At 40.5% G+C, this 127,949-nt stretch overlaps 3 protein-coding genes across 14 annotated transcripts; 2 read left to right on the forward strand and 1 right to left on the reverse strand.

Annotated features, from left to right (window-relative positions):
- Window positions 1–740: 740 nt before the first annotated feature.
- Window positions 741–35,958, reverse strand: SPAST (spastin). Of its 6 annotated transcripts, none has more exons than XM_052805750.1 (17): window positions 35,456–35,956; window positions 31,303–31,386; window positions 29,941–30,024; window positions 24,200–24,295; window positions 16,990–17,177; window positions 15,849–15,982; window positions 15,423–15,516; window positions 13,085–13,159; window positions 11,747–11,818; window positions 11,168–11,243; window positions 10,554–10,645; window positions 8,653–8,732; window positions 7,780–7,822; window positions 6,999–7,078; window positions 5,539–5,609; window positions 3,540–3,580; window positions 741–1,891 (listed from the first exon to the last, which is right to left on the reverse strand). In XM_052805750.1, exons 1-17 carry the CDS (start codon window positions 35,859–35,861, stop codon window positions 1,769–1,771), a joined length of 1,839 nt encoding a protein of 612 aa, XP_052661710.1. In that variant the 5' UTR covers window positions 35,862–35,956; the 3' UTR covers window positions 741–1,768. The 6 variants fall into 6 exon arrangements, with proteins under 6 accessions (XP_052661710.1, XP_052661709.1, XP_052661713.1 ...); XM_052805749.1 differs by having other exon boundaries at window positions 31,303–31,389; XM_052805753.1 differs by lacking the exon at window positions 24,200–24,295 and having other exon boundaries at window positions 35,456–35,958.
- A 3,640-nt stretch (window positions 35,959–39,598) lies between these two features.
- DPY30 (dpy-30 histone methyltransferase complex regulatory subunit) lies at window positions 39,599–45,613 on the forward strand. The gene is made up of 5 exons (XM_052806830.1): window positions 39,599–39,802; window positions 40,338–40,409; window positions 40,494–40,541; window positions 41,897–42,039; window positions 45,319–45,613. Exons 1-5 carry the CDS (start codon window positions 39,620–39,622, stop codon window positions 45,389–45,391), a joined length of 519 nt encoding a protein of 172 aa, XP_052662790.1. The 5' UTR covers window positions 39,599–39,619; the 3' UTR covers window positions 45,392–45,613.
- A 10,655-nt stretch (window positions 45,614–56,268) lies between these two features.
- MEMO1 (mediator of cell motility 1) lies at window positions 56,269–86,110 on the forward strand. Of its 7 annotated transcripts, none has more exons than XM_052806826.1 (9): window positions 56,269–56,467; window positions 68,564–68,645; window positions 70,915–70,983; window positions 72,933–73,045; window positions 74,385–74,496; window positions 75,456–75,598; window positions 76,773–76,849; window positions 82,397–82,501; window positions 83,826–86,110. In XM_052806826.1, the coding sequence occupies exons 1-9, from the start codon at window positions 56,407–56,409 to the stop codon at window positions 83,955–83,957; spliced, it is 894 nt and encodes a 297-aa protein (XP_052662786.1). In that variant the 5' UTR covers window positions 56,269–56,406; the 3' UTR covers window positions 83,958–86,110. The 7 variants fall into 7 exon arrangements, with proteins under 7 accessions (XP_052662786.1, XP_052662782.1, XP_052662787.1 ...); XM_052806822.1 differs by lacking the exon at window positions 56,269–56,467 and adding an exon at window positions 59,667–59,757; XM_052806827.1 differs by lacking the exon at window positions 56,269–56,467 and adding an exon at window positions 68,179–68,383.
- The last annotated feature ends 41,839 nt before the right edge of the window (window positions 86,111–127,949 follow it).

Raw genomic sequence — 127,949 nt, forward strand, 5'->3', positions numbered from 1 at the left:
ATACTAGTGTAACACAGTCTTCTCTGATTTAATTGCTTTTAATCTTAAGATCAGTTAAAAGCATCTCTGGGTCAAAAAAACAGAATCCCAAACATATTGCATCTGTGTGTCTCAAAAGTTTGACACAGTTTCTGCTATTTAGTACCCAATACTACACAGTGAGCACAGAGTCCTCTCTGGGTATTACTATAGTTACACTGCATCTATCAGCTAGGGGTTTTTTTCATATATATTTTTATATATATAAAATATATTATTTATAGTCAACTTTCAGGTGAGTAGTCCCAGAAGTATTTGACTTACTCCTACCAATAAAAAAATAAGTTAAATGAAAAATTAAGAACAGAATTTTCCGTTAAGACCAAAACCAAACAAAGCTTATAACTCAATTTAGTTTAAACAACTGTAAACAATATGCATTTTTGTAACATCACTAAGTTGGGAGAGTTGTCTTTTTTTTTTTTAAGGAAAAAAAAAAACCAACAACAATACCCAAAAAAAACCCCACAAACCTGCTCTAAAAAGGAACTACTGCTCTGCCTTGCAAACATCTGTGTTTAATCCATGTAGAATTTGTAAACAAGATGTCAGGCCTTTAGAAGTAAAGGCAAAGATGTTTTCCTTTATTACAGTATTTAAAGGCTATCACTTAAGTGGTTTTTTTAAATAGCTTGTCATTTATATAATAAAAAACAAGTATTTGTACAAAGATGCAGTTTCTTTTTAAAAAAGCAGATCAGTTGAGTGTTTCATACTTTAATATATAAACCAAAACATATGAAAGCTATAAAAACATTAATGTGTGCCATGTATTAAACATGTAGCCTCATATTTTAATGCTTACATGTGTAGATTTAAAAAATTATCACAATGGAAATTTTACTTTCAATTATCATAAACAGACCAAAATACAGAGTAGAAACACGTCCTTTGTGAAACTTGACAATTAGCATCACTTACTCTCTCAAACAGCAGCTGGGCTTCCAAGTTGTACACCATAAGCATAAGCTAACATTCTACCAATAGAAGCGTTACAAAATGCGTTAAGAGAAAATACTGCCAGTAAATGAATGTCTTAGTCTATTTTTTTTTATTTAGTAATTTTTTTTAAAAGACAGTTTGAATGGGTTTTATAGGGTTGGGTTTTTTTGCTGTTCTGCTATCAAAGGTCTTCTTTAAAACTGTTCTGTGAACAATACAGTCACATTACAACTAAACAAAAAGACAAATAATAACAGACCAGCTGCTTTTTACATTTTAATAACCATAATTCCCCAATGCTGTTCTTCATTTCTGCATAGGGAAATTGTTTTATTTGGCACATTAAGGATAAAAAAGTCAAAAACTGAACCAAAGTTTACAAACCTCCAATTGTAAGTTAGTAGTTATAAGGAAGCAAGCCAGACATCAATGTCAGGGAAAAATTAAAAACAAAAAGCCACACACACAACATAGGGAAAAGGTTTTCCAATGATCAATATCATCAGAGCCTTCTAGCTGAAGCAAAATACATACATTGTTGTTCAAACCATAATCAGATTGCTAGGAATCTTATCTCAAGTCCTATTGTGCTCTTACAGTGTGTAAATCCTCACTAAATGGCAAGGAGGCTTTGATGAACACATTTCACATTGTATAATTTTTTCTTAATCTCAAGTTTTAATGCAGATACCTAAAGATCTGTAAAGTCCTGTAAACTCTGGCTGCTTTCCAGTAGCCTGTACCAATTGCTCCTTAGGCAGCACTTTGTTTCACTTCAAGTAGTGTTTCACACTGTGGTATCTCCAAAGTCCTTGTTCCAGCGAATATATGCTTCCAGGGTCTGAGGGCTCAAACTGCGCTTTATCTTCTTCAAAGACTCAGTGAAATCTGATAGTTTGATATTTCTCATCTAAATAAAAAGTGAAAGACATCGGGATCACAAGTGCTTTACTTACTTCAGTTTATTCAAGTACTTCAGTATTCACTTGTAACAAAGCACATTCTGTGAGGGCTTCATCTTGATATAAGAAAGAAATTTTTTACAGTGGGAACAGTCATTCACTGGAACAACCTCCCCAGGGATGTGGTAGAGTCCCCATCCCTGGAGGTTTTCAAGATGTGATTGGGCAGGGTGGTAAATAATCTCATCTAGCCTCCCTTTCCCATGAAAGGTCCAAGCAGATGATCTTTCAAGGTCCCTTCCAACCTGGGATGTTCTATGATTGTATGACCGGGTGCAAGAGTCTTGTAGTTTAAGACTATCAGTATTTACCATTTTTAATAAACTAACATTTGGTAATCATAATGTCTGCCTTGTTATTTAATAGCCCATGAGATTGTGTTATTACTTCCTATTTCACTAGGTGGCGCAAGCTGGTGCACATGAGGGCACAGAACTGAGTAAATGATAAGGCATGGGATTTTTTAACACATTTATGGCATACCTCTGCATACCAGGAGATTAAGGCACTGAAAGTTCCTGCCCTTACCACAGCTGTATTCAGACCATATTATGCTGTCAGCCAAGTAATCCCGATTATCTAACCTCTCTGATTCAACACATGCCTTTCAGTTGTTTGCTGAGGACATGATTATTAGCAGACATTTCCTGTATAGAGAAATGTCCAGACATGATGGGAGATAACCAAAGTGTGTGGAACAAGTGAGCTCATTATTAAAGGAGTATTAACATTACAATTGGAGAAGACTGCCCATATTTCTTTGGGACTAGTGTTGATAGGCTATTGGAGATACACTTGCATTCACAACAAATTATCACAGATGTTCTCATCTTCCTGCAACAACTCCTTTCAGCTTATCATAGCCTTAGCCATGATCTAAGGCTAAACACAGAAAACAACAGGGGAATTAAGTTTTGCTTCGTTGTCCCCTAAGTAACTGTGACATGCACACACATTTGAACAGAAACTTTTATATGCAGCACCAACCTCTTCCTTTTCTTTTGATGTTTACAGATGCAATTTGTGGTGAGGAACTTGATTTTTTTTTTTTTTTTTTTCTTTATGGTGGTCCACGTGAATGAATCTAAGTATTATACATACACACAAACAAATGTTTTAAAATCCCTCAGAGGTTCTCCCTAAGATGACTTGCTTTACGTAAAGATGGGGGTGGGAGGTAGAAATAAAATAAATCACTTGACATAATACTTCTGGGAGTGTTTTGGGGGAGTAACACTGCGAGAAAATAAAAGCAAGGCCTCTGACATCATCTGATAGGCAACAGATCAAGTTGCAGTTCAGTGTGAAGGAAAAGATAGGACCAGTCAGCTGAAACTAAGAACAGCAGAGAATTCCTATCAGAAGAAGAGGCATTCTTACGCCTGATAACCAACGAACTACACAAAGAACCTCAGACATCTGAGGACAGATTTGGTTCTCAATCTCGAAAGAATTTTCTTCAGTGAAGAAGTAATCAAAAAGGTAATACCCCCCCAAAATTATGCTAGGTATTTTGTATGATACTATGTGTAAATAAAGGGACCCTAAAAGTTTCTGGTGAGCATGCATTCTATTCAAACTGCTAGAACAGCATACCTCACTGGCAGACATGTTCTTCACCTGTTCTGGTTTTAGTTCTGTAAAAATAAAGGAAGATCAGTGAGATTCATAAGAAAACTTTCATCACTTCTGACAACTGAAGCATGTTAAAAGCACTTCTATTCTGAAAAAAACCCACAGCTAAAGATTATACCTCTCTGCCTCAACATAATCTCCTGTACAGAAAGGTACATCATGTTTTTACCTCCTCCTTCCTCATTTATCGGCTCCTCAACCAGGCTGCTCCCACACTCAATCACTGCAGATATAGTACAAAGTGGTAGCAGAACTGCTTCCTTCTTCCCAAAGTACGGGGAACAGCACACAAGCATCACAGAGCTGTCTTCCCCCATATTATTCCTGGTACATGCAACGCCCTTACCCCTCAAACACGCACAATTTTCAGGAAACAGAAAAGGTACCATCAGCTAAGAATACAGAAATAAAAACCAGGCAGGGCACACAGGAATGCTTCTTGCCCATGCAGTACTGGTAGAATCTAATCATTCCTGTATCCTTCACCATTTTATGGTTTTTTACTTGCAGTACTGTTATGGCATCAACATACTACAGCAAACTTTTTGCTCAGAGGGCGCAAGAAAAAGAATCTAGGCAGGATTGGCAAGGCTGACTTTATAAAACAATTTATTTTTAAAAATTTTTTTTTTATGGAAGCCAGGAACAGGGGTAAGAAACAGGTTGCACAACATTTCATGGTCTCTTCTCAAAATGGACTTGCGTGTGAAGTGATTTGTCAGCAAAGTAAAGCCTGCATACCTAAATGCATACATTATTTATTCAACCACTCTAAATAAATATATTCAAAGTCTCAGGAGACATGATGTCTCTTGCAAGAGCTATTTAATGCAATTCTGTTTCCCAGTTATTATGCAGGATTTTGGAAGATGTGCCTTACATTCTCAACAGCTGGAAGTGGGTAAAAAAACCATTACTTTCCAGCAGCTGCTTTCAAAGAGATAGCACACTGGCAAAACTGGATGCTATAGGATTTTTGACTCAATTAAAAAAAAAAAAAAAAGTAGTAAAACAAACACACCCACAAAACATGCACAGACCTCTCCTCCCCATAAATCATTTAAGAGACTTGCAACAACTTTTATTTACACATAATATGCTGATATTACAGAACACTTCTGCTCCGGCTGCCTTTAGTACCTTTCTATCGGGTAGGACAATGTATCGGCAAACAGAAAACTAACATCAAATCTTCACAATCTTTTCTTTACAAATTGCCACTACGGATCTCCACTAAACAAAATCATCCCCTTCAGATGTGGCTACTGGACACATAATAACTAGCTAGTAAAAGAGAACAAAGGGTGGTGGTGGTGGGTGTCATGGTTGGGATTTTGGGGGTTTTTTTTTTTTTGGAAAAGAGGTATTCGCTTTGCATTAAAATCGTATTTTTTCAAAGTTGGAAGTGTCAGAGGAAGAACAATTACAGGTAAAACTCTACTTGAGTCACAATTGTCATCTGGATCACAATTCAACATTAAGAAGATTTAAAAATAAAAAAAGCTATGCCATTCAAACCATATCTAAAAAACCAAAAGGAAACACAAAATTGCTTCTGTTTCAGTATCTCCTTCTTTCAGACTTGAAGGAGATCTGCCCACTTTATAAGACAAGTAATGCAGTCAGAGACTGCTATTCAAGTAATAATTTAGATATAAGAGAACTAATACCAGCCTAGGAAAGATGCACTAGTTAAAAATCCCACAAACCTGTGAAAAACACTTCACCCTGCTTTCCTCTTAAGACACATAAATTGTCTGTTTCACATGGTGAGCTACTGAAGGGTTTTGTGTAAGGTAAATCTTATAAAGATGCTATTATGAGGAAGAGACCAAAATCCAAATCTAAAAAGCTTAATTTCAGAGGTTTAAGAGTTTAAAAGATGTAGGAAAAGAGAGTATCTCTAATATCAAGGGCACTGAGTTTTTTCAAAACATAAATAAAAAGCTATGCAGCTTACCTCGAATAGGGCCCAGCGCTGCATCCTTTGCTAATGCAGTTAAATCACTTCCAGAGTATCCATCTGTCATTCTTTGTCAAAGGAAAAAAGTGGTGGAAAGAAGGAAGAAAAAAAACCAAAACCAAAAAACAAACCTCCTTCAAACCATCTCATTTTAATTGCAGGTTATTAAAGTGTTACTTAATCAGAAGTACTATTTTGATGTTGTTTTGCAAGTTTAATAAATCAGAAGTGCATTTAACGTAAGTGAACTATATTTAAGTCTGTTCCAGGTTAAATTTAAGTACAGATATTCAAGTCCCAAGTAACATGTTAGGAAAAGCAAAAAGATAGCAACCAACTAGGATTTGTAAGTGAAAACTAATCTCAAGCACATTTACTATTTCTCTTACAAGAATGCCCTACCACTAGTTTGTCATCATTTGCCATAGATGAATATAAAACCAAAAACTCAACTGACATTCAAATCCTCAGAACCACAAGGGGGGAGGGGGTGGAATCAAACCAAGGACCCAATCTCTATGGGAGCTTTTCCAGAATTAGACTTAATTTCCAAGCTAACCATTGAAATACTTTGCACGTTAAAAGCCTCCACTGAAGCAGAAAGCCACCAATACATATTGCCAACGTAAATGAAAACAAGTAGTAAGGGTTGCCTAACAAAAAATTTAAAACAAAAAACCCCATCCACCCAGCTTGTAGAGCAGCAGCTGGCTGTAACAAGAGCTTCATAGCTCAATCTTCTGGAGGTAATTCTGTTACAGTTCATAAAAAAAGTTGCAGAAGAGCAAAGGAACACAAAATCACAAAGGGGGTGTACTGCTACAGGGGGTTAAATACCTATCTCTTTCAAAACAAAGATGGCAAATGAAGAAGGCAGGACCCTCAGCTTTTGTATTTTGGCTAAACCGTTTAAAAAAAAAAAAGCATACTCAAGTTGCTGTCCTGGTTTCACCTGGGATAGAGTTGATTTTCTTCCTAGTAGCTAGTACAGTGTGTTTTGGACTTAGTATGAAAATAATGTTGAAAACACACTGAGGTTTCAGTTGTTGCAAAGTAGCACTTACCCTAAATTAAAGATTTTTCAGTTTCCCATGCTCTACCAGCAAGCAGGTGTACAAGAGGCTGGGAGGGAGCACAGCCAGGACAGCTGGCCCGAACTAGCCAAAGGCATATTCCATACCACAGAACGTCATGCTCAGTATATAAAGTGGTGGGGGTCAGCCAGAAGGGGCAGATCACTGCTTGGGCATCAGTCAGCGGGTGGTGAGCAATTGCACTGTGCATCACTTGTCTTTTCTTGGGGATCTCTTTTTGTTATATTCCTTTTAATCACAATTATTGTTATTATATTTGGGGTTTAGTTTGGGTTTGGGGGGATTTTTTTTTTTTTGCATAAGAACAGTTTAATAACTAAAATAGATGAGTATGTTTATTTAGTATTGTTACAAAATACTCACCTAGCTAGTTGTGCCAACTCTTTTTGGGTCAATGGACTTCCTTGCTTGCTTAGAAGATTTTTTAGCAAAATCAATCTTGTCTGAAAAGAAGATACATTTATCAGATGTAAAACTCATTTTCATGGTGCACTTAAAATTTGTTGCAACAACAAAACTATGTGTTTGGCAGGTTAGCTTTTGTGCTTCACTAGTTTAAACTTGCCTATAGTGCTTTTGTGATTAGACAGTACACTATTGTCTCCCCAGGGGAAGAGAGAGGGGTTTGGTAAGGTGCTGGTTTTGGCTGGGATAGAGTTAATTTTCTTCATAGTAGCTGGTACGGGGTTCTGAGATCAAGGGTCAAACTGCTTCAAGAATAATACATTAGAATCCTCATCAAAAGCCCTAATCGGCTGTTGAGCTGAAAAACATTACTTTAAAAAAGCTACTTTCATCTTTTACACTAAACACTCTCGTCCAGCCAACCAAACATTTTCCTGCAAGCCCTACTTCAGACTTGTCCATGCCTGCCAGCTTGTCAGCAACTAGCCAGGAAACACTGAGTAGCTACTACCAGATTTGCTACTAGCACATGTAAAAAAAAAAAAAAAAAAAAAGCAAAAACTTAAGATAGTCACCAGAATTAAAGCACAGTGTCTATGGCCAAGCTGGGTCAGAAGTTAATTCACAGAATTGTAGTAATCCACTAGGGCAAGTTAAGAATAGCCTATGAAATATATTTTATGCTTTTTAAATAAAATTGATCTTAAAATGAAGAAAATGCATGGAAAACAATACTTACTTCCTCATTTGGTAAAGACACGTATACCCGTTTGGTGAATCGTCTAGAAAAAAAACCCCCATACAGACACAGACACTTTTATAACTTTTTAGCGCATACAGCTCTATCATTTGGGTTGGTAAGTGTCAAAATTTCACTTACATCATCAAATTCTTGGGAGTAAAACTACAGATTACCCCCCCCCCCCAAAAAAAAACCCACCCAAACCAACCACCAAACAATATGCATGAGCCACCGGTGTCACCTTACTCTTATTTGAAAATATGAGTCCTCCCAGAGAGGTAACACTCTAAAGGTAGAAATACCACCAACTACCAGCAACAAAATGAAGCATCTCTTCATTGTACACAAAAAGCCTTTGGAATCGTTAAAAACTTGTTTTATTTGTTCAGAGAGTGCTGACATGTCCATTTTCCTCAATCAAGAATGAAAAGAGAAGAAAGTATGAGAACTTGTAGCAAAAAAGTCCTAAGGCAAATCTACAGCAAGACCTGTAATTGCATGGGACATCAGAAGTCCAATATTCACAGAGAAGAAATACTGGATTTCATTGGCCAGGTTTCTTCCTTCATCTTGCCATTAAAATCCAAATAATAAAAAAGCAATATATAAGATGCAAGAGGGTTATAAAATGCTGACTTGGTCTCAACAGGTACTGCTGTTTTAGACAATTCCAAGGCCATCATGCTTATGCAGATGTATGTCAAGAGAGAAGAGACAGGCACCTCTTTGAGAGGTTAAATAAACCTTGCCAAACAGCTTTTGCTACTTATTCCAAAACTTAAAACAACCAAAACACTGAGTAGCAACACCTGCTCTTCATAACAAACATCATATTACTGTATTCAAACAAAGGAAGAGACATTTTGATACCTGAGAACAGCATCATCAAGCTCCTGTGGCCTGTTTGTTGCTCCCATCACAAGTATTCTGTCCTCTCCAGAAGACTGCACCTGTATAACACAGGAAGGCAAGACAGCTTTCAGTTTACATCAGGTAGTAATACAACAAAACCAATTAGAGACTTGCCATGTATTCAGCACACTGATGGGATCTTACTGTATAAGCTTTTTTTTTCCATGCAGTTAGCTTTAAAATATTCTTTAGATAAATGTAAAGGCAAACTAGGAACAAGTAAAAATTAAAAAAAGCAATGTAAACACAGGACACTAAGCCCAAATTATGATGCTTGAGAAGAGTCTTGCAAGAGCACAAATGTTGCTGTGGAATTGCACGTTACATTCCTGGAGAAAACTGAGACTACAAAAAGCACTTAGAAGTTTAGTCATCCAGAGATAAAACCTAATGGGTTTAAAAAGCTAGAGACTTTCTGTTGTAGGTTTTAACACCAAACATTGCTTTGAAGCCTACAGAGAAAGAGCGAATCAAAACTGTAGACTAAGGTACAGCCAGAACCACTAAATCAGATCAGAGATTCATCTAATAGGGGTCTCGCAAGCAGCTAGTAATCAAAATTAGAAGCTATTCAACAGTACACAAACACAGTAATTTTCCCCCCAATTCACTCAATTGCAAGACTTGATTTTATACCCAAGAATATGGAGACTTACAGCTTCCAGACTTCAGAGAAAACATTTGGGTATCAGAGACGTTATTATTCACCTACTGTCCAATCCTTTATAGACTTAAGGTCATTGCTGCCTTATTGAGTCCAAAAAGTTCCACAAAAATACTGTATGATACAGTTACACCTTGATCCAAAGTTTGTTAAACTTACTAATCATGTTTAATTTTCCCCTTTTCATTTTAAGGGAAAACTCTGTGTATGTGTGTATGTAATAATTTCTGCACATCATTGTCACATTGCATTATTTGTCCTGAGTCATCTCACTTTGGAGAATTTTTTCCCAATCTTGTTGTCCTTCCATATAGTTACCTTCTCCTCCTGTACCTCATTACTATTGCTTCACTACTCTAGCAATATTCCACTGTGCTAGTGGAATATAAACTAAGATTGTTCAATACAAAAAACAGTGCTATGTGACAGAAAAATATTCTGATATTAATTTGTTTCTCTGCCCACCCCTGCCCCCAACTATGAAACCCAGTTCCTTTTCCTCGGTATTATATATGTGCTATTAAATATATTCTTACTGTATCCTGTCATCTCTAGGTCATGATGCCAAGAAAAAATTTATAGCTCAATAAAAAGCATACTAACACAGAAATTAATCCTTCTGATGTGTCAGAGCTGTGCATACAAACAATATGAACTAGTTTGTTTGAAATCCTCATCCCTCAAGTCTCACCTTACCCCTTGAGAGCACATGCTTTTGTGACACGTAACCCTTAAAAACCAAAAAGACACTACTTAAAAGCCATTTAATCTTCTTTTACTTTGCCAGAATGAAGAGATATGCTTCACCAAAACATGCAATTGCAAGCAAGGATTCAACTATGCCTAACCCTCAAGCGTCCCTCTTGCCCTGTAAGAGCATTTGCTCTCACAGCTCCTTTATTACTGCCATTTGTTTTTCTTTCTTCTCTGTCCATAATCTTTCAACCCATTATTTCAGCTCATTGCCAGATTACTACCTTTCACCCCAGACTGAGTTTTACAGAATACTACAGTAAGCAGGTGAAAAATTAACAGCAATAGAAAAAAGCTGTTTGCCAATGCAGGTGGTGGGGAGGTGGACAGAGCTAAGCCCCAGTAGCCAAATCCTCTCTGTGCTTCATCTGTAGCTTGTATTGGCACCCACTACATTAGCCAATGCAGCTAAATCAAACAATACCCAAGACTAAATACTTACACCATCAAATTCTATTAAAAATTCTGTTTTTAGACGCCTACTAGCATCATGTTCACCTTCTCGTCTTTCACACAAAAGGCTATCGACTTCATCTAAAAAACAAAGAAATATATCTTAACTAAGCATACAACATCAAAGTCTTCATATTTGTCTAAGTTCTTTTGCTAACATAGGGCTCCCGCAAGAGAGATCAGATCTTTATTCCCTAAGAGACAGACAGTAAAGTTTAAAAGCTTGTATAACGTGTTGTCCTTTGGATATGTAACACCAAGCACAGATGAAAGAAAAAAATTCTGCTGATAATAAACTGCAACTCAGGACAAGCAAAACCCATTTTAATGTTTGAAGTTTAATACATAAATGGACTTACTCTGTAAATGTAGCACAGCATTTGTGTTTTTGAGGGCATTTCTTCCCACTATTAACACCAATTAAATATCACAACAGTAATCTAACATGCTCTATATGGAACTACTGATTAGCCAGCAGGTCATATCCAAGACACCTGCTCTTCACTGCAGAAATTACCCAAAGAAGTTTACCCAATTATTCCAATTTAATAAGTCAAAATATTGAAGAAAATACACAAAAGTCAACAACATTTAAGGTCTTACCAATGAAAATTATAGAAGGCTGAAGTTCTCTGGCTACTGCAAATAGAGCACGTACCAGTTTCTCCCCTTCACCCACCTAAAATAACAATAAACTGTTTTTGGAGGGGGTTTAGAAAGTGTTTATTACGAGAGAGCTAACATAAAGACCTACAGAAAATCTAGCTGATAACCAGCCACACTCAGTCCATTCATACATGCTTAGATTATCACTAGTCCAGTATTATATATGACAGTATTGTTTATGTCTTAAAAGAACCATTACAACTTCACTTATGATCAGAATTGAGATGTCAAGAGATTTTGGTGCCTAAATTATCAGCGTGAAAGGGAGCTGGGAAAGAAGAAAAAGCCCACAACCACTCATCTATATGACAGCCAGGGTCATTCTGAACTGCAAAAGCCTTTGACATTGAGTTATCACAAGCACAAAACAAAATTTACTTCATAAGTCACTTTTTTAAAAACTTTGTTCACTATAGGCTACGAGTTCACCAAGGACTCATCAGAAGTCTCTGGCCTTCTTAAGCCCCAATTACAGCACGTGTTTTCAGATCAATATAATTTACAGCTACTACTTACGTATTTTGAAGTTAGGCTTGCTGCACTTATATTAAAGAAAGTAGCATTTGATTCTGCAGCAACTGCTTTGGCCTAGGAGAGGGAGGAAAAAAAAAAAAATTACTTTTTAAAACATTACACTGAAGATACCTCTCTGCTTCTGTAGTTAGCACTCATGTCCTGACTGACAATTTTGAAAACCCCTATTCCTTCAAAGGGAACACCTTGTAGATGCTACAGAAAACTTCTGTACAGGCCATTTACAAATAAGAACAGATAAGCAGTCAAACCACTAGAGAAATTTCCAGGCTCCCTTAGACTTCTCTGATCACATCATCTCTATAGCCAACTACAACTTGGTTACTGAAGAATGCAAGTCTCCAGCTCCTTTCAATGTATCCTGAGTAGACATCTGAAACAGTTTTAACTAATTTAGGGTGGTAATTTAGGGCAGCAGTTGGATCAAATCACATTAAAAATTATGGAGTTTTTGATCTTTACCATAGGGTAAGGAGAAAACTATTTTCAGAGGAAAGCTAGGAAAAAGAATCAGTTCAGCCAGAATGCTCATACAGAGCACCCTCTTCTTTAACAGTTTCACCACATTCAGGAAATTATGATTCCTTGGTTATACAGTTGTAATTTTAGTGATTAGCATTTATGTTCCAGTATGTGAAACACAACAGATGAGCCCAAGCAAGCTGCTCAACATTCACACTCCTGCGTTTCAGAGCTGATCCAGCTTCAGTATCAGCAAAGGGAGAGTGCAGCTGCAGCCACGCCATGTGATGCAGGATGATGTGCCTGGCTCAGCTGCATCAGGACATGCGACGCTCCCTGGCTGATGCGCAGCCATTTCACTCCAGTTCCCCAAACCCAGCACATCAGGGTGAGAAAACAAGCAGCAGCCAGACAGTTCCACAGCACTTAGGCTCTTTACACAGCAGTGTGGAAGTGAGACAACCCCCTCCTCCCTTGCTACTATGCTCCTTCCCCATTTCCAAAATGCACTTCTAGTATGTTTTAATGGAAAGCAGACCATTTGTGATTAATCATTGCTGTACACAATCAATTAACCATGTTACTTTTACTCTCTCTGAAAATGAAACTTGGACTTGCTGGTGTAAATTTTAAAATATTACTTGTGATATTGAAAAGAGCTAAATAGAGAACAGTTTAGCAATTCCCTCCCCTGCAAAATCCACAGTTAAAAACAATTTTGCATTTTTCTATTAAATTGACACCATAGCACATATCCAGGAGGAATATACAGTTTATTACTACAACACCCAAACTGAAAGCCACCCCTCATGGTTACATTTTAAGCCCACTAACACATGCATGAAGTAATTTTCTCACCAACATTGTCTTCCCATTTCCTGGAGGGCCAAACAGCAGTAAACCACGTGCAGGAGCTCTAAGTCCTGTAAATAACTGAAAAGTACATCATCATAAGTTACCTCCAAAGACTTAAAGATGTTGATTTACCTTTGTAAGAAAATAGTTTAAACGGAGAATGGCTCACTGGCTAGCAGTGGTATCAACAGAGGCAGTGCTACAACAGTACAGATTTTTAAAGAACTACATTCTATCACTAACTTGACCTAATGCACATCACTATTTTTTCCAACACAACAGTTAAATTATGTCATGATGATTCTGTGCATAGAGGCACTATGAAAGGAGTATAAAAGGCAGTAACACGTTCCACAAGACAGACCAGCCTATTAAGTTTAAAGCACCCAACTGCATTTAAAAAGAGGGGAATGCAAGTGTGTAGTAAGAGAATTAAAGCCATGTTCCTACTAACTCCATATGGAAGAACCCCTTCATCTTTCTCTTTTTTTTTTTTTTGTATTAAATGAAACTTGAGAAGACAGGCCTTGACCGAAACTATTTAGAATATTACTTCACCACCACCACCTACCTTCCCTAAATGCTACCGATAGTAATCTCCTCCCTCTCCCTGTGCATGGGATTCATCTTTCCTACACTGTAGAACTGCACCCATCATACGCAGCACCACAGCAAGCAAATCTACAATTTCTCAGAGTACGTATCTTTTAGTTAGCTTAGTTTAGCAGCCTGTTTTCCCCAGTGCTTTGTCTTTACCACTTTCCTCAAGAGTTTTGGAGTTCCCTTTTTGGCCTCCATTCCAGCTTCTGGTAATTCCAACAACCAACCAAAAGGAATAGTAGGGAGTCTCTTATATATACACACCATGTCTAAACACTACTGTTGGCAGGCGCTCCTTTCTACAATATCCATGATAACAAATGGCTCCATTACCGGTGTAGTGTTTCTAAGATGACTGACCAACATGCATGTTCTGTATTATTTCATCATTCACAGCATTTTGTTTGTGCTTGACTTTGATCACTAAAAATAGTAAGGCAGCACGATCCTATTCACTAAGACATACTACTTATCTTACAGATGTATTGCAGCATTTTAACCTGGATAACTACATTCGTCAAGTGTTTCTGCCTTCCACACTGCACACCACCATGTGCATCTCCTGCCGGACTCTTTTTATTTGGAATCATTCTGTGGGAGTTCCGCCATTTTCAGATAGTCCAGACCAAATCTACAACTCTCCCTCACCTTGATCATCACCTACACAGTTCAGCTGCAACCGCCATTTATCACTGAGACACACTAAGCTTTTAAAATTGTTGTTAACAGGCTAATCATACTAAACATGGTCTGAACTAATTGCTAGCATTTTATTAGCATCTTACTGCTGAAATGGTTGCAGCCACTGTTTTCTGTTTATTCACCTCAACTCTAGCGCTCCTACAAAAATGCCATTAATTGGCTTGTTTAAATATGAATTTGAATTCAAGACTCGTTAAAGGTTAAAACTGAAGTAGTATTTAATTTATTAAACATTCCCCTATAGTTGCCACATCCACCATGTACATTTACAAGGAACAAAACCAACATCTTTTCTTCCAAGGAATGTCCTTGTTATATCTCAACCTATGCCAAGGTCAGGCCCATTGCTAACTACAGTAATACGAAGACAACCTTATTGAAAATATCAACTGTTATTGGGAAAGAGTTGTAACTATTCCAAGCCTCATATCTCAAAGTCCTTCCCACCCAGATCATTGTATAGTGTTACTGAACAACAAAGTTGACATACTAAAGCACTGTAATAACAGAGATGGTACAATGACATTTTCCTTCTGCAGAAGAATGTCTAACCAACATCCACACAGAGAACATGACCACAATACCAATTTAATATTTTTCAAATCAGATAGTGTCATGACTTAATTTACCTATACAAATCTCATCTGTTTTACTCTTCCAGTTATGAGCTTTGTCTTTTACATGTCCATATAGGGTTGGACACACAGCTATAGTTATCTGGAACAGTCAGCCTCACAAATCTTCAGGAATTTTTTGGTTTGGTCTTTTAGGGGTTTGTGGTTTGCTGGTTTTTGTTTAGTTTAAGCTAGTGCCTCAGTCACTTTCTCCAACACTGACTAACCAGATGACAAGGAATTTCATGGTACTATTTTAACACGTAAATTCTTCATTCTCGTTTTCCAAGACAGCTATCACCACACAACTACCGATAGGAATCATAACCAGTAGAGACAGGAATCAAGAATCACTACTTAATGTGTGAAGCACAATATATTTCTTTGATTCTGTGACAGAGTGATAACAAAACCCAGTTGCTTACCTCAGGTCTAAGAGAAGGAAGGATAACAATTTCTTGCAAAGCTTGTTTAGCCAGTTCCTGCCCTGCAATATCATCAAATTTGACAGCTGGTCCACTAACAAAGAAATGGAATACTAATTAGTCTAACAATGAGATGCTCTTTTTCAGCTGCAGCTGACTAATTTAATGCATTTGACTATTTATACAGAACCCTTTTGAGGAAATCTACAACTTATATTAAGCATTTAAAATTATAAACATTTCTGATATGAATTTTCATCCTTTTGCCAAAGTAACAACAACAACAAAAAAAACCCCCACCCAAAACAACCCCCCAAAAACCCAAACCAAACAAAAAGTACTAATTTTCATTCCAGGTGGACCAAGACTGTACTGAACAAAAAACTGGTTTTCTGCATTGAAAAGCCTGCTTTTCTTCAGACTTACCTATCAACAATTTCATTCAGGATAAGATTAGCAAGATTACTGTCCACATTTCTAAATATCTTCAAGTCTTTCTTTTTTCGAGGAGCAGTGGTAGGAGTAGAAGGCTTATTTGTTCTGCTATTTTTAGGAGCAGCCTGGAGAACAGGGGAGAGAAAAAAACAAAATACCAACTTGATACTTTAAAGGATACTGTTAACAAAATTACTTTTACATTTCATACGGTCTGGTAAAACCTAATACATTAACACATACCAGATATTCTGATGCTGTATTTTGCTACAAATCATACTATCATATTCAGCCACTAGAAGAACATCTTAGGCTCCAGTGAGGAGGGGCTTTTTGGTTTGATTTTGGTTTGGGGATTTTTTTTTTAAGATAATTCATTATATTTAACTATGGTATTTTCCCGCATCATAGTTTAGTCACAGAGCATCACAAACTGTTTCAGATTCTCAATGCCTATAAGCAAGAATTTCTACTGCTGTCATGCTTGCTAACAGGCCACTTAAAAGCCTTCATATTATAGCAGCAGCAATGCTTAACCACATTTATGTTCTGTCCATACTGCTCTTTATTCTACTTTACTGTGTGAGTATCAGGGGGAGATAAGGATGGGAGGGAAAGAGATGGCTCAAAAGAAATGCAGCATTTTTGTGTCTTATTAGTACAGAACTTTTGTATTTCAGTCACAATCTAACCATAATTTGCTTTCCAATGTGGTTGCCATATAACCTGTGCATACATGCTTTGGAAGAGAAGGAACATGTAGGGGGAAAACTTGTAGTTCTGGATTAGGAGGTTTTTTTTCTTTTACATACTGGGAGTAACATTTATTTTTCTCCTAGATAAGCTTCCCTTAGCTTCCCATAAAATTTTCAAAACAAGTATTATCATTTATTACTGCGATCACAATTAAAATCCGTTTGCCCATGCAGCCACCCAATGCCTTCCGATTTCTAAAATCCACTCTGCAGCCTAGCTCAACAGGCTTGGCCAAAAATTTAGGGGTTTAGGGTTTTTTTTCCAAAAACTTTCTGCTACTACAATACTGCAATAAAGGCAGTAAATCCAAAGTTTGTTCTGGAGTTTACATTGACTTTCAAAGTATATACTGCTATTATATTTATCCTTATCATACCTTATGAGTTGAAGCTGCAGGATTAGGTGCTGGTCTAGACACAGAAGAAGTTGATATCCCACTGTAGCTCGGTGTTCTATGGTGACCTGAAAGGCCTGTGGATCCAGTTTTTGCAACAGTTTTTGAACGAGGAAGGGAATTACTCATGTGTGTTAAGGGATCCTTCTTTTTTGGAACCGCTCCACTTTCTATAAAGAAAACCGATGTTGTGAGAACATTTTCAGCAGTCATACTTCTACCATCAATTCTAACTTGAAGACAGTATTGTTGACACATATAATACAGTATTATAGCACAATAATACAAGTTTTTGAAGAGGTTTAGTATTTTTAAGGGGATATTAACTGTAGCTTTCTCCTAAAGTTAAGTTTTGAATTTTTAGGAGCTCTCAAAACCAACACTAGTTAGCCATCTTAGAAAAGCTGGAGACAGCTAAGTCCTGTAACAAGGGAAAAACACCATCTATTCCTTTAGTGAAGATGATGGAACACCAGCCAGAAGATTTTCCTTCCCAAGAACTCACAAAAATAATCATTATAATAATCCCCAAATTTTAAGCCATTAGATTCAGAGCATTCATTCCTTAAGTGATTTTAGCAGGCTAGCTACTTTGGATGCTAGCTAACACTATCAGCACCTTCCACACAGAAGCTTCTCCAAGGCACTTTAATTTGGGAAAATTAAAATAGTTATACCTGCAAGCAACTACCAGGAGCTTTTTCTTACAACTTGATTGCACTTCAGGAATCTCAAGGTATAAGTAAATTCTGAATGGACAGCTCTGAAACAGCTTACCTTCCTACATTTAAAATTAAGTCTTAAAATATTATATTATACCGCTGAATTCAATTAGGAAGGCCATTTTGGTCCAGAGTAACTGAAATAGCACTTGATTTCAACATTCTCTGTATGGGATACACAATAAAATAAGGTTCCTTGGCACAGAAATGGCAAGTATAAAACATCAAAACAGAGACTAAGAAGTAAGAACGTGCTACAGCAAGCATGCAGGTTGGTCAGGCTCGTTAATGATTAGAACACAGCATCAGACTGGGGTTTTTTTGTGGTGGGAATACAGTACTGGAAACTGTCTAGTACAGTACTGTTGTCTGTGATGGAAACTGTAAATACTGCCTTATTTTATATCCTTTTAAAAGGGTTAAGGAGCCTTTTGATTAGATAAGAGAAATATGGTGTCAGAGGTAAGGAAGCTCAAGACGGATTTCACTTACAAGTTTCTTCACTAAGATTTTAGAAATCTGCAACTCAGTTTGACTTGTTAGTCTTAAGCAACAGGCCAAAGAATTCTGATTTTTAAGGAAGTTAATGACTCTACGAAGAATTTTTAATTCATAATATTGCAGTTCAGTGAAAAATACTTTAAGTGGAAAGCCTCATAATTTTGAATGTTGTGTTTAAAAAACTCAAATAAGAATTCTTCAATGAAACAGTATCATGGAAGGATCAATTAATTACTACCATGTTCTCAGCCTCTTTAAACATAAAAGTCTTGCATACTACCAAGAGCAAACCTTCATGCAGCCTGCAGTTATCCATGCATTGAACTACTTGGCTAACAAGCTTCTAAAGCCTTTCTTCAGTCACAAATCTATGCCTTTTAAGAGTTACAGAAACTCTGCAGGGGTTATCATAAACAATGCAGATGTATCAATATGCAAAAACCAAGAGAACTTGAAGAATATGATTAACTAGATTAACTACATTTATCTGCAAGACATTTCTTGTAAAAACAAAACAAAACACCCCAAAAACCAACACACAAAAAAAGGCCAAAACACAACTCCCCCCCCCAACACAACAAAAAAAGCCCCTACTGACTAAATCACACACAGATCCAGAGCTGATTAAATTTACTTAGTTATTATTGCACAGAAACTTCCAAGTCAAAAACTTTTCAAAATTAGGCATACTTAGTAACTTTCAAGTTCAAAAGGTAGTATATGAATCTATTAACCTAGCTACTCAACACTTTGGTCCAATTTAATCAAAAAGTAGCACTCAGTTTGGTTGGTTTTTGTTGTTTTTTTTCCTTCAGCCTCATTTGCACAGCTAGCTTAAAGTCAACATGGGGAGGCTTCAAAAAGCTGAAGTAGTTTTTCTCCATTTCCTTCACCCTAACATGTTGCTCAACTATGACACTTTCCCAGAACTACCCCCATTTATTGAGAACAATACACACACATTGCAATTTTGAGTATCATAAAATTGCACAGGTAAGGAGTATTTCAGGAAGCTAGAAATACGGGGTGGGGGGGTGAGGGGGTGGGGAAGAAAGGTTTAAATACAAATTATGATTTACTCTAGCTGTAACTCCAGGAATCAAGACCACTAAGTTTACATGTGTTCTGTGGTCAGTCCCAATGGGTAGCACAGGAAGTAGCACTGATGAACTACTCTTGAACACAGTTGTTCAGTGAAGTCCAGAGGGAAACTTCATTTTATACACAAATTTTCATTGAAGAAGCAAATAAAATGTGATCAAACTTTTCAGAATTACAGTTTATCTAAAGTATACCTATTTCTAAAGAGTGAAGTGTTTAAGAACACATGTATCTCTCGTCAGACTGATAGCCCCTATTATTTCATTATGTAAAAATATTTATTTTGCTGTAACAAATGCAACCCCCCCCCCAAACACATTTCTTATCCATTTGTATTTGTCATCTGCTGAAAGATGGAAAATATGCTGCAAGTGGCCTTAAAACCTTTGCAATATCTCCAGCAGCCTTTTGCCAAATGTTTCACCATTCCATACAAAACAGTAGGAAGTGCCTAAAATACATTCTAATCACAAAGACAGACCATGGTATTTTTTCAAGTGTATTTGAAACACTGAAAAATTCAATTTTCTACTTCATATATACTTATAGGATAGTAATAGGGGCTTGATCATTTTGATTTTACCCTCTTAATTGACTGCAGAGAATAATTTACTTCAAAGCTCCAAGCTAACGCCACTAGATCATAGAGAAGTAATAATTATCTGGTCCTGAAAGCATCCCTGCAATTTTACTCTGTCATTCAAATATAAATACAACAAACAAATTACGAACAAGTAAGGAGCAAAATTTTGGCTGAGGTTTTCTGCTGGTTAGATTGTGATAAGCTGCAGACACACATGCCCAATTTCAGACTCCCTTACAGAAAGAAATGTTAAAATGCATTTATTATATTTAACTGTTTTTAAAGGTAAAGTGAAGTAAGTATATGTTTGAACAGCTTTAAGAGGAGCTTGATTGTACTACACACCTGGAAACAGAAACAATCTGGGAAACATGCAGCTCTAGCTTATTTATTTAATAAAGATAACAGCATGCTTTGCATTTCTAAAAAGCAAACCAATTGTATTTTATTTTGTGCATCTGAAACTCAATTAAGGCGCACCTTAATGAACAACTTTATGCTGTTTTATAACTTCTTAAGCATCAAAAAACCAGTTTAAAGTTAGCAGCAGCAGTTACAGTATTGCAGAACAGTTTCCAGCCTTTAGTTGTGAAACCTTAAAAGTCATCAAGGAAATGATGTTGGAAAAAAAAAATTTGCAAGTCTAAAACTGTCTGTAACTTTATGTACATAGTTTCATTAAAAAAAAAATAATCTTTAAACTGCTTAGCTATACAGTTTCTGCAAATACTGCATAGCAAAATACATGAAGCAATTGAAAGACCAATAGTTATTCAGGATTAGCATTCACAATAGCCCCCAAAACAGTAATTCCTTCGAAGATTATATTCAGATTTTTCAAGTAGGTACATTCAAGTAGTAAAAACTACCTAACAGAAAACGTCAGCAACTAACAAGGGCCTGTACATGTTTTGAATGGTAGCACAGCTACACAGATCCAGGATGGTTGTTCTCCTTCTGAACAGACAGAGCAGTGTCAAAGATCTACTGTGGCCAAATTACGGTGTTAAAAATGATCTTATTGCTACTTGTTCTTCTACTTGGGAAATTCCTTAAAAAACTTCAGTATTAAGAGTAGAATTTTTGCAACTTGAAAATCTTTGCCAATATATGCCTACTATTAAAGACAAGCCAGCAAATACTTCCAAGTGAAAACTGAGATAAAATACTAGCTACTTGCACAGTGCTAATGTTGCAGTAAGAAAGAGAAATGTAATGTTTTCTCTGATCATATATCATGATGAGATTTACACATTAAATGTAAAATGGTACACTGGAATTACTGTAATACTACCAGTATTGTATGCCCAGTAAGTTCATAAAACTCATTAACACTGCCTTTGGCAAGACTGGCATCATCTACTTCCCAAGCTAGTTTAGAAACAAAACCCAACAACCTACAATGCAAAGGGAAACATACATGTCTGAGGGAAAAAAGCAAACAGCTAAATTGTTTTACATGTAATTTAAGACTGCTATGAGAATAAGAGTGATGGATATTGAACAATAAATATGTATTTCAAAATAAAGTTTTGAGTCAAGGCTACTTGTTACTACTCTTGAGACAAGTTACTGCGTAGCCTTCTGCAACTGAAGGGTAGGTGATACTGCTGTAATAAGGTCTTATAAAACCTCATTATAAATCTATCAGATAAATTGTCAAGAAAAATCTCTAGCTATTCAGGTAAGTTAAGAAACTATGAATGAAGATGACAGGGATAGGTAGTAATTTGTGCTAGAATCAAGTAAAATAGTGTGAAAGGCTGACACATAGTATCTTGGAAGGAAGAATCTCAAATCAATAACATTTTGGAAGTATAAAAAGTGTGCAGTATAGCTGTGAGAACAGAATATCAGACAGAATTAAGAAGCAAAAACATCTTTAAAGACTTAGGCCTTCAAAGGCAAATGAAATAAAGCAAAGCACTTTTTGACCAAAGAACAGGCAAAAAGGCACTTTCTTGATGTTAAAACGACGAATGACGACGTTTCACACTCATAAAATCCTGGACTTTTAAAAAGCCCAGCCTGATTAGGCAACAGCCCAAGTAATACTTCATGTAGACAGAAAAATGAAACTTATGCCAGAGCCCTGTGGCTCAGTACCTCTGCAGCACCTCTATTTTCTCAGTAACAGCAGCCATCTTATCTCAAGTAGCCTGCAAGCTGATTTTGTACAGTTTTCTAAGAATTTGCCATCTACTTTGTGTTTTTAAATGATTGCTGCTGTCCAGGTGAAAAAACCATCTTTATTACAACACATATAAAGGAAGTACTTTTAAGAAAAAAAGTGTAGCACCAGCATCTTACAAACAGTACTCCCTCCCCCCATCCCCAAAAAAGGAGACAGAGAGAGCATGAGAGAGAGAGTGAGCATGTGAGCATAGGCACCAGCCAATTAAGAAATTCAGATGGCTGTTAATAGGCTGACTTTCCTGGTACTATCAGGTACTACCCCACAGCTGCAGGAGAATTTCAGTACTTTGGGTACTAACTTCCACAAGTTATGAATCTAAAGTTTACCTTTGGCAATATAAATGCAAATGGCAATAGGAACAAGCCTCTTGCAGCCTTGTTCAAAGTAATCACTAGACGCTTGGTACCTAACTTTTTTTTTTATGACCTGCTCTTTAGTTCTTCTGTCTCTTCTCAGATCCCACTGAGCCTGGTAAATTAAAGTTTCTCCATTAGCCTGCATTCCTCTTCAGAAAGTTGGAAGACACGTCCTCAGAAAAAAGCATCCCCAGAAGACCACAGCCCTTTGCAGTTGTTTCAGTACCCTTTCCTCCACAGTTTTGCAGAAGTGGTTCAGTTATCCATCTTCTGTAAGTCACCAGGAATATAACTCCAAATGGGTAAATTGCCTAATACCAATTTCCACAAGCTTACCAACAGTGACCACCTCCTGCTCCAGGAATTTCTGTAAATAAGAACATCTGCCAAAGAACTGGCAAAATGTTTCTTCATTTCCAGTAGATGCCAAAGGATATTCTATGCTTTGTTACTAACAGATTTAAGTAACTAAATTAACAGTTTTAAGAGTGAATGTTCAGTCTAACCTTCTCCTGCAGCATCCAATTCTGAGATACATTGAGGAAAAGGTACAAAAACATATAAAGGAAAGAGTTTAAAGAAAAAGCCGTTCATATCGAATCAGATGGAGCATGTTATCAACTTTTGTGTATGTATGTATTTGTTCATTCAATCACTAGCCAAGCAGGTAAAAAGACAAGAGTTGTACTGGATCATTTAAGGTAAAGAGTTCTCAAGCTCAGTCTACGCAGGAACTTATACTGAAGAGCCATTTTAACTACAGCTTTTTGATAAATGCAGTTAACAAAAATACCACACATACAGCAATCTAAAGGTGCCTAATGTGACACAGTTCCACTACTTTGACTTCTCATACATTAGAAAGAATAAAACCAAACAGTAAGATGACTTCAGAACTAGAAACGGAGCTAAAAAAAGAGAAGCCTGTGGTTTACACTAAGTTTCAAGTTTAGTTACTTTAAAAACCGAATACTGCTCTTGACTCAGTAGACAAGCTTTATGAATTCCATTGCTCGTTAGCTCTCTATTTTATTTAACCTCATTATAGTCTACTGTATGAATTACCAGTTGAGACTGCAGTTGTGAAAATAGCTTACTGCTGGCTTAAAACATTCCCTGAAGACAATTCACAAACCTCACAGTAATTTTACTTGTGTATAGACAAACAAGTTTACTTCTTTACTTCTTAGTATCCCTGGTGCAGTCTTCTGGCAAAGGATAAAAACAACCTTCTTTGACAAAAATCAAGAGCTGCGTTTTTTCCCCCTTGTTTTAATCATGTATCACTTTCTCAGAGTAAAAAACCCTGAAATTTAAAGCAGCTTAATGCAAATGCACATTCACTCTCACATTATCATAAAGAAAGAACTACTTATGTAGGCACAATATATAACCTACATATCCTATATTGACTTTGACACTTTCGAAAACAGGTTTAATTTAATTCCTTTAAGAATAGAACGAGAAGTATTTTCTAAAATATTGTCTTAGTAAATAGTTTTGGATTCTAAGACAGTCATTGTAAGAGAGAACCTAATACTACAAAATAACACAGTGTTGTAAAAGTCATAGAAAGGATGTAATGTATTTTATATAAAGCCTTTAAAAACAGAAATATAAAACAATGTTTTTAAAGTTGGTGGGGCCAGAACATAGTATTGCATATTTTCCCTGTAATACATGAAAAACTGAGAGACATCCCCTCAATAGGCGCTGGTAAAACCAAACCCACCTGACTGGAGATGTCCATTGCGGCATGCCAGGTTAGTACTGTCATTATAGACCTCCATTTGCGGCTTGGGAATTTGCAAAACTGCCTGCAGCTTCTCTACATAGTAGACAGAGGGGAAGGGAGGAAAAAGGACAAAATAAACAAACAAAAAATAAAAATGAACCAAGAAAATTTATGTATGTTGAACACACAAATGTCAAGTTTGGCTTTGTTATACTTGATACAGGGTTAAAGATAAAAGGAATACTTCTATCTATTCTACATGTTTAGCAAGTTTGTAAGAAAATTCTGTCAGTATGAGCATGACTGAAAACAGCTTTAAAACTAGCCATTTACAGCTGAGTTAATTACAACAATCTTTCCAGTCTAGTGATTGTAGTTACTTCTCAAAAGCAATGGTCAGGATTAATTCAACTTCATTTACTAAATATTTGTGTTGATAACCCATTTTGGAATGTCCTCCCCAAGGTGTTACTTTTGACGAACTGCAAAGAGTCATCACTTTCCTGCATATTAAATGTTTCACCTTAGTAACGGCCAGTCAACATTTTACAGAAATCTCAACTGTTCAAGCAAAACACCATATATACATTATGATGATGCCTTTCAAGATCTCTATTTAGAAATATAATTGCCTTGAAATTAAATCAATACGATTGTCATGCAAGCTGTGTTCTTTAAGAGGATTAACTTCAGAAACATCTGAACACAAGATTTATAAGGTTAAAGATTAAGGAGAAAGAAATTAACTCTAAGAAGTCATGATAAACTAGCCAAAGCATAAGTCAAAGAGGCATAAGGCTGCAAACGACACATAACAAGAATTAAGTCTTGGGACTATTTGTTCTCTGCAGCTCACCTACCACTCCTGCTCTTCCCACTGCAGTTAAAAACCTCCAGGCCTTACTTCTGGGGCACTTTACAGCCTCTCCTACCTTTATTCCACACCCCTTTTTTATAAAAACAAAACACAGTTTGTAAGGATGAAAGGCATACATTGTCAGCCCCCCCCCCCCTTTTTTTTTTTCCTCTTCTTCCCCAAGTGATAACAGTACCAAGAAGCTGCAGGAAAAGAGATGGCCAACTAGAGGAGTGATGTCCTCTGGCAACGTGAAAGCATATACTGCAAAAGAAGCTGAATTCTACTGAAAATGTGCACACCCAAGCTCATAAATCCCCTGACTGGAGGAAGAATTGCCATTCAGAGTTTGCAGACTGTACAACCAACAGGTGTAAACACTTCCTTGATTCCGCTTCTTTGACTATTACAGATCTTTTTCCAGTCTTTCTACTTCATTCCTTTCTTCTTCTGCCTGCTCCTCATCACTCACCGCTTAACCTCCCTGAAAAGTATCTTTAGACCCAATTGTTTAAGTGATGGTTTAATAATAATAGCCAGACTGAACAAGATGCAGTTTAGAGTGAAAACTTAGTAGCCACAGGCAAATGTGAAAAGCTAAAGTTCAAGATTAGTACGTGCACCCAGGGTTTACTTTGTTTTAAATCGAAAGCAATGAAGAGTCAAGTACAGTAAAGCAAAAAAAATGTCAATCACACAAGAACAGCCTACAACTAACCACAAGCTTTGTAACTTGCAAGAAGTTACGCTAAGAAACCTCCCTCTAAAGAAGTCTAAGAAAAGTCCTGTTAGTATGACTGACCACAAACAGTGTACTATTTTAGTGGGTGCAGCACTACCGAAGGACACAGCAGAATAGTCTACTCCCTGCCCAGTGCATGCAATCTAAATGGAAAGCACATAGAGAAGCTTCGAAAACAAAATTAGTATTAATAGACTTTGTAAGATATTAGATAATCAGTTAAGTTTTGGAGAACATTTCTGAACTTAAAGAACTTTCTAGTGAGTGACCATAATAAAATCAACTGGCTTGGGCAGGAATTCAGGAAATGCTATTTGCGTCAACGCTACAGTTTGAGGCTGAGGTTTTACCACAATTATCAATGGCTTAGCAAGTTCCACATATACAGGAACTCCAAAACTGCAACAAAAAAATGTAATCCAACTGTTGTCCAGTTTCAGTTCACACACTGTCTTCCCATCACATTATGTATTAACACATAATTTTAATGGTGCTTGTAAAATTACATAAAGCAAATGTATCCCTTTTCTTGAGAGACAGTGTAGCTGTAGAGCCCTCTGGAACAATGAAAATAAATTGAGCTATTAAATATCCTTCCAGGGAACTAACAGGACACCCTATCACCTTCCATCTAAATCCTTTCCCTATGTCTCCAGACATAGAGGGGGAAAAAAAGTTTGCAGAATCCCATTCATTATTTCTCCTTGATGATACACGTTGACATAAACCTACCAAATAAACCACTGCAGCTGCTGTCTTATTTAGGCAACACTAGACTTTGAGTTCAAAGTAACTGATTTCTAACAAAAAAGAACATTGCCCTGTAACACAAGCCTGAAGCAAAACCACCAAGACCTCCAAGAAAGCGGAATAATCCCCAAAGGTGTCCACTGAAGCCCGTGTCTATACACGGGCAGAATTATTACCAAAGAGGACACTGATGAAAGTAATTTTAATTATGTGCCATGTGTATCCTTCAACCAAAATACTGAAGCTACACATAGCACACAGAAAGGCAGTAGTGCTGACAGAAGTCTGTCCCCCTACAGAAAGTCTCTCTGAAAGGGGAGAACACAGATTGCTACAACACACAGATAATATTAGAATTGAATAGTGTTGCACTGGACATTGTGGTTATCTATCTTAGGAACAGCAAACTGCCGAGTTTTATGTATCGATTGTAGGAAACAAATATCCTCCTCTGATTCTAAATACATCAAATACAATCATTCTAACGTGTCATCAGTCATCCAGGAGAGATCAGGTCTATGAAGACCAACCATCAGAGCAAGATTTATCCACTCATCTAAATAACTGCACAGTTAACACACCCTAAACTGTGTCAAAAACAGGGGCTGCCACCAATTCAAATGGTAGAACTTGGAAGTCCCCTAACAGCTAGCACAACTCAATATTGTCACTGGACTGTCAAAGTGATTGAGTCACCTTGAGGTGCTCTGAAACACACCTGGAGTAACTTCAGCTATCTGGCTGTGTCACAGTACAGCTTTAAACAGAATACAATAGAGTAATTTAGACTCAAGATGAAAACAGGGCTCAAAACGATAAAGCCAATATCCAAGGTAAGTAGCTACATCCTCTTGGTCGAACATTAAAAAGCATCAGTGGTGTGATGACACATGGTGATAATACATGCGTGTAATCAGACATCACACTCCCATCAGTGGCGTCATGCAACTTAAACTTACACTGATGATCCAATGCACTTCAAAAAAAATCAAAGCACTGAGCACTTTTAAGGGACAGTTATAAACCATTTGATTTAATTTTCACCTTCTATGTATTACCAATGTAACTTGCTTGACTGGATGGCATTTCAGTTAGGCAGTCTCCAATCACATCTCTGTTTAGCCAGCAGGATTAAATAATTGATATTATTGTCTGCTTTAGGTCTGTTTTATCCTGCCAGTTAATGCAATACAGGACTTGCCTATTCTCCCTTAAGAAATGGAAAAATTCCACAGGACTAGAGGAAAACACTTACTCTTTGATCTTAAGAGCTGGATTCATAGGAAAAATCACTTTATTGAACCTTAACAGCTTCAGGTTTAGTTCAACTACAAAAGCATCTCTACACCACTTAAAAGCTTCCAAATATCTGTCACTATAAGTAACAAGCTAAAAGTTATGTTTAGAATTGCACATGCAATTCAACTCTAGATTACCTTAAATTTCCACAAAATCCATGTAAAATGACATATAAAGTAATAGAAACAGATGTTGTCAATACTTGAAAGTTGTTAGATGGTGTAACAAATATTACTCAAATAGATCCATAATGATGAAGCTTGCAGGGATTTTAATCCATTGGAATATCTCTCCAAACAACATCTTTTTCCTTTCTAAAGGGCAGATGACTTCACTTGCTCCTTTCTATCCAAATTTTGCTCTTAGGTACATTGTTTGAAGCAGATCCTTAGCGCAAACTGAACAAGAACCTAAGTAGAACAAAGTACTAAACTTCTAATAATTTCAAAGTAAAAATAAAATAAAATCATATTTGACATCAACTTATGCAATAAACACTATTCTGTTTACCTTTCAATATGCACTCTGAATGAAGCACATGAATGTTTGTAAAACAGCATGCGATCACACATTCTGGTAGTAGAGATGAATGTACCAGCTTGGCTTCAACTTCAGGTTTTTTGCAGTGTTTACCCTTTCTATCTTCTCAGAGCACCGCAAGCAAGCAATCAACTTATCAACATCGCAAGTGCTACTACAGTAACACAAGCAAGGATGAAGCACTACCCACAAAATACAGACATTGCTACTTCAAGGTTCAAACAGCAGCAAATTTTTAAAGAAATCCTACTTACTTGCAATTAAGGATGTCAACAACAAGCCATACCTTATCAAAGGCTGTTAGCATGTAATCACTTTCACTTTTGTTCACTAGTTTATATTACCTCTAGAAGACAGCCTTTAACCCTAACGAGTAGAAATATCTGCACATACTAAGGTTCTACCAACAAACACCCGTAATAAAGCATAGAAGCTGGAAGCCTCTTTCACCCCATGTTCCCTTCCCTTTTTTTTTTTCCAAAAAGAAGTAAGGACACCAGGAACTCAAGGGAAACAAAAGGGATTCACTTTCTTGTGGTTGCCACAACTTCCCTGTCAATCACCAGTCAGAGCCACAGAATCACAAAGTGTAAGAGGAGAAAAGAACACGAGTTTTCCTGTCTGCTCTATACGCTCCTAGAAGAGGGAGTTAGTAGAACTCAAAACAACACACCGCAAGATTAAAGCTGCAGATACACAAGTTGAACTCAAGTACATTTTTTAGTTCTTCCTTACAGAGCAATTAAAAAAAAAAAAAAAATCTTTCTTTTCATTTTTCTGCCTGAACTGAAAGCATTTCCAAAACTCAATTTAGAGGATGCACTACACAAAACTGTGGGTTTGTTGTTTGATGAGGAGGGGGAATTTTTGTCTGTTTATCATGCACAGGAAGATGCCATTTCCAATCCTGCCTGTTTTACTCTGTCCATTAAGAGCTCATATACAGCACTTAATTTTGATAAAGCTAAAACTGTGCTTCTGAAAAGAAGTGATCTTATCTGCTAGTCTTAAAATAGAACACTACTAGATAAAAATTACAAGAATTAGGATTTCACAACCTTATGGTCTACATAATGCTAAAGAATTATTATTACAGTACATACCAATAATCAGTAGAATTATTACGTAAGTGACAACAGAATTAACAGAAAACGAAGTAGTTACACAGAAGGCACACTTACAATATATTGCTGATCATGAATGCTAAGTTTTACTAAAGCTCTAACACAGCAAACCTAAACTAACTCCAACAAGAGTTAGTCAAGACTTCCTCAGTTTGAGTCAAGCATGCTATGGTATAAAGACTTCTCAGTTACTTTTACACCAATTTCTTAAGGCATAGGCAAGTGGGTCATGAGATTCCAATTTCAAAATCCATCAACAGCATTGAAAAAATACTACTTACTCTCAACTAAAAACCAGACTTAAGAGACCCTACACAGATAATGACACCTTCGCTTTAAAAGTCAAAGCCGTATTTTAGAAGAATGCATTACATGAAGTTGTGCGAATAACAACAAACTTTCCAAAGTCATGAATTGTAACTGGTACCTAAAAGCTGCAAGCGATCCTTGGCCATTGCCAAATTTGTCATCATTTTAGATTGCAGACGTCGAGCCCGTTCACACTGATCACCTTATAAAGAAAAATCAATGTTAAAACACAATCTGGCAAATTAACTTTTTAAAGTGCTAATACTGACACCCAGCCTTCCCTCCTTTTCCTCCCACCCCTTACCTGCCCCCTCCACTAAAGAACATCATTGCAAAACTAATGGAAAAATCCTAGAGCTTTCTATTTAATCAAGAATTTAAAGTTAGTTGACACTATCTGCTTTACATTATTGCTCACAGAGCAGTGGGAACCCGAGCACTGCTTTGCATATTCCCTAACATTTCATGCTGACCTAATATATGTTCTTTGTCACTGCATTTTTCTTAACAGAAGTCAAATAAAAAGATTTTTTAAAAGCTTGAAAAGTGACTGAGAGGCAAGTACAATTTGAAATAATTCACTTTGGCAAAATTAAGAGATTTAAATTCAGTTGACTGTGTCCCTTTACATTTCAAAACACACAGAATTACAGACATTAATATCACCACTTCCTAAAAAATAGTATCTGTTCAAGTCAAGCTTTTTTTTTTTAATTTTTTTTTTTTTAACTGTGCAATTTAGATGGGTTGTATCAAATGCCACTGGTACTGCTGCATAAGTAACATGTCACCACACACTGTTCAAACATTTCTAAACATAGCTGAGGAACAAAATAGCAGTCTGCAAAAGCAGTTACAGGTTTGGGGTTTCAGGAGGGTGGGAAGCTTGGGTTGTTACTATTATATTATTACTTTTGAGTCCTTCACTATACCTATTTCTCTATGGTACATACCTGCTTCTACACTACAGCTTAAAATGTTTCCATATACACAGATGGCTTTCTTCCTTTGTTGGAAATGTTCAGCTATTTTGGCATAAGCTATTCAGAAACACAATGCTAGACCATGCCAAATTGGGGTGTTTCTTTTTCAGTTATACTGAAGGGAATATGAAATTCTGCATAAGTGAGAACATGAACTGTCAACTTTGGCAAATCAAATCAGAACTCAGTATTTTGGCATTCCCATTATATAAGAAATCAAGTGTTTTACTTTAGAATTTTCATGAACTGCTTATGATTTTGGATAGTCTGAAAATACCTGGAGCAAGATTTGCATCTGTTATAGACCAGACCATTAAGGTAGAACACAGAAATGGACCAGTGTCCACCTACAGCTAAAACAGGAATAAGAAACACTCTTACGAATGAATTCATACAGCAGACCATTCCTAGCACCTACCATATTCAGCAATATTGATTCCTCACTTTGAAGAAGCCATAAACCAAAATCTTTTCCACAAAACTCAAAACTGGCTTACCTTGACCAATTACTAAGACAGCTATTCCTTTTTCCAGTTCTTCAATTCCTTTCTTATACCATTCAACAGCTTGTTCCTTTTGTCCTGCTTAAAAAGGAAGTGAACCCATTATTTTCTGTAATGAATTAAAGCTTAGGAATGGTTCCATATAATGCTGCGTAAAACAAGTAAGAGGAGGGAAGAGATACTTGAACAAAATCCTATGATTTAAAGAAAAACTTAAAGGGACACTGTCAACTTTACACCTGCTTAGTTTCAAATAAGCTTTTCTATTAAAAACAGGTACTACACCAGCCTCAAATCACTTTTGCCTGTTTCAGGAATACTTCTCCATCCACCTTAAAGAGATCTGTCCCCTAAAAAAAAAAAACAAACCAACCCACACACCAAAAGGTAAAAAAGCTACCCTACACCTATTCATTTACAACAGAAATGGTGAAATTAACAGTTTTTTCTTTCTGGAACATCAAACTGAGACATGCCTCTCAATCTTCCAGTGTCAGCCAATACCAAAGTAACACTAGAAGCTCAGAAACTCAAGAAGAAAAGCAACGAGTCTAAGATACTACACGAGTGAGACAAGAGACACTTTTCCTCCGGTTGACTTTTGTACAGATCAGCTCATTTGTCATGGGGGTATTTCTTTGTTCATCCTATCATGAAGCTGCTGTATTGCAGGTGTATGTCAACTTTCACATGAAGTACAACACATGTAGAATTAGAGTACAACTCTGTACTAACAATGTCCTACATGGATATTACAGCAAATACAACCATGAACATGCCTAGGACTAACCTATACTATCTGACACCATGACAGCAAATAACCCATTGAAGAGATATGAATATCTACTGCATATGGCTCCCCTTCTATAAATATTCTGCATTAAAAAGATACTTGCCTGCATATGGAAACATACTTTTGGAAGGCAGCTATGTCACACTAAGCATGCCTTTCCACACAGGAATACTGCATGTTAGGTATTAAAATTTAAACATGATTAGCATTAACAAGCTACTAGTGCTAGAAAAAACAAAAATGCCTAGAATGAAACCTTCAGATATCATTACCTTAGTATCAGAAGAGATAACGTTTCACAAAACTATTCCTAAGTGCCAGTTACCAGTGATTGTGTTGCTTCTGCCCTCAAGTCTTTTGATAACTTCAGTCCCAAACCTGTTTTCTAGCAAATTTCAGTGCCAGCAAAAATATTTCAATACATTTCTAGAATCTTCTTAAGGGTTTTCTCCTGCTCCTCTCCAGATGCAAAATCTTTTAATAACATTTGGCAAGTTACCCTGTGCAGGTAATTCCACGCTTTGCTCTTCTTACCAACACAAACCACAGGAGCAGCACCTACCTATAGTCAGGTACCTCACGCACCTTGGGAATCATTTTATTACTGCCCTTTCTCCACCAGCCTCATATATCCTGACTGTTAAGGACAAAGCTAGGTAAATTAAACCATCAAAGCTGAGTCACTTTGATCCTCTCTGTAGCCTTTTTTCCTTTAAGCTTCTCCCCATCACCTATAGAAACAGTTTCGACTGCAGTGTAAATCTAGTGCTGATTATGGCTATTAGAAATCAAATTAGAGATTATTCCAGCCACCTCTGCCATTGCCTGAATTGCTTTGCTATTCCTAAGAGCAGGTGCAAACACGCCAAGGTCATCATTAAAACCTCACTTCCACCTTTTACCGAGCTGTTTGCAAAGGTAGTGCTCTGAATCCACACATAACAGTTCACTAGTTCTCAGTGATTAAGACATTAAAAGCACAACCAAAAAAAAGTTACATTCCTTAGAAGTCATTGATTTTCTGTACTGGGTCTGACTGGGATGGAGTTAATTTTCTTCATAGCAGCCCCTATGGTGCTGTGTTTTGGATCTGTGACTAAAACAGTGTTGATAACATACCAACATTTTGGCTATTGCTGAACAGCCTGCACAGTCCCAAGGTTTTCTTTTTTTCTGACTCCAGATCCCCAGTGAGTAGGCTGGTGGTGCACAGGAAGCTGGGAGGGGACACCGGCAGGCTGACTGACCCAAACTGGCCAAAGGGGTATTCCATATCATGTAATATCATGCTCAGCAGTAACAACTTGGGTAGAGGAAGAACAGGTTGGGGGCTGTCCTCCAAGGCAGCCATTGCTCAGAAACTGGCTGGGCATTGGTAAGCAATTGCCTTTGCATCGCTCATCTCCTCCCCCACCTCTTTCCTTCACTTATTAAGGTGTCTTTATCCTGAACCACAAGTTTTCTCACTTTTGCTCTTCCTATTCTCTCCCCTGTCCCACTGAGGGGAGTAAACAAGTAGCTATGTGGATGCTTAGCTGCTGGCTAGGGTCACCCACCATGTGTGCCTTCTCAGTCCCAGGAAAATATGTTAAGCTTGATTTTGAAAATACCAAAACAAGAACATCAATTTCCCCAATAATTCAGAAGCATAAAAATTACCAGAAGTGCTATCATAATTACTGAAGCATGCATAGCTTCCAGAACAGCAAAAATGCCACATACTTGAAGGTCTTTTCCAACCTAAATGATTCTATGATTAACAGGATATTAGGCAATCTAGAAATCCTAACCATTTCACATACTATGCCTCATAAATTGTCTTCTGTTGGAAGTCATAAAAAACCCAACTTGTTTACATATAAAATAAACTCAAAGGTATGCATGTATTCCAGTAAAAACAGATAAGCAAATAACAAACCTGTGTATTAAAGCAAAGTGAGTTCTCAGTGAAATGAATATTGCATTTGCGGGGTTGTAACAGCTTTGCAACTGCTTGTGTTAGCAGCAAAGATTTTTTTCTTACTAAATGTATGACCTGTGCAGCTATTTCATATATGACAACTGTAAAAATATCTATAAAGCAAGCCCATGATTAAAATCAGTATTTGAAGGCTTACCCTTCAAACCACCAACAGTTATAAGCCACAACAGCGGAACAGGTACCTGATAATTTCAGCCTTGGCTACTCTTCACAGAGCACTCACCAACACCACTGAAGTTTTAAGCTACCTCACCTTCTTTCATGCTTTGCTCCCATGACCCTCAATGCTCTTACGCTGTACAGCTGTTCTGAACTAACCTTGCTGCACACGGTGGGGTTTTTTTCTCCCAGAGCTAGCTTACCACTGCCACTCCCAAACTGTCAATGCAAAGCAAGACACATCCCTTGCTTTTATGGTGCTCTCAGCACGTAGCTTCTATTGAAGGCCTGTTCCTATGTTTTTAACCTCCTTCTCTAGGACAGCAGTTTCACTAAAGCTCAACTGAAAGGGTATAATAAGGTATTCTGATGTTTCCAGAGAATTTTAAAACCCAGCACTGCATGCCCCTAAGGACTACCTTTCGGATGCTGACAGAGTTATGCTGCTGCATTTAGAATAAATGGCTAAGTCAAATGCACTATCGCCTTTTTTTTTTTTTAATCCTCCAGACAAAAAAAAAAAAATTCCTCCTTAAGGTCTTCTAGTCACATAGTGATAGATTTCTTAAGAGCAAGCATGTCAAACAGTTTAAGAAAAATTTTTTTTAAATTGCCAAAATACGCATAAATATTTCTTTCCTTAGAAGTCAGACGACTCCAAACGAGCAGTTTGGGAGCCAAGTTTCCTGAAAACTCCCTTCAACAATTCTTCCATCGTTTTTCAGACAGTACGTTAAAGGATGCACCTTTATTATTGTCCCTGCTGCTTTTGTTGTCCGGCTGGCTTGGTTAAACCGAAAGCTAGTTACAGTCACACCACCAACCACCACCCCCCCCGATTTTTAATCGCCTCACCCAGACCTCCGCATCAAAAACTTTAAAGTTGTTAGAGCGAGATACAAAGACTTGCTTTGCGTGGGAAATTAGCCCGAGCCGCAGCTTTTTGATCCAGCCTGCGCCTGCCGGCTGCGGCGAAGCAGGGGCGGACCCAGCGGGGGCGGCAGGGGGGGCAAAGCCCCTTGACCGCATGCGAGCACCGGCGCGCAGTTCACCCTCCCGCACAGATCCTCCGCAACCCGTATTTCTCACGTAAGCGGGCTTGGTTTGGTCTTCAACTGAAAGCGGCAGCCCCGGCCCCTCCCCGGCGCACGGCCGGGAGGCCCTGCCCGCCCCCCACCCCGCGCAGCCCGGGGCGGCCGCCGGCGCTCCCCTACCTCTCTCGTCCTCGTCGATGCGCAGCGCCATGGAGATGCACTCGAAGGCCCGCTTGTGGCAGGCCCGCACCGTCTCGGGCGCCCCGCCGGGCTCGGGCGCGTCGCCGGCCCCGGCCCTGCTGCCCTTGGCGGCCATGAGAGCGCCGCGGGAGAGGCGCTCGCAGAGCCAGGCGAAGAGCAGCCCGAGCTGGAAGGCGACGAAGCGGAGCAGGGCGAAGGCGGCGAAGAGCGGGTACGAGAAGTAGTACAGGTTCCGCTTGTGGGGGGACGCCGCCGCCGCCGCCCCCGCCGGCGGCACGGGGGGGGCCGGCCCGGGTGGCGAGGAGGGCGAGGCCGCGGTGGCCGGGGGCGCGGAGCTGGAGCCGGCTGAGCCCTTCTTTTTCCCTCTGCCGCCCGGAGAATTCATTCACCGCCGTCGCCATAACCCGCTGCCAGGGAGTGACAACAACCGGCCATGGCGGCGGCGGCGACGCCCCTTTCGCGCGGCTCCGGGGGGGGGGAGTGCGCAGCCGCCCCCGCGCCGCGCCGCCGTCGCGGACGGGCCGTAGCGACAATGGAAGGCGGGGACGGCGCGGCGGGGCGCCTACAGCTCCCGGCGTGCCCCGGGGCGGCGGGAGGGGCGCGCGGTGCCGGGGCGGAGGAGGCGGCCGGGCCTCGGCGGGGAGGGAGCTCCGCGTCCTGTCAGCGCCGCGGCTGGGCGGCGCCAGCCTGCCGCAGCCCTCAGCGAGAGCGGTAGGCTGCAGCGCGCTGGAACACCGCGAGGGGAAAGGCCGTGAACAATTTAATAAAATTAAGTATTCCGGCTGGAGCTGCCGGCCGCCCTGCGGGCAAAACGCGGTGCAGGCACCTGGCATCGCTCCCCGCCCGCAGCCGTTTGCCAGGGGCGGACGAGGAGGGTGCGGGGAGGCTTCCTCCTTTCCGAAGCCCCCGGCCGCCCGCTCGCTGGGAGGGGCGTGACGGCCGGCCGTGCGGGGGGTCCGTCCGCCCGCCCGCCCGCCGCGGGAGAACGTTCTCCCGTGCTTTGCCCGCTCCGCGCCGCTGTAACCGAAAGGACAGACTGTCTCCTCGCATGGAGGAAACTGGTGTAATTGAGTATACATCATGGATACGTCATTTGGGGAAAAAAAAACCAAGTCACCTTCGTTCTTTTTCCACCCTCGTTATTTTATCACTGTATAAAACACAGAATTTTATCAGCACGCAACATACAAATGTACAACATAAAAAATAACTACTCATGACCTAGAACCATTATTAGAGACCGTAAACCTGTCAGCGCTGGAAAAAAACAATGCAGTGAGGTTCATTAAGTATCACTCTTCTGTATTTGGCAAGAAGGATGATGCAATTCTCTTGCAAAAACATCACAAAGTACTTTCAGTCTACTCACAACTGGAAAAAGTTCAGTGTCTAATAGGAAGTTTTTCTGACTGTACCTAACTGTGCTTTAAAAAACCCAAACTCTCTTGTTTGCCAATGTGAAAAATTTAACAAATTTTGGAATACCAAGGAAACTCCAGAAACTTCAAGCAGTGTTAATATCATGTAGTCAAGTGAAATAAGCCATGTGACAGCAGATTACCACCCACCTACAGTCTCCATTATCCATCTACTATCTAAAGTATCATCCCATTCCTGAGCAAAATAGTAGAAAAGCTGGTGAAGGAATAAGTTTTTATGAATAAATAAAAGGACAAATTGAATGGCCATGGCCATAGGAAGACGATGAGTCTCAAACAATCCTGATTACTAAATCTATTCAGTTACTTTTACTTTAAAAAAGTATTTAGAATCCCACCTTTGTAAGCCACCTGACTATGCCATGGCAATAAAATATAGACCAATGCTCTAGTAAACAGTGCACCTGTTAGGGGAATACAGCTTGCTAAGCCAAAACACAGCTGCAGAAGTAGGCATCAGTCAGGAATTGTGAGCAAATGGTAACACTTCTAGTGAGAACCTGCAGAATCAATTCACTATTGCAGCAATTAAATATTGCAGTGATCTGCAAGCTGAATCGCCCTACCCTCCTATACTAAGCGGGCTCTAGCATTCATTGGGACCTGTCTGTGAGCTATTCTAATTAATAATCTGGCATAACATTAGCACAGTTAAAAAAAAAAAAACAAGCCTTAAAAAAAAAACCAAAACAAAAAACAAATCAGAGCAATGGATAGCTTTCTGCTGGCTTAGTGAGATGTCCTGGCTCAGCAAGGGTTCTGATAAATACCAGAAAAGGGTGGGGGAAGAAGTGAACAACACGAGTGAAACTCATGTTTTCTGGAGTGGCCAATTGTTAGATCAGCTCATCCACCTGATTTGAATTCACCCTGAAGACTGAGGACTCATAAAATACAGGAGGTACAATGTGGTATCTCAGTGATATGTTTTGGAATCAGAGCAGACAAGCATCTAATTCCTATGATTGTGGAAGGTGCAACGACCCTGACACCACAATTTACCATTGCACAAAAGGTCCAGTTAGGAAACCTTTTCTCACTCCCAACATGACATCATTGCAAAAACTGAATATAATAGAAAATGTATAAATGGGAAAACAGGGGGCTAGGGGTAAAAGGATTTTTTTTTTTTTTTCCCTTGGTATAGCCATTGCTACAACAAATTCAGGTATTCTAAATGTAATTCTCTAAAATGTCATTGCTAGAACACGAGGAAAAATGAGAAGAGAGCCTCAGAACAGAATGAACAGCTCACACCTCTTCACCCTCACCTGTTTCACATTAAGAATTTATTTGTATTCCTGCTTTAAGTTTTAGGAAAAAAAAAATCTCAGGATTTTGCCTTCTGTGTTTTCACTGAGCCTCCTTGACACCAGCTAAGGTTGCCAGCAGTAGGGACTCAAATTGACACAAAGACAGCATGCGGTTCTGCTGCAATTCCAAGTTCTTCAGTTGAGTATCAAATCTATAACTGACTACACCACCATTTTTAAGCCTGCTTATCACACTGATAACACTGTCAGTTCTGTAAACATTATTTCAAATTCACTGATGTAAACACACTTCATCATTACTATTAATTATTAGATGATTACATCAGAGCATAATCTAATGAGAGCATGGCATTTTCTGTTTTCTCCATGTCACTGATCTTTTAAAAGCATCAGCTAGATCATTCATATGCATTGTCACCACTGCAGCAAGACGACAGAAAAAGGAATAGACATGTTGTTATAAAACAACAACAAAGTTTATTTTCTAAAAAAATTAAAAATAAAAAAATTAGACTACAGGAATGTAACTGCTTTCTCAAGCCAAAAATAAAAAGGTTCTAAAGGCCCATTTAATCTACTAGCACAAATGTTACCAGACACAGAATTTAATTCCTAATAAAAAAAACCCTAAAACCTGAAGAAATTAGGCATAGATGTTCAAACACTGGTGCAATTCGTAACAGTACAACAACCAAAGCAGCAGTAAATTTTCCATTTCTTGATAGTTTCAAGTCAAGACAGGATGATTAAAGCTGATACCTAGAGAAAGCTGAGCAGCTGCATTTTTCATAACACAACTGGGCAAAATTAATGGCCAACAGTCATTGTTTTGCAAACTGTACACAGCTCTGAAGGGTTACTTCACTAACAGAGCCACCTTTTCAGTTCAAAGTTAGCTTCAGCAAAGTTACTTTGCACAAACGTCCCAGTAAACTCCCCAGACGTCAGACTGCATTGATTGTCAGTAGATTTCCATACCACAGAATTTTCAAGGGCCAGTGTTCGTCAAAGGCTTCTTTGGAGAACAGAAACATCCCGCCACTTTTAGTCCTGACAGGACACCTACAAGCGGAAGTACCTGCCCGCTCCACCACGACTGCCCTTAGTCAAGGCTCCTCCGGCTGCACCTCAAAACGGTTAACAGAGGTCAGGCCAGAGCCTCCGCTTCAGTAAGGAAAATTACTTTAAAAAAATAAAAAGCCTCAGTCAGCGCCGCTTAGTGTAATGCCGGCCACCTTACCGAGCGGCAGCGCCACAGCCGCTCTCTGGCGCTTGAAGAACCGCCGCGCGACCCGCACCGCCCAGCGAACCGCGCCCACCGGCCAATGGGGAGGGCGCTGAGGAGGGAGAAGGCCCCGCTCAGGGATGACATCATTCACCGGCCGCTCGAACTCGCTGTTTTCCCCCTCCCCGCAGGCCGGCTCTCAGGGATGGGCGGGGCCTCACCCTGCGCAGGCGCAGTTCGCTGGGGTTCGGCGGCGGCAGCACGACCGTTTCACTTACGTCAAAACAATTTACGACAGCGGCAGCGGCTCCGGTTGCTGTGGAGAGGCTTTCGGTGTCCCGCCACAGTGCCGGTCTCCCGCCCCGCCGAGCCCCGGACCCACTGGCGGGTGAGAGCGGCGGCGGGGGGGGGGGGGGGGGGTGTCGCCTTTTCCCCGCGGGTTGGTTGGGGCATGGCCCGGGCCGCCCCCCGGTGGCGCCCGCACGTGGCCCGCGGTGCGGCGGGGCCCCGGCCAGGCCCGGCCGGCGGGGGGTCCCGGGGCACTGGCGCTGTAGCGTAGCCTGGCGCGGCGGGCAGGGAAGGCAGGCAGGCAGCCAGCTAGGGAGGGGGTGTCTCCGCCTTCCCGCGGGTGCTCCCGGCCGGGCAGGGGAGCGGGCCGCCGCTGGGGACTCTTGTTTTAAATGACGAATGCCGTATTTTCTAACCCCGGTGCCGTTTTCTTCCGCGGACGTCACGCGAACCTTAAGGCGCTTCTCGATGCTGCGTGCGGGAAAAACGGGTACAAGTTTGGCGGGGGGGGAGCACAGATCCACTCCGTTTGCTCTCTAGTAATTGTGCCTTAGTGACCGAGTGATGCAACATCAAGTCAGCTAACACTGGTCTTCATCTCAGCCTGCTGACCAATTTTTTTATTGCTTTCCAAGATTACTGTACGTCCAGCAAATTCCACTTTTCACATCATGGAGGCAGAACAGATTATGGAGGGACAGCCGCAGGTATTGCAAGAAATGTTTTATGTGCATAACACTACATGCATGAAAGGAGCATTTTCACTTTGCTGACTGTGTGTTATTTTACAGGTTCCAGAAAATCCCCATTCTGAATACGGTCTCACTGAAAATGTAGAGGTAACAAAGATTTTTTTGCTGTAAAGTACAGTGGAAGTCACATTCCTGATCAAGGGGAAAAATGTTCAGTCTTGAGTCTAACTTCAGCAAATGTAATGTTCCCAAGAAAGTTAGATGGAAACTGAACCAATAGATACTAGCCCCTTGCATAACTGGCTGTTAATACATTTTCTGTTGTGTTGCTTCCGTTATACTAAATGGTACTGAAGTATGAACCTTTTAATGAGGTGGAGTTTTTTGGAAGAATCCTATGATTGTTATCTATTCCATCACTATCTATTTTTTTTATATATATATATATGTATATATCTGTATATAATATATTATGCCACAAAAAGCCAGCCAGAATTTTATTACAGGGAGGGGAACAGGAGTAGTTGATGGCATTTCTATAGAAGTATCAAAGGGAGGGATTCTTAGAAATACGGGATCAGAATAATCCAAGCTATCTTTAATTACTTACGCTGAGAAAGAGTAGCCACAATCCATTCTCTCTGCTCTTGCTAACAGTGTGGGTTAGAATAATAACTCTATGACATGTATTTACTATTCCTTATTAAAGAAATGCCTTCAATCTCTCTCTAAGTTCCTACTCTATGCTAAGCTTTTGCAGAAACTTTTCTTAAACGTCCTTTGTGACTCATCTCCCTGATAGCTGCTTGTCTGTATGCCTCAGCTTCCACTACAGAACCCTAATGCATAGTATATGTTGGTTCTGTATCGGTAGACTCATGTATGTTGCACTGAATACGTTTGGTTTACTAGCAGTGGTAGGGTATCCTTTTTTAACTACAGTTAATGGTGTAAGGTGATTCAGCACTTTTTGACCAAAAGGCACCTGGAAGCATTTTGCATATGTTTTCTTTAAAGCGTCCATCTATACTTTAGTAGAGCACAGTCTCAAAGTGCTTGACTTTAATAGTACCCTTTGTCAGACTTCACCTGAATTTCTTGTGCTTTTAGCATTTTGTGTTAGAAGTGCGTGCATACAGGAACCATTTAATTGAGACCACTGTTGTTAGTAGTCGTTCCTGTTGCAGTGGTGTAGAATTTAAATCTGTGAATGCAAAAGCAGAAATAAAAATGATAGAGATTGGGTCTCTTCTGTTTTAGAAAACTCACGACTTCCTGACATTGTTTCCCCAAAATAATTTAACAGAAGGCTCCTCTGGCTTGGGTTTTTGTGCAAGGAAAAATATGGACTTAAATTTTCTTAAAAGGTGTAATAAAGTTATTGCCAGTGAATTGCAGAGAGATGGGTACTTTGTTTGCACTCACACTTCAAAGTGACTCACGCTTCAAGGTGGCTGCTATTACCAATGTTCGTTCTCTTTTTTTTTTTTTTCCTACTTCAGAGGATAGTAGAAAATGAGAAAATAAATGCAGAGAAAACATCAAAGCAGAAGGTGGATCTTCAGTCGTTACCCACACGTGCCTACTTGGATCAGACAGTTGTACCTATCTTGCTACAGGGACTGGCTGTTCTGGCAAAAGAGAGGTAAGATGCCTCAATGTTCCTTTTGTTCTTAGGAAGAAAGTAGGTCTCAAACTCGGGTGGTATGTCACCTTTTCAGACCTCGCACACCAGGCGTGGTTTTGCTAGTTTGTTAGTTGTAAGAAAGTCATTAGAGCAGGTTTATGAACCTATGAATTACTATGACCATGCAGGACGTGTTCCTCACTTAAGTGCATATGCTGTGGTAAGAGTTATTTATTGAATACCCAATGAGGTATGCTATTGCGAAGGTTTTGGAGGGAAAAATGTTTGTGGTTTTTTTTACTAATTTTATCACATAATTCACCTTATAGAAGCAAAGCAAGAAGTTGTTCTAGTTTTGAACAAGATTTTTGTAGTGTGGAATTGTAAAGAGTTCTGTTTGCCATTTAAAAGAAAGACCAGACAGACACATCAGGTCTGACATGCATCTTTGTTGGAGATTAAAACACTTTCTAAAGGATGAGGCAGACCCTGCACTGTCAACCCAGTAAGAAGCAAACTGATAGTTTATCCTTTGAGTAAAGATGATGCTGTCAAGGTGCCCCAAATCTCTTATTAGTCAATGTAGAAGGGTATTCTTCAATAATAGCAAACAGTTGTTCATCTTATCCAAATTAATTTCTAGCCTTTTGGTGTATCCGAACTATTGGTGAGTTATACTGCATGTAAGCATTTCTCAATTTTGCCGAAATAACATTATCAAAAGCTGGTATCGATGACCATAATCGCATCACAGTACCTACAGCCAGAACAACCATCAGCAGTGTCTTAACCTCAGAAGGAGTTGTGAATTTGAACTGCGTTGTACAGACAGCTAATTAGGCAAAAGTGCATCGAGGAAGGTACACCCTGTGTGTACACCTGAGCAGTGTGCAGATCTTCAGTTGACACCTGTGGGAGTTCTACTGCAGACTGAATGTAAAACACAGCCTGAGGTGGATACCCCACACTTACAGTCCGGATACTTGTGTTACAGACAAACTATTTTTTTTTTTTTTTTTAAAAACCTTTGTTCACTATGGAAGGAGCTGTTCTTTGTGGGGACTCATCACAGGAGTGAAACTGGAACATCAATAGAAGAGGTTGGGGAATATATAGGAAAAAAACTAACAGTATCAAACTTCCAAGGTCAAATTGGCTATTCAGTTGAGCATATTAAAACCTCAGAGGTGAAAAAGCTGAACTACCAGCTCTGCTGTATAATCTTCGGCTTAAAATTGAACTGGAAAGTAACTAATGGATGCTGATTTCTTTCTCTAAGAAATATAGAGATGTTCAGGGAACAGTCCAGCACATCTGATGACTGTGCCTGGAATTCAGTAGAAATTACCATCCAGGATAGTGAGCATATGGATAAATGACATATTTAGGAGGAGTTAACACAACTTTTGTCAGGTCTTGCAAGTCTCTTGGAGCTCACTGAAGGAGTCAGTGAGCACATGTAAACAGGAATCCAAATGATACAGTCTTTAAATTTCCAAAAGGTTTCTGGCACTGTCATTCACTAAAAGCTTTTAGAGAGAGTTAGCTGCTGTGGGATTAAAGGAAAAGCCTTTATATGGCCAAGGAACTGACTGGAAGATATGAGAGAGAGTAGAAGCAAATGGTGAATTTTCATGGTGAAATGAGCTCAACACTAGAATCCTGGAAAGGATTATTTATAACAATTTGAAGAAGTGCCTGACAAAATTTATTAATGATACTGAGTTTTACAGAACAGATTGGGGTTTTTTTGTGTTTTGTTTTCTGTTCGGGGTTTTTTTTAAGTTGATCAGTTATAAGTAATTGTACAGGAACTTCATAAACTTGATGTGAAACTATGGAAGACTGCTATGAAAAATTGAAACTCACAAAAAGTGAAAGATTGAATACCAATAAACAGAAAATGATGCACCTAGGAGGGTAATAAATACCCTAATGCAAGTGACAAAATGATAGATTCTGAATTGACAATTACCCCTGTGAAAAAAAAATCTTTAAACTGTTAAATGTATATGTCAGTGCATTGCTCAATCAAAAATAAACTCTGAATGGTAGGACTTAGAAATTGAAGGGGTAAAAACAAGCATAATGTCACTATTTAAATTTATAATGTTCTTGTATTTTTAATATTCTGTGTAATTCCAATTCCCGTTTTCTGGTAGAATATGAAAAATTAAGAGGAGTGACAAGGTGGTCAGAAGAATGTACTGCTATCTGTATATGAAGTGACTGAATAGATGATACCTAGAAAAGAGACCTCTGTGAGAGAATATATTAGGAATCTGTTAAATCATCATCAGATGATGAATTGGGATGCATTGTTTATTATCTCTTGTGATACAGTAATCTAATTAAGCGACGCAGGTAGTAAATTCATAATGAACAAAAGGAAGCGATCCTTCACAGGTCACATAATTAAGCTATATAATTTTTTGCCTCAGGTTGAAGACATTAACATTTTATTTGGGCTCAGGGGGCAACTGGTCAAAGTTGTAGAGGAATCCACCCACGACTATTAAAGCTGCTAGCTCAGAAAACTTGTACATGCTTGGAAGCCAACAGGAGGATGGTCCAGAGAAGTATCTCTGCGCACTTCTTCCATTTTTTTTTATGCTCTTTATAGGCATATTTGCTCAATGCCAGACCTTTGGTCTGACTCAGTGTGGAATAAGTAAGTTTGTTATGTATTCTGTGGACAGAATCCAGATTAGCAGGATTCATGTACTGTAGCTGGAGGAGCTTTTTAAAAAAAACTTACAGACTAAGGCCAGTGATCAAAAGTGTTTATTATTGACTACTTGCAAGTTACAGCACTTCTCAAACTTGAAGTTTTTGTTGACATTTTGTTGTGTTCATTTCAGTTGCCAGAAACCATGAAAACGGCTCTAAGCACAAAGCTACTAAATAACCATTTGATGAAAATGAAGCAAGAAAGCACTGACAGATTTTTACTTTATAGAGCATGAGTTAAAGAGATAGGCAAATGCATGTAACTTCCAATGATGTACATACAGTACTTACGTTTACAGATTATAGCCTAGTTCTAGGTATGTAACTGTTCTAGCAATTTAGTAACATTGAACCAAGGGTGACTAAGACTCCTTATTAAAAACTTTCTTATCAGACATAAACTGGAAACTTACAGAGTAACTCTAGGTAGTTGGTCATCCCTAAATCAATGCTTAGAAGTGTTTCGGAGGAGTTATGTTGCTTTTAAGGGAAGGTGATTAGTTCTTCAGCTACCTAATTTAATATTAAAAAAAATAATTGCTTTTGATTTACTTTTTTTCTTTACAGACCGCCAAATCCCATTGAATTTCTAGCAGCATATCTTTTAAAAAACAAGTCACAATTTGAGGACCGAAATTAACTCCATAAAAATGATGACAATTTGGCTGCTAGACTGAAATGCTCATTTGCCGCAATTTGTTTTCTGCTGTAAAAATCCTTTGGAACCATGATGTTGTCTTTCTTAATCGCACAGTTTGCTTTACTGTTTGAGTTATTTAATAAAGAACACTTTACATTTAATTTGTTCACTTGTTTTAAACTAGCTATTAAGAGACTTTCAAAATAAAGTACTGAAACTGCACTGCTGGATGAAAGTCTGAGTAATTCCATGTGGCTACATCACCTGAAAGCATGAAACAAAGGGGAACAATTTATTATGGGAAGCACATGGGTGATAATGTATATAACTTAATTTGATTTCATATAGCACCCTCCACATGCAACATGCCTAGACAGAAAGCAAACAAATTAAGAGCCGTTAGAATTTATTGTGAGGAAGTAATAAGTACGAGTGATAAGTGGCATTCCTCAGGGGTGGTGGGTATTGGGACTGGTGCTGTTTAACATCTTTGTTGGCAGCATGGACAGTGGGATTGAGTGCACCCTCAGCAAGTTGCTGACAACACCGAGCTGTGTGGTGCGGTCAGTGCGCTGGAGGGAAGGAATGCCATCCAGAGGGACCTTGACAGGCTTGAGAGGTGGGCCCACGCGAACCTCATGGAAGTTCAAGAAGGCCAAGTGCAAGGTCCTGCACGTGGGTTGGGGCAATCCCAAGCACAAATACAGGCTGGGCGAGGAGTGGATTGAGAGCAGCCCTGAGGAGAAGGACTCGGGTGTCTTAGTGGATGGAAAACTGAATATGAGCCAGCAATGTGCGCTTGCAGCCCAGAAAGCCAGTCGCATCCTGGGCTGCATCGAAAGCGTGGCCAGCAGGTCGAGGGAGATAATTCTCCCCCTGTACTCCACTCTCCTTAGATCCCATGTGGAGTACTGTGTTCATCTGTGGGGCCCCCAACATAAGACATGGACTTGTTGGAGCAAGTCCAGAGGAGGGCCACAGATGATCGAGGGGCTGGAGCACCTCCCCTATGAGGACAGGCTGAGAGAGTTGGGGTTGTTCAGCCTGGAGAAGAAAAGGCTCTGGGGAGATCTTACAGTGGCCTTCCAGTACTTAAAGGGGGCCTACAGGAAAGATGGGAAGGGAGTCTTTAACAGGGATTCTAGTGATAGGACAAGGGTAACGGTTTTAAACTGAAAGAGGGTAGATTTAGATTAGATATTAGGAAGAGATTCTTCACTGTGAGGGTGGTGAGGCACTGCAACAGGTTGCCCAGAGAGGTTGTGGATGCCCCATCCCTGGAAGTGTTCAAGGCCAGGTTGGATGGGGCTTTGAGCAACCTGGTCTAGTGGAAGGTGTCCCTGCTCATGGCAGGGGGCTTGGAACTAGATGATCTTTAAGGTCCCTTCCAACCCAAACCATTCTGTGATTCTATTCTGTGAAGTAGAGAGCAGAAAAGTTGCTTCAGAACATCAGGAAATGGGTTTAGTTAAACAATTAGATTCAGCAGCTGAAAAGATCACCTGCAGACAGTGTCCAACATTTCAGATATTTACATTAATGAGGTGTGCTCTTCAGCATTTGTCATTGATCTCCTGTGACTGGTGTGCTGGATTTAACTGAAACACACAATAAAGTTTGAAGGGACTTGTAAAGGTTCTGTAATTCAATTCTCTGTACTGCTACCCGTAGTTGGAGCATTCTTTCAGTATCAAAGATAGAATCATAGAGTATCTTGAGTTGGAAGGGACCCATAAGGATCATCAAGTCCAACTCCCTGCTGCTCACAGGACTACATAAAACTGAACCATATGACTAAGAGCATCATCCAGATGCTCCTTGAACTCTTGACAGGCTTGGTGCCATGACCACTTCCCTGCGGAGCCTGTTCCAGTGACTGACCACCCTCTCACTGAAGAACCTTTTCCTAATGTCCAAGACAGTCCTAATCTACCCAGTAAAATAGCAGGTATTCTGATTTTTTTTCCTTTGGGTTTACTAACACCTCTTCCCCGCACCCACCCCGCCATTCTTAACATCTTTTTCTGACCCCTTGTTTATTTTTCCTGTAATCTCAGTAGGGGTAAAGTCCACAGACCTCAGGGGTACAATATAAGAAGCCGCAACAGAAGACTGGGGATTGGAAGAAAAAGCTAGAATTAAGACAGTAAACAATATGTTGTGAAAAAATACTAGCAAAGCTCTGAAAATAGGAATACGGTAGCTGGAGAACTGGATTGCTAGGTAATTGGCAATGGGTACAGGGACTAGACACACCCCTCAATTCCTGTTTTTGTTTTCTGAAACTTGTAACAAGGAGCATTATCAATGTTGTTCACTAGCATTGGATACTGGAATCTAGATTAAGCACAGCCCAGTTTTTAATAGACCAGGAGAATGACCATAATTTGTTTGACAGTCACAGAAATGGTAAACTTGGCTTCCAACAGTTGCTCAATTAATCAAAATCCTAAATTTTTATTCAAATAAACTTCAATATTGCCATTGTACCATTCCCATCTCCATTCTGTATTTCTTAGCTAATTGCTTTAACATAGCAAGCAGTTAAAACCTTGTAAATTAAATTCTTTGCTGCAAGGGTTGGGGTTTTTCCTGTGTGACATTAAAGGCTGCCTAACTTTTTGGTAATTATGCATAAATTCACAAAAAAAAGAGACTTAGGACTCTCATTTGACTTGCTCCTGCAATGACTTAAAGGCATCCACTGTATTTGCAGTATATTAGGTGGCCCACTGCACAAATGATATTTTCCTGTAGTTCTCTGACATCTAGATGACTTTCCTATGGTAATCTTAAGATTTTGTTTGTTTAACTTGTTTTAACAGCTTTTCTTCTTTAATAGCTTAGATACATGGGTGTAAGAGTGGCCAGAAGATAGATCCTTCAGAGGAGAAAACTTCCATTTTCAATTCTCTGCTAAATTGCAGGGGCTGGAATGAGATCTGGCTGTTACTCGTAGTAGGAAGGCTCTCAGTATTTTACATTATTTCTCAATATGCTAAGAGGGAAACATTGAATTAGTGTAGTCCAAGAGCAGCAAGATTGGGGAACAAAAAAAATGGAAAGAAACCTGCAAACCCCAAACCAAGCCTAAAAAGCTCCATTTTAGAAAATGCAAAGAAATTGTGGAATGAGGTTACTAATTCTATTGCATTGTGGTGAACACAGTCTCCATCAAACACTGACACTTAAAAAAGACACTGAAAGGATTTTAACAACAGTGTTTTGACTTTCTGGAACGAATAATAACATTTAAGTGAAGACAAGGAGACACCATAAAGACTTGGTATTGCTATTTTTATTGCTAAAGCGGCTTTCCAAGGTTTCATCCATAGGTGACAACATCACAAGATTGTAAGAATTGTTACACTTGGGGGGTGGGGAGAACAAAAAAATCTATGCTGATCCCCAATTTCTATGTCAAGAATTTGTGTGAGACCATACAAAAAGCAGCAGCTCAACTCTTTATCTTCCTCAGACAGAGCAATTGTCCTATAATATATCACCATGCCTGAATTCAGAATACCATCAGATTTCTCAGCTTACAGTAACACCCTCCAAGCAGCTACACAAAAGCTTGTAAACATGCTGGGTTTCTGACAGCTCTTGCATCAACCTACAACCTTAAAGTATGAGTACCAGTCCTAAGGCGAGCTGTCCCTGCCAGCAGCATGCCACCGACTCAGCTGTAGGTGCCACCCTTTGGTATACAGTGTCACTTGCTGTTGTCTTCCCATCTAAGCTAGTTCAAGAGAATGAAAGTGTCATGTTCACAAGGTGATGATGTTAGAAGATTTACTACAGCTGTTTTTCTGGGCAGCTCCCTCCAAGAAAATAAGCTGAAATGTTACTAGCAGCAGTGAACTCACCAGCTCTAAGAAATAAATTTTAGTGATTCTTGCAAAGGCATGACAAGTCAATAAGTGCAACCATATTCCTTTACTTGTTAAATTGGCTTCACCAGTTGGGATCTGCTGCATCAAGAATACTCTGTAATGGGAAGAAGATAGCAAGTTACTATCACCTGAATAATCAGATCATATCTGAATAATCCAGTTCTCAAAGTTGGGGAAGTAATGATAAAGTCCAAATTTTCAAAGCATTTACTTGTTTTAAACTCTCCCCACTACAAAACAATGAAAATTCTGTGAAGAGACTTTGACAGACACTTGCTATCCCCGTTTAATCCAGAAAGAAAGAAGTACTATTTTTCCACAGGAAACACCAGTTCTGAGGGCTTCAAGGTAAATGTATTTAATTTTGAAGTACAAATTAAAACCCAAGTGATTTTACATTTATAAAAATGAGGAACTTATCAATAAAATGGAGAACAGATGTAAGGGGCTACAAGTTATTAATAGATGTAGAATAAAAGCTTGAAGAAATAACTGAAAATGGCAGCCTTAGACAGGCCCCTGCTAAGTAGCTGAAAGCCATTGTCTCTTGATTCTTGAACAACTATTTTTCAGTTTTCTCCACACTACCCTAGCTGAGTCAGTATATGCTCTGAAGGGCAGTAAAATTCAGCAGAAAATAAAACGGAATGCCTGGTTAATACCACAGCACACCTTCCAAGATGACTATTTTAGATCCAATATCCAGAAGTTACTCTTCAGTAACTGTGAAAGAATTATATGTGACTCATGCAGTATTTTGAAGTCTGCCTTTTTAAATGCTTCTACCGAGAATATTATCTTTTTACCTTGAAGGGGACAGTGACAGAAGAAAGGATTTCCCACTAAAAGCAATTCTGATCAAAGGGTTCTAAATCTTCAAGCCTTTACCACCTAAAAATAAAGTTTGACTTGCCAAATCTTTTTTTTGCACCTCCGATTTATCAAGGACTTTCTCCAAAATCAGTACAGGTCTTTGAGCTATCCATTTTATTTTCTGACGTGCTGTCACTGTAAATGCAGTCTGATCAAAAGAACTTCTCTCTCCCCATCAGACTTTCTAGAAATAAAAGAGCTGCTTTCAAACAAATGAAAAATCTGAAAAACTCTGAAAGATACAAGCAGTTGAAACCAGTAGGTTAGAAAGGAAATACATGAGAAGAATCCCTATGCCTACCGTGCTTGATAGAATACAGGTTTTGATTTATTCTTATAATTGTACTAATTACGTAACAAATTATTCTTAGCCAAGCCTTAGCTTGTGTTCCCTATTCTATTTCATAGCCAGAATTCATTTTAAGAGTGACTACATAGCCTAGATCACAGAAGTACAGAATGCCAGCTGCTACAGAAAGAGGCATGATGAAAACAGTATCAGCACCGCTTCTGCTAATGTTCCCTATCCAAATACAGTTTTAAGCGAGGACTCAAAATGTAAATGCTGTGTGAATAATTATGGGGTAGTTTACAGCAGTACTAGTGCAACACTAACTAGGAATGTGTCATGTTCTTCTTCCCAACGTGCTTTTATCTCTCTTCTCAAGTTTGCTTTGCAATTGTGCATAATAAACCAGTTTTCTGAGAGGAGCCTAAACTGATAAAAGGCTGCTGGGTGGTTGAGAAGTATCTCCTGGAGAGCACATGGCCTTCTTTTCTCTCTGGTGTACACTGACGTATTTACAAGATGGATAATTACCCACTGATATTATCTTAGATGCTATTACGTTGTATAGGAACTGGAGATATTTCCCTTGAAAGGACTATGCAGTTTGGGGGGACATGCTTTTAACAGTAGAAGGAAAGACGGCTAGGAACAGCAGGTTCCTCAGATGCAGAATGACAGTTCATAAACAGAAAAAGCTAGAGTAACAGTGAACATCTTCCTGAGAAGGGAGGAGACAGGAAGTGGACAATGTGAAAAGCATGATAGGAAAGAAAGCAAAATAAACCACATGCAGGAGGACAACCAGAGCAAAAACCAAGGAAGCAACAGACCATGAACTCGGCACTGGTGAGGCCGCACCTCGAGTCCTGTGTTCAGTTTTGGGCCCCTCACTACAGGAAAGACATTGAGCTGCTTGAGCGTGTCCAGAGAAGGGCAACCAAGTTGGTGAGGGGCCTTGAGCACAAGTCTTATGAGGAGCAGCTGAGGGATCTGGGGTTGTTCAGTCTAGAAAAGAGGAGGCTGAGGGGAGACCTTATCGCTCTCTACAACTACCTGAAAGGGGGTTGTAGTGAGGTGGGTGTTGGTCTCTTCTGTCAGGTGGCTGGAGATAGGACAAGAGGAAATGGCCTCAAGTTGAGGCAAGGGAGATTTAGGTTAGATATTAGGAAAAATTTTTTTACTGAGAGGGTTGTCAAACATTGGAATGGGCTGCCCAGGGAAGTGGTTGAGTCACCATCCCTGGAGGTATTCAGAAAGCGAGTGGACAGGGTACTCCAGGGCATGGTTTAGGGGGCATGGTTAATGGTTGGACTTGATGATCTTGAAGGTCTTTTCCAACCGAAATGATTCTATGATTCTATGAAAGCTGGGCCAGCTGAAGACATGTGCCACCCATGCTGGGCAGAGGATGTTACTCCAGGAAAACACTGCACGCTAAGGGCACACTAACTGGCAAGTCACTCTTGCCACAATCTGCCTTCATGCTTTTCTTCCAGGTAAGGAACAAACTGCCAACAGACATACATGTGTAGCAGTGGTCTGTGCTTCAAGGGTATGCTGACTGGGGGGATTGTCCATGCGTTGTGTCAACTCTCCCCTGCACATCAGAGAAAAATGACTGAAATAATAGCTCTGAACAGTTAAGTGCTCCTGTTACTTCTCCCTGCACAAACAGTGCTTGGAAGAATTACACACAAAGCAGGAGGATCTCCCAACCTAACCCATGCTTCACAGCCTTCAGCTGAAAGCTCAGCCGAGTTTCTCAGCCTGTGGCTAGAACCTTTCCGTACCTCTATGCCCTGAGCACCAGGAAGCCCAGCACCGCCATCTTCTATTTAACTGAAGAGCTGCCTGCTTTTCTGTTTCTGCCTACGTTATGTGGTACTGAGGGAGCGCACCAGCCCTTAAACAAAGAAACAATCCATGATCAGTGTGACAGAAAAAGACTTAACTGCAAGGTTCAAGCAAATGACTTGAACTTCACTCACAGACTTAACTGCAAGGTTCAAGCAAATTATTTATTTGAACTTCACTTACAGATTTAACATGCCACTATTGCAGGTTTTACAGATACAAAGGGGGAATGCACTATTGCAATTTTTAAGGCAAGAGTAGTACACTATTACAACCACAAGCGATTTACAGACAACCACAAGCACACATGTGTTTACAAACTTAAAGCATAAACAATATTCACTTACCCCTCCAGGTAAGGGCTCTCAATCCCAGGGAAGCTACCTTGACCAGCGTCCCGATCAAGGAGGGGAAGGGTTTCCTTCACAAGCCAACTGTATAGTTGGAGAAGTGACTCCCTCAGTTCCAACCTGAATCTTAAGAGTTTTTATCCCCTGACTTGTGGAATGGTGCGTATGACTATGTCTGAGTGGATTATGATATATGCCTAAATGGATTATGTATATCTGAGTGGAGTTGCCCCTTATCTTTCCTTTGTTGGTCTGTGATTGTTTGAATACACAAGGTTGTCATTTGAAACTGAAGCTGAAACCCTCCAGTTTTTGGGGTTTTTTTTACTTTACTTCCTCAGGAAACTGAATAGTGGTTGGATTGAGACTCAGGGCATACTATTTGTTAAGGGATTTCAAGGCTCAGTTCAGGTTTTGGTTCTTTGAATGGCACAGCCACCGCCCTGTTTAGTTTAGGGTTTATCAGACGGCCCAGGGCTAAGCTGTCTACACAGTTACCCGTGAGTCGTCTCTGCAGAGAGACGGGGCCTCACAGCAATCCACGGCTGGGTCGCTTTTGTAACCCCAAGTCACCTGTGTGCACTAGACATGGTGAAACTCATTTGTGAACTACGAGCTGGACAATCCACACAATCAGGAGGTGACAGAAGTTTAAAAAGAGGAACCATAAATCCCTAAACACTGCTCAGTGGTATTATGTCCACCTGTGATGTGGAACAAAGAAAAAATCCTAGTCACCCTTGCCAGTGGAAACAGCAGAAATTCCTCCTGTAGTACTATGGATGACAAGCTTTGGCAGGAACAGGCAGAAACCGAGGAGGATGTCCTCCAGTTTCACTGCGCTCTGGATTGAGAGTGCTAGTTGATAACAGAGAATGACAGAGATTCACCGGAAAACAGGCCGCCACGGTGTTTGTGGTGTGTGTCACAATCTAAGGATTAGCAAAAAAGCCTGTGCTTTCTACGACTGCTAACACTGAGCTCCAGTTGTTCCTCTGCATCTATATGGATACTATGTTCACATTACATAAAGTAAAAACTTAATCCAAATCTACGCCTAATCCAGGTGAGAAAAAACTACCACGAGGAAAGAAAGGTTAATAAGGAAAGCAAGGGAGAAAGAAACTTAAAAATGAAGCATAAGGAGAAAAGGGATCCAGCCCAAGAGGTATGCAGCAACAATAATAAAATAAATATATTTAAGAAATTTTAAAAGGCAAGCTGAAGAAGAAAAAAACACTACATAAAGAAAGGTGGTAAACCCAGAAGAAAATACTTATAAAATGTTTCTACTCATTAAGCCATCTAGATTACCACTTGGAAGTTCTTATATTTTCATTGGAGGGGAAGCACTTAGAGGAGATGAAAGCTCTTCCTCTAAATGGTAGAAAGGAATACCAGATAATTAAAAATTATTTTAACCTCCAGTTCACCTAAGATGTTCCTCCTAGCAGCCTCCTCTAACTGCTCTTGGTGGATTCTGGGACAACGGTGCATCAGAAACTTGAACTATATGCTGGCATGACCTTTTTTGTAAGTATATAATCACAACATTTATTTTTCCCCATGGAGTAAAATTTATCCTCTGCTGCATTTAGTTAACTTTATTGAGTGATTAGTAGTCAGTTCAGGAACTATTCCCAGTAGTGAAGTTTATGTAAAAGATTTGAGAATTATAAATGGGTATCACAACTACCAATACAGTTTTATGTTAAAGCAGTCAGGCAGGATAGTTCTTCCAGTCTAGGCAGCAGTTATAATCCACATCAACCTTTTTCAACACACTACTTGTAAAATAACAATGGAATACTATAAGGATAGATAGAGCAGTGAAGGCTACATAAAACATTAGACATTTGCTGGGATAGCTGGGCCCCATTTTCTCATGACAACCTATTACAAATATTATTAATTGGAGACTCCAGTCCTTATTGCCCCTCAGCTGTATTGGGAGGCCAGTGTCATGGGTGCAGAGGATCCTCACTGATAAAAATGACATTAGCCGTATATCTGCAGCACGAGCCTTTTTGATCTTCAAGACGTACTGCAAACAATACCTTTGTCCCCCCCGTTTCCTTTGTTTTACTGTTAAAAAAACCAACAAAAGCTCTGTATTTTGCATGCATTTATAAATGGTTGGAGGACTTTTCAAAGAATAAAATGACATAAGGGGGAGGAGAGCGTTTCCTGACCTGGCCCCTATGTTCTCCACCTCACAACAGCATCAGTCAGCCTTAATGGCTGCAGCCCCTCATCTCTCCTGTTGTGGCTTCCCTCTCTCCTGGTTGCATGTCATACGTCAGTGGCTAAAATTGCTTTTTCCCCTCCCCCCTTTTGTACTGGCCACACTCCCCTTTCCAGTTCTGCCTTTTTAGCTATTTTGAGCTATGGTTGATGTCTCCAAGGCGGCAGTCCATTAAATTAAAGGGGTGGGGAAGGATTAAGGTGAGGAGAATTGGAGACTTCTACACAGATGTACTCCCGCCGCGTGCCACGGTACCGAAGACCTAAGGGTACGGGCAGGGAGCCGTAGGAAAGGAACTGTGCTAGCTCAGAAAGGAGCAGCTCCAGCCCAGCAAACTCCCTGTTCTCTCAGCCCGAAACCGCTGCCTTCGGGAAACGATGCTCTGCCCCTCGAGCCCTCACAAGCCGAACTGCTCCCACAGCCCGTGCCGGGCACCGGGGGAGCGGAGGCGGCACCATGTTCTCCTCACAGCAAGGGGGCAACCCCAGGCACCAGAAAGCGCCGCTTCGTCCCCGAGAAGGCCGCCCACCCTCACCTCCTCCCCTGGCCCCTGAGGCAGGGGCCCGCCACGCCACGCCGCGCCAGAGCGGGGGGGCTCCGGCAGCCGGCCGCGCTTCCGCGCCCCTTACCCGCGGGCGGCGGGGCCGGGGGCGCGGAGGGTGCCCGGCGGCTGCGCACCCCCCAACGGCGGCGGCGCCACGGGAGCGCAACCGCCACCGCCCTCCGCGACCCGGGGCGGGGGGGGGGGGTGGGGGGGGCTGCGGGGCGGGGCGGAGCTCCCCCTCGGCTCCGCTCGCCCCCTCCCCCCACCCCGCACCGGCCTCCCCTCATCTGACCTGCGCTCGTAATCTTCCCTGCCACCACGGAGACACAGCCCGGCCAATCAGCGGGGCCAGAAGCGATCGCCACGGCAACGCGGCCGACGAATCCGAGGGGAACTCTCCCTCCCAACCCCGCCTTCCTGCCCCCTCCCCCACGAGGCGGCGCCGCTCCATTTCGGGATTGTCAAAGCGGTGGGCGGGAACGGCGAGGGAGGGCGGCCAATGGCGGCGAGGCTTTTGCTTTCGTGCCCAATGGGGGAGCGGCGCCTGTGCGGCCCCTAGTCCACGGGAGCCGCACCGGGCCAAACCCAGTCGCTGCCGCGGCCTCCTTCTCTTCGCGCCCCCCCCCCCCCCCACCTGCCAGCGCGGAGTTGGCGGCGGCGGCGGCGGTGGCCTCGGCCTCTGTCCCCGCGTCCCCCCTCCGCGCCCCCCCCCCGCGGGGCGACCGCCTGCGCCCGAGCCCGGCACCGCGCCCCCGGTCCGCGCCGCCCCGCCCGCCGCCTCCGCGCGCCCCCCTCCCGCTCGCCGCCCGCCCGCCCGCCCGGAGGCGCCGCCGGCAGCGCCGCCTCCGCCCGCGGGGCCCGGGCCGTGCCGGGGGAGGAGGGGGAGCAGCGCCGCCGCCGCCGCCGCGGCCGGGCCCGTCCCCCACCGCCTCCCCCGAACACCATAGGCGGCTCCGGCACCAAGATGTCCAACCGGGTGCTCTGCCGGGAGGCCAGCCACGCCGGCAGCTGGTACACAGCCTCAGGTACCGGCGCCGCGGCCCGCAGCGCCGCGGGGGGCGGGGGCTGAATCAGCACTTTCCGGCGCCGCGGCCGGGGCCGTGGCCGGTACCGGCCGCGGGGAGGGGCCGCCGGTCACGCCCCCGCCGGCGCGGCCGTGCACATGGCGGGCGAGGGGGGACCGGGGGCCGCGGCTCTCCCGGGCCCGGTGAGCGGGGGGGGGTGTCTGCTGGGCCCGGCTTGCCGGCGGAGAGCGGCCCGGGGGGGCGGGCGGAACCGGGGAGGGGGTGCCGCCGTGCATCCGGTGGCCGTCGCGTGCGTCTCGGTCAGCTGAGCAGACCGGCCTGCCGCCTCCGGCCCGGCCCGGCCCGGCCCGGGAGCCTGCACCGGGGCAGCGGCACCCGTCACCGGGAAAACCGGTGCTTGATCGTGGCCAGGGCTCGGTCGGCCCCCCCGGGCGTTCGGTGCGTGCCCGCCCCTGGTTTAGAGCCGCGCATCGCTGCCACTCCGTGCCTCAAGGCAGGGGTGGTAGAGCCAGCCCGCGCGTCGTGCCTCATACCGAATATTGCACTTAGTCGGTGTGAGGGCCCACGAACGGATTTCGGTATTTTGGAGTGCTCTTGTGGTTTTTTGGGTTTGGGGTTTTTGTTTTGTTTTCTTTTGTTTTTCCTGAGAGAACACGGGATGTCTGGGGGGGTTCTGCAGGGTTAAGAAGACAGGTGATGGGGTGGGGGGGAAATAAGGAGGTTTATTTCACTTCTTGTAGTCCAAGATGAGCTTCTGTCTTTTCTTCCAGAGCGCTTTCTCTAGTAGTAGTGAAAAGTTATAAAGCAGTGGTACAGAATGGGCTCCATCCATTTAAAAATGTAGCGTTTGCAGAAAAAGAATAGAAGAAAGACATGGCGGAGTGGAGGGAGGACTACTGCTCCCCTCGCCCTCCCAGAAAAAGACAGAAGCCTGTCATAATGGCTTGGTAGCACGTATGTTTGGAAATAAGTTTTGTTGGGTTTTGGGGCAGAACTGTGCTGTTGTGGATAGGATGCATATTTGTATTTTCAGAGCTGTTAATAAGGAGATTTGTAAGGGGTGGTCTTTTACTGGCCTCAGGAGTAAAGATCATTACAAAACTGCAGGTGAACAAGCTTAGACGAACAAGAGGCTGTGGTAGAGAATAGTTCAGAGGGAGGGAGGGATACAATTTAAAAACAAAAATAAAGAGATGCACTCAGGTTCCTAAACTGACATTTAAGAAGAACTAGATGTGAAAAGTCATACAATTCTCTTGGCCATAATATGTGCAGTTTCCCCTCTCCTCCACAGATTAATGAACAAGGTATGAGGCAAAAATTGAAAGGGAAGGAAAGAAATGCAGGGAGGAGGGTAACACAGGAAGAGGCAGATTGTGAGATAAGTAGCTGGGTTTCAAATGGTGGGTAGGCAGTTTTGAGACAACAATAGAGAATAATTGTTTTCCTTCCGAGTGTAATATTCCAAACATAACTGTTGTGTCCATTACAAAACTGGTCTCAAATCTTCATCCATTGTCAATAGCTTGCAATTACATTTTTTTCCAGTGGTCTAGAAAGGTAGGTGGTACTCTGTTTACAGAAAGCAAACAAAATCATGTAAAAGGTATAGATTTAAACACACGCAAAGACATCAAACACTGAAGCTTTGTGGTAACGCTTCCCAGCTTGCTTGTGCTATTTATATTTTCATTTATGAATAAGGTAGAAAAATGATTTGCAAAGTGGAATGGCTAGATGACCTTACACATAAATTTTGTAGTTTGCTTGACATTGGACTTCATACCAAGTTACTGCTGGATACTTGCAAATAAGATTTTTTTTGTTTTTTTTTTCCCCATAATCAATTTAAGAGGCATAGATGCTGTGTTTGGCTGTTTTCTTTTTTATAAAAATTCAGTGCCTAATTTTGTTAGACTACACCCTGGTAATTCTGTGTGACTAGTTCGGCCAGTACTACTTGCCTGACATCCAAAAGCATGTTGCTCCTGTTGCTTTTGGGCAGCCCCCTGGGTATTGCTTGTTGAGGAGGTGTGGGATGGTTGCCCAGACACTTACACTGTGCGAGAAAACCCCAACTGAATCATGTTGTAGCGAGTTATGGAGACTGTACTTCTGACAAGTTAAATTGTAACTGTCACAGTGTGTGTGGTGGGGGTAAGTGGTTGTTAATGTTGTATAGGCTGGAGTTTTGGGAAGTGTGTTTTGTTTTCTTTTGTAGGTTTTCCTTAAACAAGAAAAGAGCATTATTTATGTCTCTTCCTATAGAACTATCTTGTGCTGTTTACGTAGGCTATGTGAAAGCAGGAATTCTCCCTGTTCAGCAAGACAGGGACTACCTGTTATTCGTCGCTTGGAAGCTAATATTTGTGTGCCATTTAGAAGGGTCCATCAAAACTCAAGAGGAGACAAATGGGGGCCAAGAGGATATGTGTTCACCATGGAAACTTAACTTAAAATCTTCCTGTATTTTAGTCCAAACTCACGTCAGCAGCTATTTCAAACTTGTAACATAGGCTTGTTTCCTCAATTGTACCACTTGAAAATCTGGATTTTACCACGTGGTTTCAACCTGTATAGCTTCAAGGATGGAGCTGAGGCAGGGATTAGAGTTTGAATTGTGGTAGTTCTTCAGTGCGTTCCCACGATTCTCCAGGGACTGCATTGTCAAGTCCTCCTACCTACTCTCTTCGTGCTTACCGTCTCGGCCCAGAAGCGATTTGCTGGGTTATATATAAACTGGTTAGCATTTAAGCTTCCAGTTTCCTGAAAACTGCTCTCTTTCTCCAGAGCTGAGTTTGATTACACAGGGCAAGCGGATGCCCTTGAAACCCTCATCCTGCTCCATAGTCAAGATGATCCTGTCTGAAAGGGTAATGAGAAAGGTGATTTTTGAAGGATGTGTTCAAAATCATTATGTCTGAAAGCATTTTAAAGAGGCTGTGTGGGGATGAGGTTTTTAAGTGGCAGTTTATCCTGAGGTGCCTGGTACCTGAGGGTAAAACATCAACAAAACATCCAGGATGATGCATGGCGTCCTGGATCCGGGTGGGGTTGACTGCAGAAGTAGAGCACCCATTGCTATGCTTAAAAAAATTTTATCTGTGAGATCTGGCTATAGAAGTCAGCCCTGGGAAATAAGGGCCAAAGCCAACTGAGGGAGAAGAGGACAAAGGATGGATCCAGAATGCAAACCAGCTTTCGTGGCTAGAGGATGTCCTTGAACTGGATTAGCTGGCTCCTCTGCGCTCCAGGAGTGGAAGCAATATCAGAGGTGAAGCCACAACCAAGTAAGAGGGAATTACTGCTCTTCGTGGAGGGTCAATGTAAGAGGGTTTAGAAGAAATACCACTTCTTGTCTTTAGAGACTGCTGATTTCTGTGGGCCAGCAATTGCTTCAGCTCAAAGTAGACCCTCACTCCCCTATTTTCTCCAGCTATGGGATATGCACTGCTTAGGTTCAGCCTTGGAAAATACAAACAAGCACTACATTCTAGTGCAAATACATCATCTAATTGTATGATGCTAATTAACATTTTAGAGCAGATGAGACTGGCTGTGCAATTATGCACATCCAGGCATGTTCACATGTTAGAATGTCACATCTAACTGTAAGTAAACAACTTTGTTACTGGAGGGAAAGTGAGGTCCCAGGCAGAAAGCTCACTGTTTCCTACTCATTTGATGAAGCTGAGAAGGGCAGCAGGGAGGGGAAGATGGGCTTCGCGGTCGTGTTAGCATTTGACTTCCCCTGTGTTCTTCATCCATAATCTGCTGTTGTAAAGAAAAATTTTAAAAGCAAGTTCCGTAAGAAGTTTCTGCAGTTGAGTTCAGTGTGAAAAATTTGACCAAAATTATCATCGTATCTTCTCCTTTAGAATTCTTGGTGTGTGGAAGTTCATGTTCATTCCATGTCAGTTTGTGTAGCATCTTAATGGACTTTAGATGTGGAGCTGTGGACCGTTTGTCTGGCAGCAAACTAACAATGAAGTCTGTTTGGTCAGTTGTTCCTCCTCCTACTTAGCAGCAGCACTGAATATGGGAAGCTTTACAGCTGAGCTTCCAAACTGACATAGTTCTATGACCATTGCTGATAGTAGGCCACTGGTCTAAATAACCTATTTTTTCACTGGCAGACCTTGATCTATATGTCTGCTTGTAAAAAAGTTAAAAATGGTATGTGGCATGCCATTGCTTCTGTGGACTGGCAGCCTGGTGCATGGTGGCCACTAAAAACACTTGCAAAAATGAGATAAAGGCATACCATGTAAACAGAAGTATCACCCTGTTGCACTGCTGTCATATATATTGTTTAAAAAAAAAGTATCACTGTTGTGTGGTGAAAAATATTACACTCTGATTTATTTTTGGAAGAAAGTCCCACTCCTGCTGGGTTAATTCAACCACCTAGTGTCCAGACCTCTTGAGAAATTGATTTTGACCAGCAGGGGGAAGAGGAAGATTAAGGACAATTTAAAAATGGCATAATTTTCCATGATTTTGAATGCTGGACAGATGCATTCCTAGATACCAAAGGAGCAGCTGAAATATAACGGGAATAACATGCTGTCCCGAGCATGGACTATTTGCAGGACAGCATGTGGATGCTCTCTCCTGATTTACTCCTCCATGTGAGTTGATTCTGTAAGTGGTAAGCAGTTCTGTGGGGAATCAATCCATACATTTCTGAAATGAAAATAAACATTAGCTTATGTGCATCTTTTTTCTTGTATAGCATGCCATTACAAGTGAGATGTCACACATTAGGGTGCTTAACATGGCTTATCCACTGGCAGCTGGGCTGCCTTGCGTGGCTCCTGGAAGTGCTAATTGAATACTGTACCACTCTTCATTAAAGTGTTTGATAAGACTTCTTGTCTCAACTTTTCCTCAGTCAGGGGCATGCTGATACAGACAAAACACAAAGGTTTTTAGTAGGCTATTCCAAATCACAGGAGTAAAATCGAATTGAGAGAGTGTGTGTGAATAACAATATTACATGATCTGAAACTTGCCCTGCAAAACGAGTTTGTCATTGTATTAAGTATGGCTTATTTCTCTGTTCCCCTTAACCAAGCCATAGTGGTCAGAGGTGTGCTTTCTGGTAGCCTATGCCAAATTGTTTGAACTAGGAGAACCTTAATTTCCATACGCTTATTGATGCAAATGTGAGTTGGCAGAGTAATTGCTGTGTCAACTTGAAAGGCCATTGTGCTTATTGTCTTCAAAGCTATTTTTTATGATGAGCCAAGTAAATGGTCTGTCTCCACATAAATGTTTGAAGAGAGTTTAAATTTCATGGTACTCTTGTGTTCAGAGTTGGTTTTCTGCTGACTGGCTAACATGCGGCCAGGGATGTTCAGACCTTGTCTTTCGGGCTGAGGTGTGCATGATGGTGTCTAGGTTAGCTGGAAAGGATAATACTTCGAAGAACTTCTGCAGATCAGAAAATAAATGAAAAAGGCAGTTGTGTGCCATGAATGATCTGTTTAGAAATGATGTTTCTCTCAAAGTTGGCCAGTATTTTAGCACGTTTGCAGTCTCTTCTACTCCTTTGTATCCCCAATAAGACCTGCATTAATGCTTTTTTCCTGCCTTTGTACCAAATACTGATTTTTCTGATTCCAAAACCCACTAACTCTCTGTTAATAGCTCTTTGAGGTAGCCAGTTTCAGCACGCAATGGCAATGTGATTCTGAGATAGTACAGTTTTTCTCACTTGCACCTTCCAGGGCTTGGGGGCCCTGGAGAGTGACATGAAAGTGTCCGTTTTAACAAATAGTGATGTAATCCCAGAATTTGTGTGCTTGTTGGCGCGAACTGGAACTTCTCATCAGCATCAGAGAAAGTGTGTACATTGGTTACAGCTGTTTCTGCTCTGCTGTGATGTTGCTGAATATGTGTAAGCTGTTCAGCAGGCCTGCTGCCCATGGTTTCTGAGGGCAAACACTGCTGCTGGGATGTCTTTCACTGACCCTCTGAGGGGCTGCGTCCTACCTTAACTTAGAGCAGAAACCCTTCTCTGTAGTGTGTTGGATCTGAAGTGGCAGCTGAAGTGGCTAGAAGGAAATAATGTGTGCAGTCTTGTGTGGTGTTAGACTATAAATGCAGATGAGGGGTTGAGGAAGATGGTCACTATATCATAAACCAGTCTTTTTATGAAAGTGCTTAACTCTGGTGTGCCAAGACGCCTGGCATGTTCCCCAAAATTGGAACAACTCATCACAGCTCTTTCATAAATGTAATGTACAAGTAATGAATCACTGTGTTGTTTGTAGATGGTCACAGACAAATGGATCCAGGAAAAAATATAAAAAAGCATGTGAGGGTTACTGAAATGAGAGAAAGTTTTGACCTGTTCTCTGTTGCAGTGAAAGGAGCTTTCTGCAGTAGCAAGATAATTAATGTACTGATCATGAAATCTTGAATGTTGTGACATTAGCTGAACCATTGCAAATACAGCTATTAACTTAAGTTCTTACCTTGCAATCTGTGAACAACAACAATCATAGTGTCTTGCAAATTTGTAAGGTATTTGCTTTGCAATGTTAAATACTAAATGTAATGTTTCTCTCCCTTTGGTCTTCTATCTTTTTTTATGGGGAAAGTGGATGTGTCATCACTGGCTTTTTTATGGATTAATCACGGAACACAGTATTAATACGCAAACTGTATTATTTAACATTGTATATCGCAAAAGTATACCAGAATAATTTAAAATATAATTTCCAGGCTATTCTTTCTAGCCAAATCACTTCAATACAGTCAGAATCAAGATATTCCAAGAGTGTAGGTTCAACTTTTACTGTACAATTGGAGTTGAAAAAGAGCTTTACATTTGGTGCACTCCTGGTATTATTAAAATGGGCCTGCAAGTACTTCAGAATACTTTCACAAATTCAGGTTACATTTAGCATGTATTAGAGCCAAAATCACTTTCTCTCAGAGCTATAAAACAGAAGGACATTTGTTTGGATCTCTGAATGATGTAACTGCTGAGGTATTTTATAAAGCTAGGTATGTGTATGTTGGTTGATAATTCTTAACGAGTGGCATTATAGTTTGATTATTTATTTCCCAATAACTTCCAGTAAAGGAAATTAAAATGCTAGTGGAATACTGGAAAACTGGGACATAAAAGTGAGAACTGCCACCGAAGTGGATTTCAATGTTTCTGTTGTGGCTTCAGTTTTATCTTCCCCCATTCAAGCATTACCTGCTGTTTTATGTTCATCTTACAACGTGTAGAATAGGAGCTTGTGTAGCATCAGTGTAATCTTTATTTGTATCTTAATTTTTTTTTTCCCCAGTCCTATAGTTTGCATAAGTAAATTTCTGCCTTGCTTATAGGCTGATTTTACCGTTTCATCAGTATTCAGTATTGGAAGAGAGTATAAACTAGCAGCAGAGAATGTGCCCATCAACATGAGTTGTTGGAAATCACCTTCTATTTCTGACAGATCCTAGTCTTTGCATAGATAAAACTTGTTCTTTATTCAAGGATTTGGCTTTTGTTGCAGTGAGAAAGAGATATTTTTTTTTTAAGTGGGGCCTGTGTTCTTTAAAACAATCCTTATACTTTCTGCAATTTTAACTAAGAAGAGAAACTAGTTAGTCCTCTGTCATGTTTCAGATTGGAGTTTGCCTGACAATTGAATTAAATGTTTTGGATTTACCTTCAAAGTTGTGGAGAGAGGAGTTCCCTTAGTTCCAGTTATTAAACTAAATGTGTGCTAGCCCCCAAGGTTTCACTGTTACTTACCTTGATTTTTCTAACACCCTACAAGAATAAAGACTTATTTACTTCTTAGTCCATATGCTGTAATATTTATTAGAAGTATTTTTAAGGTGTAGACTTTGTCATCAATGGGTAAAGGTAGTTAAAAGATAAAAGGAGTAAGGCTCAGAAAAAAATGTTGGCTCCTATAAGGTAGGAGATGTGCTTAGACAAGTAAAAGCTGTCAAGTAGAAATGTGGAAGCTGGGGACTGCGGCGTTACTGTCCTTGTGCTCCAGCATAACTTGCATTACTGCAAATGCTATACACGTGCAACCAAGGGAGACCTGAGCAGTTTTCCCTGGTGCTGCTCTGAATTTTGGTTGAGGCTTATGCTTTTCCAGTAAAAAAAGCATTCACTGAGACTGACGATTTGGAGCAAGCACTGCATCTTCCCTGCCAATCTGAAAAGGTATGTTTTGCCTAGTAATGGGGGCTGCTGGGACAGGAACAAGTTCCCATTATATTTGTGTTGACACTTGGCATATAAGCATTTCAGCCTCATGTGACGAGGTGAGCTTGGCTGTGGAAAGAATGTGCTGGTTTGGCTTAACCCACAAAGCCTGGACCATGACAGCTGTAAATTGAGGTGATGAACCTAAGTGTGTGTGACTACCAGATGTCTTTTGAGTCATTATTCATTGGGTAACACTGGCATGCATTTAACGTGGAAGGAAGGATTCCTTACTTACTCTAGTGCTTTGTGAGGGGATAACGTTGATTGTAAAAATAATTTATCCTTTTAGGCAAGATATTCGAATAAATGCTGCCTGTAGCTGTATCCATAAATTTGTCTGGTGGAGGCTTGGTCTGTGCTTGAAATTATTTTTAATTTGGCATAACTTCTGCCGGTTTCCAGAACAAAACAGGATGTGAAATATCCACAGATAATAATGTCAGCATTCTTTAGTTACATACCTACATTTATACTTTACTTCATAGGATTGAAATGCAGATCTGAATGTTATGTGCTTCAGTGAAGCTCATATTTTGCCACCTAATCTTCCTTTAATCAATACAAGGTCTGATCTTACAGTATTAATGCTAAAGTGTATCGATTGTTGCATCCAGAAGTTGCATCCATAAGGCTTTCTGTCCTTCTGTCTGGGTTAGCCTTAAAAATTCTGTTGCACTCATCCTGCCAGCTTTCTCAAGCTGAGCTTTCCACCTGCGGCTCAAGGAGCAGGGACCTCTCCTACTTCCCACCACTGCAGCTGGAGGATACATAGGCGGCAGCGCTATTCCTCATCCGTGCTTGTCAGCTTAGGAGATGGATATTTACCACAGTTATCTCAGTAACTATTTGCAAAGACATTTTTCCAGTGTAACTTAATTTACATATGAACAAAACTTACTTACAGAGCTTTTCATGAGGAAACTACTCATCTCCTATAATACAAATCCATATGGCAGAGCATATATACTGTGATAATGTGGGTTTATTTGTATTTTTATTTAATTCAAATATTTTGACTTTAGCCTTAAGCATTGCCATGTTTGAGAAATTGGAAGAAAAACTCTGAACATTTCAACAAAAAGCTGATGCTAAGTTGGTAACAAGAAAACTACAGTTTTAGAATATCCCCCCTAAAGTATTTGTGAGCATAGGAAGCTGCAGGTAGGCTACATTCCTGTAAGTTCATGTGGGTGCTGTTTGATTTTTTTTTTTTTTTTCTCTTTAGCTAAAAGGTCAGGTGGATATGTTGTACTCTCCATTCTCTCTTTCTGTTAGTCCTTTGGAGAGAGAGATTTGATTACATGTTTTATTAAAATAGTCCAAATAAGTATCAGTTGAAATGGAAACGTACATTAGGTCAGAGTTAATGATTTACAAAGGCACCTTGTAGTTGCATTAAAGGGAAGAAAATCTGAAAGCAGATGTGTTGCCTGGTCCTTAAGTAAACACTGACAGAAGTTTCATCCCTTGGGTCATACAGATCTGTTATTTTACTGCCTCTAGGACAAAAATGTTTGTTACTTTGTCAGAGTGTATGTAATAGCAGACTAAGCAAATCTGGGCATCTTTGCTACTGCACTGTCAGATCAGAAGTTTTGGCCAGATTTGAACAATCATATGGAATTTTAGGAAATTACCAGAGATTCTGAACTTCGTCTTTAAACTGTTCAGCAAGTTACCTGATTTGTCTTAAGCAAAGGCAAATCGCCTTAACCACCTTCTTAATCAAAAATCCTTGCTAAAGAAGGGATGGAGGAGGGCCAAGCACTGTGCCTTGCTGGGGAAGAGAGTCCCAAGGGTGTCTCGCTTTGCTTGAGAGGTTCTGGCTCTTCTGCTGTTGTGCTGCCTGTGGATCATCATCTTTGAGGAGAAGAGGTCAGGTGGGGCAGAGCCATGTTCCATTTAAGTCTCTGGGGAGTAGGTGTTTGAAAAGGAAATAACTGTGTCCTCCTAAAGAGCTTCATTCAGAAAGTACTTTATCCTTCTACATCCTTTGGGAGAATTAGGGAGTCAAATTTTTTTAAGTGATTTGTGTCTTCACTCTCAAGTATATAAAAAATAAGAGTGGTAAGACTGTAAGAGAGTACTGTTTTTTTTGTCTCCTAGTAGCTTAGAAAGAGGATGGAAATAGAGATCTATTTATTTTTACTTAGCCTCCGCAACAGCATCCATTTTCTAAGACGTCATTATCCTTACCTCTATTGCATGTCTCTGCTGCTTGTAATTTCACCAAGCAACAGAAGCAGCAGAGCAAAATTGGTGTCTGGGGTTTTTTTGACAATTTCATAATTTCACAAAGTCACTATTACAGGAGTGACAGTGGCTAATCAACGTCACTCTTTTGCCTTGTTAGATCTGTAGACAGCAACTAAGACATTCAAGGTGATTGTAGGCTTAGGGAAACAGCATTGCATGAGTTCACTTTGTTCATGTAAGAAGGTAGGGTTCTTTACAACGACAGAAGTTGTCCTTTTTCTTAATGAAACACATGAATTTAAGTTTTGTATAAAAAATGGTGGCTTTGATACCCCACCCCCCCAGGTTTTCTAGAGAAAGCTTTTTGGCTATCACTGGTGAGTGACTGACTGGATTCTGCAAAAGTTGACATCTTTGCTCTGGTTCTCTGTAGTTCTTGTTAGCTTCGTGGAGAGCTGTCAGCTTGAGATTTGGGCTGTTTGAAACATAGCTGTGAAACAGTTTCAGGCATTTAATTTGGTTTTGACGACTTCTGGCAGTTGGTGGGTTTACACCTGCACGGGGAAGATACAAAAATCTACAACATGCATGGTAGAAGAATAGCGGCTTACTGCACCATACTTTACAGATAAACTCTGCTGACATACAGTTCTGTCAAAAGCATAGTGTCAACTGAAAAAAGTGCATCTATTTTTCTCTTTGTTAATGATATGTTACTTGTAAAAATAGCAGCTGAATGAGTTTTACTTGAAACTTTGTGTTCTTTAATATAAAGAATGTTGCACTGTATTTGCCAGACTTGCTTCTTCAGGAATAGCTTTACATCAAAAAGTTTTCTTTGTGATGGTAGATAACCAAAATGTGTTTTGTTTTTAATGTTGTATTTCTAGAAGGCATTTTTACCATGTCAGCTAATTGAATTGAGAATGTTTGCCACTTGTTGAGGTACAGAATTTAGTTTTTTAAAAAAAAAGTTAAATATTGGATGACCAATTATCAAAGTTAATGTTGCCAAGAAGTTTATGTACTTGTAAATATTGATTGATTGAAGTTGTTAAGGCATTAGTATAAGCATGGTGTCTTCTCACTTTTAGCTTTTTCCTGTGTATTTACAGTTTTTCCAGGTTACAGTGTCCTTTGTGTTCTGCTGTTATGCTTGCTTGATAATAATAAAGGACTAAATACCATAGCCATTGGCTATCATGTCAGTCTGTAAGGTCTTTGTATTATATCATCTTCCCATATTGGGCTGTCTTGGTATAGGTCATCTTAATTTTTATTTTTGAATTCTGCAAATATGGTTACCAGAAGAATCAATCATCTGTTAGCGTCTCTTTTGAGACCAGCAGCCATCCTTTCTAATGATGAAATAGTATGTGCATCAGTCCACAGAGCAAGGAACAATAAGTGCATGTTTGGATGTGCAATAAATGAACTTCCTGGACTAGGAGGTTGCAACTTTCCTACTGTAACCTCCAACATTACAGGCATGTTTGGTTTGGTTTTGGTTGGGTTTTGGTTTTGTTTTGGGGTTTTTTTTGAGATTTAAACATAGGCTTTAATGTTTAAGATTATTTTAAATCTGTTGGATTTTTGGACTTTATTTATTAATTCTTTAGGTATTTTAGATTCTTTTATGGCTTCAGTACTTCCTTGTCTCTTCATAGGACCCCAGCTGAATGCACAACTAGAAGGTTGGCTTTCTCAAGTACAGTCCACAAAAAGACCTGCTAGAGCCATTATTGCACCGTAAGTTTGAAATCTGTTTTTAGTACATATAATACTTGATTGGTTAAATGCTTCTTTATTTTGAGTGATTTTGAAAACTGGTGAAAGCTAGTATTTAGCTGAAAGGAATGTTGTGTGGTTTCTAAATAAGTATTTTGGATATGGCATAGAATGGAAGAAATGTGCACATTTTGGTATATGATTAGTTTCCTTTTGCTGATGGACAGCAGACATAATATTCACTTGTGATTCAGTAAGACAGGTAAGAGGTGTATTAGTGGAGTGGTAGTCTAAGGTGACAGCTCTTTCAGTGCACTTCTACTATAGAACAGCTACACCTATTTAAAAAAACCAACAAACACCCCAAAACAACAAAACACACAAACCAAACAAAACTCCAGCATCCCCGCCCCCCCCAATCAAAACTTAGCAAAGCTTAAAACAAAAAGTAATGAAACACTATTCAGCTATCCAAAATGGTTTACTTTTGTTATTTTAGTTTGGTTTTGTTTGGGGCTTTTTGTCCACAGCAGAAATAGGGATCATCTAAACTATTTAGGTAGAATGGAATTTCCTGAAAATAGTTGAGACATATAATAAGAAAAGTATGTTGGTCATTCCAATTTATTATGAGTTGGAAGGAAACACTAGAAAAAGCACCTTAAATACGATGTTTTTCCTGTGCTAACATAGCATTGACATAATGTTTGAAGTATTCCATAATAGTATTATATGTGCAGAAGAAATTGTCTCACATCTGCCTTAGTCTTTCTCGCAGGAATGTCAGGAAAGAGGCCTTTCAGCTGCAGAATAGGTAACCTGGGTTCTTTTTCCAGAATTGCTGGAGGTCTTCCTGTGGTCTCACCAAATTGTTTCATTAGCCGTGCCTTTGTTTTCCCACCTGTAAAGTGGCATATGGCTAATAATATTTTTGTGAAAGACTGAAGAAGGCTGTAGCAGAGGGAACATTTCAGAAGGCTTTTTTGACATTTTTTTGGCTTTTTTTGTCAAATGACATACCTTGCTGGTTCACTAGGTCCCAGTCTCCTGTTTATCCCCTTAGTGTGTATGTTAGTACCTTTATGAGCTCTTTAGAATGAGTGAGGCAAGTGACACAGAAGTAAAACCCCAGGGTAATTTTGAGGATAACTTGCTCCAGGTATCACTCTGTGGGTGAATATACATGCATGCGAGCATACATATGTATAAATAAATATAAAATCCTCCAGTCCTGTCAATGGGGAACTTGTATCTTCAAACATCCTGTATGTCCGAGGACTTGCAGCACGTATCATTCTCAGTATCATTGTATAAAAAGACCATCTGGAAAGCTCTAGTTGTGTTGTTGCACATACTTACTCAAAATAAATGATAACTATTGAGCTAGGGTCACAGGCGCTCCAGCCGAGCTCCAGAGGTGATACGGCCCAAGCGCTGTGCAATGTGGGCATGGCCTTCTGCTGTGGCCATGCTGGTGAGTGACTGTGAGCTGTTCTTTGCCGCTTGGCCTGGGACCCTGGGGAATGAACGTTCTCTGGAATTAATGCTTTTAGCAGCGTAAACTGAGTCTTCTGTTTTTAACAGTCTGGAGGGGAATAGGTCTTACGATTTGGATGTGATACTTGAAACAAGTAGTCAGAAAAATTACTAATGTTCTTGGAGCACACACAGGAACACAGGTGGAGAAAGGCTCTAGGCCAGAGTGATAGGAAACAATAAAGCATGTATTGCATTCTCTGCAGTAAAAGCTACCATGCTGCGTTCTGCTCCTTTCCTTGTGCCCGTTCATTCTAATGCTGAGGTATTCTTCTTCAATGGCAGAGCATTTTTATTCTCTGTTTATCTGCTGTAATGTGTAGTCTCTCTTTGCCAGACCCCTCTACTGTCATTGTATTCAGTTACTGAGTGCGGTTAGCAGAGCTTTCTCCAGCAGCTTGCTGTTCCCTTGTCCCCTGTCTGTGCTCTCAGCATTTTCATGAGCTTCTGATAATATGCAGTTATGTAGTGTGCCTACTGGTATCTTTTACAAGTAACGAAAGGTGCTTTGACCTGGAGGCTTACTAACTTTCAAGTAAATGGTCGCAGATAGTTCTTTGTCTCGTACAGTCTCGTACAGTCAGTACTGCAACAGTGCTCTCCAGCTCTCTCAGGAGTTGATTTTTGGATCACTGTTTCTAGCTCATTGGGGACAAATAATATTTAAGATGTTACCATCTAATAGCAATATCAACATATTTAAGGTGTTAAACAATATTTAACATGTTAACATTTTGTACACCTTGATTTGCAGCCATGCAGGATATACCTATTGTGGATCTTGTGCAGCCCATGCTTACAAACAAGTGGATCCTAATATTACGTAAGTATTAAAGTTTTACTTTACAAAGTGTAAGACAATGCCATTGCAGTTCTCTGAGAAGTTGAATGTTCTCTGTACTTTCTTATACCTTGAAGTACTCAAATTTTAATTCTATACTCTTTTTAGTCTTTTATGTATCCTTTCTGTTTTAACATCACAAATGTTCAAATTGTTTGGATGTTACAAAAGAAAAAAATAATATTGTTGAAATTGAAAATGTAAAGCAGTATTTTCAAAAATTATTGAGGAATTATTGGTTACTAACTTTTTAGAAGGGAGGGGTTAAAAGTGTTCTTTTTGCAGGTAATAATATTTAATTTACTTTATTGCTTGATGTTCCACTGCTTTTACAAAAGCCCAAGCTGTTTATTTTTTACTGGTCGCAGGGTGTTTTTGTTTCTTTTTTTGTTTTGTTTTTGTTGGGAGGTTTTGTTTGGTTAAGTGTATTAAAATATTTGATCATGATTCTGCATTGGTTTTTCAGTGCAGGATTATGAGCTGAATGCTACCAGGATTCTCTTCTGCTGTGGAGAAAGTGACCAGTGTGTGTATATAACATTTGAAGTCAGTGAAAGTTACTTGTTGTAATAATTTTAAATGGACTTGTTTCTAACAGCACAACAGTTTAAAAAAAGAAAAACTAAAAAACCCAGCACGCTATTGTAGTCTGTGCCTGCCTCTGAAAATATAAATCCAGTTATTCTAGGTTAAAGGAATATAATTCTTTTGTGTTGTGCTGACTGCAACGTTTTTTTAAATGACAAAAATGTAAAACATCTCCAGTATTTACTCAAAGTATGTATTTTGCAATGTTAATATAAAAACTGGCTATGTCTATCAGTTGCTTATGAGATAACACGTTGGAATGCTCTCCAAAGACAATAGGTTCCAAACTATTGTGAACAAAGTAAAGATAACTTACGGTGTGACAGATAACTAGTTTCTCTAAAATTTCTAGAACAAGTTGCATTCCCCAGGTTCAGTGGCGTGGAGTTGATTGAACTTTTTGGATCATTTGCTATTTTACCGCATGGGATGTTTAGAGTTCATCTTTCAGCCGAAGTATTGCACATTTGGATATTTTGTTTTTATGAGCTTTGTAAAATGTTTTAGTATTTTAGTATAGCTTGCTATAGCACTCGTGTAAGGGGGAAAAAAAAAAAATCTTTACGTGTCTCCCACCCCTTTAGTTCAGTGCCAGAAACAAGATGATATGATCCTGAATTTGAAAAGCTGAATTTCCTATAGGTTGTTTTTTTTTTTTCTTTTCTTTAAGTCCTGTGGCAGGAGATCCTTAACATCTAATCAACAGCCAGGAACTGAGGACTTGATGAAATAACATCATGATGACATGTGAAAGCTTGCAGTATCAGCTAAAGCTACAAATGTGCAGGTCCAAGTCTCTGTTGTTGATGCAACAGCTGGATAAAAACAGCATTCGAGAATGACTTTAATTTGAATTTGGTGAAATCTGAAGTAAGGGTAATCAAGTAAATAAGTGAAAAGCTCTGAATAGATGTTAAATCCATAATCCTCATTTGAGGGTGCATATGTGTAGTTGTTGAAGGTGGTATGTAACTGAAGGTTGTGTTGATCCAAAGAGAGAATCCAAAGATCTGTTCTAAGGGGCTATAGCACATCATTCAGCCTCCAAATGAGTCCAGTCAGACAGGTTTCTAGCTGATGACTGCCCTCTGATGTATAACTTGCTTAAGAGATTTAAGGCTACGGGAAGCATTATTGAACTGATCTCATGATCATTTCTGAGTTACCGAGCAAGGCTAGGCTATGGATTGATCTGTGGTCTTACACACAGCAGAGTAAAACTATTGGTAACCACCAGAAAGTATCACTTTGTACATTTTTATTAAACTTGTTACTCTAAACCAAGTCTCTGTACTACAAATTGCAGTTGTCTAAATTGTGGGCTTTTGTGTTAATTGTTGTAGCCGAAAAATTTTCATTCTTGGGCCTTCCCATCACGTGCCCCTTTCCCGATGTGCACTTTCCAGTGTGGACATTTATAGAACACCTCTGTATGATCTCCGAATTGACCAAAAGAGTAAGTGCATGATAAAGCTTACGTCTTGAAGATTGCTGAGGCTTGAGTATTAACTGTGGTACTGCAGTGCCAAGGACTCTCTTGTTGTTGGGCACTTCATTGCTTTTAAGTGGCATACAAGTATAAATCTGTTTTTACTGCAATGAAAGCTAACTTCTGAAAGAAGGGTGGTTGCAGGCATTGCTACATTATAACCTTAACATTTCTCTTGCTCTTGCAAGTAAAGAATTCTCAATCTTTGCTCATCTTTTCCATTATGAGTGTGTGGCTCTCGACAAGTGATCTTTAAAAGGGATCTCAAAATTAAAGTGTTACATTTGAATAATAGCCCACTACACACATGCTCCATTATTCTGTGAAGTACTCTGTCTGCAAAAAAAGATAGTGCTTTAGTTGGTTTATTTCTGATAGAGGAACAAAAAGCTGCTTTTATTTGGGTACATTATTGCATGTGACTTTTTTTTCAACTGGCAGAGTGCCTACAGAACTTAAAAACTGTTAATCCATGAAATACCAGTCTTTCAGACTAAGCTTAAAGGTGCGATGAAGATAAATTTGATATTTTGACTTTCATGTGTTTTGAGTTAAATAATACAATACCTTTTTCAGTTAGTGCAGATGTATTGCTATTTCATCATAACTGTGATTAAGCAAGCTAGTTCAGGCTTTCTACATAGTGCCTGCAGAAGTTTCCTTAGGTAACAAATGTTTCAGTTTCTGTAGAACTCCTTTATGGAGTAGAGAAGGAGGCACAGCCCTACATCAAATTTTTCGAGTGGAGAGTTTTCATAATGAGTCTGCATACCACCAAGCGCATTTGAGAGCAGAAAAGATAACTTACAAATGTGGATTACTTAATCAGTTTTCACTGTCTCTAGATTTCATGATTCAGTTAATAATAAATTGTATTGAATAGTAACACATCCAGCAATGGCTCAGATGATCAGCAGGTTCTTTTGTTTGTTTTTTTTAAACATATGATGGTATAGTTTGTGAAAATAAGAATTCAGTGACTGGGCAAATGCATGCATATTTTCAAATGTGTTTTATTTGTGTTACTTATATTTTGTATCATAACTGATATTCTTTCTTAATATACTAACAAGGTGTCACTGATTTAACACACTTACTTTGTAAACTGAATCAATTAATGTTTGTATCTTAATGACTTGAACATAATCTTAATCCTGAATTTATTTAAAAACAAGTGGTTTATGATGACAGCCCTTGGAGGCAAGTAATTTGGCATGGTGGGCTTGTTCTGCTAAAGATGCACTGTTGCTTGCTTTACAGTGTTTTAAAAAAAAAGTGGTAAAAATTAATCTTTAATTCATTTCAGTTTATGGAGAATTGTGGAAGACTGGAATGTTTGAGCGTATGTCCCTACAGACAGATGAAGATGAACACAGTATTGAAATGCATTTGCCTTACACTGCTAAAGCCATGGAAAGGTAATAAGGCTAATTACTTCTTCTACAAGAATTATGAGTATTATGTGCATTAAATGTTTGAACTACATGTGAAGTGCAGTAGGAAGTAATAATACCCTTTATGGTATATAATACTCTATATGGTGTCTAATACTCACACTTCCCCACCCCCCAATAAAAATTTGAGGGAGGAGACGGTCAGAGACTAGGATTAGTTGCTGGAATAAAACTGTGAACGGAGCAAACACCTGAATGTTGAAATTGGAACACCCCTTATAAACAAGTTTGTATGTTTATATTGGCTTAATAGAGTTAATATTAGACATGCTTTCATGAATCTTTCTCAATAGCTCTTTGCAAGGCATCTCTGAAAGAAGTGCAAATACTAATAGGTATTTTCTGTGGGATTTAAAGTTTGTTTGGAGCCTTAATACTAATTTTGAAATAGAGGTTCTGTTTACACCTGTTCTTTCAGATGAGTACTTTGAGTACTTTTTCTTTAAAGGTGATAATTTTTGTCAATTTGTGGTGGGGTTTGTTTTTATTTTTTTTTCCCCCTGTCTTTTTTTTTTTAACTTGTCTTTCATAGTATTTTTAATTTTCCCTGGAATATCAGTGTACATCTGGGTGCTATCTTCAGCATTTTCATGTACGTTGGAAAATTACCCAACATTTGCACAGCATCTCTACAAGGAGAATTTCATTCTTACTTTGGTGCTGGTTTCATTATGTCTTGTCTTTTTGTTCACCTGGTGTTTTCACTTTGCAGCAAAGATAAATGCTGTTTGGTGGGGGGGATTTGTTTCCTGAAATTGAAGTAGTTTTAGGTTCTAAACCAACTTCCTAGTATGAGCTTACCAAATTAACTGTATCTTCAACTCAGTAGTGCCCTTTTAAAACATACTGCAATTTCAGTTAACAAGCCCTGAAAAAACTTCAGCTGTTACTTGAATTACAACCTCTTTTCTTTTGCTTATAAGCCATAAGGATGAGTTTACTATTATTCCTGTGTTGGTCGGAGCACTGAGTGAGTCAAAAGAGCAGGAATTTGGAAAACTCTTCAGTAAATACCTAGCTGATCCTAGTAACCTCTTTGTGGTTTCTTCTGACTTTTGCCATTGGGGTAAGTTGCACATCTCTTCATTATAACAGTATGATGAATATTTTGTAGTGATTTTCAAATAAAGTATTTTATTAAACATTGAACATGTTAACTTCTGGCAAATGTATCTTTCAAACTTAAATGCCTCTGTAAAGCTAAAAAAGGATTTTTCTTTTTTTAATCTGAAACAATAGATGAAAAATATCGATGTGGTAATGTGTTTTCAGTGTAGTGGAGGAAATAAATGGTGAAGGTGTATGGGTTCATATGCATCTCTTTACCGTTGCAATGAAATAAGTGTCTGAAGTTTCTTGCTCTTTTTACTCTTCTTTTAAGCATCTCAAAGCAACTTGCAAAACTAATTAGCTAAAAATTCACTGGACATGGCAACATCCCTCTGACGGAATTAAGTTTTGTACATTTTACTGCTGGGTAAGATAGCAGATGGAGTATTTATGCCAATTCACCAGAGCTATCCCAGTTCATCTTGGTGGCAGAGCTATAAAGACTCCAGAAGCCTTGACTGCTGTCCTGCTTTAACACTTTATTTTTCTTTTAAGTGTGATAATAGCTGGAAAAGGGACTGCTTCAGAAAGATATGTTTTATGTTGCACAACAGACCTTCTTCCCTTTTTTTTTATTGTCATCTTTGGTCAACTTACGTAATTAAGTGCATATTTTACTCGTCTTTGAATTGTGGAATAGGTGGAGGTATATAAGAATTACCTGAGTTCTGTTGTGGCTAATGAATCATCTAGAACTGTTCATTGAATTATCATGAACTTTTTCTTTTAACCTTCATTTACTGTGGGTATTGTTGTGAAAGCAGAAGTAGCTGACTCCAGGGTTGACTTTGTCAAGAGGGATAGCAAAATGAAATGTTGCTTTACTTTTTAAATTTATAGAATTGGATTCCAAGGCAATAACAGGCAATTAATAAGTGATACTGCAGTGTCAGTTCTACATAGTAGGTTTTTCTTTAGGAATATAGCTGCCCGTCATGTATTTTTTACTTTGCTTCTGGGCTGCTACTTTCATGATTGCCCTAGAATTTTCTCAGTGGAGCTAAAAAGTATAAAATAACTGAAGATTACTACTTTACAAATACTATAATTTCAATTATTTAGTAAGTATTAGGGAGTGTTTTAGCTACGATTTTTCCCTTTTTTATTTTATACATGATTTTTGTTTCAAGGTCAGAGGTTCCGTTACAGTTACTATGATGAATCCCAAGGAGAAATTTATAGATCCATTGAGCACCTAGATAAAATGGTAAGTTTTCAGATTTGGTGGAAATAACTAACAAATTTCTCCTGTACATTACATTTCTTTGAACACTTTAGAAATTTCTCTAACAAAATATTATAGATTAGCTATTTTATTGAATGTATACTTTTCCTTTGTTTACCACAATAAGAAGTTAGCTGTTGTTTTTAGCTAGTATCCTCCATTTTACTGACTGCGCACAATATATTGCGGGTATAATCTAGTAAGCATAATTTATGAGAATAAATGCATGTTCACCTACCTAAAATGCCCTAGTGTAATATAATTCCTGTCCACATACCCTCTCATGTTTTAGAGAAACAGTAAGAGTTATGAATCGAGTATTGTGGTAGTTAGTTCAGGCTCGATAGCTATGATACCTGCATATTGAAACAGCATTGTGATTATGCTAATGGTTTCAGCAACATCCATTTTGAGGAGGAGAGACTGTAGGGCCATTTCCTTGGGAGCAGTCTTCCCCTTGCCCCTTATTCTGTAGTAGGTGGTGGGGAAAAGCAGTAGACCATACTTCATTCTGGGTTTGGCAAATGGCTGAAAGGAATGCTAAATACATAAACATCACGATGCCAATTCTGTTGCATTTTCTTTGCAGTCACAGGAGCCAAGGATTTCTTTTTAAATGAAAAAAATTGTGTTAGCATTCAAGACTATACTTAAGGCATGGAATAGAAGTAATTCTTCTGGAAATACGTAACCTTAAAATCTGTTTTAAAACTAGTTGGATCATTTATGTAACTTCTGTAAAATATGTTAGAAGAGAAAACTGTCATTATTTGGAGCATGTTAATTTTTTTCCTTGTCTTAAAGGAATAAATCCTATTTGCTGGAGAGATCTCTGGAGTTTTTTGCTTTGCGTATCCATATTAATCTCTCTGTTTTTCCACTATTCATCACTGGAATAGAAACAGTAAATAATTTGCCTTCATTCTGTTTATCCCATTTTTAATAATTCTTGTTGTCAGTTGAGAAGTTTCTCTATAAAGACAAGTGTTTTTCTACAGAGTCCCAGAATTTGCAGCTCTGAGTGTTTTTTGCAGGAGAACAGATTAAGGTGCATTAGCAAACGTTAGTTTCCCCTTGTTAACTTCTGTGGTGAAAGCTTGTAGAAAGACTGGACTTTGGCATTTAATTACTTTTAGTGAATATGTTGCTGCACCGACTCTTTCTTTTGGTAGTTATTCAGCCAAAAGGAGATGACATTTTTTGTAACATTGAAAATGATATCTACTGTTTAATAACTATGAAAATACTTTTTCAGTCTGAAGTTTAACTGGAAAACTAAACATGCTGTGTAGCAGTATACTGTGGTTATTTTTTGCCTGTTTATATAATGCCATGTCTGAACACATGACTCCGTATTCAAGCTTTGTACAGAGTAGGTTTTACTTTCGGTGAATTTCAGAAATTTCTTTTTAGCAGTATTGTGGGTACACTTGGGACGCTATCCACAATGCCACAAAGATCTCCCTGTCACGTTTCTCCAGCTTTTGGAAGGAGTTTATTCAATTTTGTATGCCCCACTCAGCTACTTCTTGTTTCCTTAGATAAGTATTGAATTTTTTAATGTCATTTGGCATGCTAAAGAAACTCATATTGCTGTAACCACTAGGCCTCTCCACAGAGAAAATAATACTAAGATAGAGACAAAACTGTACTGAAACCATCAGAGGTTTTAACCTCTGCTATTACTGGCCCAATAATTTTATTGGACCTAACTAGGAAAGCAGTTGGGTGAGCGCTTTGTAAGCAGGAAGGTATTCTGGGTTAAGATGAAATTTCTTTTCCTTAGAAATGCCTTTGTGGGAGGACAATGGTCTCTTTTTTTTTTTATTTAGACTGGACCTTAAGTACAGATGCACGATGATTTTCCTGGCTAGTGCATAAACAACGCTAAACGCTTTGGGCATTGAAGATTTACTAACCCGGTAACCGCTGTGAGAAATCTTATTTGCTGTGATTTTAAGTTAGAGCCCTTAGACTCCAGCATAAAAAAAAATACAGAGTAGTAAATATTGCTGGGCAGACATCGGTTTCTCCATGGTAACTCTTAATGTGACCGCTGTTACCCTGGAGGTACCACAGTGTACCTTGTGAATTGACGGTGAAAGGAGTAAACAGCCCCATGGTTAATAGGGGTACCTGAAGGAAGAATCCTCAAATGAAGAGTTATAATTGAGCAGCTGATGTGCAATAATTTGTTTGTATATCATAACCTGATACCTACCATCTTTTTAAATAAAAGCAGGGAGTATTCTGTAAGATGTTGAAGAGTAATTATTTTTTGATTACGGCTAGCCAGAAAATGCAGACTGCTCGCTTCAGTCTTCATTGCCAGGTTGCTCATTTTATATCTATTTGTGAAACCTTATGCCTCACTTGAGTCAATAGGGGGATTCTGTTACCCTAAATGCTGAAGGGAGAAGATAATGCGGGTGAGGAGAGCCGTGCAGGAACAACCAGCAGTTGTTGTGCAGGAGCTGTGCACAGCACGAGTGGCTTCTCAGGTGACTCTGATGAATTGCTGAATTCTGGTGGCTTCTGCAAGTGCCACTATGGTGTGTCAGCACCTTCCACAGTGCTCCAGCCTGGGAAGGCTTCTTAGCTTGGGCATAATGCAAGACCACGACTCTCTGCCTGGATGGCCAGCACCCTGCTCTCTCTGCTGTGCCCAGCCAGTAATTTTCCTGTTGGTTGTTTATCTTCTAGTCTGAGTGACTCACACATGCAAAGAGAGTTGGAATGGCTAGTGCTAAGACCAAGTTTGTTTCTACTTCCATAAGTGTGCTACTGGTTTCTATTTTTTTAAGTATGAAGAAGCAGCTGAAGTAACTGATTGCAAACTTAAACTTAACTAGCCAAAGCATTATTGGAGTATAGTATAAAATAAGCCTCTGGGTTGGGGTTTTTTTTGTTTGTTTTGGTTTTTTTGGTGGGTGTTTTGTTTTGTTTTTGTAAGCTTGTAGATACTTGATCCTATAGGGGATAGTATTTAAGAATGTAACTGCTTTTAATCATATTAAGTGCACTGTGCTAGGATATTGTAGATGCCATTTACAGTGTCTGGTTAACTGAGATATGCAATTTCTATGTGGTGCCATAATAACCATGTGATAAACTGCAGAACTGTGTGATGGTTTGCATTTTTATCATGTGGGTTTTGTCATGTATTTTAACTCTGTTTTAAACAATGCTCAGCTGAGTTATTCTGAATACTGAAAATGATTAGCTTCATACTTCTGCTTTTTAGAAAAATAAAATACAACCTGACAAAAATGTTTCCTTTGTTCCTCAACACCATTTTAGACCGAGGAACAAGCTTGGTCATCTTTGCTCCTCTGCCACAGTGAATTTTAAATCCAAAAGAATGAAAAGTTCAGTACAGCTGAGTGCTTATAGGATATGTGTTAATAGCCATTTCCTATGGATTTTCTCCAATCTGTGATGTATGGAGCTCTGTTAGCATTTTCTGGGATGAACTGCATAGCTCTAAATGTTTTGCAGTGCTGAACTGTGCATTGAAATAAGCTTACTAGGCATTCTGATAAATCCATGTCCATTCGAGACAAATGCTCAAATGCCTTTGCCCAGTATGTTCCAGTGACTTACAGCTATAAAATGAGTCTCTCAATGGAGCAGCCATTTTCATTTTTTAAAAAGTCATGAATGGATTTACAAATGGATAAAATATATTCTCTTGAGCTGTTCAGGATCTGAATAATGTGTGTTTAGTTTCACTTGAGTATATAGTTAAGTTTGGTTCTCCTTTCTTTAGCTGTGTATTGACATGTACAATTTACAAGTAAATGAATGGTTCAAAGACATGCTGTTTAAACTTCAGAAATGCAATGGTATCTGTGTAATGACTGCTAGTTAGAGAATAGCTACCTTTATTTTTTTGGCACTCATTTAGGTTCTGTAGATCTGGAATGAGTAACAGCTGTAATTACCAGCCAGGGGTCCAAACACCCTCTCCATGACCCTGGAAGAACTGAGCTCTTGCCAGCAATTGGTCAGCATAGTTTGGTTTTATTTTTCCATAAAATTTATCTCTCTATGAATTCATCTTATGTCTGTTTTTAATTAAAAGTACATAAAGGTGGTGGTTATGGTTGCTGTTTCCTAATCCTCCCTGACTCTCCTGGGAATCTCAGGCTCCTCCATTGTAAGCTGTGATCCAGTCTGAATAATTAAGTGTATCTGCCAGATCAGCCAACGCCCTTGCAGAGTATTCAAGAGGTTTCACTCTTGAGGTGGAGTCTTTAGACAGACTGACTGCTTCCTGCACCATGGTTTCTCCTTTTATCACCCATACTTTTCCAAAAGCAGGGGAAGGGGCTGGGACAACTGCAGAAACCTTAGGAGAAATTCTCTCCCTTTCTAATATCAGTCTCCTGTTGTTCCCATGCAAAGTGTATGGATTTTTTCAGTCTCTAAGGAAAACTTTCCAGTTTCATCAGCTACATGTGAGAAGCACAGCTATGTCTCTTACTGAATTAGGGAGTGTCTGGAGCTCATTTACCTGGTGAAGGGAATTAATCATTTTCAGAAGAGGGAAAAACACAAGAGAATGGAGTCTAATACAGGCAAAATTGCAAAGCCATGAGAAAACCTGGACAATAATTGATTTAGACTTGCTTTAAACTACTTTCACTGTATTTGATCTACTCTGTGGAATGGGGTAAGAGTAGGCTGTATCTGGAGTTGTAGGATTCTTTTTGCTTTTAAGAATGCAAATGTTTATGTGGAAGGTTTTGTTTTCCATACATGTGCTGGTTTTCATAGTATGACTCCATGGGATCATGGGTCTTACTGTGGATGGAGAAAAGGATGTATATATGTGACTGCCTCTTGTAAAGTGGAAGCGTCATCTCCTGGCTTTTATATTTCTGCCGTGCACCAACTTTCTAGTGCTTTAGAGATGTTCTGGATCTGTTTTTTATGCTCTGAGCAGATGGCCAGCCTGTGCCCAGAACAACTGCCTTGCAAGCTTGATGTGTCTAGGATATATTACACTTGCTACGTGCTTGAATTGCATGTGTGTATATTGATGATTTGTCTAGGGTTTTTGGACATCCAGAAGTCCCAGGCAAGTGCTCAGCCCTGAGCCCTGTTATCAGGTAGAGGAGATGGAGGCAAAACTTCTTCCTGCTTTGCCCTTTTAGTAAATTTGTCTGGTTATTGCTGTACAAAATCCTATGGAAGTAGGGCATCCTTGGAGGTGGGGATCAGCTAGTCTGCGGGAGGAGCTTTTTTAACATGAGCTTCACTGGTATCTGCAAAGATAGCTTCATAGATTCAAAGATCTGTGGATCATTGACAGCTTTGGAAGAGCTCCTGCACTTTTAGTTTGGCAAGGGATGGCAACAAGATGACTACAAGCTAGAGCTCAAATGCTGAGATTCCCTTGATACCCTTGATATAAAGTGGAGGTTTTTTCCTCCTGAAGTATTCTGTGTTGTCATAAATAGGTGGTGTATAAACACCTGCTTATGAATGTGTGAAGTAATCATTGCTATCAATTTTTTTTTTCAGGGTATGAGCATTATAGAGCAGCTAGATCCTGTATCTTTTAGCAATTACTTGAAGAAATACCATAATACAATATGTGGAAGACATCCTATTGGCGTATTATTAAACGTAAGTAACTTTTGATTTGTTGAAAAATGTAACTTTGGGCAAAATGCTTACATTTGTTTTAAACACAATATTGCTGGAGTATTCCTTAGTTGTAAAATGACAAGTCTTAATTTATTTTTCCAAGTGTTCTCAATTTGGTCTCCAATTTCCATGTCTTGCATATAGACAAATGTAAGCTCTTACAAGGGCTGAGGGTCTTCAGTTCCCTAAGGGAGATGAGGTACCACGTTCCTTTTGAATTTCAATGAAATACAATAATTCACTTTCTCTTGGCCCTAAATAAACAAACATATAAATCTATCTCCCTGAAGAAGTACATATTTACTCTCTTGAATCAGTACTTACAAACATATATATTTTTTCTGTATTGCTATTAGCTAGCTATTGTGAGTGCCTTGTGATGTCTGGCAGCGTTTTTGAGTTTTGCAAATATGATGAGAGATTGCATCTGTAAGTATTAGTGCAGTGCACCATTAACTCATAAATTAATGGCAAGTAGAATTCAGATTAACTGGTACTTTCTAGTTACTGTATTCTGCTTTGGTGATGCAGTGCAGACATAAACCTGGTTTAACTTAGTTGTCTAAATTGGGTCACAGCTGCTTTACAGCACTGCTGGAGTGCTGCAGATTTGTCATATTGCTTGAGTGAATCTTACTGTATTTTTACTGTAATTCAAATCTGAAACAGGAAGCATGTTAACCTTTTTAAAAGGGAAAACCTAATTCCCTGGAAATGTAGTCTATATGGATAACATATAGAGGCACCTTTTAAAGTGGAGTATATAAAAGTTTGTATGAGCAATATCAATATTGGGGATGCATATATCAAAACTCAGTACTATGACAACTCTGCAAAAATATCCAAGTCTTAACCTCAGATAATGATTAGTTTTGCAGTGAATCTGAGCTAAATTCTGTTCATTCACTTTTGCCAATTGTCACACTTTAATAAATCATCTTCATACATTCTTTTTCCTTAATGGCAGAAATGCGATCTAAAAAGTTGGGTTCTGTTCTGTTACATCTGTGTTTCTGTATAAACTCCCTATGGAACTGAAAGCATTGTTTCTAAAGGATCTATTTTGAAAGGTTGTTTAGTATTGCTTTATAGAACTGCATGGATGTAGGTAGTGCAGCAGGGGGAGTGTCAGTAAATGAAATGGCACAGAAATGGGTTAGGTCCACAAATTACTCGGAGGTGCTTATATTATTATGAGAGATGTGCAAGGACCCCTGGAGGGAGGAGAGAGGACTGAGATCTAGAAAATGTCATAATTTCACAGATACCTTTTTTTTTAAACACCTGTTTTTTCTCTCTTCAGGCTATCAACGAGCTCCAGAAGAATGGAATGAATATGAGCTTTTCATTTTTGAATTATGCTCAGTCAAGCCAGTGTCGAAACTGGCAAGACAGCTCAGTGAGTTATGCAGCTGGAGCACTTATGGTCCACTGAACCGCTGAATGCTCAGGGATGGCACCTGCACACGCTCTGTATACGGGGTCCTGGCCTAGCCCTTACAAAGATACAGTCCCTGGTCTTTGGGTATACTGAAACCTCAAACTAATAGAACTCTCTTCTTTTGTAGTAGGTGTAGTCCTTCCTTAGTTTCAACTCATTTAAAAATGCTTTCTTGTTTAGGACAATGGAAGGAAGGCTGGTATCAAAACATTTTGTGATTTTTTTTTTTTTTTTTTTTTTAAATGATGATGGCTATGAAGGCATGGTGGTAGACAGTCCCTACAAATACAACATGTAAAGCATTTACCACATCCTAAATTTGCACTCTTTGCAGACCTGTGCACATGTACTCAGCTTTCAGAATAGTTTTGCAAGTTGTAAACGGAAAAAGGGGTGGAAGCTTTTTAATAAAAGAAAAAAAAAGGAAAACAACGCATTTATAAATGGTCCTGTATTAGAATATAATAAAACTCCAGTATAGTCAGTTACTACCCGTGATGTACAACAGATATCTTCTATTTTAGTTGCTAATAAAGGGCTACACAAACCAAAATAGTCTGATTTAAACTTATTGCTTTGTGTTCTGTATGTGGCTGCTTGTCATTAACATCCTTTATCCTCAGTTCTTATGCTTGGTAATTCAGCCATTCTGTAAAATATTTTAGAATGTATTTTATATTCAGCATTTGTTATGACTACTTCTTTTACAGATTTTTTAAATCTTAAACCTGCACTATGAGTTCAGCTGTGCAAAAGAATTTTTTAAAAACTTTTATAAATTCTAATTCTTTTTGTTTTACAATTAGCTATAAAATAGTATTTTAGTGTGTGATACAAATTTGTATCAGAAATACACTTTTAATGGTTTTTATGCTCAGTTTGATTATTAAAGTGGAATAGATGCAGTATTTTTATTTGAAATGACTTAAAACTGAAAACAAACAGTAGCTTGAAAATGATAATTCTTAGAGTATCTGTCAAGCATTCAGAGGCAACAGAAGCCATACAGTGCTAAGCTCAAGCAATTATTCCTCAAAGATTTAATGGGGAGGGGAAAGCAAGGCTTCTCTTATTTTTTATTCTTTGTTCTTTGACTGTGGGTAGAATTGTTTCATGTTCTTTAAACATCATCACATCTTAAGAGTTCTTGAACTTTCTTCCAGCCAAAATAATGGTGTAATTATTTGAGTTACCATTCCTGAAGGCTTCCTTTCATTCTAATAAGAAATGCAAAGTAGGATGGCAGTACTGGCTCATTATCTAAATGGAGATTTCATTCCCTGGTATTTCACCTGCTGTCAAGCAACCTCCTGGTACATTCAGCTTTTCTGAGTGGCAGAGGGGAATTTCAGAATTCAATTTAGGTTATCTTTGAAAGTTATGGGAATTGCTACATGCAAAGTCTTCACCTGAAAGCATACCAGACATCTTGTTTATTCCTATTAAAATACCCTTTTGCAAACAGGCACTGCTTGCACCACTTCTGTTTTCCTTATCACAGTTGGCCACCATTTTAATAATAACAGGTGAATGCTCCATTTACAAAATGAACTACTTTGCAGATGTTCAGAATCCATCCCAAATGCCAAAGTCCTTTGCATGTTTGTTCTTTTAGTTGCCTTACTGCTCTGCCTTGTTCTTGAAAAGTCTCAGCAGCAGACAGGGAAAACAACTTTCAGATTACTTTTGATGGACCAGCAGGAAGGCTGTGCAGGTAAAACTGAATTGGTAGCCAGTCTTTATAAATACTTGTCTGACTGTGCCTTATTAAAAAAGTAGTTTGATCATGAAGATTTTTTTTTTTTTTTAATCTTTGGTGAATACAGGTTTAATTACGACTTGGGTTTCTTTCAGTCTTATGCTGAATGCTTAACATCATTATTGAAACACATAGTTAATTGGAATGGTTAAGTAGATATCTTTTCCTTAAGGTAAACATAGTAATTAGCTTATGAATACAAATGCCTAAGTTGCATCTTAGTTCTGTAAGATAGTTTTAATAAAAACAAAACATAACTGGAAGAGCTTCAAGGAAATTGGTCAGCCATTTTGCTCAGCACAATGTTATGAAATATCTTACAGTGAAAGCACTTCACATGTAAACTGTGTAATGTATTTCAAAATAAAGTTTCTAATTAAAATGGGAATTTCTGTGCCTACTAATAATAACCAGCAATGACAGTTCAGAAGCCCACTCAGAGAAATTTAAAGCTTTGTGAAAGCTGTTCTAACTTAGAAGGATTTGTTGTAAAAACCCTGTTTGTTTGAAAGCAGAAAATAATCTGACTTCAGAGAACTATTTTTTTTTTTTTTTTTCTCTTTTGGTGGGGTTGGAGGGAGCTTACTTCAGTGCTCAGTTTCCTGGTGTGTCAGTTTAAAATGTGTCAGAAGGAAAAGCAAATAATCTCCTGAAAAGATCTTCACTCAAGACTATAGTTTCATTATTTTAGCTTTACCACACATTTTATTCTCACTTAAATATACATTTGAATATAGCATTTTGGGACAAGGAGTGTCTGGTTTAGACAATATTGAATATTGACAGTCTTGCTCACTTTTGTGGAGGTTTCTCCTACACGTAGGATGACTGAGCTTTGACCACTCTTCTGGTGCGGTTACTCCAGCCAGGGATGTGATTCTCATTGTAAAATTTTAGCATTTTAGAGAAATGTTCAGTGTGTGGAGATGTTGATTAAAATACTCCTTTGTTCTTCTGTTCTCGCGTTGTTCACAAAAGAACTTTATGGATTTTATTTTTTTTAAATACTGTCTTTAAAAAGTGCTTTTGAAGTACCATCTACTGAATTCTTAATTTTTCAGCTTGATGTTTTTGACACTGAAATGGAGCAGTAGGTCTTCTATTGCTCCGAGTTTAGATCGGCCTAAGCAGGAGAAAGTGCAGGCGTGAGCAGCTCCTGGGCGGCGAATGCCTCTGTGGGCATCAGGAGCCACCTCTCGCCTTTCACCAAGCCTGAGAACGCGTGTGTGGTGCTGGTTAGAGATCGCTACCAGTTCATAACGGCTGTTTGGCTTCATTTATTTATTCTAAAAATCATGACTCGAGTGGGTTTGGTCCAATGTTGTTATTTGAGCCTTTGGAAATGCCGAGCTCGCCCCGTTTCTAGGCCTAGCTCTTGCTCTCGCCATTTCCCGCTCAGGGGCTCATTGCTGTGTCTCGGGGGTTCTGGGTATTTCTGTAGGCTTTACTTGGGAATTTTGAATTGGCATTTCAAGTGCTGAAATGGGGGCTTTCCGCCTGCCGCCTGCACCCGGGGTTTCCCGGTACTCTGGCATGTCGTTTTGGTGGTTGGTGTAGGGTTTTTCCACTTTGTGTTTGTCCTTTTCCCCTTATTCCCTCAGGAAGAATGCTTTCCTCTGCATCAAAGGAAGCTTTGCTGTCAAATTACATCAGTCACCATGATTTGCAGTTGTTATTTCCTTGGGCTGAGTTCAGTTGTGCTAACTAGCGTCTGATCCACTCTCAAAAATTGCCCAAACTATTACGTTCATGGAGAAATGTTAAAAGTCCCTTGTATAGGTGACCGCTTGCCTTCCTACTTGAAGAAACTTTCTGAAATTAACCCTTGAAGCTAGCCTATGAAAAGATCTTCAGTGTGAAGAAAAACAAATTTCAGGATCCAGTTTAGTGCACCCCAAAGATGTGAGATGGTTTGGGGCCCACAGTGCAGCCAGATGGCCTTTTCAAATAGATGGTTGCAAAACATGATTTGGAATTGGTCTGTAGGGATGAACTGACTTTATTCTTTCAGTAATGCAAAATCCATTGCTTCTATTCTAATTGTCTCTAGAGCTTTTATTTCAATTTTTTTTTTTTCTTATTTGATTGTTGTCTAATTCTGAAAACAATTTGTCGATGCATACTGCAGACAACTTCCAGATGCCTGGTGTCATTTGGGGGTTATCTTATTCCAGCATTAGCTGAAAACTCAGCATTGGCTTCTTCCTGTTTTGTCTGGTACCTCTTTAGTGTGTGAATTCCCTAACGTCAGGGTCAGAGGCGCCTCTCCCACTGCTTATACCCCAGGAATGAAAATGCCGTGGTAGTGATACCTCTAAATTAAGAAAGAGATTATATCAGTTTGTTTGCTTCTGGTTTTTGGTTTTGGTTGGTTGGGGGGGTGGGTTTGGTAGAGGCTTGGATCTTTTTGGAGAGGGCAGAGAAATGAGGAGAATGGGCATAGATGGGGAATAAAATGGTTGCTTTTCCAATTTAATGTCAGCAACTGTTCTGCTATCCTGTTTGGGAGCTGACATGCTGCAAAATATTGCCCAGTGCAGCTGTGGGCTGGATGCAATGGTGGACAGCCTGTTACTGCTACTTCAAAGAGAAGAAACGTTGGAGGTATTTTGTCAAGTGTAGCTCGATTTGTTGAAACTCAAGGGTGAGAATCCTATGCTGATATCTTTAAGTTACAGGTAAATAAAGGTGTCTTGGCCTTTACTCGAAGGTGACAGATGGACCCCCACGCCCCCAGGTTTCTAAGGCAATGTGCTTTGTTCTTGGTGGATTTAAGAGAAATAATTATCTCAGCCCTCTGATCCCCATTGACATTAATGTAAATATGTACTCACTACAAACAGTTCTGTATACCTTTTTCAAAGCTTGTGAAACCAAAGTTAGTTAATCACTGTTTTCAAACAAAAATATATCCTAATTCTAGTAATTTAATTTAAATCCCATTAAAGAATTATCCAGGGCCTCAAATCTGCTGTGAGTGAAGCCATTAATGAAACTTTAGACTTCAGTGATACAGTATCTGCTCTGTGTATGACAAAGACCTAAATGACAAGAGGAATAAAACATTGTGTTAAGCATTAAACTAGGAACTCTCTGAACCTAAACTTCTCAGATTTTTTTTCTCCAGTGAATTTTAAAACAGTGAGAAATTACTTTCCTGAGCCTGTGACTACAGCTTCACAAGACTGAAAACAGCAGTGCTCTTGGGTGAAGTCCCTTCTTTGGTAAAAGGTGTTTATTATGCTTTTCTGCTGAACTCTTGGAGCATGAAGTGGACTATTAGCATCTTAGTGCCTGGACCGCAGAGGCAGAGGCTTGACTGAGCTGCCGGGCTGCACGGCCAGGTAGGGGAAGGCGTCCCCTGGGATGTGTCCGCTGATACTTAAATGACTTTCCGTTTGTCTCCAGGAATTGTTATAAAGGTCTGAAGAGTGAGCCTTTAAGCTCAGGTGTGATGAATTGGTGTTGAGCTCATGCATATTTTTTATGATAAAAATCTCTATTTTCCTTTATGATCACAGTCCAAAGAGCCAGTGTTACAAATAACCTGTCAGTAGGATGTCTGCTATAAATGGCTGGTCTGGAAATGCTGACTGGTGTCACAACTACTTTCAGGGAGAAATCACACTTTCTGCATTGTAAGAAATGGTTTTCTGTTTGCAGGGCTGAGATGTAACCAAATGCTGCTTTCAAGCTGTTCTGAAATAAACTGGCTTGGTTATTGTATGTAAGTGCTTAGCTCTGGTATGCGCTTGGTGTTTCATCCATCAAAGAAGTTACCTGGGTGGCAGGTCAACGGGATGCATTACTGATGTGTGCCCTGTGTATTTCCAAGCCAAGTCCAAAGCACTGGAGTTGTGTGGGAAAATAATTCCAGTAAAGTGGATAACAGATGCATTGCGGCAGGTGTAAACCTGTACTTTATGGAAACTGCAAGAGTATTCTCATGTTCATTTAAAAAAACCAAACCCCAGGAAAACAAGGCCCTAAAACTCAAAAAATGTGTAAGTATATTTCTACGAAGAGTAGGGAAAACTAACCAGAAGGTTAACCCCCTCACAAAGGCTGGGACAAACCTGGGTTGGAAGGCTTCCTATTCTGCAACTGCAGCAGGAGCCCTCAGAGCGGTGGGTGCCCTCGGTGGGGCTCACTGGAGCAGACGATCCTCAGGGCAGACTTGGGACTCCTGGTCCAGAGGGAAAGGCTTTTTCCACTAAATGCAGGTGAAGTCTCTTCTGATCAGTAAGTCTTGCAAAAACCTGCCTTTGCTCGTACTAGAGAAAGGACTTTTTAGTAAGAGTCTTGTGCAAGCGGAGTCTTGTACAAGATTGAAAGTGCTGGGGGTCTGGGATGTGTTCCCATCGGAGTCTTGTACAAGACTGAAAGTGCTGGGGGTCTGGGATGTGTTCCCATCATTGCACAGTCGTTGACTGGAAAATGGGAGTTTCCTGCTGCCATTACCTCCTCTCCCTCTCCTGACTACGTGCTTCCCAGCTGTCAAAGCCCCTCTCAAATGTGGGCCAGGTCCCCCCGCAACTGCTGCTGCCCTCAGCAGCAACCGGCTTTGTGCGAGCGAGCGGGGGGCAGCCCTGCCCTCAGCCAGCGGCACTGGGCTGCCCCTGGCCGCCCCTCTTCAGCAAGGCTCACGGCAAAGTATTGCGGAAAGAAGGGGGTTTTCCCCTCAGTGATTTTTGTTTCTGAAACGAGTTATTTTGGGGCGGGAGAGGGCTGGCCGACACTAGGTGTCAGTGTCGTGCTTCCCGCCGCTCCCGCCCGGGCCGCGGGGCGGGGCGGAGCGGAGCTGCCGGGCAGGAGAAATCCCTGGGCCCCGGCGGGAGGGGGCAACGTTTCTAGCCCTAAAGAGGCAGTAGCAGTTGGTGTTATTTTTAAAATATCGCAGCCTTTCGTTTTCCAGTTTGTCCTGAACTTTGTGGCCATATCCAAGAGCCCCTTTTTTCAACAGTCGCTTTGCAATGCCGTGGTTTAAAAAAAAAAAAAAAAATCCTTAAAAAAAAAAATTTACGTTGGAGATCATCACCTAATGAGTTATCTCTGTCAGCAACTACAGTAAAAAATGGCAATGACATCTGTTACATACAAATTTTTTTGTTGACAAAGCTCATGAGCAAACATTCAAAGTAAAGCGGTGGTGGACCTCCAGCTGTGTCTCTGGACACAGACCCTCTTGCTCTCTCGTAATCTCTCAGTGTTTTGCAAGTTATGCAAAAATTACTTCACTGGGTTTGTCTGGTATTTCAAAGCTTCTTCCGTTAGGGGTGAGGTGGGAGCTTGGGCTACGGGCTGCGTGAGGAAAGGGAAAGGTTTCCCCCAAGCTCCGCTGCACGTGGCATTTCAGGTAGGTTGTTAAGGATGTGCTCCCATTTGAGTAAAAGTTGGTGGCAAAGGTCTCACAGGTTTCAGCAGGGTGGGCCCCAGACAGCAGCTGGAGCTGTCGCCCACCCGAGCTGAGGGAGGCAGGATGGATGTGAGCATCCTCTGTGGCATCTCCCGCCCTTGCACTCAGGGGCAGGACGGTCCCTGGACTTTGGTCTGTGTGCTTTGGTTTGGCCTGGCAAGTGGAGGGCGGCCACCCTGGGGGGCACCCACTTGTCCACATATGTTAGAGCATCCTACCTCTGCACAGATACTTATTTTTTCAAAGCTTGAAAAAAATACCTCTGCATCTGACCAAGCTCTTACTGAAGGCAGTAGGAGATGGATCAAACTTCGCATTCTTAAGGAGATATGGAGCTGATATGAAGGTGGTGAGGGAGCCGGATCTCAGCCGTTGTAACCTGGGGAGACACTGTGGAAGGATGCTGCTGGCAGCTCGTGCAGTGGAACAAAACCAGAGATGAAGATGCATGCAAATTGTATCTGGACACAAATGTCCATGCTTTCTAACCCTAAGCAGAAGTTTCATTTATCTGATCTGCTAGTTGATTTTACGAGATTATTTTGTTCATTAAAAAAGGAATAGGAGACAAGCTGCTGCTTTTTTTTTTTCCCTTTCCCCCTCTCTTTTTCTTTTAAATACTGCTAGATTCCATTTTCTTGACATATGAGCTTTTCCATTACTAGAGTTTCTTTTAGCTGAACTGATCTTATCTGAGAGAGAAATCTCAGGCTGGATCCAGCTTATTTTATAACTAAGCAGTGTTCCAAAATAAAGTCAGAAGGTGAGGGACTAAAAAGTTGGGCTGAAAAAGAAAAAAAGAAAAAAAAAAAAAGAGACAGTGTCCACTTTTTTCCAACTGCCTCCAGCTGGAACAGAGTTGGGCCAATGATGACATTTTGAAATTCATATTCTTCACTTTCTATTGCTGAGTTGCTTTTGCCACTGGTGAGCATCCAGCATCCAGGCCCTGGCACCTCATATGGCTGGAGCGTGCCATCACTAGTCCGTTCTGGGGACATGCCACTGCAGACCTATCACTGGTGTAGCTCTACCTTCAGTAGCAGGGAGATGTATGTTAAAACGGGTGGTGTAGCTGCTGTGTCTGTGTTGTATACAGCTGCTTTGCATGGGTGTAGCTCACAGGATGCTAAAGATGCCCTTTTGCTGCCGGCTGTTGCTACTGCAGAGCTGTATCTCCATAGGAGGAAAGGTAAAGCAGAGGTAAGAAACAATCCTGTGAAGACGCTGCCTCTTTAACTCTCCAGCAACTTGCTGTACTGAGAGAAACAAAAACTGGGGGAAAGCCCAGCCTGGCCGGGGCCAGAAAGAGCAGCTGGGCCAAGGCATGTTGAAAGCAGGGCCTTAGGTTAGGTGATGTAGGGCATTGCCAAGCCAAGTCCTGCATGTTTCCAGCACTGAAAGACTGGGATGAAATCCTGCTGAGCCCTTGCTTTTCTAAGCTAAATGAACCCAATCCTTTCAGCCTTTCCTCATGTGCCAAGATCTCCCACCCCATAACCACCTCGGTGCACTTACCCCTCCACCCCTGCTGGGGTCTGCCCAGTTTTTCAGTGTCCCTTTTGACCCTGGGGTACCAAACCAGACACAGTGCCCAGGTGTGATGTGGGATAGTTGCATCCCTCAATCGCTGGCTGCAATCTTGCTGATACAGCACAGTTAGGTACTGACACGGTCACTGCCGTGGGGTATTTGTCATCAAGGGATTTCAAAATGCTTTGTAAGGATGTTTTTAGGAATAGCTCTCAGTTTCTGCCCTCCTGAGATTTTTCAAAGGAGGTCAAAGCTTCTTCAGCCTTTCCGTCTACAGATCAGAAGAATTAAGTCTATTATTTTAACTGCCCTCTTCCTTTTGGCATAACAGACAAATACCTCACCTTTTGCAATGTGTAACTCTAGAAAGAAATTTACAGGGTAGAAAAGACCCCCTTGGAGAGAAAGAAAGATGCATCAATTTTACAGGCAAATGAAATGCAATGAAATCTTCAGGTTTCTCTTATGCATACACCTCACGAAAGGGATTAAACTTTTTCTAAACTGTTCTATAAATCAAAACACAAGGTTTTTCTTAACTATTTCCCTGAGCAACGTAACATAGGCACAAAAATGAGCCCTGGCTCTAATCTTGATAATTTTATCAAAAAGCATGTTCCAGCTGGGCAACTGCTCCACCAGATCCCTGGTGACAGGGTTGTACATCCTGGAGCAGAGAGCGCTGGCCTTCTTGCCCAGCTCTGTGCTCAACCAAATGCCAAACTTCCAGCCAAGCAGGGATATGTGCCTCAGTTTCCTCATCTTTAAAACAGAAACCATGGTACTTGACTTCCTTTCGGTAGCAGCAAGAGAGGAATGTTAGTGACCTCCACCACAGCTACCAGAGTCTTTTTCTTGCTCGCAGGCATGTGGAGAGATGGCAGTGTTATATCGTGTGACACTTGGGAGGTCCGCCACGCCATCTCTCATTCAGAGTCCACACACTTAAATAGCCCTTGGCAGATGTTTCTCCAATGTGTCCATGAAAAGCCTCTGGTGCAGTGACCCACAGTCCCCCAGCATGGTCATGCCAGGGCTTTGCTGCCCTTCCTGGGGGGCACTTGTGTTGGGATCTCCTCTGCAATTTAATCCCATTTGTCTTGCTATCCCAGCAGACTTGTTAAAGTCTCCCATCTCCTTTGCAGCTACTGTTTTTGATTGTGAAAGCCTTATTGCATCTCCTCTCAGTTTTTTCTTCCCTGGCAGGAACAGCCGTAGTTCTCTCCATCCTTTCCTACACCATGACTAGTTGCTCTTGCTGCTTTCCTCCAGGCCGCTGGTCAATGCTTCCTCAAACTGTAGCATCCCAAATGACTCATTTCTGCTGAGGCCAGACCAGTGCCAAATGGGAGGAGTACCACTTTGTGTTTTCACACATCTCACTACTGCATGGTGTGACCTAGTATGATGTTCACCCTTCCCTGCAGCAGCAAGGCGCCGTGACACACACTTAACACCTAAATTCAGCAGAATGGCTGTGTAGCCAGGTGTTGCCTTGTCAAATGTCTGCTCATCCAGAAACACATGCCAGGTTTGCACTTTCCCTTGTCCTTATCAAACTGCCTTCTGTTTTTTAGATAGTTTCTCCAGTTTGGCTAGATCATTTTGAACTCTTAGGCTGGCTCCTGTGTACTGGAAGTCCTTCCACCCTAGCTGTCATCTGCAAATTTAATAATCGTGCTCCAGGCTCTCAGTATCCAAAGCATTAATGAAGATACAGTATAGTACCATAGACTGGCTTCAGTGAATCCATGCTTGGTGCACCCTTCCAGTTTGACCAGGGATTTACTGACAATGACTCTTTGAAACAAGTTTTCTAACCGATTCTGAACTTTCCTTACATTAGTGTCACATTGACTCAAGTCACCTCCCCTTATAAGCACACCATGTGAGAAAATGCCAAAGCTTTATTGTAGTCAAAGCACATCTGTTGCTTACGTACAATGATGGTTTCCACTTTTATCCTCTCACAGGAGGAACCTGAAATGGGTTTTATATTAGTTCCTCATTAATCTGTGTCTGCCATCACTCATCTGCTTGGCATCTTTCATGTATTTGCAAGTAGCCTGGTTCGTTCTTGCAGTGTTTTTCTGGGTGCTGAAGTTAAGCCAACTGGTCTCCTGTTGCCTTGCTCATCTGTCCCATCTTTATAAAGCTAGGCACTCCGTTTGCCCTTGGTCAGGCTTGCATGACCTTGGTCACCCTCCCCAAATTCTCAGGTAACCTCAGCCAGCTCTGAGATAGATAGCTTCTGCCAGTGGTGGAAATACCTATGGGGAATTTCATTAGGCACAGCCAGTTTGGAAACATATAATTTATCTAAATGGTCTTTTTAGATAAATTTAGCTAGCTTTCTCTTTTTTTAGTACCCTGAAATCTCAGTCTTTTGATGGCAGTTCTGTCAGCTGTCCGATCACAGTTCACCCTTTCAGTGGAAACAGAAAAAAAATATATTAAACACTGTCATTATTGGCATTGATAGATTTAAGTGATAAAAATGTGGGAAGGTAAAGGACTACCTGGTTCAGTAAGTCCCACCTCCAGTGGCCATAAAGTATAACATAATGCAGAGACTACACAAATCGCTGCACCTAACAAGACAGACCCCCTTTAACAAACAAGTTCCTGCCAGGAAGTTATTACCCTGCACTGCTAACACTGAAAAGGCAGGCTGAGCTTTTGGAGACCTGGGGGTTTACCTTTTGCCTTTCCTAATTGCTGAGGATTACACTCCTACTCATTGCTGCAGCACCAGCGTGCTCTCGGCTGCTGCCCTGCCGGGTGGACAGCCTCTGCGAGCATCCAGGCACCAGTGTTTGGGTGCCAAAAAGGGCTGTGGCTGGAAAGGGAGGCCAGGGGGAAGGGTCCCCAAGGCAGGAGGTGGCTGTGGTGGCCTGAGGAGTGCAGCCCCAGCATGGGCTGTCATGGCCAAAGGGCCTCTCCCTCAGCCCTTGGTGCAAAGTGAGAGAGATGCAAGGCTTGAGCTTGGGCTCCCTTGGTGCGAGGCTTGGGCTGGTAGTGGGACAGTGAGGAGGGAAAATACAAATGAGATCTCCAGGAGGGAGACTGCAGGACAACAGAAATGCTCATCAGCTAAACAACGTTATTGCTAACTTTCATACAGGTTTTTATTCTCAATTCAAAGGGAAAGACACTTTATTCAGGGCTTCCCTTTCCTGCAACAATGCCCCATTTGCTTGTGACTCGCCCACAGCTGTATGATGGCCATGCCGTCTCTCACTTTCCAATTTTTTTTGCAGCATCATCCCAGATCAGAGACCCTCAGAAATGTCCCCAAGCTGTAAAAATGGGGTAATCATCCAATGATCTCTTGTTTCCAATTCAGTAAAGTATTATACAAGCAGTCATAAATGCTGATCTTTGAAAACAAGAGCAGCTTCACATGCAACTGTTTAGTTCAACCAATGTACAAAGCAAAAATTTTCTTGGAATGCTACATTATTGTTATTTTTTTTTAATACTAAGTGGTCCTTTAATGAGTGTTAATCTCTGACAGATGGCTCTGTCCATCTGGCACTACTGAAGAGTGTAAAAGTCTAATTTATGTGGAAAACTTATTTAAAATTGTATATTCATTAGAAACAACTAAAACAAATGATCTTTTCATCCTGGCAGTGCATGATGGTGCCAAAGCACCACTAATAAATTCTACTGCCAAGAAGTGAGAGAGAGTTTGCAGACAGAACTGATGGCATGAGCAATTTTTCTCCTTTCATAGTTGTGAAATACTTCTAAGGAAAAAAAATCCTGTGAACAAAGCACAATATCCCTCACAGAGAGATTTGCACAAGCTCTGGCTAGTGCTGAAGGAAGGTACCATATCAGCGTCTGCCTTGGTCTCTGGTATGAGGGAGGGCATCCGTGGGGGAAAGGCAAAGTTGGAGATTCTGGCTCCAAGCATGCCCAGCTCAGTGCAACACCTGAAGGGATGATGATGGACCACTGTCGCTGCTTCCCCCACGAGACTAGCAACTTTATACTCATCCCACCTGCTGCAAAGGGGTAAAGCTCTTGCCAACTGCCCCAGCAGCTTGGGATGCCGAGGGCATTGCCTGGAGCAGGCAGTGGGGGGAAGCCAAGCACAGCCCCAGCCGAGGAGCACAGGGCTGCATGCCTGCACTATGGGAGAAGGAGGAGGAGGAGATGGGGACCCTCCAGAAAGTCTGCAGAATGGGTCAGACAGAGAGGTGAATACACATGAAACCGGGCTTTATCAGTCCTGCTGCTTACAGAGCAATGCTACTCGTGCAGGCATCAGCTTCAGAAAAGTTTAAAAGGCAGGAGACACCCTGCAACAAACAGTTGCACAGGATTTTTTAATAAAACACAGAATTTGCCATCTTCAAAGCATGATCCCACTCTCATGGTGGCCTGAGTGGTGAATCCCCTTGGATTTTTGGGGAACTTGACTGGATTGTTACGTTGCTCTGGGAATCTGAAATGTTATTTGGATGTGATGTCATGCTCAGAGAATAAAGCAACATTTTGTCTATGACAAAATAAACATTTATCTGTTATTTTTTCTTATTTTAGCATCATCAAATACTCAACCTGAGAAGGAATACCATTTTAAAATTTGTCCCAGAATAAGAAAACTTTATTCTATGTCAGTTCAACAGAAGTTCTTTCTGTCTGCAACAGGCAAGATGATTGTCTTATCTTGAACCATGAAGGGGTTGAAGTTTGAGTATCGTTTCATGCTGAAGTAAAAATATTATTTTGCCCTGAAGATAGGAACAGAGTATTCAGCATTCCTCCAGCAAGCAGATCTATGTTTAGAGTGACAATACACAAGGTGTTCTTAGCAATGGTAATTTTTTTTCTACAAAAAGAGTGTCCTAAAATTAAATCCTTAGATAAGACTGCTTTGCATTAAGAAAGTGCTTTCTTTTTTGAGACTTCCAAGTCAGGTTAGCCTCTTAAATCTGTATGGAAAAGTCTTAGGTGATTTAGTAAAAAGGAAACTAATCAGGCTCTTGCTATGCGATAGCAATCTATTAAAATGTATAATTTCACTAAACATGTATTTTCTGGTGGTATTTTAATCATAGAGTACCTGCCAGCAGAAGCATCATTTCTATTAAAGTTCAATGGGATGACCTGAAATGCTCTAGAACACACTTTATTTCCTTTTAAATGCTCTATGGTTATTCTCTGGCAGTGAGAAGTAATAGCTCCAGGCTGCCCTGTTCAAAGCCAAGCCTCACTGTGCAATGGATGTCGAGGGAAAGCCATCAGGGTGCTGGCCTGTGGATCGGAGGAGCTGAAAGTGGATCCGTGGTCCATCATACTCTGCCTGCACGATTGTCTCTAAACTCCTAAGTGTGTTACAAGGCTGCGAGGCTACAGCAGTCAATCAGGGCTACTAACATGAAAGCCAGAACCTGGAGCTCATCCTTTTTGATACAGGAGACATGGAAAGTTTGGCACCCTTTAAAGAGGATTGGAAACCAGGCATATTACGGGTCAGGGAGCCTCTAGAGTTTGCCACCAGATGTACTGGGAAAAGTCTGGAGTTAGTGCCCTTCTCCAGACATTGGGCACCCAGACCTGGGTCCTATTCTCAGGGCTGGTGGTGACATCTTGCATTTTCAGAACCAAACAATGCTCACTGCATCCTTTAAAAGCAAAAAAAAAAAAAAAAAAAGCATTGGTGTTAATGCCTAAATTTTAAATTAGTGGTTTGAACACATGCTCAGGAAATGAGACACATAAGTTTTAAGCCTTTCTCAGCTGGAGAATATTCAAACCCACGTTCAAGAGAACCAGCAAGAAAGTCTGTAGCTGAGGATGAGCGAGTACACTTGGGCACAGAGGGCAGGTCTTCTTACACATGGCACCCTAGACTCTGGATGAAAGGCAAAAATAATTTTGGGAACACAGATTGGAGCCTCACTGGCCTTCTGAGTTATACTTCCTCCTGCCTGGTCTCTTCTGTGCTTTGGAGAGCTGCGTCTGTACTGCCTCTGCCCAAGGGAGGTGGCTCCTGACCCTGTGACAGTTACTTAAAATTGTTGCCTTGGAATAAAACTGCCCTGACAGAAACCTCATGGAGAAAAGGAACAAGTGCTTTGTAACTGAGTATGAGTTATTGGGGTTCGCCACATGCTCACAGCCTTCATTTTACTGCCATCTATTACCTTTATGGTAAAAACTACCGGCACTTCACCTTCACTGAAACAGATGTCCTAAGCTCCATGTCTCTATGTAAAAACACAAGTGGTGGTCATAACATCAGCAGGCTTTCGTTCACCACATATTGATTTAAAAGCTGACTTGCAGTTCATTTCTCTGGAAATACCAGCTCAAAAGGGTTGCAAAGCACTCAGATACTTTAAAAGAGACTGGCCCCATTGGAAAAGGTCCTGTGTGAAAGCCGCACTGTCAGCTGTTTGTGCCTTCCCAAGCGCAAAGACAGCAGAAATCCTGCCCTGTAGTGGGGACAAACGCCAGTAATGGTTTTTCATGACCCTCACTGGTCAGACTGAAAGCTCGACTGTCTTTGCTGGTGTGAGAGGCCTGAGCCCATCCCTGGAGATGCACACAGTTTCCTAAACTTAGATAACTGAAGGATAAGAGAATTTAATCCAACAGCTATTTAGAATGAAATTCATAAGCAGATCTGCCCTTCTGCTGTCAAGAGTGTGTTCTGTGGAACTGAGGCATTTTATTGCAATTATCATGCTACTGGAGGGTCTCTTAGAGCCCTGACTCCCACAGTCCAGGGAACACAGGACAAGCCCAGAATTGATTAGAAGTAGTATTTCAGTTTCTAGCTGTCATGAGCTGGAGAGAAGCTGGAAATTGTTACTTGGTTTTGATTAAAGGGTTCAAACAAGCAAAAGGTCATGAGTATTTTCATTTTTAATCTCATTATTTTAAAACTAGCCCCTTTATGTAAAGGAAAAGCCTGATTTGTGATTTTTGGACATGTGTAGTTGGCAATTCTGTAAATAGGATTACCCTGCATATGCTAGCTCAGTTAGTGTGTGCTTCACCATATGCACATTTTGGAAATTAGGACCCTGATGTCCATTTGTCAGTTAAACCTCCCTAGATCTGGCTGCACTGAATCTGTTCTGGAGACGCTGCTGGGCATTAGTCAGTATTTGCACTGTAGCACCAGATGCTACCTGTGGTGTCTCTAGCTATAGAAAGAAGCACTTTTCCAGGGGTAGCATTCACAGTCAGGCTTGGCAATATAGGGGCTTGACATTCATAGCACCACAGGGTATTTTTAAGCCCAGTTCATTCCTGTAGTTGAAGCCTTTTGAAATCTTTGGAACCACTTTGGAAGCCCAGAACAAAGTACAGCTAAAGGAGACACTGCCCAAGTAACAGCTGACCTTCTGTCTTAAGTGTTCCCTTATGACAGGAACTATTTCAGATAGACTCTAAGTAGCACTTCATAGAAATAATGGTTTTCCCATGACAGCAGGATTTTTGTGCTATCATTAAGCTTTGCAAGACTTGACATACAGACATGGGAAAGTAACAGAGCAACCAGAGCCCTCCACACATAATCCACTCGTTCCTCTTACTCCTAATCGTAAAAGGAGTAGGCAAGACTTGTTTTCTCTTCTCTCCCCATTTCTTCTTTTGTGTAGAGTAAGTGAGTTGACTGAGCCAGTGTGATAATCGAGCAGTTGGGGAAAAAAAGGGAAAGTTCATAAAAACTGAATGCATGCTTCTTTCCCTTACAGAAAAGAAATGGATTTTGGAGAGTTACGCATTCATGATTATAAATTAGAGAAAATAACTGATTCTCTGACATGGGAAGCTCATTCCCCCACTACCAATACTTAAGCTAGGAAGGCAGGTCTCGCACCTTGCTGTTTGCTGTTATGTTTGTGTGTTACTTAGCTGGAAGGCTTGTGTCTTATGCTGCAACTATGAGAGAGTGCAAGCTTTCAGCCACAGAAACAAATTCTGAGGCTTGAACACAAGCTCAGCTGTTGTCAGTACAAAAGTAACATTTAATTAACCTAGAAACTGTTACTGAGGAGTTTGTCTGTGCAACAAATGATCAAAGAAGATGTGTCTCCCCAATTTCATTGGTCTGGTTTAACTCCCTGCAAAGGGATGTTTTGCACTCTGAGCATGGACGGGGGCTGTCCTTCTTTGAAGTTGTTTTCAAGTGCTTTTGGCAAAGCTGGTAAGAAGTGTGATGTTTTCTATCTATCTCCTTCTCTTTGTAATAAAATTACCAGCTGCAGAGGCCAAAGCCTTTCCCCGCCAACTGCAGAAGAGTGCAAAAGGCTGCTCTTCCAAGAGGAGCTGAACCTCTTCCTGATAAACCTTCTCTACTTTTAGACTGGCTTTTTTAGAAGCCAGTTATAGGCACTCTCGCTCAAGCATGGCAAGTGACAGACCAAAAGACATGTTGCCCAAGGAGTCTGAAGTAAGCTAGGACCAGGAACCTGAACCAGAGCTGAGCCTAAGCCATGTTTTTAAAGTTTTGCTGTTGGCAACACTTTCAGCCCCAGCCAAACCTGAAAGGGATCTGAGCTGGAGCTTTTGATGGCTCAACCCCCAGCTTAACACGCTGTTCCCAAAGCGAAAGGCAGCAGATTTTAAATGGCACTGTTAAGTGTCACATAGTTTTACTGAGTTAGTTCTCTGTTTCCTGATCCAGAGGGAAGGAGCAGCAGCAGGGAGGAAAGGCAAGACCACCCTCTTCAGTGGCAGTGCAAACTAATTAAAGTTATTGAAGTCACACTGTAGCCACGACCTTAGAGGACCTGCAGCAAAGACACAGCTCTTGATTCAGTCCTGAGCAGTGCACGTGGTTCAAGAGGTAACTGTTTAAGTAGTACCCCATACAAGGGATCATAATGTATTAAATCTAGCCTTCTGGCAGGAACAAAAAAGACAAACACACGCACAAACACACAAATCCCACAATAATGACTTAAAACTTTTTAAAAAAGAGATTCATGTAAAAGTGAAGAAGCTGTTTGATAAATTAAAAGGAAACTGAGGATAATATGCTTATAGGCATCACAGAGGTTGCTTAAGAACACTATTTTAGAAGCTGAGTATAAATGTGCTTCTCTAATGAATAAAAACTCTGAAAGACCCCTGATAAGCCAAAGAAGTCAGTGTGGTTAAACAGCAGAAGCTAACAAAGGTTAAAAAAAAAAAAAAAAAAAGAGGTTATTTCAAGCAAGGAATAAAGCATGATATCGGTCAAGTTAAATATGAAAACAAAAAAAAGTTGGGCCAGAAAAAAGATTTTAAAGAGCAAGTCACTAAAGGCAAAAGCTAATACTAAATGTTGCTAAACACATGAGAAGGAGGAAATTGTTAGGTTATGTAATAAAAGCTTGTCTGCATACCCACAAAGGAGCACAGAGAGACGGGGCAGAGGGGCATATAACACCCTGCCCGGCTCCTCCCAGGCCCATCACAGAAGCTGTCAGCCCACCAAAGGTCCATTTCCACATGCCAGAGGAGCAGAGAGGCACAAGGGCAGGTGGAGAACCCAAATTAAGGATCCCCAAGGAATGAGGGAGCAACTTCTCCAGGCCCCTCCCAGGGCTGTCCCAGGAAAGCCTCAGCCCCAGTGTCCAGGCTTGAAACCCATCACAAGGTGTCATGGGAACAGCTGTCTGGATCTCCTTTCGGACTGTGGAGGTCACTGCCTGGGGCTGTAGGACACATTATGGGATGCTGGGGAAGAGCAGTTTGGAATTGCACGTGACTTCTTACCAGATGTTTAGGGGAGAAACCAAAGGTGGGGAAAAGGCAGGGATTTAGGTGACCTGGGGTGCTTTGTGTGCATGTACCTACTGGGAATACATTTTCAGCCTCGCTAGTGGTTTGGCCTGGGACATGGAGCTGTGGCAGCCTCGCCTGTGTCGAGCTGTCAGATCCAGCATGATATATTTTCCTCTAACAGAAACCAGCCAAAAGTCTATGGGACTGATATGATATCAAGGAGTAAAAGCAGCAAGCAAGACAGGTAACAGGCCATGGCAGTAAGGCTAGCAGAAAAAGCTTTGCTGTCTGCTACGTTGGACTTTAGCCTTTCCTTATGGCAAATAAACTTCCTAAAACTAAAGAATGAATAAATGAGACTTCAGAGCTGATAATATGAATAATGGCTGGTCGGCCCGGCCAGAAGGTATTCACACTGGAGTTCTGAATATAGCTAGAACTCAGATACAAAGTCACGAAACTACTACTTAGATATATAATCCATCCGGGTGTAATACCCCAGCTGTGATGCCACAGGAATGGAAGATGACAGATGTGACACTAATTTTTAATCCAGGAAACAGATCAGTGATCCTGACTTCCACTTGAGGACATGGCACAAGATAAGACTAGAAGTAGTCACATAGATAAATGTGGTATGTTAGGAAAGGTCCCATACTGTGCAGAGAAAAGTCAGGATGTGTGTTAGATTCCTTTGAAGCTTTTAAAAAAGAGTTAAATTGCTAGGAGGTTAGAAGGAAGATAATTTATGTATTAGTAACTGGTTGAATAATAGAAAACAAAATTTTCTTGATGGAGAAAGGACATCAGTAGAATCTCTCAGGAATCAGTGGTAGGGCCTGTGCTCTTCAGCATACACATAAACAACCATGCGTGTGTGAACAGTGAGGCAACAAAGTTTGTTGATTATAAAAGCTATTCAGATGGACTATGCCCATCTGAGTTCAGTCAAGGTTTTCGAGGCACATAATGGTTTACAAGCAGATCCTTAACAGTGAAAATGCACAAAGTAATAAAAAGTTCAAGACATAACTGAAATATAACCCAGGTGCAAAACAAATAGCAGCTACAATCTGGAGTTATAAATAGTGTCATCTACATAATTTTCAAGTAAAACCATCTACAAACCTGACTGTAGTACTATAAATCTGTATTATAAAGAACTGCTTATTGTAAATTATCCTGTCTCTTTAAACTGGAGACAGGTGGCCACGTGGGCTGGCTGAAATCCACTATCAAATATTATCTTAGCTTAAATTGGACAGCTTCACAGGCTTCTAGAAACTAGGGCTGTAAAGGGACTTTTGAGACCAGTCAGTCCATTGCCCTAAGGCTGCATCAAGTGTACTTGCACCTTTCCTGACAAACTTGTGTTTCAAAGACCTGCAGCACTGGGGAACCCACAGGCTCCACTTTGTAACCCTTAGTATTGTAATGTTTTTCTTAATATTTATCTTGAATATCCTTTGCAGAACTTAAGCCTATTATTTTTCATTGTGACTATGGGAAACATTATTCCTTTTCTTTGTACAGCAACCCTATATTTATTTAAGGACATAAAAGATCTTCATGACTTCTTCAGTCTTCTTTTCCTTTGGCCTGAGAACCCAGTTCATTCAATCTTTCTTATTAAGTCATATTTTCTAGATCAGTAGTTATTTGTGCTGTTCTCTTAACTTTCTCCATCTGCAGGGATGTAAGCCAGACCAGCACAGGCTAAGTTGTTACCAAGCACTGAGTAGAGCAGAATGGTCATTTCTTATGTCTTGCGGTCTATAGCCTTGCTTTTACAAGAATAGCATTTGCTTTATTGCCTCCAGAACAACACTGTTGATACGAGTTAAGCTTCTTCAACTAGTTTATTAATCTCAGATCGTTTTCTGGAGAACGCTTCATAGCATTCCCAGCTATGATTTGTGACTCTAGAGACCTATGTACTTTTGGTTCACTACCTAGTGACAGAGCAAACCTAGAAGAGATTCCAAAGAAACCACCTCCATATGTTTTACATTTTAATAGTGGGCTGTCAGTGGCTACTCTGTAGTCACACGTGCAACCAGCTTTGTACTGGCCCTATGGTAGTTCTGTGTAAACCAGTGATTTTGAAATGACTGTCCTTAGGCTTTGATATGGGCTACCTTTAAGGGATTTCTGAAATGTAGCAAAGAGAAGTAGGCATATTTTCAGTAGTTAAAATTTACTATGGAGGATTGTGAGCTTCCTCACGGATCTGCATTAGAAAAGACTGAAAACCACTCATCTAAACCATGCTTCCCTAAATAATGAGAATATCAAATGAAACAGTGCTAAGGAAGGCCTGGCTAGAATCATGGAATGTGGGAACTCTTGCTTTTGCCCTTTCCACAAGACCTGTTATCCTTATTGCAGAAGGAAAGCAAACTGGTTTAATGTTATTTATACTTGACAAACCTATATTAACCAATACTCGTCGTCTTTGTCTTCCAGATACAGTTTGTTCAATGTTTTCCATCAAGACTTTTTCAGAGAAAATTTCCTTTGGTCAGTGGATGATTTCCCATCTCCATTCTACACTTTTTAAAGTTATCTGCTACAATCTCCATTTTCCCCATCTTCAGTCCACCTTGTTTGCCCTCAGTGGGTTTGCAGAGGTTGCATCACTCTGACATTACTTCCACAAGGTCTTCAGGATAACTCAGGTTGAGATTTATAAGTCCTAGTCCATTTGAAAACTTCTAGATTATCTGAATAATTTCTAACTCATTCTTTGCCTATTTTAGAGTGAAAACTTTCTCCTTTGCAGCTCATAGTGATTTATTCAGGTACCTGCTTCAGATACTTTTGCTCACTCAGATGCAACCTAAACCGAGCAATAAGAAAAGGCCAGAAAGGCAATTTCACAATATTCCTAACCAAGACTCAGTTAAAAAGAGACTGTAATAACTCCGTGAGGGCCAAGGCCTGTCTCATTTCCTAGGCATTATACAATAACTGAACACAGGAGGCAAATGCAGCCTTTACTCCAAAAGCACCTGGAATACAGACCAAGAACACTCAATCCCCATAATCAAAACACAGCCCCCATCAACAGAAATCAACCCAGTGGAAGAACCACATGTGTTTCAGGCAGAAGTTGCATGCTCCAGAGAGAAAACCCAACTGAGAACAAAGGAGGAATGATGAGGGTTCATAGCCAAACCACACACAGTTTGCAGTCTATTTGCCAAATTCTTTGCCTAAAGATGACAACCAGAGAAGGGACAAAACCCCTTACTGCTTCATCCCCCAGAGGTTCCTCTATCTCTCCTTAAGCCTCAGGATGAAGGCCTGGTGATAACTAAGTGGCAAAACTTTTTCCCAATTTTCTTTCATATGGCCTGAAAAAAGAGACTAACAGATCTTGTGAAACTCAAGTGGGAAACCACTAGCACTGGGTGCCATCCCAGGAATGCAGCTGCTTGAGTCAAGGGTCAATATGGAGAGAATCAACTCCCGTCCAATCCTTACAGGTCCAAAGCTGAGATACTGTGAGGACCTTGACGAGATCTGGTGAGTCACCAGTGGACACACATTCTGCAAAATGTAGGTCCAAGAAAAGCTGATCTCCCAGGACCCTTGACAGCCATTTGCCTTCTGTGTCCCACACTTTAGCCCTGAGAAGGCAGAAGGGAGCTGGTGCAGAAATTTTGGGTGCTCAGGAGCCAAGCCCAGGCCACTTACCTCAAACGTTGTCATACCACACCTCCTATAAGATTGTTTTTTGCTGTTGTGTATTCTTGGTAGTGCCTAAGGTTACATCAAATGGTTTTTTTGTTAGCTCTATGGATCCCAGAACTTCTCCACATGGTGGCAAAGAACCAGGGCTGTCTAATCCATGTGTTGCTTACAGAAAATTAATATTTGCTTTCCTACTTCCCAGCACTGCTAAAATGGAGGAAAAGCAATCCCTCAAAGCAAATCCATCTCTTTAGGATAAATCCCAACAGTACCACAATTACATGTTTTATATAAGGTGAGTCTTAGAAGGTCATGGGAGGAAAAGGTTTGAAAGAAAACACGAGCTGTAAAGTACCAGTTCAAACTCTTATCTACAGGTCTGTTAGAGACAATAAAGATAGGAAATAAATTATCTACCATTGCATTAAAATCTGTCCAATGGTCCACAAAGAGAGTGGCACTAAAACTCCGAGTTATATTGTCTTTCCTTGGGGTGGAAATGTCACCAAACATCAGCCAAGACTAAATCACTGAGCAGAGAGGATACCAGTTCCAAATGTTTCCTGTGTAACATCTAGTTAAGAGTGTTTCAAATCATTCCTCCAGAATAAAAGGTCAGTCATTAAACAATTTGCCAAAAGAACAAATTATCCCTATGGAAGAAACATAAACATTAATTAAAGAAAATATTATGTTGATCAAAAGAGGAACTCAAACCACCAATAAACAACCTGGAATATCTTCCTGAACAGAAACTAAATCAAGCCAGAGCTGCAATCTCTGCACCACAAGTAAGAAAATCTTCCCTTCCCTACTCAGTAAACCAGTCAGTGTAATTGTCTTTACCCAAGTGCACCTCTGGCACAAAACATAAATCTATCATCTCTTGGAACATGTGTTATGAAAAGAAGAGTTTCTCTGAAAAGACATATGTGTAGAGACCTATACTTTGAGTTGTTCACAAGAGACTTTTTACAGAGACTAAAAAGGAGCCAACTGCCAAGTGTCAGACAAACTACTGAAACTAAAACAGTTGATTGATAGTCACTAATCCCCAGCATCATCACTGGCCCAACAGGCACAACAGCTATCATTCTCTTTAGCCTGTATCATTTCTAGTTGCCAGGCTTTAGGTATAGAGACATGTCCCACAATACATTGATTGGACAAATAAAACAAGGTAAAATCCAGAAACAAATATCATGCCTATTCCACCCACAGATCCACCCAAAAAACCAACTGAGCATATCCTCCTCAGGGCATGGTGAGACCAAAAGCATCCCTGATTCCCTGCTCCCAAGCTCAGAGTTCTAACCCTCTGCCAAGACAGTTGTCATCCAAACCAGCAACTCACAACTCATGCAGAAATTAGACACTGAGTGGACACATGTGGAGAATACTTTCATTAACATTAATCACAAGAGAAGTTTCTAAAGCAGCATCCTTGGGCCTTGCCATTAAAATCAGACCTCTCGTACCTCGTGTCAAGAGAAGCCCTGGGTGGGTGTGAGGAGTGCCAGTTGCAGGGTTCCTCAGAGGCACCCAGCACCACCTGCTGTCGGAGGCCAATGGACTCTGGACCTTCTTCCATGCGGCAATTCCTTCACTCCTAAATAACATGCTGGAAATTTGCTTTGGAGATCTAGGTAAGACATGGCACCAGTTGTTGGCTGAAACATGATGCTGACATGTTGGTACAAGGATTTGCTTGAGCAAGTTAATTTTAAACCTTATCATTGCAGCACAAGTAAATTAATAGCTCTTAAATCCATGCTTAGTGGAACTGTTCTTCTGAAATAGGTTTGAGAATAATCCATGCATCAAGGTAGGCACTCAGAAACATGGAGGTGGGTTGGAAAGAGAGAAATGCAAGTGGCGTCACCAAATACCATTCCTTGTGCCAGCCACAACCTCTGTTCATTGTTTGGATGATGATCCTTGGCAGATAAGCCATGATTTGGAAAGGTTTGATCCCATACAGGCAGGGAGAGTTGATGAGCACCTGATCTGGCACCAGGAAGCCATTGTCACTGGTGGAGGACTCATGCTGTGAAAGCACGAGGGGTGGCATGTTGCTAGAGTTTGGTGCAGGTGGATTAAAGCCAAGTGGGACTGACAGGTGCGCTAGAGAGGGAGACAGACATATAAAACCCTATGTCTATTTGTCATACAGAAGCCCACGTAGGTCCTATGTGTAAAATGGCAGAAGACACCTATGTTTAGGGACCTGCATCCCAACCTTCCTGTACTTCCTGGTTTCCTCTAACCTCAAAAGATATCCTGACTTGAAGAGGGCAAAGAGCTAAGAAATGCCGATGCTCATGTTACTCCACCTCTGTGCACAGGTGGCCCTCCCAGCAACCCTGTCTCACTCTGGCTGCACACTGTGGCAGCCCCTGTTCTGTTTACATTAGTATTTATGGTGCTGGATCAAGTCTTTTCCTAAGGCTACAGCTGTCAGGACAGCTAATGAGGTGCACCTGACAGTATTGCTGTCACAAGACTTTACAAGGTGTTGTTAGGAGTTGTTTCCTGTCACAAAGCACAGCATTTGAGCAAAATGTGAACTCCTCTCTGGAAACCCAGGACAAACCATCGAGACACTGAGATACCAATAAAAAAGAGATGCAGGACACAGTCAAACCCTGAGGGTCTGAACAGTCATTGCAGAACTGTGTTTACTTTTCAGTGAGTTTGTGCATATGCGCAGGGCATGTAAATGGGGCTTTACAGTACAGTGAGGTCTCCATCACAGCTCTTGCTATGTCTGCTGTCTCAGACTTACAGACAGGGATGAGAACTGCTGTCGGGACATCACAGCTCAGGATACTTTTGTGTGTAATTTCCTAGGATATTAAAGTGGCTAAGGCATCCTTTGTTGCACCTGCCTTGCATCCTTTTTTACTCTGTTATCCTGGAGGAAATAAGTGATGAGATGTGAATTCCCATGCATAGGCAGATCTCCAAGAAATGAGATGAGGCAAGAAGGGCACTAAGTGACCTGTGCCACTAGTTTCAGTACATGGGAGAGTTTGAATATGGCATTTCACATCCTAAGGAAAGGTTGGCAGAAGGCACCTGAGAGCTGAAATTTGTGATGAGCTATAACTGCACTCCATCTGCCTCAAGGCATGTGGGCCCTCACTAAAAGTTCCTCAGTATGGCAGATGGGTACTAACCCAGGTTCAGACAGCCTAAGATGAAGATAGTGCATTTATCTGGAGATGGAGATGAACTGCAGGCAGTTCTTTGGAATCTGATGTGTGATACAGGACCTGTTACTGAGATGATTCAGCTGTGATCAAATTCTGAGCTGGTGAAAGGAAGTAATTTAATCCCAAGACAAATTCCTGCATTTTGAATTTTGTTTTCATTCTAATTTAGGATGAAAAGTCAAAATTTAAATGAATAAACAAAATCTGGAATAAAAATTTGGAGAGAACGAGAAAAATGTATCCAAAGACATAGAAACCACCTTAAAACAGCATTTCTGACATAAAAAACCCTGCAATATAACAGTGAAAGGGAAATGAGAAGACTGAAAATAAATTGAGAGGGTTGGGCTGCAATCTTTCATTTTCGTTTTAAGTCATTCCAATATTATCCTTTTGAAAGTCTGCATTGGAATTGATACATTCCCATTAAAAAAATGAAATTTCAGGGAAATTAATTTTCCATCTGTTTTGAAAATAGTGGAGGATATCACAGTCTTTAGTTGGTAATAAGTGATAAAAAAGAGTTCTTACCAATCTGGTCTTCAAACTTGCATTTTAAAATGTTGCATGGATGAAACAAAGTCTTTGGAAGCAATTGATTTGCATTCAGCAAATTCCTGTTCTTGCCAGCTGAAGCCATAATTTGGGTCAGATGTCTGGGCAATTCACAGCTAGGAATAGATGAAGAATTGTTGAGATTTGCTTTGAAACACATGATGGGGTGAATTTCAATTGTCCAAATTCTTGTAAAGTTGAAGAAGGGTAGGTTCCTGCTGACTAGATATTCATGAAAAATAGCTAGCAGCAGAAGAATGGAAAAAATGATTGGCAAAATGCAAACCAGGGAATATAGCAGAAACTTGAACAGGAAGCCCAGTCCTTGAGAAACATTTTGACACCCAAAGTATGAACCTAACTTTAGTGGGATCTGTTGTCCCCACATTGCAGGCCACAGGCTCTTTCAGAGCAGCAAGGGTTTTTTACTTTGTAATGCACCAGGAACGTGTCGTTGTTCCTTGAAGCAGCACTGTTCCCATGCTAAAAAGAGAGACACAGATTGTTAGAGACAGTCTGGAGCCTGCAAATGAGAGGTGTACAGCCTTTGTTGGAATGTGTGATGACAGCTGAGTGTTGCTTGATTTCGTAATTGTCTGGGATTTTCCCAGGCACCTCGAGTGGTTAGATACCCACTTCCCACTGGCATCCAGTGGGACTATGGCACGTTGCTTTCCTACAATCCTTTCAACATCTTTGATATTGATGACCGGAAAGAGGCAATACATTTTTTTTTGGGGGGGGGACGACCTGTTTCCTTCTGGTGTGGGAAGGAATATCAACTTAATATTCTTATCAAAGGGGGGTAAAGCCACATGGGTCTAGGACAGCTCAGCTGCCAGGGTGCCCCAGATCCAGCAGTCCCCTGTGTCCACTAGTCAGCATGGAGGGCTATGGTCACTGCATCATCCCACGTCTGTCCCGGCACCTCAGGCCTGCACAGCCCTGGGACCTCAGTGGAAAGGCCACCCACTGGGACACTCACAGGGAGGGAGTCAACAGGGTTTCCACAGGAGCTAGCGTGGTGTAGGTACACGTATTTCATGAGTCACTACTCCAGGAAACAGGAATACAAAGCTGAAGTCCAGCGTCACCTTCTCCCACACAGGTATCCCTGTTGGACTCAGGTCAGACTCTCAGAGTTTTCTAAGAATCCAAAAGAAAATATTTTTAAAAGCACTGTAAATTCAGAAACAAACCAAAGATGTAAAGTCATCCTATGTTTAACATCTACTAGAGCTAGGAAGTCTTCACAAACCTTACTTCAGCATCCTGCCATACACATGACAGAAATTACTGTAATTAGAAAAATTAAAATTCTGTGTGGAGGAGGAGTTTGTTTAACATTTGACTTGTAACAGTGACCTTTAAATGCCAGTCTCTCAAAAAATGACAATTTCTTTGATGCTTTTCAAATGAGCAAAAAGCATGGAAAAATACAAAAGGAAACCCTATTCAGTCCATACTGACAGTGTTATGGTAAGGAAAAAAGTCTTCACAAACCCAAAGTAAAACCAAGTTTATTTTTCCAAAGTAAAACTCAGTATTACTAGTCACTGTTACATAAAGCAAAGAAATTCTGCCCTGAGCTTGCAATTAAATTTAAACCACATTTGAAATAAAAACAATTTAGATTACTTTTTCGGCACAATGACAGCCCTGGTTTTCATCCAGCTCTTGTTATCTTGTGAACCTTTCTGCTGCAACATTCCTTTACTGCCAAATCTGCTTTTCTTTCTACGACAAAGAAAAATGCAAGAATCTGGTAATGTTTCAATCGATTGTACTACTGACAGAAATGGAAATCCAGTGACACCATGGCTGAATGTATGTATAACTTGGCCTTTAGGAAATGAAGACAAAGCTTTGAATGTAATTGTGCTAACAAACAAAACACAGCAGGTGCTTAGATCTGCTACAATTTGTTCTTATTATGTTTTGCACCAAGAAAGAGAAAATGATCTTTTTCCAACTGATCCGCATTTTAAAATTAATAAATCAATGGTAATATGTTTATCTCTAATATAGTTAGTATACTTTTGTCACCTCTCAAAAGCTTATAACATAAAATCAACAGCCCACACTGGCTGAAGTTATTCAATACAATAACATATTATACAATAGGCTGCTGTATTTTTAAAACTTGTTTTTGGTAATGTAGAATTAATTTTCAATGCCAACTTTTATGTTGATTTTTTACACAGAATTCTGGGTCAGGAACTGTTTTTAAAGAACATAGCTGAGAATGTTATCTCTGTTGTCCAAGCAAACACACACATCCATACAAAATAGCTGCTTCTTATCATCTTTCACTGCTAGATTCAAAGTAAGTAAAAAAATTTGATTTTTTAATCTAAAAGGAAAGTTGCAGAATGAGATGGAGATAACAGGATGGAATCTATGAAAGTACAAAAAAGGTGTTAAAACTGAAACAGGAACAGGAAATGTCATACAGCAGCCAGCCTCAGATAGATCTATACAAATAATTGATTAGTGGCTTTTCTTTTTCAACAAAACAAAAATTAGGCAAAATAGGATTTTTTAAAAATTTGAACGATATATTAACTTATGCTTTGTAGATTTAAGCAACTTTAGTATTAACACTATTTTTTCAGATTTTAAATGAAAACATTCTTTTGAAATGTATAATTGACTTACGTTGACTAATTTTTTCTCTTCATTTGCTTCTCTTTTGTTGAAATGTTGAACTGAACCTGGAAACATGTTTTCATATTTCTCTCCCTGAATTGCTTTAAGCTACATGGTCTACAACGTACTGGAATAGTCTCTGATGCCAAGATGTTTCAAAACTCATTTGGCTGCATAAATATTGCATCCCCCCCAGTTTCCACAGCCCCATACTGTAGACATTAAATGGTATATTAATAGTACTGCTATTCTGAGAACACTGATTTTATCTGCTCGCAGGGTGATAGGCTTTTCAGTAAGTGGAAATCTGAGAAAAATATCTTCTGAGCTACAGTACCAATGTTTGAAGAATGACCATGAATTCTGGAAGAGGGAAAGAAAAATGGAATCATGTCAGGGCATGGCTTGAAGCATTTGAGAAATTTCTGTCTTGTGTTACCAATGCATATTGTGTTTCAGAAGTTTCTAAAGGCAAATGCCTACTCAGTGGGTGGCAGAATAGCAGAAAGCTCTTCCTAGCAGAGTACAGAAGGAGAGAAGGAGAGGTGACTGCTCAGTGCCTCTGTCAGTTGGGCAAGTGTGGAGACACTTTTATCTTCAAAAGCAGGGTGTAGGGGTATTAAATATGACCCAGTACTTCTTCATGCATGGATTCACAAAAAGCCTCCAACCTTTTTAATGAACTTTAATAGATTGTTATGGCACATTATCAATTCTGAAGCTGCTATACATGTGTTGTTAATATGCCATGGTATTTGTAATTGAATATGACCTCCTGTGACATTAAAAATTTGACTGTCCGTCCCAAAAGACATCCACATGTTTTATGAAGGACGAGTGTGCTTCAATAAACCTTTTAACCAAGAACATATGCTCAATAAACAAAAAGCTTTTATTGATTTCATAAATAGCAAGACAATGTCAACCCTGAGCCAAGCAAACTATTGCAGAGCTTGCTAAAGTGCTATGGTACGTGTATAATGGAGAATGGTAGTTATATGCCAGGGGGACCATTGCTGGTCTCCTTGTCTTGCGGCTGGGACCAGTGAGACAACTGTCTCTCCCCTCAGTTCTACATGGGATTGCAAAGGATCCCCTGCACAGGAACAGCAGCTATAGAGGAATGGGAGCAAAAGGGTGCTGTGATCATGTTCTGCATCTTTCCTTCATGTCCTTTTCCTTGCATAGTCACTGCATAGATATTCTCTTGACAGCTTTTCAATCATCCTCCAGTTCTTTTGGTTCTCATTCTGTAGCGTGTGTCTTGTCTTCCAGTCTTTTAGTCATGTTTGCCATCTCTTGGGAATGACTCATGAGATCAACAAGCATTTCTGTATAGGCCATGCCCAGCCAGAGGTTACCAGAACAGAGAAACCACATAGTTACATGGCATAACAATGTTAGCCAATTGCCAGCATAGATAAAATGTTATTTTCCGTTAATTTTTTTCAGTTTTGGAATTTAATTTCTTTTTGCTCTTGCCATTGTGGGGAGTGCCTGAAAATGGAAAGGCATTTTTCCAGTTAAATCTCCTGGCAAACTTCTTCTACCATTGTTATGTGCCCTAATTTAACACTCCTTTGTCAGATGAGTTCTACTGGAGATGTTCTGATGATGATGATTAGATGACATTATCCTTATTCTTTTGTACAGACTTAATGCAGTTCACTGGTTTCATCACAACACCTGGTGCAATTCAGGAGTGGTTTTTTTCTCACATATGGTTTACTGCTCTTGATATATTTTAGCATTCTGTGATTGCTGGGAAGAAGCCAATGGGGAGGCATATCTCCATGGAAAGACCCTTCAACAAGTTGTTATGATAGAGTCTGATCCTCCATAAGTTCCTCCATGAGCTCTTTGGCATATGCCAATAATGTTCAGAAAAAAGTTGGACATTCAGCCCAGGCTGTGCCAGAACAATGTGATTAGGCAGGCCAAGCCTAGTACAAGCTAAGGCCTTGTGGGATGGAAGAAGGAGGAATAATTGCAGCAGCAGTTGCTCAAGCTTGGATATACATCAGCATGACATTTTTATATATTTTGCTTTCAACTCCTAACAAAGCAGCAGAGTTCTTTCCAATGATTTTGAGAAGAAAATATGGGTTAATTTGGAAAAAAAGGGACAATATCAGTAAAAGTCCTTTTTTTCCTACAGGAAAAAACAATCCAGTTACTACTGTGTTCCTTTTTAGTTGCCTATAACGTTTCAGCAGTATCTCTTCTCTGTTCAAATGTTCATTTTATAACATAGATGAAGAAAACTAATTTACCTAAGTAAAATAAAATAAGCGTAGTGGAAAAGGGAATACATAGACCCAGCTTGTTTCCATTATTCCAGAAGCTGTTATAAGCAGTGCCAATAATAATGCCTCTGCTTAATGTTGCTGATACTTCTCTATTTTCTTTCTTCCTATATTTTCCCTGCTTGGTATCTGCCAAAACTGATTAAAAGAATAGGTGAAATTTTCATCACTTTTGGGGACATCATTCATATGGGAAAACCAATAGACTTCCCTCCAGTTTTAGGAAAACCAAAATATTTTAGTTAAAATACGGTAATTTAAAGTAAAATCATTCAAAAATCAATTCTGAGAAAGATACCAGAGTTTCTGAGGATGAGGTGAAGTGGAAATGAATGTCTTTTCCCTCATAGAAAATTCTTAAAACTAGTTTGTTAAATAGAGAAAAAACCTCCATATTTTAGGGCTGGCAGTTTTCGCTTGGCAGTGATTTATCCTGGTGCCAATCCCCACTGAAATATAGTGAAATGTGTCCCAATTTCACGCTTTCAATGACTTGTAAGCTCTTTAGAAACTTTTTAAAGTTTGCTAGCTAATTCTTCAAACACCTGTCTGTAATGACTATGGCCTAGTCCCTCCCAGCAGGCTGAATATACTTGATCTCCACCAAATGGCTCAACAGCCTTCGTCCCATGCCTGAAAATTACGTAGGAGCTTTCTCATCCTTCTCACAGAGTTTGCCAAACACCTATGGTGTGTGACAGCAGTGTGGGTGCCTCCATTCCTCCTCAACAGGCAGTAGGTCAACACCGAAAGCTACCTGCTACTTACAACACTGGTTCCATCAACTCAAGCAACAAAGGCACGTTCAGTTACTGTGGCTCTGTAGATCCCAATTGTGCTGATTGCCTTTGTGGCAGTTCAGTTAGTTCCACGTGAAAACATTTGTCTTTTTCAGTGTTCAGGTTAGAATGGGATTTTTAAATCAGATTTTTTTCCCAAAGGCTTCCAATCATAGTCTTTTAATTCCAGAGTAATGAACTGGTTCCAGTTCATACTCTATCCTGTGTGCAGATCAGTTTTCATTCAGTTCTTAATGCAGCCAGAAGCTATCTATTAGCTATGTGCATTAGTTAAACTACAGCTGACATATGTAGACAGACAGCTGGCTGGTGACTGAACAGCCCGTCTGTGCCTGTCCAAGAGAAGTAGATGTTTCTGTATCCAGTTCTGTCTTATAGCAAGGAAAAGGCATGGTTTCATACTGAGTCAATACAGCAAGTCCACAGGTCAGTCAGCCACTCACTTGGTAACAGTAAACAATTAGATAAATTCAATGGGACTGATGGGATTTATATTAAAGTATCATGTAGAAACACATATTTACAATTTCATATATGTTGAATTGCCTGCATATTTGCAAAAATACATGCTACTTTGTACGTATAATACAGGAATTCAGAATGTTTTCCTAAGAGAAACTAAAATTTGTCCTGAACTGTTCCTGGGTATGCACGAGTTTAAGTGCTTGTTCTAGTTTTAGAACTTTAATTTTAGTCCATTGGAATTCATATTCCACTTGTTATTACAATTAGACATTTTTAGAGTTTCTATAAAGCTGTAAGCAGTCATTTGTTAAGTTTTAAAAGTGTATGAGTTCTGTATGCTTGCCAATACGTAGAATTTCTAAGTTACGGGACTTGGCATATGGCTTAACCCAGGCAAGGTTGCTTCTCTCCTGTCAATGACACCAAGTAAAAATGTTCTCAGTTTGTTCTTTTTCTTTATTTAGGTCAGTACTTCAGCTATAGTTGTCGTCTAATTCTACCAGAATCTTGTTGATCTTATTCTAATTCTCTTAATAAAAGCCATAAATTTTGATTTTAGCTCTAGTTAATGATAACAACACTTCTAACTTGAACAAATGTTTGTGGATCTTCAAGAGAATGGCAAATGCCACATTTCTGAAACAGAGCCTAGATTCAAGTACTCCCAAATAGCAAGTCCCTATGCTCCAACCATGGAGGAGATACAACTTAAAGAGTATGTTGCCAGAATAACCCCAAGAAGAGGTCATGTGCCCTTCTCTTCTCCCAGGCCATGCCAAGTCTCAGTGTGCTGTTGAGCTGTGTTGGTTTTGGACCAGGCTTGTAAGCTCACTGTGAGGGAGAGCGCAGCTGATAGGGAGATGGTAGAGGAAAGCCACAGATCCTGCCACTCTGACCCAAGAAGAGGCTTGGCAGGAAGGGCCTTCCTGCTCTGCTCAGGCATTCAAGCTAAGCCAAGCCTCTGGGGATGGCTGTTTGCAAGCCCATTTTACATGGCAGGAAATCTGCTTACAGGGAACAACGTGACTTTAAAGCTACTACTCCAGACATGCAAATTTTGGTTCACATGCTTCCTCCCTCTTGTTGCTTTCCACTCACCCCACCTTTAACTACAAGTCCTTGGGGGTTAGTGAAAGTGATCAGGCAGTGAACCTTCCCCAGGGCTCTGCAGCATGTTTGCAGGGAGTATAGGATATCAGTGTCGGGTAGAAGGGCCTCTGCAAGAGTTGGGGCAGTTTGTAATTCCCAAATGGACAGAAGGATGGATGGTGTCACTGGACACCCTCATGAGACACATCAGGAGCACATCAAACAAAATAGCAATCTGAACAGTCAGTGTAAGCTTGACACATCCCTTAGCTACAGCCAATCCTTTAGGTAGGCATGCTCAGCAGCTCCAGAAAGGAAGCAACCAGAAAGCAATCAAACCGAACATACAGATTTCTACTTCCTATATGATAGTCAGAGCAGCCTGGCAAAACAAGTAAACAGTATTATGGCCCTTCCATTACCAGTACTTGTGTACCCAGCTTGCAAGCACACAAAAGGGAAATGCTGAAATAGAAGAACAACCAAAGCTGCTCATAATATAAGTAAGAAAAATTACAAACTATTCCTAAAAGAATACTGCTGGGGGTAAAATAAAAGAATTACGTTTCAATAGTAGAGTCGTAAAATCAGTGTGGCCTGTGTTGTTTAAGGTCGTGCCAGGAATATGTCAGCCTCACAGACTGTGAAGTCAGAAATGCTTCATCACCGGTACAGCTTGCTTTGTGCACCAGGATACGTGTATGGGCTGTGACATGAAGCACTGCTGCTAACGACAAGGTCTTGCAAGGTTGGTGATCCATACTTCCTTCATTTTAGTTCCTTGTGGTCTGTCTTAAACAAGAAGCTCATAGTATTGAAACTCATAGTCCTGAACACACTAGCCTTCCTATAAACCAGGGAATCATGACTTAATAGAGTGCTATAATTGCCATTTCACAAAACAGGGACTGAGGGAAAAAGTGACTGAATAACTTGCTCAAAACTACCTGGGGAGTTTCTGGTAGATCTGAGAAGTAAACGTAGATCTCCCAAGTGCTGAGTAAAATACTGAACCATTCTTTCTCTTGCTAAACTTCTATTGTCTGCTCAAGCATTTACTTAGGACAACAGCAAAGTCTGAAGAAACAATATGAGAAAATACATGTCCCCAGGGTCTCCTCTTGAATGGTACTGATTAAATCTAACACAAAATGGTAGCCAGTGACTACTATAATATTCCCTTGACATTTAAGAAAAGGCCATATCCAACCTTTCTGAAGTCAAGAGGAGTCTTTCCAAGTAATCTCAATGAATTTACGGGGGCAAGAAGGAGGCATGTAGCAGAGATTAAGCGCATGTTAAACAGATGCCATGCTGATTAAATTATGAAAACCACAGACATGTACATAAAAAAAAGCCTAGCGTTTGGTGTTAGCTTACAGTTCAGGAAACAGTCCTTTTGGCTAAATCATGTCACCTGGTAACCCTGTACTGAGCACTTCATACCAGGTACTTCAAACGTTCTGCTTGAATCCACAAACATATTTAATCATATGTTCAGTACACAGATGCTCTGCCCCCATGCCACATACCTTTCCTTCCTCACATCTACCCCTTGCAGACCTAGCAGCCACTGCTCTCTGCTCAGTCCATGACCAACACTCCTTGTGTCTCCCCTCCAGTTCCTGCTGGCACTTCAGATGCTGGCCTGTAGGTCTTTAGCTGTAATGACAGAAATCTAATTACTTTTTCCAGATTTTTGTATAAAGGTAACACAAGGGTCTGGGTGCCTTTTATTATCCAGATGGCATGTTACCCAGATTCTTACTGTAACTGCCAGACACAACTGATTCTCATTCTGCATGATACTTTCATAAGGGTCTATCCACTGCTTATAATATTGACAGAAGTGAAAGTTAGTAGAAATTGGCAAATAGTGATTCTCCAGCCAGGCTTTTAGAAGTCACAACACAGCAACATGTGGTGTCCTGTTACCAGATCAGTGCCAAAGAGTAAATGAGCCAAAATTAAAACAAACTGTGAGGATAAAAAAACACATGAAGAAACAATTAGAGGTATAATCAAGGATATCAGACTCTAGGAGACCAAGTCAAATGAGACTGTTTTTCCATCTTCTACATCACACAATCTTTACTGTCACCACTGCCTTATTTAAATTAAATACATTCAATTATTTACAAGTAGGTATACAACCGTAAGCATGCAACAATCCACCTGATTACTTCATCACATAAACTTTCTTACATAATCTCATATCATATTATCTTTACTGTTGCTGCAAATCTAATTGAACCATTCAATGCAGTATGTGATAAGCTGAACTCTAGAGGCTGGGCTGGTAAGCATATGTGTTGGTAGTTGCATTGGTGGCTTTCTGCCTCTATTTACTTTCTCTGGCTTCTGCTGGAGAAACTCATCCATGCTCCATGTAACAGGTGGAGGTGGCTGGGTATTGTTAGCATGTCACACTGTTCTGGACAACACTTTATTTCTAGGCTGTATCCTGACTTCTTGAATGGCCAAAGAACAATGTTTCTGGTATGAGCAGTACAGCTTCATAAGCTCATGCTTACAACCAGAACAGAAGTGGATTTACTAGATCCAGCAATGGCTTCTTCTTGCTTCTCATAGACTCACTCATTTCAAGGCCAGAAAGAACGTAATTCACCTTATTTGAGTACCTAACAGAGGCCACTTTATTCTATCCAACTACTCACGTATTGAACTCAGTAATTATATTCACCTGAAGCATACCTTGTGGAAATGCAGACAGTCTTACTTGGAAAACTTTAAACAATGGAGAATCAACTGCTTCTCTTTGGAAGTTTATTCTATGAGAGCCACCTCCAGCTTTAAAGTTATATGACTTTTTTATTGAAGTTGGCTGGTTTTTAATTCCAGATAATGGTTTTTGTTACACATTTTTCTAATAAGCTAAAGAGCCATTTAGCACCAAGTATTTTACCTCTATGAAGGTACTTTCACATGTATAAAGTCACCTCTCAATCTTAAAAACCAAGTAATCTTAAAATATTGCTGTATGATTTTTTCAGTCCTAAAGTCATTTTATAGCTTATTTCAGCACTTTTGGAAACATTCTTTATAATAAAGTTAATGACAGATTTGGAAACAGAATTCCCCTTGTAACTGGCACAATCACTTGTAAGTACCATATGGATTTAAAAGTACCCGAAGTAACTCAGAGGAAGGTGGAAAGAGTTGAGAAGGTGAAAACAGAATTTTGCTCTGTTTCCTGCGAGGTCGGGAAACAAAGGTCCTCACCTTACAAGGCATCCCATTAGGTCTAACCAAGAGAAAGAAAATTTATTTGAAACAGTTATTTATATTTTCTTTAGAGAAACAAGTGAGGTGCTGATCTTACGTAGCTTGTGAAGACCAAACTTGCAAAAGATGATAAGAAGCCAAAAATCAGCAAGGAGCTATGCTGCCAGGTAGGAGGGAAGATATCCAGGCCCAGCTTAACACATGGGGTCTCGGTGGCTCTGCAGAAGTTGAGGCTGGAATGAGAGACACCTGTAATTACTCTTCTTGCTCAGATATATGGTTCAAGGAGAAATTTCTCTTTTACTATTTGCACTCTGCTGATTTGACTTACTAAATTGCCAATTGTCCCACCTCTTTAAAAACATAACAAACAATAACATGTTGATTTAGTGACTATCAAATTTGTTTTAGAAACTGTTAATGGCTTCAGACTGATGTAGAGGAATTTAGTCTTTCATTAAAAATAAACACATTCTGGCAATCTTTGGCTGCATCTACTCTGCTGAATGCCATGAATGGCACTAGAGGGCAACTGTTAAATTGCTAGAATGATCCTTGGCACAGTTTTGGCCTAAACCAAATAACTCTCAGCTGGGATTATAATGCATGCTTTGCCAGTTAGTGTTGGCAAGGGTCTGTTCCCTATAGACAGCCTGCATGCAAAATAGGTCCAGGAGTCTGCAGACTGCCTGGAGTATCATCACTGAAAGATACAACCTGTGCCATTCCTCTCAATGGGACAGGTCATACTCCAAGCTATACTTTGAGATTGCAAGTCACTTGCCAGTATTCTCAGCTGCTTCACTAATAGTTGTTTCAGTCCTGATTTAGATGAGGCTTATGCACTTGCCCAAACTAAACAACTTATATCAGTGATACAGGATTATCATCTTAATTTTATTGCAACTTTTACTTTAATCGAGGTTTGTCATAATGCCCTAAATATTAGGATCAAGAGATTACATGAAGACATTAGCTTCATTCAAGTCTTGTAATTCTGGCAGAGTAAACAATTGGAAATGGAAAACAAAATACGGTGAAAGACTAGCAGTCTTTATGTATAAATGTATTATATATACTGTGATTATAATCACAAAATCTGTGGTAAAATGAAAATACACTGAAAGCACAAACAAATCCATCCAGTTACTAAAATAAATGTGTTAACAACATTCAAATAGTAAATGGTTCACTTGGTAACTTCCCTACCTCTGTGCAAAAGAAATTGCCACAGAATTTAACAGAATCATAGAATAGTTGAGGTTGGAAGGGACCTCTGGAGGTCATATGGTTCAACCCCTCCTGCTCAGGAAGGGTCACCTAGAGCAGGCTGCCCAGGACCATGTCCAGATGGCTTTTGAATATCTATCTCCAAGGATAGATATCTCCACAACCTTTCTGGGCAACCTCTCTGGTGCTCAGTCACCCTCACAGTGAAAATGTGTTTCTTGATGTTCAGACAGAGCCTCCCGTGTTTCAGTTTGTGCCCATTGCCTCTGGTCCTGGCACTGGGCACCACTGGAAAGTACCTGGCTTCGTCTTCTTTATATCCTCCCTCCAGGTATTATATGCATTGATGAGATCCCCCTGTGCCTTCTCTTCTCCAGGCTGAACAGTCCCAGCTCTCTTGGGCTGTCCTCACACGACAGGTGTGCCAGTCCCTTCATCATCTTACTGGCCCTTTGCTGGACTCTGTCCAGTAACTCCATCTCTATGACACTGGAGAGCCCAGACCTGGACACAGCACTCCAGATGTGGCCTCACCGGTGCTGAACAGAGGGGAAGGACCACCTCCCTCCCCCTGCTAGCAACACACCTCCTAATGCAGCCCAGGATACATACCATCAGCCTTCTTGGCCACAAGGGCCCGATTTAGACCTGACTTGCCATACAGTACTGACAGGCAGAACTCTAATACTGCTGTGCTTTCACAGTTCTGAGAGTTCAAGATACTATATATATAATACAAACAGACAATCATATGGAGATATGACATTGGTCTTGTGCATCACACTGAATTACCCCAAGCAGCCCATTCTGTCTTTCTCTGGGTAAGGGCTTGGTCTACCCTGGTTTGTCACAGGCTACCTACAGTTTTCTAGCATCTGAGGATTGCTGCAGTTCAGACTCCACCTGTGGAGTGTCCTTAGATATGGAGAGCCTTCAGGAGGTAATTTGGATACTGGAGTGGCTGAGAGAAGCCAAAGTGGGACTGCTGCCTCAGTGCAGAGCAAACAGGCAGAATGAAACAGCACAGCCAGCTACAAAGGCGGGTGCTTGCTGGTGAGAAAAGAAAACTTTGCATGCCTCCCAGTCACACAAAACAATTGCTAGATGTTAAGCAAGGCACAGACCTAAACTATTCATCAAATTTCCTGTTTCTGAACTTGCTAACCATCGTAAGAGCTCAGAACCCCAAACCTCTCTAATTTACTTGGTTGGAAACAGACCCTACACAGGCAACTGAGGTACAAATATGTATCTGCAGGACCTGGGTACTCAGAATTTACTACCCAACCAACTCTATGTAAAGATGCCAGCCCTATTCTGCGCAGGTCCTATCCGCTTCCTGGATTCTCCAGTTCCACGCAGGAGAAACCCAGTTGCATCAGCAGGAAGCTGTGGCAAACTCCAGGCAGGTCCCTGATTTTAAGAGGAAAGGGCCCAGGACCTCCAGGGAAGGCATCTGCCCTGCCATCCAGCATAGCCGGAGTTTCCAGAGGGTGCGTGTGCTGCTGGCTCAGACCTCCCATGCCACTGAGTCATAGGCTGGGCAGGCAACAAGAGTGGTACAGGGGCAACCCCTGCTGCTGGGATTCAGGCAGGGAAATGCAGCAGCACAGGGGCTGCTCTACCTCATTTGTTACCTCCATACCTGGCAGGAAGGGGGAAAAAATAACAAAAATCATTAACGATGCCTGGCATTTCCCATTGTTAGGCCCCATCTTATGTTGTTTATAACTTTGCCAGCTCTAACCATACAGTCTGCAGTTTTCCAAGTTTGGTGCCAGCTCAAAGTTTTTGGAAAAGGTCAGCCAACAATTCAACTGTTTCTGAAAAGAAAGTAACTAACCACATTAAAAAAAATAGTGACATTTTCTTTGAGCTGCACTAGCACCCCCAAGCTCTGCAGCGTTCACATGGAATTTGTCAGGAGGTGGCCTTCCCATCTGGGACATGCCGAGCAAGAAATCTTTGAAAATACGTGGTTTACAATGATCAGGAGAAACATGCTAGAGTTTATAGCTAATTTCCCGGGAGAAGCTGCCTGCAATGGCAACATCTCAGTTTCCGGTGAGCACAGAAACTGCAGTTCTGTGGTGTGTGGACTCAATGCTTTACATCAGACACCAGATGAGGAAGATTCTCTTGTGCTCCTCAAGCTCCCCCTGCTTTTCATTCTGTGATTCTCTGGCTCAGCTTCAATGAGCCAGACAGTTAACTTGAGTGTATGTCCACATCTTCTTGTAACATTCAGTGGCTAGGATGTTTTAGTGCTAACAAACTGGAATAGGTGGGGCAGTGTGCGTATAAAGATATCTTCCTTCTCTGCTGAAAGAACTGTGTTCTCAGGGATCAGAATATAAAAACCAGACAACACAGCATGAATGTCATTAGATAAGAGAAGATAAATTAAAGGAGAGAACTGGGGGTCAGATTCTGAACTAGTGGCTGATTTATATAGATGCTGTTCAAGAAAATCTGAAGTAAAAGGAAAGCCAGCCTTAAAATATTAACTCTCTCCCTATTTGTGGGTTTTTGTTTGTCGTAGTTTTTATATTCATCCCAGTAATGATGCGAACACACTATTAAAAATAACTTGCTGCAAAACTCTGTGTGCGCTAGCTTAAAGCTAATCCTGCAAGAGATTTATTCCTCCTTCTTCACGCATGCTGGAGTAATCTGCCCTGTCTTCCTCAAAATCTATTCTCACACTTCCATCAGTGTTAGGAGTACAAGCAACAGCAGCAGCTTATTTATTAAATTTCTCAAGCCAAATTAATGCATACTTCTGCAGTTCTAATTGCTTTTCTATAGTTGCTTGCACAAGTCACAGAACAGGCCTTTAGAAATGTAATTTTACTAACCACATGTTGTTTGGTTCCTACTCTTTCTATGCATCAACATCTTTGACTGAAGGAAAATGAAAAGAATTTTGTCTTTTTTAAAATGTTTTAAATTTCACCTGCTGGATCTAACATGTGATGCAAAGTGATAGTCACGCAGCTTCTTATGTCAGGAGATGACAATTCCTGCTAAGTAGTAAAAGACTGCTTGTGACTGAGAGGGAAATGTCTACATCAAATTATTAACTCTGTGCTCTTGCAGCATTAAAAGTTATATGAGGATAGCACAATAGGAAATAAACCATGAGGAGATGAACAGCTTCTTATTCAGCACAGGATACATATGATGTAAAACGAAGTGTCAACAGCAGCTGATGGCTTCCAATGTTTCTTAACTTCAGTCTAGCTACATTCATGTCAGCACTGGAAGGAGATTTGTTCAAAATTGCACCAGTGCACATATAATGTCTGGGAGATCTAAGGAACAACCTTACGCAACTGTTCATCTTATTGAGTGTTCTCATTCAGAACTTAATCCTGCAGCCCTTCCTAAAGATTATATATATGCAACTGCAAGGACTACACACCTAATGGTACTCTCTACACCCAAGCTCCAGGTCCTTTTGGTAAAAGTGACAGACCACTTCTTAATTCCACTGTGCTCTGATTCTGGTTTACAGGAGCTCTCTCAGATAAGAAGTTTCCCTGGACCGCAGAAAGGCAATCAGAGCCATGCTGTTCTCACCCAGAGCTACCAGAGCAGGGACATACAGCATGGGATCAGACGAGCCACAGGCGTGTCAGAAGAAGGCAGGCTGTGCTTTGGGAATGCTACACTCCAGCCATTCTCTGATTCTGCAGTGGGCCATACCGATTCTTGGCTACTTCCTGAACTCAGGGAAGAGACCTGCAGTAGTACAAAACCGTCTTGATTTTCATCTATAAATTTCTTCTGAAAAGCCTCTTAAATCCACAGACCTCTAGACTTATGAATGACCCATGGTTTTTCTCCAGATGACTCCTATTTATAAATTTATACCTATGACATACCTCATTTTGTACGTCCTGTATATTTTGTACAATTCAATTCTTCAGAAGAGTTAGATTTTTCTCTTCAAAGATAAAATAAGCCAAGAGTTCTGAAGTTTTATCAGATATGCAAACAGGGCTTAGACTGTATGTTTTTCCCCTCTCCCTTCAAATTCAGCAGGCCTGCAAACACTTTACTGTTGAAGCATTTTTTTCCAACAAATACTCCCACTGAATTATTTACTGTTGAGACATAAAAAAGCATTCAGAATATCTGTAATTTACTGGAGGAGAAAAAGTCTGAATTAAATTGTCTGTGTTTTATAGCTTGATCGTGCTGGCTCAAGACGATTTCAGGGCAAGATTCATTACTGCCTGGTGCTCCTTTGGGCTGGTGAAATGAACATCCACATATGCACGCATGGGAGAAATAAAGTTTGGTTTAAAATAAAGTTTTGGTGATCCTATACAGACCACACTCTTTCAGCACTGCACCTTGCCACCTTCTCAAAACCCACTGATGTATACAAAGAATGCTTCTACAGCACCGCTTCCACCTTTCTCATCGCAATCCCTGATGTGACATTATGCAAGAAGAAGGAATTCTCAGGGGAAGATTTGTTCAGTGGCTGAATGTGATGAATAATCATGCAGTGTTTGTTTCCAACAATGAACATAAACACCGTGATACTTAACTTGGAGAAGTGTCTGTCGACAGAAATTACTTCAGAGCTCTAACTTATAGAGCAAGAGTGGGATTTGGTTCTCCTGACACATTTGCCTAGACATCTTTTAGAGCCAATGGAGAGAAACAGGCTTTTCTACATTATGATTCATTTATTCATTTTATTACCTCTTTGGATTACATTAATCTCACCTTAAAAGTGCCTCCTTCTCTCCATGGACTGGAAATGGTTTCTATGTGACTAGCTCACAGTTTAAACATTAGAATTCCCACCCCATTTGTCTGCCCCTGTAAATGAGTAGAACTAGGCCCCTTCAGCTTGAATGCAACCAACCAGGACGATGAGCAGGGGACTACCTGAAGCTACCAGTGCTGTGTTTGAGATCACACCCCCCTCTAGTTTTTATGCTGTGCCTCCTTTAGAGTTTCAGTTTGAATCCAAAGCATACTTTTGAAGTGATTCCCACAGTCATCCCCAGCTAACTGCTAAGCTTTGTTTTGCTTCATGAAACAGTCTGAGTCCATCATTGGTTCTGCTTCGGATGAAACTAAGCCAGAAGATGTACTCCATGAATGCCCCTAATGTGCTTCTATCACTAATGTGTGTTCAATTCATGGGATCAGACTAGAGGTAGTTTGAAGTAATTCCCCATGAAACTTGCATATTATTGACGCTGCGTCCTCATATCCACCTGTTTCGCTACAGAGCCATCTCTTCTGGACTGCACTTCTTCTTAATTCAGATACAGCCTTAGATTTCTAAAATCTTTCCTACAGGTACCTTCCTCCACTGATGGTTCACAGCCAGGAACTGTTGCTTGGACACAGGTGCCGATGCCACTAGCCTGCTATCATCTATGCTGTTTTACAGCTAGTATGCCTGGCACAGTTCTGGTCCAGCCAGCTAGCCCTCTTTTATACACAGCTAGGAGACGGCATGTGCCAGAGACTGTCTCCAGCAGGCAGCCTGGAGGCAGACAAGCATCTTCTGGGGGGAAAGAGTGCTCTGGCATGTGGCTGACAGCCATAATATGCCACACATCTCTGAGGCCAGAAAAGCCTCGACCTGTTTTGCTTACTGCAACAAACATGACCCTAGTGACTACAGCACTCTACAAGGATAAGGGAGAAATTGTCCATGGCTAAAAGAGCTCCACTCCTCTGTTTTAAGTAACTGCCCCATGGAATAGCCAGCAGAACAGAACAAGTGCCTTCTGGACTACAGGGTAGTCTGTAGCCTGGTGGTTTGGTCAGCCTCTGCAGGAAGAGAATCCCCTTAAGCAGAGGAGGCAATTGAACCCAAGCCTCCCACATCCTAGATTAGTGCATTCACCACTCAGACCTTGAATAAAAAACAATTACCACCTCTGCTCCACAAGAGCATTTCGTATGGTGTCCAGTCCTTTGTGGAGCTGGGTCTAATTGCTTTCTCAGTGAAGCTGCAAAACGACATGGATGCAACCGTAATTCATGGCCTTGAGGTGATAGGCCGTAATGGCCAGTAACAATACGGAATTTAATGTTCTGTTAGCCCTCCTGAAGTAATTCAACAACACCCTGACAATCCTTACCAAATGAAGATCCCTGAGGAAAAGGCAAAGAAAAGCCTAATTCCTGGACTGTAGTTTTAGGCAAACTGTTGTCAAAACTGCTTCACGTCGTTGAGACTGAAGGGTTTCTGAGCATACCCCAAAGCTAGCGCTGACATTAGGACCATCTTCGCTAAAACTTGGGG

This window comes from Harpia harpyja, chromosome 13 (assembly GCF_026419915.1).
Source record: "Harpia harpyja isolate bHarHar1 chromosome 13, bHarHar1 primary haplotype, whole genome shotgun sequence".
Classification (NCBI taxonomy): domain Eukaryota; kingdom Metazoa; phylum Chordata; class Aves; order Accipitriformes; family Accipitridae; genus Harpia; species Harpia harpyja.

Excerpts from the sequence above, each read along its gene's own strand:
- SPAST (XM_052805749.1), bottom strand. The coding sequence starts at position 35,861 with ATGAATTCTCCGGGCGGCAGAGGGAAAAAGAAGGGCTCAGCCGGCTCC. Across the intron at positions 17,178-24,199 it reads CAATGGACATCTCCAGTCAG|AAAGTGGAGCGGTTCCAAAA; the intron begins GTGGGTTTGGTT and ends TTTTCTTTATAG. Across the intron at positions 10,646-11,167 it reads GCCTTCTATAATTTTCATTG|ATGAAGTCGATAGCCTTTTG; the intron begins GTAAGACCTTAA and ends TTTGTTTTTTAG.
- DPY30 (XM_052806830.1), top strand. The coding sequence starts at position 39,620 with ATGGGCGGGGCCTCACCCTGCGCAGGCGCAGTTCGCTGGGGTTCGGCG. Across the intron at positions 40,410-40,493 it reads TTATGGAGGGACAGCCGCAG|GTTCCAGAAAATCCCCATTC; the intron begins GTATTGCAAGAA and ends GTTATTTTACAG. Across the intron at positions 40,542-41,896 it reads GTCTCACTGAAAATGTAGAG|AGGATAGTAGAAAATGAGAA; the intron begins GTAACAAAGATT and ends TTCCTACTTCAG.
- MEMO1 (XM_052806827.1), top strand. The coding sequence starts at position 68,194 with ATGGTTACCAGAAGAATCAATCATCTGTTAGCGTCTCTTTTGAGACCA. Across the intron at positions 73,046-74,384 it reads TCTCCGAATTGACCAAAAGA|TTTATGGAGAATTGTGGAAG; the intron begins GTAAGTGCATGA and ends AATTCATTTCAG. Across the intron at positions 76,850-82,396 it reads TTGAGCACCTAGATAAAATG|GGTATGAGCATTATAGAGCA; the intron begins GTAAGTTTTCAG and ends TTTTTTTTTCAG.